The sequence below is a fragment of the Dermacentor variabilis genome, chromosome 7 (genome assembly GCF_050947875.1).
Source record: "Dermacentor variabilis isolate Ectoservices chromosome 7, ASM5094787v1, whole genome shotgun sequence".
NCBI lineage: Eukaryota > Metazoa > Arthropoda > Arachnida > Ixodida > Ixodidae > Dermacentor > Dermacentor variabilis.
Window position 1 is genome coordinate 71,473,041 of NC_134574.1, and position 122,155 is coordinate 71,595,195.

The 122,155-nt window shown below is 45.7% G+C and overlaps 1 protein-coding gene across 1 annotated transcript; it reads right to left on the minus strand.

The window, feature by feature from the left end:
* Nucleotides 1–2,877: 2,877 nt before the first annotated feature.
* On the minus strand, nucleotides 2,878–109,188 carry LOC142587522 (uncharacterized). Its single transcript, XM_075698597.1, has 4 exons — nucleotides 108,639–109,188; nucleotides 101,732–101,983; nucleotides 9,962–10,131; nucleotides 2,878–8,988 (listed from the first exon to the last, which is right to left on the minus strand). The coding sequence occupies exons 2-4, from the start codon at nucleotides 101,805–101,807 to the stop codon at nucleotides 8,851–8,853; spliced, it is 384 nt and encodes a 127-aa protein (XP_075554712.1). The 5' UTR covers nucleotides 101,808–101,983; nucleotides 108,639–109,188; the 3' UTR covers nucleotides 2,878–8,850.
* Between the last annotated feature and the right edge of the window lie 12,967 nt (nucleotides 109,189–122,155).

The window sequence follows — 122,155 nt, forward strand, 5'->3', positions numbered from 1 at the left end:
CACGGCACCATAGTCTAATCGTGATCGAATGAGGCTTTTATAGAGAGTCATTAAGCACTTCCTGTCACTACCCCATGTAGTCTGGGATAGAAGTTTAATTATGTTCATTGTTTTTAGGCATTTTTCTTTAAGATGTTTAATGTGGGGGACGAAAGTGAGTCTGTAGTCAAGTATGACACCTAGAAATTTGTGTTCTTTGTTTACAGGTATCTGTTCTCCACGCAGTTCTATGCAAGGATCTGGGATAAGTCCTCTCTTTCTTGTAAAAAGAACACAAGAGCTTTTGTTAGGATTGATCTTAAATCCATTCCTGTCTGCCCACATTGACACTTTGTTCAGGCCATGCTGTACCTGTCTCTCGCAGACTGCGAGGTTACAAGATTTGAAAGCTATTTGAATGTTGTCCACGTAGACAGAGTAAAAGATAGCGGGTGGTAATGAAGCACGAAGCGTGTTCATCTTCACGATAAAAAGCGTGCAGCTGAGCACGCCTCCTTGGGGTACACCCGTTTCTTGCGTAAAAGGACGTGAGAGTGCATTGCCGACTTTTACCCGGAAGGTACGATTTGACAAATAGCTTTCTATTATATTAAGCATATTACCATGGATGCCCATTTCTGACAGGTCTCTTAAGATTCCGTAACGCCACGTTGTGTCATACGCCTTTTCCATATCGAGAAATATCGATAGGAAGAACTGTTTATGTATAAATGCGTCCCGGATATTCCCTTCAACACGTACGAGATGATCGGTTGTGGAGCGCCCTTCTCGGAAGCCGCACTGAGAAGGATCAAGCATTTTGCTCTGTTCAAGGAAATGAATGAGTTGCCGATTTATCATTTTTTCAAACACCTTACAAATGCAACTTGTGAGGGCTATAGGGCGGTAACTTGCCACTGAGGAAGGGTCTTTGCCTTGTTTCAAAACAGGGACCACAATGGCTTCCTTCCATGCAGTTGGAAGGTACCCTGCATCCCAGATGGTGTTGAAAAGTGTGAGTAGTGTAAGTTGCGTATCATTGTGTAAGTTTTTGAGCATTTCATACATGATTCTATCAGATCCTGGTGCGGAGCTCTTGCATGCGCTCAGGGCAGCTCTCAATTCGGCAATACTAAAAGGACGGTTGTAAGGCTCATTCTCTCGACATTTTCTGATGAGTGCCTTGCATTCTTCTGTTTGCTTATATTTTAGGAAGGATTGCGAATAATTTGTGGCGTGACCCCCCCCCCCCCCACTGCAGGTCACGCCACTAAATATTGTCGAAATAGAAAAAATAGTGTCAGAGTTCCTGTCACCCGGAAACAGAAATAGGCTACAAATGTGAACCTAAGGTAGATTCTTTTAGAAAAGTAAGAGTGTGATACACCTGATTGCGTCGAAACGCACAACCACTGGGGTACAAATATTCGTTGTGTCGTACACTGCAGGCCAAGAAGGTGACAGTCTCTCACAAGCGACAGGCGCTGTGCAGTGGAAGCAGGACACTACAGTATCAATGGACATGATGGACCAGCTACATGTCCTTGTCATTATAAACGTTCGCACACGTTCACACAGCCAACCCTTAGCTTGAGTAGTAGTGCTCTAGTGCGACAAGGCAAGCCTTGATCGCGAACACGGGGTGGGAACATTTCGTTTGCGATGCGCTAGTCTGGATGCTGCTTGAGTAGGTGTTGACAAATCACCAGACGAGCTTCATCAAGCTTGCACAATATTTCAGGGCAGGCACAGCTGTTATGAGTGCAAGTGAAGCCAGCCGAACAGCCTCGTTATTTCTGACGATCTTTATGTGTGAAGGTATCCGTTGGGCAACGAGAGATATGTCATATGAGACAATTTTGTTGGCAGAGTCATTAATGCTGCGCACAACTGGACAGTCAATCTGACTGCGTTGTAATCTGCTAAGGGCAGTGCGAGCCTGTAAAGGTGGCAATCTTACACTTACACAAGTAAAACAACAAAGATCCAACAGAATGAAATGGTATAAATAGAACAAGTACCTTTAAAAAAATTTGTTTGTGATACACCGTAACAGGTAACAGGCTTTTGTTCTAGCTATGCATACACATTTCTTTAGCCAACTGGAATTCATGTGTGCTTTTATGCACTAAAGTAAAGAAAGTTATGTCTTTTATGCATCTTTGTTCAAATAATCTACAGGAATCATGGAAAGTTTCCCTCAAGAATAAGTTTAAGAACAACAGAAAGAAGGCAGTGAATGTGTCCACGGAAATGCAAGCGGTTCAGGCCCAGAGCTACCGCAAGAGTCCCAGGGAGCCAGTGGTGGAGGTGGCGAACAAGAAGCTATGCCGCCTCTCTGTTAGCATTTGTTAATTATTTGTTTTGTTTTGCATGCCCCTCTAAAAAATGCAGGTAAAGTGTTGTCAGTGGTGCACATCTTTTGGCTGTTTTTTGTTTCACTGATATTTTTCTTTTAACTATCAAAGTTTCGTCACTGAGGTGCTGGTTTTACATATTGCAGGACAACAATGACCTCATCATTTATGGGGAGACCCTGGAGTCACGACAAAAACACAATGAGTGGCTACAGGAGCATTTTGCAACTGCTGATCCAGAAGATTTGCGGCCACGTCTTCTTGCAACAGCCAAGGAACGGCACGAGTGTCTTCGGCGAATCACGTTGTCGGAGGCGCTCCTGCAGTATCCTTTCCTAGTAACAGAACTCGGTATGCTTATGTTCAACATTTTCATGCCATTCATGCTAATCATAATGGTCTCTGTTTTCAGCTGCTGATGGAGTTCAATATATTGTTCAAAAGAAGAATACTCGACAGTATTGAGCATGGCTGCAGCCGTCTGTGCAGCATCATTCTGGACCACGCGGAGCAGGACGAGGTTGTGCGATTCTCTGCCATGGCTTCTGGTAATTTTATGTGTTGCTATTTTTTATAGATTTTCAGTGTTGACAAAACTGCTACTCCTTTCAGGGATCAACCATTTCTGTATAGACATGAGTTACTTTATAATAAAATCTTTTGCATAATTACTTTTATTCACTTGAGCTAAATGTACCCAGAGCAAGTAACTTCTTTACTATTTCACATGCAAGCTACAACAGGTTTTTTCAAGCTGTAGAGGATTAACCACTACGAGAGAGCATGCCGAGTTTGTAGGAGCCTGCTTAATGCGACTTCATATGATGATTCGGATTGGTAACTGTCTTCTAAAGATGTAGTTCTGGCACCACACTGAATTTTCTCATTCAAAACTAGAAATCTGCACGAGGTTACTAACATCCGGATTGGATTCTTGAACACTAGGAATGAGCTGTTTTCTTTGTAATATGCTGTCTAAGGTGTGCTTGAGATGGCCAGGAATGTTGGCTACACCGCATGGGTACACTTTCCAATGAATATGAAACAGCTTTGCAATAATGTAACAGCATTGCAAACTGTTGCATTAAAAGTTTATAACAAAAACTACAACTTGGATAACATTCTTGCGTAAGCAGACCGAGATAAAATGAAGACTTAGATGTGGTGCTTGCATCTACCTTTTGTCCCTGTGTGCTTGCGCAAGAATATAGAAGTTTGCATGCCAACAAGCCCAGCATGTGGCAGCGCTACAGAAATGGCAAGATGTGTGCCCTGTCACTTTATAGCCTTATGCATGAAGTAACATGCCGATACATGCATAGCTCTAGCTAATTTCTTTCTTTACATAAAATGTATGTATAGTTCATAAGTCACTCTTGAGAGTAAAATAGTACTGAAGTGTATCCCTCACTGTTTGCAGAGGATGGTGTGCTTGGCGTCCTCAACTTCATTGCAGGCCGCTGCAATGAATCACTTGATGCTATCTTAACAGAGGTAAGTGCTTCAAGACAGAGGAGCTATTAATATATACAATAGCTGGACTGGAGCACAGTTGTGTTAATCTCCTTTTGGACTGCATGTGGGGCCTGTTTCTGCCTATCATAACTTTCTGGGGGCACAGCGCGTCTGCTCTTCCTTCGCTAGATGGGAGCTGCTGACCCTTTTGCTCAAGAGAGCCTAAACACTGATTTCATCTGACATCTGTTGCTGAAAACTAATGCTTAGCGAAAATTTAATGACCATGTTTTGTGCAGTCCCAGTGTATTAGTTGGCTTTTATTTAAGGTCTTGGTTAGTGTATTTCTGAATTGTGTGCTCTGCGCACATATGCTGAGACTTTCAGTAAGACAAATTCATTTCCATATCTGAACATGCCCCTTTTTAGGAAAACTTAAATATAACACACTTTATGAATGAATAAAACAAGGCATTTGCTTTTTTTGTAACCATCAAAATTAGGGGCTTGTTATGGAGTGACCTTAGGTTCGTGTAATAAATTTTTTGTTAATTTCTGTTTCGTTCCACAGACGGCTGCGGTCCCACTAACTCCATGCCTCCAGAGGGCATCTGATGGCTCCCTCGCACTACACATCGATGCACAGCGATTGTTTGTGACGTCATCACTGCTGGCAGGCCTGGCCTGCCTTTTCGCTTCGTTCTGGGTATTCCACGTTATATACCCAAAAAAGGCCCACAGGATTTTAACATTCATTGAGCACTGCTTTCTGGATTTGAGCTACACAAAGCCACGTGTGAAAGCGTTAGTAAATTTTTACAAGAACTTTTGCTAGGCAAAAAAATTTTCAGATGCAGATCCTCAGAAAAGTCTCTGTAAAAATTATTTTGCCTAACAAAAGCACTCCTGGGTTCTGTGGATGGCAGGTTGCCCAAGCCATGTAGCACAGTGCTTGCTTTAAAGGGGCATGAAAGAGAAAATTTATTTGAGCTTTATTAAATCATTCTACAACACTGAAAAAACAACTATTACCATTAGAATTGGCTTGATAAGCCAGATGACTTGCAAAAATGAAAACTGGTGTCGCCACCACCACCTTATAATTCCTGCACCAGCTCATTGTTATATGGAATTTGATGGTGTCTGTTCGGGTCTAGTTAATGTTCTACTGGCCAATATTGATGATTTCTGTTCTAAAGGAGTCGAAGAATAAACTTAGTTGAAGTATGACTCCACACTGTGTGGTGTGCTACATAAAATTTGAAAAATGAAAGTTAAATCTTTATTTTCTCTTCTATTAATCCGCTTATTGCCACAATGTTCATGAATACAAAGTTCTGAAAGATTGTTTTATCAGTTTAAAATGATTTACAGTTTCTCTTTAATGTCTCTGTAATGGACCTTTAGCAACAAAATGTATGTTAGTGTGCGACTGGTATTCTCAGCAGAAGCAAGAGCACCAGCAGCATGCTCAGTGGTTCTGTACCAACTGATGATTTGAAGGATGTCCTGTGCCACTAGGGTTAGGCCAACGTGGCTCTGTGTTAATCAGCACAAGTGTATTATGCAAAACTTAATGGCCCAGAAATGAATAATGCAGGGGGGAGTTGAATTAGCTATTTCTATTTCTTTTTTTTTTCTTTATCATGTACTTCTCACATTACACTTTGTCACAACGCATTCACTTTAAAGTAACTGGAGAATAAGGTGGTCTGGTATTCAGACATGCCTTCTGTGTGTAAACAGTGCTAGATGAACAATACAAAGAGACACCATAGATGCTGACTGGCAACATGAAGGAGATTGAGGGCAGCTACAAATATACATCCTTGTCGCACCTAGGTAGCACTACGTTAACTTGTGACACAAGCATATGGCATCCATCGCAACCGCATGCCTAGAAACAGACAAGGGCAACAGACTCAATTACCTTTTAGACTATCTAAGAAGCACTACAATGTTTAGGCAACGAAATTGAAATCTGGCTTATACGCATGAGTACCGCAATACAGTTGTGCAACATGTTCCTCTTCTGTGGAAAAAGGGCTGCATACGTTTCCTTTTAGCACAAGGGGGAGTGGTATCAGTTAATGGCTGTTTTCACATATATTTTGTCATCTGTATATTAGCAATAATCACTTTCCTCATCTGAGTGAGGTCATTTTTCTTGAAAGTTTGAAAGTTGATAGAACATGTTGCTCATGGTTGCATTTTTCTTCCTAACTATCCATTCACTGCACTGTGCACCCATGTCTTGGGCAACTAGCTGTTTAAAGGTCAGTACGCTATCACTGGGTCTAATGATAATCTCTAGTGATCTCTCATTTGCTTGTTGCAGTACTTAAGAGTTAGATTTTGTATATTGTGTCACTTGTTTATTTTCACTGTACTTTACTTTCACTACATCTTGAATGTGTTGTGATAGTTTTTCTTTTGCAATGAAAGATACGGTGGGCAGTTGCCTACACTAATGTGATAGTATGAATGCTTGCTGTATTTATCACGATTGTTTCATTTCGCTGGGGCAGTAATGGTCATTAGCAGCAGATGCTATTTGCCCTTAAGTGCAATATTTTTATTTTGCATAGTATTGTTCATACTGATCCACTGAATTCACTGCACACCCATGTTCTGGACAACTGCCTGTTTGAAGAAATCTGCATATTCAGTGGGTCTAATGTGAACATCTCTACTACTGACTTAGCTTCACTACTTCTTAAATGTGTTGCACTGTGATAGTACGAACGCTTGCTGTATTTACCACATGGTTGTTTCATTTCGTCTGAGGCAGTAGTGGCCATTAGCAGATGTCATTTGGCCTTAAGTGCAATATTTTTATGTTGCATAGTTATGGTTCATACTGATCCATTGAATGCACTGCACACCCATGTTCTGGACAACTGCCTGTTTGAAGGGATGATCTGCATATTCAGTGGGCCTAATGTGAACATCTCTAGTACTGCCTGTGTATTTACGAGTTAGATTTTGTATTGTGCGTCACTTTGTTTTCACTGTGCTTTAGTTTCACTACATCATGAGTGCGTCGACAGTTCCTGTTGCAGTGAGAGATATGGTGGACAGTTGCCGGCACTAATGTCATAGTACGAATACTTGCTGTATTTACCACATGGTTGTTTCATTTCGTCTGGGGCAGTAATAGCCGTTAGCAGCAGATGCCATTTGGCCTTAAGTGCAATATCTTTATGTTGCATAGTTATGGTTCATACTGATCCATTGAATGCACTGCACACCCATGTTCTGGACAACTTTCTGTTTGAAGGAATGATCTGCATATTCAGTGGGTCTAATGTGAACATCTCTGGTGCTGCCTGTGTATTTATGAGTTAGATTTTGTATTGCGTGTCACTTTATTTTCACTGTAGTTTAGTGGGATTGCACATTGAATGTGTTGTCATATTTTACTTTGCTATGAGAGATCTAATGGGCAGTTACCAGCCCCAGTCATAGTATTAGTACACATATTTATTATGCTTATCACAGCATTTTTAAGGCCATAGCTTTGTGATTAACTCATGCCTGACCTTTTTATGAGAAACATGTCAGAACTAATAAACAATCACTCATGCTTGGGATCTTTGAAATCATCCTTGTGGTCTTTCAATTGTCTTCGAAATACTTCCACATCAGCCCCAAGAAACACCAGGATGGGCTTAAAAAATTACTCTCGGAAAGAACCAAGAAAACCTGATGAACGAGGTAAAAAAATACTCCGAGATCAGCTGCAACAAACTACAGAATGGGCTTAAAAATTACTCAGGTAGAGCTAAGAAACCTTGATAACGAGGTAAAAAAATACCCCCACATCAGTACCAAATAACTCCCAGGAATAGCCTATAAAACCGGATAAATGATGTAAAAAAGTAATCTCACATCACCTCGAAAAAACTCCAGAATGGGCTTGAAAAATTTACTCTCGGATAAAGTTGAGAAAAGTTAACGAAAGAGGTAAAAAAATACTCCCGCATCAGACCCAAGAAACTCTCGAATGGGCTTGAATAATAACTCTGGAATAGCCACTAGAACTTTGTGATGGAAGTAAAAATATAGTCCCGCTATCGTCCCTAAAAACCTTCACACAGATTAAAAAATTACTCTCGTTTCTACATGCAAAAGACTTGGTCAGCATGGTAGTAAATTTTTACCTCGACTGGTACGTAGTAAAAAAAACCCAGAAAAGGGAATGCGATACAGGACGCGCGGTTTACTCCCATTTCGCGTTATTTTTGCTTAGTGTGTATCATCTGGCTTGCATGGGCGTTCGTGACGTAGTCTGGCCACGTCGATCCCTTTGATATTCGTAGGTTCGAGATGCGGTATGTGTCTGCAGGCCGCACAACCGTAACAATGTACGGACCTCTGTGTTTAGGTTGCGTCTTCGTGGGCTATCCTGTGTCCTTAACTGTTGTGGTTACGGAGGCAGCGGTAGTCGACCAACCTCTTGGGCAAGCAAGCGTGCTGAGACACTTGAATTTAGATTTGACCCTCCATCTCTGGGTCAAAGGAGTGACAACTGTAAAAGTTATCGACCGCGGCCTCGGCTACCTAGCCGCACACTTGATTAAAAAACTAGCTCTGGTTGACAACGACCCGCGAATGTGCCACTGTGGACCGGAAACACGCGATGCAAAGGCACAGGCATACACTGTAGGAGTTGGCGGCCGTAGTGGAAGGGAGAGACTTGATGTCATCGTCAGGAGCTAGGCGAGCAGGATTTATTTGCAGTATTTACATTTGAACATGGGATACATCGACAGTCTAGCGTGACTCCCAAATGGAGCCCGCAAGACAAAGCATACAGCAAACGATCACACAGCTCACGAGTACATTGACGAGCACAGAGCACGACGACGAGCACACTCTAGCAGGCGACAATCGCTCCTTATAAGCACTGCGTTCGACGTCATCGCAGACTACACGCCTTTTTGGAGGAGGAGGGCTCACACACACATGCCGCACAGGTTTCAGTGCTCTCTGGAGGGCAGATGACCTTTGCAGCGCAGTCGTCGTGGCATCCATTGTCTGGCGTCCCCGTAGTCAGCTAGTCACGCCCGACCCCAGCCGGCGCTGCTAAATTCCAGAGCTGCCTTTTTCCTGTAGTCGCCACGTGTGTCAGCAGATTGTGACGAATCCTGGGGCCCCCGTACCGCAAAGCACCCTTTTGCCAGGGTGGCTCCCCCTGCCGCAGAGAGACCATGAATGAATGAATGTGTGGTTTAGTGGCGCAAGGGCCAGATATGGCCAAAGAGCGCCAAGACAGTGTTAGTGATTTCGCGGTGGAATGATGAGTTCTGTGAAGATGTGACTTGGCTGTAAAGTGGCCTAAAAATAGTCGCTGTAAAATGCGTAAAATCTACGTGCTATAAAATTATGGCGATGACTAATCACGAATACTATGAACATTAAAATCCTTCGTAGAAGAATGAGGCAAAATAGAAAATACATAAGATAGTAAAATTACTTGGAGCACTGCTGCCTCGCCAGAGTCCTTAAACACAAGGGCCTAGAGGCATGTGCTATACGAAAGAGCTATCACAGCGACATCCCCTGAAGAGAGGACCCGCTACGAACGTGGGGCTAACAACATGCAAGACAACATCTTTCAGAAAACTTAGGACTGCGTTGGTGTCAAAGGTTCTGGGCCGAGTAGCATTACGGGATGTAGGGGGATGTGCAGCCGGTATGCTAGAGAAAAATGTTTGCTTCTCTCAGATTCGGCTTCCCGACACTCCAGGAGGACGTGGAGGACGGTCAGCCTCTCCCCGCATCTACCGCACGTTGGACGACCCCCACACCAGTACATCATCAACATATACTCTGACCCCAAAGAGGCCTTCAACAATTTCATTAAGCATTTTCTGAAATACCTCAGGCGCCGATGCTATACCAAACGGTAAGCGCAGAAATTTGTAGCGCCCGAATGGCATTGCAAAGGTGCAAATTCGCGAGGTTTCGTTGTCCAACGGAATTTGGTGAAAACTAGAGTTTGCGTCAAGACGAGTGAAAACTGTAGCGCCTGCTAACTCTGCCTCTATGTCTTCTCTTCGCGGCATTGTGTAATGTTCTCTCTTGATGCATTGGTTAATCCTCCTGGGGTCGACACATACTCGAATTTTCTTGTCTTTCTTTCTAACAATGACCAATGGGCTTACCCAGTCTGTGGGCTCGGTGACTTTGGTTATGATGCCTGCGCGCTCTATGCGTCCCAGTTCTTCTCGCAAAGGTTCCTGTAGAGCCAGCGGCACTCGTCGGGCTGCTTGGACGATTGGCGTGGCGTTGTCATGTAGAACCATTCGATAGACCCTTTCAACGCACCCGGTTCCTGTGAACAAGTGGCAAAATTTCCTTGTGACTTCCTCGGAAATGTTTCGAGATACTGCATGTATGCGTGACACAAGTCCAAGATTTTCGCTAGCCTGTAAGCCCAGGATGGCCTGATGCCCCTTGGACACCACGAAGAAGTCGAGGAAGGCGCAACGATCACCTAGTGATAATTCTGTACAAATCACACCATCATGCTTGATAACCCCTCCGCCATGTGAACATAACACCACGCTGCTTGGTTTCAGGGGCGGCTTCGGGCAAATTTTACGGTAGCATCCAAAAGGTAGTAGATTTGCTTGCGCTCCTGTGTCAACCTTGAATTCAAGTGGTACATTCTTGATTTGGCCGACAACTGTCCAGTCGTGTTGGCTTGCTGCGCAGCTTGACACGTCCAGAATGTCGAAAGTATCTTCACCGCCATGAAGTTCGCCAATATTGGCAAATCGTCTACAGCAGATAGCAAAATGGTTAGGGCGTTGACAATTGCGACATGTTTTCCCGAATGCAGGACACCTTCGTGGCGGCTGCATACGTGCGCACTTAGGACACTTGTAATGCCTGGGCAACTCACTTTGTTTACTTGGGTGTTCCTTACGCATCGCGTCAATGTGGCTTTCGTCCTGTGCCTAAACTTTTTGTTGCGCTGCCGTCGCTTCAGCTGCTTTAGCAACCTGCTCGGCCTTCTGTAAATTCAGCGTAGTGTCCTGCAGCAACCTTTCTTGAAGTTTCTCGTCGTTAGTTCGATAAACAATTTGGTCCTTAATAATTGCGTCCATTTGAGAGCCAAAGTTGCATGCTCGTGCATGGTTCTTTTAAGTCTCGCAAAAAAGGTTCTAAAAGCTCACCAGGGGCCCGGACTCGCGTACGGAAAACGTAGCGCTCATGGACTTCGTTCCGCTGCGCCGCACAATATGCATCGAACTTCGCAATGACAGTGGCGTAGTCATTCCTGCTCTTCGCCAAAGCTGAACGTGTTGAAGATCTCTATGGCTTCCTCTCCTGCAATGCTCAGCAGAAGTGCTGTCTTGCAAGATTCCGTTCGAGGCTTGCCGGTTGGCTGTTCTGATGCGGCGAGAAAAAATTTGAACCTTTGCTTGAATGCCTGCCAGTTCTTGGCAATTTCACCAGCTGAGCTCAGCAGGCCTGGTTGCTTCAGGAAGTCCATGGGGCTGGTGTTGTAGTATAATCGTCGGTTCACCAAGACTGGACGTCGACGTTCATCCCACTTCTGACACCATGTATCGTGTGGTGCCGCAGGCAAGACATGACCAGAGGCTCTAAGCAAGGGGAGCGGAAAGCGTCCCCGTTTATTCAACAGCCGTATTTATATACACTAAGTGGGAGAGGGTGTGTTCCCTCAGCACCATGTGTCATGGGCGATACCGATATCGGTGACGTCACATGTGCCGTAGATGCGTAGCCAGCGCTGCGCCAGATATGATACAAGCTTCACTTCTTGTTCTGCAGCTGAAAATAGCGCAAATCATCATGATGAAGCGAGTAATGCATCCGCAGAACAGATCCCGTCGTTGCAAACTACCCACTACGATTCCAAACAGTTGCAAGTGCCCTCAAACATGGCGGTTTCCGGTCCTCTAGTTCCCGGATGTGACGTCCGTGCAACCCATGTATTCTGCCATCATGATTCACCTTGTGCCGCCATTCGCAGAAGTTCATGTAGCCGCATCGCTGTTGTTTATATTGTTAGGATCAGGATACATAACATCTCGGGATTCATGGATAAGTGGCAGATTGCTTACACGTACCTAGACAACTCCCAGAGGAGTCTCTGCATGACTTCTTTTTCCAGGTGGGGAGCACTGCTTGCAGTTTTTGAGCCGTCCAACCGCTGCTGACAAAAATAGCCGGCATGCAAGTAGTTTTCAAGACGCTCCAATTGTACACATGTGTGAATGACTGGCTATTAGCAGCATTGCTATACTGTCGCAAGCACCCGTGTAAGACAGGTTCTCAGAATCCGCATGCCAGTCTAATTTAAACCTTGCGATTGTGCTGAAAAATGCCAGAAACATCGCGTATTTAATTTCATCATTAGCAGAGCCACTGATTCACATAAATCATGATACGGAATCGCGTTGTGCAATAAAGGAATCATTAATCCACAATTTATTGAGGGCATATCTTAAAACATTAAAAATACTTGTAATATGATGCCATAATGAGATATGCTGTTCGATTTAGCTTTCGCCAGAGAGAAATTGCGATACACGCCCTGTCATCATACGGACGGGCATTCCTTTGATCTGTGAATTTTGCAGAGATGCACACAAACGCACGTGCAGCTCGCCCCTTTTGTACGGGCCTTCCTGGTGCCTGTGTGGGTTTCGCTGCTTAAAGAAATCCTGCCAGGCTAGCTATGCGTTCCCACGCTTTTCTTATTGCTGCTTCGTTTATTGTTTGCCTTTTATTTTATCAGCACTTTATGGGATGGCTGATGAAGTGTTACTCTTCTATAGCGATTTTCTCCAAAGCTCTTAGCAGGATATGGACAAAAATTGCAATTTTAAGGTTGCTGCAAATGTTTAGCATAGCGCTGTGCATCGTTCTATACCAGAATGCAGCTTTTTGCGCACAAGACGAGGACAAAGAGGCTGAGGCACACAAGCGCAGACTTAGAACAGTGTTTTAGTTTGAAGAAAGTGACCACATATATAGCATAATTTGTGACACGTCACGTGTGCGCTGCCCGCACAAAATTCCTATCTCGATGCAAGAAAAACTGCTCCTTGCTGGAAAGGCTGATAGACAGTTTTGACACAGTGCTGTCATCACACCTGTCAATCAATTCCACTTCAATGATTTCTTGGGTTAACTGATTACGATTTTCGCTGAGAATTGAGCATGCACTATATATCGATTTACAAGTGACCGTATTTGTTACATCTGCCTGATTACGCATACAGTTTCTACAGTGGGCATCCAAAAGTCTCCTCATTACTGTCGCATTGTAGCCTGTCATTCAGACATTGTCTGCTCTGACCAACATACTTGGATGCAAATGGGAGGTGGCTTTCTGGATACCCACTGTAGAAATTGTATGCATAATCAGACACACGCCACAAATACGGACATGTCTAAACCAGTATATTGTGCATCATCAATTGTCAGCAAAAATCGTAACCAGTTAACCCGAGAAATCATTGAAGTGGAATTGATTGACAGGTGTGATGATAAATGTGAGTCAAAAGCGTCTATCACCCACTCCAGCAAGGAGGTATCCTTCTTGCATAGAGATAGGATATTTTTGCGGGTGGCGCACACGTGATGTGTCAGATTTTGCTATATATGTGGTCACTTTCTCCAAAATAAACCACTGTTGTAAGTCTGCTGTCATGTGTCAGCCTCATGTTTGTCCTCTTCTTGTACGCAAGAAGCTGAACACCTTAGTGTTCTATACTGCTGCCGCGACGGTCTTCAGCACAGTCCGGTCTGTGCATGCTCGCTAAGCTCCACCAGTTGCATGCGTGTTGCGGTTTAGGTAATGCATGCAAACAAGCTGGTAGCTGGCGGCGACGGTAGCGCAATGGTCGAGTGGCATATGGTGAATGCTTCTTCAATCAATGTTCCAGTGGGTACCTGTGAGATACAGTACAATATATTGGTCATAGCACCATCAAGCTATTTTTATGGTATCATCGTCCCTCCCCCTAGCTAGGCTATCGTCATCTTCAAGTCATATTCTTGTCATCTATCATGTGGCCACCTTGCTGTTGTCACATGCAAGCTCACATTGTGCAATGTCTTGCCTTATATGGACACAGGCTATCTGGTAGCACTTAGCCGAACCCTAATCGAGGCAGGATAGCCAGCTAGCTACCTGTGAAAAGCTTTGCACACAACACCGATTCCCATACTAGGTGTGATGTGCATAATATTTCCTGCTTTGGAGAATCATCTGTTTTATGTCCATTGTTCACATTAGCAGTTCACAGAAGAGCTATTTATGTGCTGCTGAAAAAATTGGCACAACTGTTTTCAGGGTGTATACCAAGTTAACATTTCCAAATTCCCTGAGTTTTCCAGGTTTTCCCTGAGTGATGCAGAACTATGTTTTTTGTCAAGCCAAGCTGAAACCATATCGCCCGGTGCTGTCACTCTCTAGTAAGCATAGGAAAAAAAAAATTTAAACGACTTAATCCAATTTGAATACTAAGGAGTAGTGTTTATGTTATTCAAAAAGAGAATAGAAGGGAGAAGTTAGTAAAATGCACAGCAAAAAAAATCTCTTCGAAAAAAAATTGCAAATCGAGTTGGATATTTTCAAATATGAACAAAAAAGGGGATGCCTACAAAAGCAAATATTTCGAATATGGACTATTTGCATCAACTGACAGCATGCAAGCTCAGTGGTATGAGGCCCGAACTTTGTCACAATTGAGATTCTCTCTCAACAGCTCGTAAGTCAACCTCAACTGTTCTGACATACTCTCAGCCCGCACACGACGCCTCAGTGTTGTGTTTCACCTATTTAAAGAGTTTATTTTGGCTTGGATTAGGGACACTTGCATCTCGCCATCAGCCAACACTTTGTTTTTTGAGCTCAAGCTCCTTCAACATGGCGGCAGCACGCTTCCTTTCCCGTTCATGCCTCAATGCGTTGGTCCTTTCTGTTTTTGTACTCCTTCCGCCACTCGTTCGCCCCATGGACCATTTGAAACATCTTCTTGGTTAGTTGCACAGTCCACGTCCGAGTTTTTTCCCGCACAATGACATTTCTTGGGGAAGTTCCATGAGCAGGCAGTGTCTCTTTTAAATATCATATAAGGAGGGAGTTTATGTTCATCAGCTGTGCAGCACAGCATCACAGTTGCCCGCTGCTTCTCGTAGTCGGCAGAGCACACCTTTATCTCCTAGGCACCCTTTTCATTCACAATGTACGCCACTGGCATATCAAAATACACAGCCGTCTAGTCAGCGTTGGCGATTTGCCCAAGGTTGTAGCCTGCCGCTTCTCTCTTTCGCAGCACGTAGCACTGAAAAGCTCTCAGCTTTTCTTTGAAATCACTTCGCAGCTTCTGGGTGATTGAAGTGCGACGTCGGAGGCTGAAGCCGAAGGGCTTCATGAATTTCTGAAGCCAGCCCTGGCTGGCTTTGAAATCCTTTGGCGTTAGGCCTCGCTCCCTCGAAAGTTCCCTAGCTTTCGCTTGGAGCACTTCTGTTGTCACTGGAAGGGCAGCTGCTCTCTGCGTCCGAACAAAGTCGGCAAAAACTGTCTCCACTTCGTGGTGACGGCCTTTCTTTGGTCCGCTAAATGCCATCCTCGCTGCGGTGCACGCAGAAAGCTGCTGTCATTGTCCCCTCCAACGATGGACGTTTTTCTCGTCGACGCCGAAGTCCCGCCCGGCTTGAAGGTTCGACGATGCCTCTGTGGCTATCACAACTTTTCGCTTGAAAGCGGCACTGTAGTGGCATCTCCTGCTTGGTGCCATCGCGATAACACCACGCCGCACACCGATACGGCCAACACGACACAGGTCAAAATGGCGACCTCACTTGTGTACGGTTGGCTACTGGCACGGCTAGTAGCAGCTGCGATACTGACTTTTCTAGATGACTTTTCTATGCTCCATATTTAGCAGCTTCAATGAAAAACTGGCGCTTTTTTTAAAATCCTCGAATCTAAGCCGACCCTAGAGTTCGGAATATGATTATTTGAAAAAAACTATCGGCCTAGATTCGAATAAATACGGTATACTATTAAAGCTATCAGCTTCTCAGAGATGCGTAGCTAAAAAAAATTTGCAGACACATACAGTGACGGACCCAGCAAGCTTACTTACATAAGTGTGTGCAGGTTCCAAAATTCCCAAGATTACCTAAGTAGTGGCATGTCATCTCTGCCTTTTTTCCTCTTCGAACAGGACTAGGAGTGCCATTTAGAGTATCTGCAGTGAAGCTCCGGCTTCAAGTGTTGTCCCCTATTTTCGTGGCATGTCAGTCCTTTAGAAAAATTCTGGTCTTGCCTAGGTTAAAAGGGGGTGGCATGGAACTAGGAATGCAAATTTTCAGCCCACCGTCTCGTTGAAGACTTTCCTGCATCCATTCTGATGTAAACCCATTGTCACTACCAATACAATGACAGTAAGCATATTAAGCAGAGGTGTTAATCATTCGATCAGAAAAAAGTAGCCGGTGCCTTCTGCAGAAACCGTAAGTCTATGAACACATAAAATGTTTCCTCGTAACTAAAATAAAGTGACTGTGCACAGCTAGTTTGCCACTATGTAAGGTTGCACGAATGCACCAGCTGTCGTGAGATTGCATAAGCTGAGTAGCACTGGGCTCGATCAGTACTTGGCGAGAGACTCCCTAGGAATGGCACTGTCCTGAATTACTTGTTTCTTCAACCGTGTGTGTTTATATGGAGCTAGTTTGCAGCCCCCTCAAGAAGTCATAGGTGGCCGTAGCCCTGAGGCTTCCACCCCCTGGATGTATACCTGTTCCCAATGTTTACTCATGTGACAGCAGACGACATGCTTGTCAATAATGAAGTGTAGGGTTGTCTCCAGTGTGTATCCAAATATATTGTGCGCTGTGTTATCCTGCTTGCAGGTGAAAGGTTCCCTTGTCACTGTTTCTGTGATATGCCAGGAAAAGTATGTCAACACCTTGCACAGTCAACTGAAGAAAGGGAAGTGTGCCTTGGGTGACATTACACTGGCTGCTGCAATTCTTTTCGCGGGCTGCAGCATGGCGCAGTCCTTGCATTTTCTGAAGAATGCGGGTGTAGCCTGCTTCAGCGAGAGATCATACCATCGCTTGCAAAGCAAGTTGTTGCTTCCAGCAGTGAACGAGGTAATGGAATTTCTGTATTACACAAATTGAGATGACAACAATCTGTAGGTGCACACTGTAACTGCACTGGAAGGTGTGAGCGTCTTTTAGATGTACATTTCATGACATGGTATACATGGCCCGCCTTTCATATTCAAAGGAATAGGTTTCAATAAATACATTTTATGCGTATTCCAGGTCCGGCAGGATGAAAAGAGCCGGCTTAAGCAAACGGTGGTGTCGTGTAGAGGAGCAGCAAAAGTAGCAGCCGACAGCAGTGCTGATTCTCCAGGCAACAGTACTAAGTATGGAATTTACTCAATGCTCGAGACAAACCTGAATCGCATCATTGATATTGAGCTTGTGCAGGCGAGCGCACAGTAAAGCACTTACTTCTACGCATAGGCATATACTTGGTTTTATTAATTGTTTCGTTGCTATTATGTTACGTTGTGCATTGCTTTACATTTTTTTATTTCATGTTGCCACTACATTCTTCCATGGGAGAATTCCAACATTCATTGTACTTGCAACTAACCAGAAACTTCTGTTCACCCTGCAGAGTTATTCTTTCTTTATGTGTTATGATGTCCATTTATTAGTACTATAGTTGCAAATAACCACTACAAGTGCCACATTTAAAGAGCATAGAATGTTATTTGGTTGTCACATGCACTGCTCCTTGACCGCTGTTTCCCAGCAGAGCACATCGAGAAGAGCGGATGGGCAGTTACCAGCTGCAGAGCAGCAAATTTATCTCCTTTCTGCTGGCATTCATTATAGCAGTCCGGGTAGAATACCTAACCACCAGACATAAGTTCGGTAAGGCGGGTGTTGTCTGCTATTTAGTCTTATTCTCCGCCGGCCCCTCTTCTTCCTTTCTTTCACGTTCCAGAAGTAGTCCGCTTCATTCGTTAACACTTTTTTATTCCTTTTCACTACTCTTGGCCAATGTTTAGGTGCCATTTGCATGCTAAATAGTTGCGGTGTGACTAGCAGGCTTTCCTCCACCATCAACCAACCATCTCTCTTCGGCTGTTTGTTTCATCTAGTAGCCGCATTTAGGTGAATCTCATCAGGCATTTTCTTTGGTTTCCAGTGCAACGAGGTATCCTGAAGCACACACATGGAGCTTGAGGGTCTGAAGAGGGCTCTCACCTCCCTCGATGAAAGCAGTGTCATTGTCACTGAAGCGATGACGGACCAGCATCCACAAGTGCGCAGGTCAGTGTTGCCAAATGGAAATCAGAAAGTGCTAGGTAAAAGTGCCCTCAAATGTAGCCAGGAAACAACCTGGATTAATTAGTATTGTGCTGCGATCAGGGCAGCACTCATAAAAGTAAAAAAGGCATGACATTAGGAAAAAGATAAATTCTCCGTGGCAAAAAATAATACGTCACATAGTGGTGACATTGAAGAAAACAGTGCTAAAACTGTGAATGACGAAGCTGATTCGTTACTGGGTGATCCTGTGCCCAGCAAAGAAACTAACTCACTTTACAACAAGAGCGGCATGCACAATCGTCTGTCGTTGATAAACTAATCGGCGAAACGTGTAGACTTTCATACATGAGTCATCGAGCGTTCCAAAGTAATCCCTGGTGCCCGTGTGTCTTCCAGAAAGTACTACACGATTCGCGTCGCTCATACAATCAAATTACATAAACTTCGGTGACTACAGGTGACGGATAGAATCATCGATAACGTTCGAGAAACTTCCGATACATGCAGGTGCATCCTGCGCGTTAGCCCGTGAAAAGTGGTCACTGATGAAAGATAAACAAGTACAGTGGAACCCCGTTGATACGATCTGCTTCGCGGTAGCTTTTGTGGCGTGCGTCTTGCTTCCACCGGCCTTTAACACGTTGTTCAAGGGTTGTTGGAATGTAATTTAATCTAGTAGACTTGAAGATAAAGCTACGAGTTTAAGACATGTCTTGCAGTCGTATCATCCAATTTCAAGTGTAAATGTGATCGTATCAACCGCAAGGAAATACATTGGTCCATGGGGCACTAGCTGGGAAACAAAAAAAAATGTGTATCAACCCAAAAAATGCATTACACAGACTCATATCAACGAGGTTCCACTGTACATGTGTCAATATGACTTAACTTATTACATCTACTCTTAATGCATATGAAAACAGTTGACTAGTGTGGGAACCATGAAGCACAAGAAAACCATTGTAAGGCCACCACTGTATACATTTCTCACTAGAAGTGAGAGACCAATGTGCAGCAATATGTATCTTTGTCTGGGTCACATACTAACAATTGTGGTGCAGGCTGCAATGCAGCTGTTTGTGAAATAGCAAAGTCTGCAACACTGATGCAGGTACTTCAAGTCTGAGAGGCCTTAAGTGGACCACCTATTTGATGCATGGCACGTCTGCAAAGGTCAGCACTGTCTGTCTTTTCTGCTAGAGAGTCCTTTACTGTTAGTTGCTTCTTATCTTCCTTTTTGGTTGTACAGGGCTAAACAAGAAGCTTTTGCAGGCTGCGAAATCCACGGGATACACTGCCATTGGCCTTTGGACCAGTCAATTGTCAACCACCTATACTTTTCAGTGCAGTGTGGGGCAACACAAGAACGACATCCCATTGTTGAACTCGGAAGGCCTTGCAGAGCACTGCTAGCGCGCCGACCACAGAATCGCTTTCGAGGAAGTGAGCGTCTTGGCCGTGGAGCATAATCCGTTTAAGAGACGCCACGTCAAGTCTTGGCACATCCAGCTCACAAAGGCAACAATGAATAGGACGCCAGGAACACTCCCCTCCACGTACGTTAGTGGACTGCGCCACGTGCTAACAAAGGGAGACTGTAGGCCGCCCCATGCTGCTGCTGGCCATTATTTTAGTCACTCCTGAAGGAGGGACAGAGCTGGTCCCAAAACGTTGGGTTTCAAATAAATTATTGGTTGGAGTTGAGCTTTTCAACTCATGTTCCCTACCAGACGAACTTCCATCAAAGATGTTTTCATTAAAATCGTTACGCCTTGACTTCGGCCAGCAGACAGCACAGCTGGCCAAACACCGCAGTTGAGCTGACCCTAACGAGGGCTAAGCTCGGCGCAGCCGGCGTTGGAGGTTCTCCGGACATGGCGACGCAGAAGATCACCGGGTACGACCCGACATCCATGAATTGGACCGCAATCGAGCACAAACCCCGAGATGAGGACATCCTGACCACCGAAATTGAGTGTCTTCAAGCACTTGTACGCCTGCGGCAACGCAAGCAACAAGCAAACATGGTTACCAAAAGCTGCGTTGGCGCGGCGTCAACGGCGGCGGGGAATTCCCTCCGCGCCGGGAATACGGACGGTGCTCGGGCTGCGCCACTGCTGCAAATGAAGACAGCTCGAAACTGGCGCCCGAAACAGACGCCCAGAGTCCGTTCCGAGGACCTAATCATGGTGTTGAAGCCCCGAGGCACCCTGGACCTGAAAATGGTTTTCAAGCATGGTGACGTGGGATCGGCGGTGGCCCAATACGTGGGTGAAGTAGCCGCCGGGGATTGACCAACATTGACTGAACATTGACTCCTGGTGGTGTTCGGCTCACTGGAAACGTTCACCAAAAGTGTCTCCCCCACCATCACGGAAAAACAGAAATTAGGTCACGCAGCGAAGCTCTCCCAGTTGTAAAAGGAAACAGAGAAGGCAAGTAGACTGCCTTGTGAGGGCTACAACTTTGTCACAAACATCTCATCGAGATTACTGTCTGCAGAGGAAACTTCTGCCTTGGTTAAAGGCCACGGGTTCAACGCCACGTCAACGAAAGCGCCCCTCGCACTAGTGGCAGCCGTGGAGGACGGTATTAAGCATGTTGAACCTTCCGCCTGCGAAGAAGTTCGGCTCAAAGCGATCGGAATCCTGTCCAAGCTATCTGGCCTCCAGCCACAGAGCCTTTCCTAAGGAGAAAGGTCAGCTCTCCGGGAACTTCGTGGGGACAACAACATCGTCATCCTCCTGGCTGACAGACAAAGGAATTTCAATGGTGGTCCTTGACAGGCAGGATTACAAGAGAAAAGTTAAAACGCTCCTCGACGGCCCAGCCTACGAAAAAGTAAGAAAAGGATCCGACTTCGCAACTTCAAACCAGAATGAACAATCTTTTAGCAACCATCTTCGAGCACTACCCGGAGTCAAAGCACCTCTACTGATGCCTGATCTGCTGGAACGGCTCGGCACGGCCTTTTACGGACTCCCAAAAAATTCATAAACCTGACGTTCCACTACGCCCCATCGTCGACTTCACCACCTCACTGCCTTCGTGCCCTCTCGGCCTACCTCCATCGAGTCCTCTCCCCCCTGACTGGCAACACGTCAACGCACATGCGCAACTACAGCCACTTCGTCGAACACCTTTCCTGTGTACGACTGGAAGAAAATGAGTACATGGTTTCGTTCGACGTGATCTCGCTCTTTACCAGCGTTCCTATGCCCTTCGCCATCTCCGCAGCAGGACAAGCCTTAGAGGTGGACGCTGACCTCGGCACCAGGACAAGCCTGACCTCGGATGAACTCTGCCGGCTCTTAGAATTTTGCCTGAGCAGCACAGCTTTCTCCTTCAAAGGGGAATTCTATAAACAAACCAGTGGCACTGCCATGGGCGCCGTGATCTCGGTGACTGCTGCCAACTTTACGATGGAGGCCAGTGAAGAGAAAACACTGCAGTCATTTCAAGAAAAACCTACTTTTTCCGTTCGATACATTGACGATTGCTTCTGCATCCTAAAGACATCAGAGGTGGAAAACTTCCTTGCACATCTGAATTCAGTTAAGCCCTCTATCCAATTCACAATGGAATGGGAAAAAACATGTTGCCATTCCTTGACCTCCTTATAAGAAGACAAGGGGGTGATATAAAGTTCGGTGTGTATAGGAAGCAAACTCATAACAGCCGCTACCAGAATTTTAATTCTAACGACCCTGTAAACGACAAGGCATCCCTCGTCTCCTCTCCTCTGAGGAGAGCAAAGTCCATCTGCTCATCTGAAGCGGAAAAAAAAGAAGCCACTATGTTCGCCGCTCTGCAGAAGAATGGCTACACATGCCGCTTTATTCGACGTGTTTCCCGCTGTCAGGATCATAGGACAGGCAGGCCAGCCACTATGGAAACAACAAAATGCGCTTGTGTTGTGCTTCCATACGCAAGGGGCATCAGCGACGCATCGGCATGCATCCTACGAAGTACGATATCTACGTATCTCACAAACCCGTTTCTACAATCGGCCGCTTCATACCACTACCCGAAGACCGCATCCCTGGAGAAAAACAGCCAGGTGTAATCTGCAAAATCCCATGCTCCAAGTGCCCAGCTTCATACATCGGCGAAATAAAGAACCTCCCACAGCATTTAAGGCAACACAAGAACGACGTCCGATTGTTGAACTCGGAAGGCAACCCCCTCGCCGAGCACTGCGAGCGTGCCGACACAGAATCACTTTCGAGGAAGTAAGCGTCTTGGCCGTGGAGCATAATCCGTTTAAGAGACACCAGGTCGAGTCTTGGCACATCCAGCTCATAAAGACGACAATAGATTGGACGCCGGGAACGCTTCGCTCCGCGTATGTTAGTGTACTGCACCATGTGCTAACAAAGGGAGACCATAGGCCGCCCCATGCTGCTGCTGGCCCACATTTTAGCCACCCCTGAAGAAGGGACTGAGCTGGTCCCGAAACGTTGGGTTTCAAATAAATTATTGGTTGGAGTTAATAATTTATTCAACTCTGGTTCCCAACCAGACTGACTTCCGTCGAAGATGTTTTCATTCAAAGTGTGGGGATGGCAATGGCAACCTTGCCGTGGCTGTGTTGGTGCCTGTAATGAACCACGTGCATGATAAACACCACGGCCGCAGCCTGCTTTACGATAGATCCCAGCATGGCGGCCTTCAGCCACGGAAGTGGATCTTTCCAGGTGCACCTTTCTTGTACGTTTTTAAAGGAAATCTTTCTCTGCTTACCCTACCCAGTGGTTACCTTAATAGCAGCAGCACCTCCCTGGGTGGCGCTTTGGGTACAGTGAGCCTAACAAACATGCGTCATCTCACATCGAGAATCCGTATTTTTCACCTGTCACAAGAAAATTTTAAAGCGAAAATGGAAGCTGACAATGAGTTATTGCAGTATATTCCACAACTGTAATGCACACCTCTTTTCTAGAACATTCGCCTGGAAACTGCCTGTTTGGTGCAGTCTGATATGAAACTAAAACCACATCCTAGGCAGCGTAAGCAACAGGAAAACGTTCTTGGATAGCATGACCAGCATGATTAATGTAGCATGACGACCCACTGCTTTCAGTGTAATTACAAAACAACATTCAAACAATAAGTTACTCATATACCTAGTGGCAACAAGTTGCGTCGCGTGTTTTTGGTACAGGAATAGCTACCAAAGGGGTTAGTCTAGGCATGCGCAGCTATACTATGTGTAATTGCTGCATAGTTGTTTCATAAATGCAAGGTATCACATGTGCTGTGGACTACATGTATACAAAGGACATGTGGTTCTTCACAGACAGTAATTAAGTGCTGTCCAGTGCGTTGACAATGAATATTAAATAAAATTTGTCTCTTGTTCTGTAACATAGCAGCGGCAGCGGTAGCTGCCGTCATGTAAGAAGGGGGACGTTGACGACCCAGTGGTTAGCCGAGAACAACGCGCAAGTGTTTAATGCACGTATATATAAAGTAAAAGGGGAAAGGGAAAAGGAGGAGTAAACATAGAAAAAGAACTTGGCGCTTGCGCATTGACAGCACACAGATGACGCGGCACCAAATTATTGGCCATTTCTTGGTCATGTCAGGATTGAATTGACGGAAGTGTAGAAGCAAAGTATCTGCAACTGCAAAAATTTTTAGAGCAGAGACACCATGAAAAAAAAAGTGTGCCTGCTCTCCCATTGTAATGTGCATTGGACACTTCCCTTTATGACCATCACATTGTTCATTATATTGCAGGGTGAGAGCCGAATTACCAAGTTAACTTTTTCTTGAATTCTGTGCTACAAGACCTCTTGCAGTTGTTTCTACGTGAGTAATGCCAGAAAATGACATATTTTTTACACAACCACAACATAGCGTCTTCATTTTTTCATTTTTGTGTACATTATTGCAAGTACCCGTGCTTATGACAAGCTCTCCAGCCTATTGATGAACAAAAGGCTTCTGAATGACATCTGCCAAATGTCGCCACACATGCAGACATTTAGCGTGAAAGCTTTTCATGCGATAATCAATCGCTTCACCCCAAAAGCTTATGCTAACTCACTCCATGGAATGTTTGCAAGGCAAGTTTGTTGTAGAAATTATCGTGAGCAAATGGCATGTAGTGATAGTAAGGTCGAAACTACGTGTTAGAACTTCCCGATATCATTCTGGAGTCCTCAGTTCACTGCACTAGGTTAACCGCACTGGTGTGCTTAACTGTAAATTTTCTTGTGATGAACTCGGTGCGTTGAATTTTGAAAATGCTGAAAAAGACTGATGGTTATGTGTTTGATGTTCAGGACAAGCAATGCAAAAGAATTTGTATAATAATTGGCTTTCCAGATCTACAGTGTTGTGTGTAAAGCATACAGAGTCTGTATGAAAAGAATGACTTGATTCACTTTCTCCACAGTGGAGTCAGTTTTTGAAGTTAATGGTCTTCTTGAATGGTCATCATCTTCAATAGAACAATGACTTTCGAAATGTTCGCAACATTTGTACATTGTAGCCTTCCCTCAAACTGAAGTCCCAAGAGCTGTTCCTAGCATCTGAGCTGTCTCAGTAAGTAATTTTTGGAGCTTCGTGCCGAGTTTCACAAAGTACTGCTGCCCTGACTCACTCATTTGACGGGCAAAATCACCCAAATAAATTAATATCAGTTCACACATACATGCAAGAGAAAACAAACAGTGCATATATAGAAAGCTGCTTTTGCCATCTGATACACTAAATGTGCTGCTAGATGGTGATACAAGTTCAATTAAGATTTCATTACTTGTGAGACAGCAAATAAAAAAAAGTTTGTGAATTTTCCAGACAGAACACATACATGATTTCAGTTTCTTGTTGCCTTTGTTTCTGCATTAAGTAGACTGCTCAGTCTGGGAAGTGTACTTTCCCTTTCAGAGTGTCGTTTCCGTTACGTTACCAGAGGAATGTAGCAGTTTCTGCCTGTGGTACTGTGCACATTGATGACTGTGAAAGTATATTCAATTAGTTGCCTTACAGCTTGCATGTTGGGTTGGGCAAGTGCACATCAAAAATATGGCATGTACATAGCTGTGCCATACTTCTGTACTGCAGGACTGCACTGGTTTCCTTGCATCACAACGAAAATGACGACTAGGGTCAGGCCGTGGCACTGAGTGGGGAACTTCGCTGGAAGGTGAAGCACCCAAAAGAGCGCAACGGAGAAGCAAGCGTCTACTCTGTCAAGCAGGAGCCCACTTATGGTATGAAAGGGGCTGGTGTCCTTGTTATGGAATTCTGGCAAAATTGTCACCAGTGCTACTTTTTAAATAACTTTTCACAAACTGCATGCAACAGCAGTGACATACATACATTGAAACTGCTTATTTTCTGGGGCACTCTTTCTAAACATTGGGCACATGCCCTGAAATTTAGCACACTAGCTTACTGAAGCTTGTAGAAAAATTCAGCTCAACCAGAGATATATGAAGACTGCTTTCAGAATCTGAGAAACAAACTGAAACTGGCGAGACAGTATACAAAAAATATTTGTCATTGTCTGTCTGTAAAGAGCAATTATTGTAATTTGTTTAGAGCAACAGCCTTATGGGCATAATTGTTTGCATTTCCATAGGCTCAGAAATGCTTTAGAATTGCTTACCACAATTTCGTAGCACTCAGTGCAAAATTTACAATTGTGCATTTTTTCCACTTGCTTCGTTGTATATTAAGTGATCATGAGTGCCTCTTGGCCATGCAGGTTATGTGAACCGTCTGTTCTGCACTCTTGAAGAGTACGTCAATGGAGGCACTCCGTATGTCCTTCCAGCGAAGCCACCTCATGTCGCAAGTTCTTCGGGGCCTGTTGACAAGACATCCCTTGTGCAATTCCACTTATCTAGGCTTGGGAAACAGTAATTTCCTGACCATTTCATGATCCCTGACGTGCCCTGCTTGTGTGTAAGAGACAGCACAAATGTCATAGCATTTCCGTGTGTCAAAAGTTGTGCTTCGAAAGTAGCTGAATGTTCAAAAAGCTAATGTTCTTTATAACCCTGCGTAATCAAACGTATCACAAACCAAACCACCAAGCACAGTTAAGAAAACTGGGGCTTTAATTGTAAGTCCCTTCCCTTGATCTACTCCATCATTTCACTTCCTCTTCACCTCGCTCAGCCATCCCGTGCTGCATGCTCATGTCTAAACTGGCAACACGCCAGAAGGAAAGTTCGCCACAGATGGGCAGACGAACAGATGAAAATGCCTCAATAAATCAGCCCCTAATGTGGCATACCAGAAGTCTGCTATCCAAAATAGCCATTGCAACCTTCTTTTAAGACCGAGATCGAGACCCTTATCACACTGGGCATTTTAATGTCATTCGAATCGAATGGCATTAGCATCGAATGACATTATTTGGCTGCTACACAGTGATATTTAATGCGATTTAGCACAGAATGACTTCCGCAAACAAATGAGTTCGAGAAACTCATTCAGCTTCACACTCTGAGTGAATGTGTACTCTCAACCCCAGAAACAAAGCAAAACACGACAGAGTGTGCAAATTAAAAGCAGTACTCAAAAAGAAATAATAACTTTTGCGTGTTTTAATGGACTTGTTACTTTAAAGAGACAAAATCTGTATGGCAGGCTGTCGCAATATGTTACTCTCCAGCTCAACAGCGTCTGGCCTCCGCCCCTGCCACCGACACTCTGCTCGTTGGCCATATCGGCCATATTGCAAACACTCGGGCACCTGGTTGCACGTTTCGTTTAATCAGGCATTGACACGAGCAGCCGGACGAGCAATGGCAGCAGGACGGGCACACTGGAACCAAGCTGAAACATCTACATTAATTCAAATTTGGGAATACAACCTACATGACCTGCGCGGGGTGAAAAGAAATCAAAACGTGTATGCGTACATTGTGGAGGAACTCCAGAAAGCCTGTATTGAGAAAACACTAAAAGAAACAAAGATGGAGATTAAGAACCTAGGAAACAAATACAGGCAAGTACGATTCTTATTTTTGATGCTGTGCATGTTTGCTAAATAAGAACAAAATAAGGGGAATGTATTGGGTGAAGTAGTGTCGCTGGTTGTTTTCTAGAGCGGATGCCAGTTTAGGCTTATTGTGTGCTGTCGCGTCCGAGATTGTGTCTAGCACGGACGCCAGTACCATCACTTTGCATTGTCGGAAGAGCTAATAGACGTGGCACACTTTTTTCCTATCATGCAGCGCATACCTTCATCGGATGCATTGTGTATCTTTTAGCATACTGGACCAGCAGGCATACAACAATCCGCTGATGGGGACGCTCCGAAATGTGATACACCAGTCCTTCGGGGTGCATAGAGAAATGCGGGGCGCATTCTGGATCGTGCCACTCAGGATTGAAAGTTCCTGTGTGATTGGTATTATTCATGCTGCGACGACTTCCATTTCCAAATAGCAATAGAAAGAACATCTGTAAGCGAGTACAGTAGAGGCACGGAAATAACGAGCAATCAGGTATAATGGACACTGTTTGCACACATGGTAGGCCGCCCTATCTCTCCCATTAATTGGAGCTCTTTTGTAAGAGACACCGGATATAGAAGACAATTGGTTGTAAAGGACAAGTTCTCCGTAAATTTTGGTCAATAACCTCGCTTGTAACTGACATTCTAACCTTACATGCGGTGGCGTCGGCCACTGACGGCAGTTACGTCCGTTGTGGAAGGAAAAGTTTGTGCGCATAGTGGATCAGTCAGCAAAAAAAAAACGATTAAGGACCACTGCAATGGGAATGCTTCACAGAGAAGCACTTCAAGCTTACTGCCAAGGGTACGTAGCGCGCAACTATGCACCACAGTGATCCCACCATAAAAGACGATAACGAGGACACGCAAGCATGCTCCCGGTACGCGAGCAACGAATCTGCTGTGACAAGACCGAAGGCCAGCAGCGCTTGGTCCCATTCCCGCTAGATTAAGCGGGCCAACTTTAAAAAACCAGACCTCAACGTCTATCTGGTTTTTCCTCGGCCAGAAGTACGAGTGGTGACCATGCGTGCAGGCAATTGAGCGGGGCAAACTCTCTGAATTGCTTGGTGACAACGAAACTTTAAGCCGCCGGCATGGCAAGGTCAGCTTGAGTGAGCTAGAATCAGCTGAAAGCGAGACAATAGCCAAATCGAAATAAAAACAAGCCGGTTGTCATTTTGGACGACAACGGTCCGAGCAACAAATCTCAAAGGCTACGCTTTTAGAAATAGTCTATTTTACCCATCATTTTCACCATTTATACATCCCTGTATATTTTTTTTATTTAGTTTTATAATTTCTAGTTTTGCTTCGCCCGGCAAGCCCGCAGGTAACCCGATCAACCCTGTCCACAGTGTATAGCCAAATCGCCATCGCCCTATTGTTCCAATTTTCTTTCTCCATGTGCTGTTGTCTGACTGATCCATGTGCAACTGATCTTCATGTACTTCATCGATGTGGACAGCCATTGACTGGTTGTCACCGCATCAGTATAGAAAACAGCTCCGTCAAGCGCCGTACTTTCCTGACCGTCGCAAAAAGTTGGGCATCATTGCGGATATAAAGTGCAGAATGAAGCAAGCTGACGCCGCCAAGAAATTTAGGTTGTCCAGAAAGACAGTCGGCGGGATTTGGACCCAAAGAGAAAATCTGTTAAAAGAAGCGCCAACCAGAGAAAGCAGATTGAAACTGCGTAATTCATCTCATCCTGCCTTACAAAACGCGCTTCTGTGGATACAGGATGCGCGGAGCAGGAACATACCGCTCAGCGGACCCTTAGCTCAAGCCAGAGCCAGGCAGCTTGCGTTTGGCCTTGGCATTGAGTTTGAGGCTAGTCAAGGATGGTTCGACCACTTCAAGCGTAGGCATGGAATCAGCTACAAAGCTGTTTGTGGTGAAAGCAAAGCTGCCGACAAAAATTCCATAAGGCAGTGGAAAGACGGGACTTTGTAAACATTGCTAAGAGGAAGGCTTGCAACGTCTTCAACCTGGATGAGTCAGGAATATTTTTCAAAATGCTCCCTGAAAAAACGTTTGCCTTGATGGTCAAGATTGGAGTGAAGGCAAAAATTCAGAAGATGGTATTACAGCTATGTTCTGTACAAATATGGACGGAAATGAAAAAAAAAAATTCTGGTTATTGGCAACTCCAAAAAACTACACTTCCTAAAGAACTACTCTATGAATGCAGAGTACACTGCAAATAAGGCCGCATGGATGACAGCTGAGATTTTTAACAAATGGCTGACTAGTTTTGATCAGAAAATGGCAATGAAAAACAGAAAAATTCTCATGTTTCGATAGCTGTTCGGCACACATGAAAACCCCGCCAGAGAAAGCTGTTGAGCTGAGCTATTTCCCATCTGGCTGCACGTCTTTGCTACGACCTCTGGATCAAGGGGTCATAAGAGCTGTTAAAGCAAAGTACAGATAATGGCTTGTTCAGCAGCTGCTGTATGATATGCTGCAGAAGCGGGAAACAGCAATCAACTTGAGGGCAGCAATTAAAATACCATTTGGCTCCTGAAACTGCGTTAAGAGCAGCACTGTGAGAGGGTGCTTCCGTAAAGCAGGTTTTAATCTGCAGCAGGAAGACACAGACGAGAACATTGCAGATGAAGACTTTATGAAGATAAGGAGCCAGACTCTTGGCCAATCACTCAAAGGAGCTTTAATAAGTTGGGCACATTTCAGGACTTTGTTGAAGCGGATGACAATCTTGCTGTTACAGAAGACCTCTATGATGTGAACATAATCAGGATGGTGCAGGAAGATGAGAAAAGTGAAGACAGTACCACAGATGTGTCTGACAACGAAAGTGATTGTGCAGCACCAATGACTTCTGGGGAGGTAATAACAGTACTTGGCCGAGTTTGTCACCACATACAACTTTGGACCAGTGACAGTGAAGGATCTCTCGGCCTTGTCACCAAGCTGGAAGAAGCTGTGCTGAATAACACTGTGAATGCAGCCATGACGCAAACCAAGCTTGAGAACTATTTCACCAGTAACAAAGTTTAACAACAAATGTCATATAATAAACCTTTCTTCAACTGGTTATAGCCTTGTTTTGTGCTTGTTTTAATTGTACAGTGCCAATATCTAAATAAGGGCTGGCTAGAAAATGAGAACTTGGTACCCTGCTTAAAAGAGGCCTAAACTGCTCCACAGTATGTGTCCCTTATAAAGGGGTTCAACTGTATCTTGGTGCGCATCAGGGAACAGCTAATTTCAAGCAACGACATCTTTTCGCTACGCTGACCTTCAGAGCGCAAATTTATGTGTGCTGTACCTGTATTGTACTGCTACTGTTATTCGGGTTTGTTCTGTGAACCTATGGCACAACATATGAGCTTGATAACCGACAATGCAGTTGAAACATGGCTGTGCTTTATTTCTGCTGCACAGATATCAATAAGAAAAAGGGCACTGGCTGTGGACAGATAACATGACCATTTTATTGGGAGATAACCAAATTCCTCAAAGCGTTGCCTATTAACCATGAGAGCCTGCTGCACGAGAGTGGATGCAACAGCAGCAGCACAGTGGAACAGGTAAGCGCAATGCATATTGTACAATATTTTCTAATAAATTTTTGCAACAGTTATGTCTTAGCCGCTACAAAAACTGTACAGTATCGGTATAGATAGTGATATTGGGTTGTTGAAAAAGTTAAATAAAAAAAACATTGAATCTAGTCCAACTAGCCGATCATTCTACCTAACCGCAAAACTCCACCTGTGCCGCCTCTACGATGCAGAGAACTAAATCCAGTGCATAAATGTAAAATATAAAGTTCAACTTGCAGTGGTGTATGATTACTGCTTTTTGAACACTGCGCTTTTTGGTGTGTTTGGTTTCATTTCTACAGATCAATAACCACTAGGGGCACGATTGTAATGGTTCGGATTTGATCGCTCCCCTGAAGTCATATCCATAACTCAACGTTGTGCGTTGGCCTGCGTGGTGTGGTGTGCAATTGTGTTTTGTTTGAATTGCTCTGCTATGCAAGCACTTCTACGAAGCACATTTGTCTGTGTTTAGTGGTGTGATTTCACAAACAAAATGCTCGTGTGCGTGCAATACGAAGTTGACACAACAGAGGTGTTCAACCCAATGCTACCAGGGACTTTCACCCAACGAGCGTCGCCGACTTTGACGGCACGAAATTCTACGATGTGTGGTGGGCCGGCGACGACAATGTCTGCGGTACTTAGTACAAAGCCAAGTTGCTCCACATGACAGGTAAGCTGCTACACAAACTGTACAGTATCGGTATGTATAGTGATATTGGTTTGCCGAAAAAGTTAAATAAACGAAAACATTGAATCCAATTGCGGTTTTCAATGGAGCCCAATTGCTTGCATTTGGAGATCACTGCTGATTCAAGTTCTTACAGTTAGACATCATTGACGTTCAAAATGCCAATTAGACCTATTTGAATTTACTGGCTAAGCAATCCTGTGAAACAAAACTTTAAAAACACAATGTGAGCAGTCAGATATGGACAGCTATTTGTGAAGTTCAAAATCTGCATTTAAACTACCGATTTCTTTGAACCACTGGCATCACTTGGTCAACCAAATTTTGCTTGTATATACAGTAAAAGCTCGTTAATTCAGATTTTCAAATAATTCAAACTAATTGGCACGGTCCGGCCATGCTCCATAGAGCCCCATGTATTCAAACCTTGTGAATTCGAATGCTAATCCGGTCCGCCACGGATAATTCGAACTGTGCGCCGCCATAGCCAGCTCGCAGTCTCTGCTGTTAAGCGACAGATGGCGCGACATACACTATCGTCATCTCTTTTGTTCTGTACGCGTCCGTCACAGATGACACCGCTTGCGTGCCGCGATGTCATCACGTGGAAAGTACCGTGCTAAAACGTTGAAGGAGAAATTAGAAATTCTGCGGGAAGTGGATGCAGGGAAACAGCAAGAATGAAATTGCAAAGAAGCACGATATACCGAGAAGTGAACACTCTTGACATACATCCGGAATATGAAGACGATTGAGGACTCCTATGAGACTGAAACTTTTGGCAAGGATCGGAAAAGGCTTCGGACAGCTAAGAACCCGGACCTGGAGGCAGCATCATTGCTCACATGGATCAAGGAAAAACGGAGCCAGGATATCCCATTGAGTGGCCCCATCATCGTGGCAAAGGTGGCTGATTTCGCGCAATGTCTGAACGTCTCCGACTTCGCCGCTTCGGACAGATGGTTTCACCGCTTCAGGGACAGACACGACCTCGTTTTCCGCAGTGTGTGCGGTGAAGCCAAAGCCGTAGACGCACAAACCTGCACCGTGTGGCGGAATGGTGCGCTACTAGACCACCTGAACAGGTATGCACCATCCAATATTTTGAATGCCGACGAGACCGCCTTGTTTTTTAACCTCTTACTGGACAAAACGATTACGTACAAGGGGGACGTGTGCGCAGGTGGCAAGCGCAGCAAGAAGCGCGTGACGGTGTTGCTCGGGGCGAACATGACTAGAACAGAGAAGCTCCCCCTGTTTGTGATAGGGAAGTCACAGAGACCTCGATGTTTTAAGAACATCCGCACGCTGCCGGCCGACTATGCAGCAAATAAGAAGGCCTGGATGACGGGCGAGTTTTTCAAGCGGTGGCTGAGGAAACTCGACTGAAAACTTGAGCTTGGCAAGCAGACGCTCCTCGTAGACAACTGCTCGGTGCACAAGGTTGAGATCGAATTGAGAGTCATTGGGCTGGTTTTTCTTCCGGCTAACACCACTGCGGCTCCTCAGCCTATGGATCAGGCGTTATAAAAAATTTGAAAAGTTTTTATAGTCGTCACATTCCCGAAAAGCTGCTCCTGTGCTCCGATAATGAGAAAAGCTATACCGTGACTCTACTTACAGCCCTGCACATGCTTGTGCGTGTGTGGAATCAGGTAACCACAGAAACAATTGTAAATTGTTTCCGGCACTGTGGTTTTGGAGCCCTTAACGCAGATGTTAATGAAGTTGAAGAGGACGTCCGCGCTCCAGTTCATGTACGGGAGGTGCTCTGCGATACGAACTTCAGCGACTACGTGAATCTCGACAGCTGCGCTGCGGTCTGCGGTGCCGTGACCAATGATGAAATAATCGCCCAAGTCATCGGCGAAGGCGAAGAACCTGCCATGGACGATGACGATGCGAATGATGAAGATGATGTTGGTGAAACACCAGCACGACCTTCGTTGGCACAAGTGATGGACGGACCGAATCACGCCCCGCTTTTCTTCAGTTTCGAAGAAGGCGAAGACTATGCTTTTCGGCTCATTCGAGCTCTGGAAGATAAAGCGGCAGTAATCGCTTTCAGAGGAAAAAAGCAAAAAACCATTACAGACTTTTTTTGCAAATAAATGTACCCAGAGTTGCTCTACATTTTTTTTGTCATCAGATGTGGCCTTTTCTTAATCACTTTCGTTAGTTTGAATTTCGGTTAATTCGAACTCGTTAAGTGTCCCCGTGAAATTCGAATTAACAAGCTTTTACTGTATAGCACCTGACATAATGAACTGGTGAATGGTGGATATGTCATTGAAGAAAACTACCATTGCGTGTTAATGCATGACTAAGCATCTCGAATGGAGCTTCAAGTTTATCTGCAGCATACGAAAGTTAAGACTCATCTAGGACATTTTTTTCCATAATGGTCCCGACGAGTCCATGAGAGATCAGTTGAGCGACCCAATAACTACAATTGTGTTAAAAAAAACTAAATCACCGGGCAAATTTCAAATAATAACTATTTATTTTTTGACAAGGAAGAATGGTACAAATCTCAGTGCATCAGCTCTGACAGTGCGAATGTTGATGCGGTGCTCTGAAAACAACTGTTGTAATTTACAGAAATGCGTTTACATTCTTGGCGCTCCCACTTGAGTGAAAAGAAAAAAGAATAAAAAAAGCAATAGCTTAGTTAAGGACAAGATGACGCGTCACATAACTTGGCAGACACTTATTTAAAGTTGGTATGGCATTATACGAGTCTAACACCCATGCACAATGCCAGCCATGTTAATTTTCTCTTAGGTAGTTCTTGCTGGTAAAAATTGAATAAGCTGGAAATCTCGCGATTGTAGGTGATTGCGATGCTTGTGAATAGTTAAATGTCAGATGTAACATGAATGGTGAACACTTAGAGCGCATGCTTTATTGTAATGTTACATTTGTGTTGCAAGATAATGAAAAGAAAAACAGTTGTAATCTACTGACCCTTCTCACAGCAATTCTTTGAGCACTGCCACGTTTGATCACATGATGTGTGTGTCCGTTGCTTGCTTCCATTGCTTTTGTGTTTATAATGGGTGCACATGACACCAGTGCGGCTCTGCAAACCTTTGTTTCGGCGGATGTCGTAGACGACTGGGAGGACAACATGCAAAGCTTTCGCTAAAGATTCACAGGACAGTTTCAGAGCTTTCAGGGTTCATTACACTTTGTCTAAGCGGTGCAAGCAGTGTATATGGTGCTTGTAATAAAAGTGGGGCTAAAAATGGATTCCCAAGCTATCCTAACTCTCCACTTACAAATTGAATCAGTATCACTGTGTTTAGCTATTTGTTTTTTATTTAGCAAATACTTTTAAGCAGCAGCTTGTCACATCCCTGGCTCAGTAAAGTTCCCTGGGCATTCACCGTCTAATTGTTTATTTTCTGCCTGACCGCATGCGGGTGTCCTCAGTTGCGATAGATTTGTTCTTGCTGTGCACAGGTCTTGGAACATAGCTGTTGTATACATTGTAATGGCTTGTAGTGTCGCTACAACTTGCTTACTCCTGTGGACTGTCACGAAAAATTCAGCTTCGACCATTCGTGTGCATCCATTCACTTATTGATGCGAAAGCATTATGTGGCTCATGAAGTGGAAAATCCGGTGGCATGGCGGGAGATGGTACAAAGAAAATGTATGGGCACTTTGCTGAGCTAAACTGCAGTAGGCGAAAGCCTTCCTATGACTGCCTCTTTATCTGAAGCATATGACTGTCGCTTCAGTCGCATCCGTTCATTGGCTTTCAACCTTCTTGTGTTGGTAGACTTTGGAAGACGCTGTTCATTTCCACTTGAATGTTGCCGCTGAGCCTGCCACGACTTGCGCTTTCGTTCGGCAGCACGAGCGTGCTTGGTTGCTGGAGAAATGGGAGAGTGCTTCAGAGACATCCGACTGACTCGGCTAGTGAGGAGCGTCTGCCGACGCCGTTTTGGAGCGCGAGGGTGGTGCCACTTACTGGGCGCATGCACAGTATACACGCCACTCTGATGACGTCGCCGGCGACTCCTAGCGGAGTGTGGCATGTTCTGCAAGCATGAGCCATTAAAGGCTTTCACCTTAAAAGTCACGTGGTCACAGAGCTGCTGCTGCTTGCATGTTCGTCTTCTTCCATAGCTGGCTCCGATGCCACTCATCATGCCAGCGTTCCCATACGGTCCCTCCCTCAGCAAAGGCGCTGATGGCACTGGCCCGCTGCCAGTTGGCGTGGTGATTTCAGTGAGTTCTGTTGTGCGCTCCAATAGACGAACCTTTGACTTCTTAGTCAGCAGCTGCACCCGGCTCCTTTGGACGTCCATGCAAGTACGCGAACGAGGCCAAGGCACGTGATGTGAAAAATGATAGAAGGCAGCATGAAAACAATACCATTACGTTCTGTAAAACGAGTCATCATTGAGAAGACGTCGCAGTGCTTTCGCATTCATCTTCAAAGGGATACCTAAGTGCCTTTGTTTATTCTTTTTTTCTTCGTGCGCTGGCGATAGAGTGGGCGTAAGTTTGCACGTGAGTCTGGGTTGATGTGTACAGGTAAAGTGCGTGAAACTTACTATGCCAGGAAGTGGCACTACTCTCTTCAGCACTGTGTGAAGAGTGGTATTCACTGTTGGTGACGTTCTGGCATTGAAAGTCCTTTCCTTGGAGGTTAGCAGTACAATGCTGGTGAAGAGTTAACTTTTGTTATCCTCGAGTGATGTCATGCATTGTGAAGAGCCGGAAACACGGGCAGTGCTTATGTAGCAGCGGTCCGTGAACTTGGACACAGATGTATTCCATTTCTTAATATGCCAGTTGCAATCTTTGCAGCCAACTACTGCACAAGTCTTCACTCCACTGCTTCATATTTTGCAGCATGAATGGAGCACAGTGTGTTAGCAAACACCCATTTGCATTTCCGACAGCTGATCACACAGAAGCAGGTCAGAAGAGGTAATGGTTTCGTATTTGTTTGCTTTTGCTGAGGCAACGTGCGGCACACCGTTGAAAGTGCCATCTCATTTCTCTAGTGCAAACTGCTTCGTGAAAAGGCTCAATACTGTCAGTGTTGTGTATGCATTGTGCAATATTTCATGTCTGTACTCATATGCCACTGCTTTCTGGTGCCATGCAGAAACGTCAGAGGAAATGGATTTATTCCTCAGCAAGCGGCCTAGGAAGGCCATGAACTCCAATGAAGCAAAAGGGAAGGTATGATTACACAACACTTTCTTCTTTTTTGGCATTTATGTATTGGACTACACTGTGACACATACTTGCCTGGTCTGCTCGATGAAAGCACATAAGTTCTGCCAATTGGGTCCGTGCACCGAACACATTTGCCCATCATTACATGCCAACTTTCATTGCACACCTAACGCAATGTGCAATTTACTGTATAAAAAAGCGTGGTTGAGAACTGTAGAGGCAACTATACAATAACTCTTCATTTTAGCATAGCTCTTTTGTTTGCTTATATCTTACAGAGTCCCTTAGTGAACTTGCTGCTCTGATGTGCTGGGAAGAGTATGAATGCTAGGTTTGAAATGTTTGAAGACATTTCAATCTTCAAACTGAAAAGCGTAATGTGATATTATAAATGAGTCAGGCAAAACTAAAAGCCATTTTACCTGCTTTCAATCTTAATAAAAATATGTGAGCTCTAATTGTAATATTGCGAAGCATTTATGGCCTGTTAATGCTCTCTCTATACAAATGGTGGTCTGAAATCACACTGTCACAAGTGGAAGTTTAGACATCATTGTAAATTTATACTTGCTGAGTTTCAAAGGCTTACTTTATGTATCCAGAGAAAACACGGGGAATGCGGGAGATGGAAATTCAAGACGATGAGCAAAACAAGAACAAGGTGAAAGCAGGAGCCAACATTTCAACAAGTGGACTTGTCTTCTTCAAGGCGAACGTATGCTTTCCTCGCCGCAGTATATATAGGTGCTCTTACTTTATGTAGGTGATGTATTATTTCTGTAAAAGGCAATAAGCTTTGCGCTTTTAGTGTATTGCCACAACAATCATTGCTTTTTTTAAAAATAATACTGCAGCCCGCACCACCAGCAAAGCAGCTTTGCCTTGAAATGCAAAGCACTGTTGAGGCGGAGCTTGCAGCTAATATTGAAGGAGCCACACCTTCTAGCTGCACATGTTGCAATGACGGCTGTGGAGTGCATGGGCAACTACAGCAAACAAGAGAAGAAAATGCTCTGCTGAAAGAGGAGCTGCTGGCCCAGAAATCAAGCTTTATAAAAAAAAAACAAAGAAAGTCAAAAAGCAGTTAAATGAGGCTCTACATCTCAATGCAGAGCTTCAGAGGGCATTGAAATCAAAGATTTTTACAAGTGGTGAGCGAATTTGCATGTTCTTATGATAGTCATTTACATAAAATTCCAGCACAGCCCATCTCACCATGAGTGTCAAGGTTAAAGGAACACTAAAGCGAAAAAATAAATCTGTTTAGACTAATGAAGCATTGCTTGAGAACCCTGCAGGCAGTCATTTCAAAAATAAAGTTTGATTATCAGATGAGAAAATGAAGGTCCAAGTATCAGTATTTGAATTTCGTGCTGAAACCCCAGCGCCGATACGTCAGGGTGACATCAGGGATTCCAAAGTATGTTTTCGAATTTGGGCCACAATGGCTGAATAAAGGTTCTAGAAACTTGCCATGTTTAATATTTGGTTCCTTTAGAACACAATGTAGTCAATCTGTAGCGCTACATATAATTTGTAAGCCCTAGAAGATGCCATCAAAATCCAAGACGTTGCAGCCCCCAGGTGTGGGAACTTAAGGCGTCGCCACCCGTATTTTTTTCTTGCGCTTTTTCTGGCTTACCAAACGTCTTATCGTGGTAAGAGTGTTGTTTTTGGTGTTCTAGAACGGTAATTTACTCATGGATAAAAAATCATTTTTCACTTTAGTGTCCCTTTAATGCCATTAGCATCGGAGCAGCGCAGCAACAGGCCTTATTGCCACAGCTGAAATGCCTTACGTATGAGACGTGTATACAGCCTGACTCCTATCTTGTGCTTCCCACCTTGCAGTGCAAACATGAAGTCCACATATGGCATTTGTGTAAATTCAGGCAAAATTGTCGGATATATTTGACTTACGTTTGATTCTGCCCAACACCAGAAAAGTTCTAAGTACGTTTCGTCTTTTGAGAAAGGCACATACCCAGTGACTGAAGTTGTTGTCAAATAGGTTCATCAAAGTTTAGCACAAAGCCAATCGCACATACCTAGCAACACTAGTTGGTGTAAAAGAGGTTATTAAAGAGCAGCACCTACATGGTGTAACATATAAAATGACCTAAGTTGGTCCGATGACTGGTCTCAAAACCCGTTTCCTCAGCACATAAGCCCAACGCGCTAATCATATGGCAATAAACTAGACAACGACCGTGTTGGCAAGAAAACAGAGACAAACAATAAAGTGAGAAATACCCAGAGAATGGTAACCACACTAAAATCATGAGCCATTCCACTCTGTGAAGGTGGATGACCAGCAAAGCTATACAGCACATGACAAAGTTACACAGAATTTCGAACAAAGGTACGAACACATTCATTGTCTAGATCGGTGGCCATCATGGCGAGAAGTATGCACACACATATTTTCATACATCCGCATTCACTTGTGTTATACATTCATTATATACATTTGTGTTCTCATTTTGCAATATATTGAGGCAAGGAATTTTAGACCAAAATCACCACACTGACTAGCAGTGGCCCAGTGCCGCCAGTACCTTGGCAAAGGGAAGGGCAGTATGGGAACGTTAGCATGATGAGCGGCATCAGAGCCAGCTGTGGAAGACTACAACGAACGCGTGAGCAGTGGCACAAACGCACGAGCAGTGGCACGAGCAATTGCTGTTGAGAGAAGTTTCTGCTCGCACAGATTTGTTGACAGACTTGAGAAATGCACGGAACCCTGACCATAAACAGCTTCGCTGTTGTACCTTAAATAGGCAGATATAGTTTTCCTCAAGTGAAGGTTGAGCAAAGAGTAAGTCTGTCGTAGGTCGCAAGTATCAAGCCATTCTGCATCAGTGGTAGTTCTCTTAGCACACCATGGTATTCCATGATAAAACCACATTAGCCTGTGTGCACATGGCTAGATTAAGGTCGGTTCGGTTCACCAGCACCACAGGAAACAGTTGACGAGATGCTACACCATGTCATTCATTTTAGTGGTGCAGCGATGATGCCATGTGAATCCTGTCATTTGCTTCAAAAGGTACAGGAAAGGTGCAGGGCTGGTTTGCAATTTTTCTGCTACTTCAATAGTGATGATGCCGACTCGGTGCAGATACGCAGGTGCGAAGCAGCAGCGCAGATGATACAGTACATGAGCGTAAACACTGTCGAAACCCTGTTTATGCGTGTCTGCTGTGCCCAAGGAAATGTAGGGTGTGCTTAAGCTTCTGAAGCTGACCATACCTGTGGCTCATAACCTCTCAAACTTACATGGGCGGTGCACATTAGGCTGGCAAAACATAACACCTGCATCGCGTCTGCACCTCAGCATTAATTGCAACTGACAAGTGCTTGCACCGCTGAGTTGAGCTTCACCATTTCTGAACTGCTCGTGCCCTGCTGTGAACTGGTTCAGTGGTGCAGGCGAATGAAACGAACCTATAGTTGTTACGGGAAAATCCACTGTTTGATTCAAATCAGTTGACCTAATCTACGAGTTAGCACCCCTTTCTGGCGTAGAGCAGTGAATCCTAATGCACGTTTGGAATGCAACCCACACTGCTGGAGCACAGCAAGATTTATCCAGGGTACCATGTGTGTGGTCATCCAAGTATGCTCTTTGCTGCCAGCAAAGGCACCCTGTCCTACATGCTAATACTGTTGAATGCCTATTCATAAGTGTTGGCTTCAGCATTGCTCTCTGTGTCCAATTCATTGCATGAGTCGAAGCGCTCACTATCGAACATCAATAACAATGTTGTGTGCCATGATGAGTTGGGGGCTTTTGCCACAGCTACACGGTGCCATGAAGCGTAGTGAGAAGTAAAAGATTGAAAAGCATGCATGAAAGCAGTAAGTCATGTACTTGCTGTTCACTCTGTTGGTTCTAGCAGAGCAGCTTTGAGTGCTCTACAAAGCGATCGGAGCGTGAAATCTGCTCTCAGTTTCATTGGAAGACGTGACTCGTGCCATCACTTTGTCATTGCAATTAGAATTCATTCCATCATTCCATCATTGGAATCCATCATTAGTAATGTTGAAAACTCGGCTTGTTGTTTCTGTGCTTTGGTTATGCCCTTGTTCCAAGCCTCGCATGTACATTTAGGATAGTGCCTGTATATGTGCTGTAGCACCAGCTCATGGGCAAAGTGAGAAACAAAATGGCAGGCATCAAGCCAGGACAAAATCACTTGGGCAGCAGTGTTTTCATGCACTTATCACCAGTGAAGAAGGGGTAAGGCGTGCAGACACAGGCACTAGAGAAGTGGACAGCATGAACGCAGACTATCAACTGACGGAAGCACTGAGGCGAAATAAGAAAGAAGATGCAAAACTCATCTGCGCATGCCCTGAAATGGTAGCACCACATATCAATCGAGTACACGTGCCGACATCGCAGACCGGCACATATACCCGATTGCTCAAGAAACCAATATGTATTGCAGAAGGGCAGCAGATTGGGCGAGTTGGTGTTGCATGGTAACAATAAAATTCACACAGCGCTAAACGACAGGACCAGAATGAGGAGGAGACAAACACGGCGCTGAACTTACAACTGATTTATTTGAAGTAAGAAGTCAACATATATACGTATACGTATAAATGTTGACTTCTTACTTCAAATAAATCAGTTGTAAGTTCAGCGCCGTGTTTGTCTCCTCCTCATTCTGGTCCTGTCGTTTAGTGCTGTTTGAATTTTATTGTTACAATATGTATTATTGAATGGTTACTAAATTTTGTAATTATTATTTAAACTAATTATCTCATGGCACATGCTACAATTTATAAACTGTAGCCAGGAAGTTCACTAGGCAGATCCACTTGCAACAAACTCAGGACAACACGACTTCTGACATATTAATGCATGAACTTTGTGACATTTCCAGTCCAGATACTTTTGTGCTTCAGTGCATTTTTTAAAGTAAATGAAACTATATACTATAGTAAATATATTGTAAATATTCTTGTCAGCTAATATATATATCAATGAATTAACCTACTATCCTTCTCAAAACAAGGAATAGAATATGTCATGTTGGTAGTGTTTATTTAGTGTTAGGTATGAGCAGGTGTTGCTATTTGTTTGTTCGAAATAAAGATAATCCAAAATACATCAAGAATACCCACAAAAAATACCTCTCTGCCTAGAGCTCAAGCTTCTGACAAAGTGCTCATGCTGACTAGCAGTCTACTATTGACCTTGATGGGGCACTTGTCAGATAACTTTTGAGGCAGAGAATGCATGACCTAGTGAAGCAATACAATTATATGCATTTTTCATTCTGCCACGCATCATCGGCTTGGCTAGAGAAAGGAATAAGTCAGAGTTAATACTTTACCGCACAGTGGACCAAATTTGACAAATACAGTGGAATCTCACTGACACGATTCTGCATAACGTTTTTCGGATAATACTCTTTTTTTCCCTGGCCAATGTCCCATGAAGCAATTTTTCATACAGTTAGTGCAATTGCGTTTTCCCTTGAAACTGGATAATACTGTCGCATACGAGTTTGTGCCACTGTGGAGAAAAGGACATTGGGAGGTGAAGAGGAGGTTGAAGTGGCTCGAGGATCGGTAGATGGTGTTACCCTGGCTACTGAGCTACAACCTTGTAACTGTATATATTGTAAACACATATATTTTTTTCCCCGTAACATTTTGGTGGAGGTGTGGAGTACTCTCGCCAAAAGCCAGCCCTGGATCTTCGCAGAGGGCGTCACATCGGTTCCGCTGTTATGGTTACTGACGCTGCATCTGCCGCTCAGACACCAGCGGAAGTAGTGCTAACCCAGCTACGTCACCCAAGAATCTTCGTTGGCACTGGCAAGGTCGACGTTGAAGACTAGTTGACATCGTATGAGTGCGTTGGTAAGCACAAGTGCAATGCGATACTTTTGCTGGCCAACATGATCTTTTACTTAGGAGGAATCATGAAGGTATGGTTCGAGACGCATGAAGCCGACATTAGAAGCTGGGACTCCTGCAAGGAAAAGCTACGCGATCTTTTCAGAAGACCTGTGGGACATCAAATGGAGGCCAAGCAAGAGCTAGCGTCTTGTGCCCAGACATCAACTGAATTGTACGTCGCATATATTCAAGACATTCTGGCTCTCTCCCGTAAAGCAGACACGGACATGCTGGAGGCCGATAAGGTTGGATACATCTTGAACGGCATCGCGGGCGATGCGTTCAACCTCCTGCTTTGCAGGAACTACTCAACGGTTGAGTCCATCATTAGGGATGCCGGAATTTTGAGCAAGCGAAGAGCAAACCCATCATACAAAGCTTCGACCGACTACCGAATACGGCTGCCACTTCCTCCTGCAATGACCCTCCGGCATCAAGTCTGCCTACAACGCCAAGCTTGACACAGGTCATCCATCGCGAATTTGAGTTTATGGCTCCAAGTTCTCACTGCCTCCATACGCATGACAACATGACCATCTTGCTCATTCAAGCTGTTGACCGCAAACAAATTGCAAACATGGACATTCAGTCTGCCGTCCACCCACGTCCCACACCTACCGCTCCTGTCTTTGCCTCTGCTGCAACTCAACAACTGTTCCTGAATCGATATCAGAACCCCTCTGAGTGGCGAACACTGGATGACAGGCCAATTTGCTTTGCTTGCTCCCGGGTTGGTCACCTCTCCTGCCACTGCCATAGTAGCTGTTGGTACTCCTCGCCTCGACCATATGCTGATTGCCACTTCGACCGAGACCCTATGCCTCTGTCGTCTCTCTCTGAACAATACCATGCCGGCCTTCCCTCTCGGGGAAACACCACTAGCCACTCGCCCTTGCTGCAATGCCATCAGTCCCATTCGCCTACACCTCAACGTCCCTCGTCTCCAACCTACGCGGGCCGCTTCTCAAGCAACTAAGCAATGCAGCCCCTGGAGGTGAGGCTGCATTGACGACTCTGACTGCAAACCTCTGCTGCTCGAGCGAACCTTGTTGAAATTTTTGTTGATGTACCCGCTCAAGCCCTCATCGATACTGGTGCTCAGGTGTTGGTTATGCGATCAGATCTTTGTAGCCGTCTCCGCAAAGTCATGACACCTGCCGAGTCACCTGTCACCCGAGTAGCTAATGGCAGTACAACAGCCGGGATGGGAATGTGCGCCACTCGTGTTACCATTGCCGGCCCTCCAGTGCGAGTCCTGCTCACTGTACTGGCCGAGTGTCCCCACGAAGTGATTCTTAAAATCAACTTTCTGATTGCTAATTCAGCACTTATTGACTGTGCAAACGGCACCCTTCACCTTGAACTGCCCATTACTTTGCTGACCCGACTGACGACCACAAGTCCCAACTTCGTTCTAGTGAATTTGTTTGACTGCAACCTGATGCTGCGACTTACGTGCTCATGTCGCCTTCTCCACCACTTCGAGATGGTCCTTATATGGTGTCCCCACTTTGCAATGTCCTCCTGGCACATTAAATGGCACTACAAGCTCTATAGTAACTTGTCAACAATCGAGTGTGGCTTCTTCTGAACTTTGGTTCGTGTCTGCAAGTGTATCTCTCACTGTGCTGTCCCCTTTGGAAGACTGGAGTAGCTGCTCTTACGCCCGAACCACAATTCAACACTGCTGCAGCTTCTGCCCCTCCTACTTCATGCAACGACAAGTTTACGTCAATGATAGCTGCTGATCTACAATCTACTTACGCCGACGCCCTTTGCCGCATTCTGATGTCGTAGGAAAACATCTGATTTTGGCAATCGCCCGCTAGGTCGCACCCGTGTCGTCACCCATCCAATCCACACTGGTGACGCTCCTCCTATACACCGGAGAAGGAGTGTCACTTGTGCATGATTTGGTTCACCATCGCATGCTTTCAGTCATACATACAGTATATACGGCGCGGCACGCAAGGACCATGTTACCGTGCTTGAACTTTATACGGTACATCGCGGCGACCACGGCTGCAGAAATGCACCTGGAGTGTCCATATTGTTGCTGGCGCATGATCCGCTTTCACGAAGTGAAACGTTACTGAATTTTTTTTTCATCGCTGACCGAATGAACAGGTGCATCTTATACACCGGTGCGACTTATATATGCTTTTCTTCGAAAAAACTGCTGCTTTGAGGGACTGCGACTTATACAAAGGTACGAGTATAACACTGGACAATAGTTGACAGAAAAGTTGACGGAAAAGTTCTGCATGAGAAGGCTGCTGACATCGCACTCACGCTTGGAATTGAAAATTTTCTGGCCTCTGGTGGCTGGATTCACCGATTTAAGGAACGGCATGACCTCTTCTACAAAACCGTTTGCGGCGAAGGGAAAAAGGTTGACGCCTCCATTGTTGAAGATTGGATGGCAACTACGCTGCAGTCTTTCATCGCGGGATATGAGATCGCAATGTTTTTAACATTGACGAGGCAGGGCTGTTTTACAATCTTCAGCCCGAAAAAAGGGCGAAGCATGCCAGGGAGGAAAAGTAAGCAGCGTGTGACGGTGTCGTTTTGCTGCAACGCTGACAGGCCAGAAAAAATGACACTGACCGTCATTGGAAAATACGAAAAGCCCCGATGCTTCAAGGAAGTCAGTTGTTTGCCCTGCACATATAGAGCCAATAAAAAGGTGTGGATGACGTCGGCTCTGTTCGTGAAGTTCGTCACATACTTGGACCATAGGATGTCATGCAGGAACAGATTGTTTTGCTGCTGGACCAGTGTGTGGTGCATCCAAAACACATGACGCTACAGAGCATCAAAGTGGTATTCCTGCCCCTGAACGCTACTAGTCATTTGCAGCCGCTGGATGCTGGCATTATCAGAAACATAAAGCACCACTTCAAAGGTTTGTTGGTGCGCCGCCTCCTTGCGAAGATTGACCGTAAGGACGCAAATATGCAGATTAGTCTTTTGGACACTGTGCATTTTATTGCAGTGGTCTGGGAGCACGTCTCCCCTGCAACCATCGCGAAATGTTTCGCAAAGTGTGGGATTTTTAAATCCACAGTGGCCACCACCTCGCAAGTGCCAGATCCAATTCCGGTTGATGTCTGGAACCAGCTTGGCATTGACTGCAGTGCCGACGATTTCATAACCGTGGACAACGATCTCGTCACCTGTGGTCTGTGCAAAGTGGAAGACATCGTGGAGGATGTATCGTCGCAACCTGGAATTTCTACCAGTGACGAAGAAGAAGATGAGCGCCAAAATGGTGATGACAAACCACCATCGGCAGCCGAAACTATACGTGCTCTTGATATTCTGCGGCGTGCCGTAACATCCGAGACTGTGCGTGAGAACACTACAGCGCAGTTCTTCAGCTTCAAAAATTCTCTGCTGGTTGACCTCGCAGAGAAGAAGACTCAGAAGGACATACGTGACCTCTTTCCACGTAAATAAACATGTTTTTTTTTTTTTTTTGTGCATGTCTCATGGTTCCGGGACAGATTTCACTCGTTTTTTGGTGATAAGAAATTTCGGGTGATACGAATATGTTCGCCTCCCCTCGATATTCGTATCACCGAGATTCTACTGTATATACATATGTATAGATAATCAGAGTAACCAGTGGACCCAGAGGCATATACCCAGTAGCACATATGCAGCGACTCCAATGGCACAGTTTCAATTACACTCTCAGGGAATGGCCCACAGTAACAGCACGGAGATACATACACAAAAACTGGCTTGCCTTGCCGACAAATGCTTTGCATTAAGATGTCGACAAGCACCTACCATATTGCAGGTAGACTCGGGGGAGAGCAGTGACGTATATGTCGCCTTCAAGCTTGTTAAAAAAGCTAAAGGTGGCAAAAGAAGCAGGAGGGAGCCTTAGTGCAAGCCTATTCTAGATCTCCTTAAAGGGCCCCTCACCAGGTATGGCCATTTTGAGCTGACAAGTGCAGAGCACACAGTGCACGATAATGACCATGTCTGCAAAGTCTTACATCACTACCCACCACGGAATGATCTGAAATTTCGCACCGAACACGTTTTTCGTTCTCCTTGCGGCTGCTGCGCTCGAAGCTGGAGGATGACGTACACGAATTCGCGCTGTGACGTCGCTTGTAGCGACACGTGACTTTGAGAATTATTCAAGCCTACATCTGTTATTTGTGTAATATATTGCTAGAACAGATTAATTAAAGTTTAGTGAAACAATAGAACACACAAAACGAATGTCTGCATGTTTTAGTTTTACTTTGCACCGCAGCCAGAGAGATGTACTTCCATTTCGTCTGCTTGTCCTTACATCGTGCAGTCACATGCACAGACACTGAAAATGTGTCATTTTCTACCGTGTTTCAGTGCGGGATCATGCTCTGCAATCTGCTTGTGTCTGCCTCGGTATTCGTGTAGCACAGACTTATACTGATAGGCCAGTGTCCTTGAGCACAGCGTGCAGAATCATGTGCTTAGTGAAATGAGACAATCACAACAGCTCGCACGCAACACCCTCAGTGGAAGTGCACAGCGCCGCAAAAAACGAGAAGAAAAAACAATAAAGGGGGGCCTGTGATGTATGCATCACGTGATCCTTGAGGTCCGATATGGGAGAACGCAGGAAATGAATTTCGCTTGAGGAGGCTAGATGGGGAAAGTGGAGAGAGCGTCTGTGCTTGCGGTGATGCTCCCCTTCTGAAATCATGGCTTCGCGACACTGAAATATTTTTGTCTTGGCTATTAATGAGCCAAGTTGAAAAATTTTTGCGACAAACGCTCCCTAGAGGACAAGTAACAATTTCCAGCGTATAATCGAAATTTGCTATGGGGTCTGGTGAGGGGCCCTTTAACAGGCAAGGAAGCTCACATGTCACAGCTTCAGTGTAGCATGGAGTTGTGCTCAGCCGCTGGACACAAAAATTTCAGAACAAAATAGGGGCACTTGTACAGTGTGGGAACGCAAGTGCATTCCGATATCTTCGGAGCGGCCACGCACAGTTATTACGAGACAACTGTGCGCAAACTCAGAGAAAAGTTGCACGGAGAGGGCACTTTCACGGCTCCCGCAGCTTTGAGCACCGTGCCGCAATGTTGCAGCCAAGCCACCCCATTCACTCTTTCCCCTTTCTTTGAACCAGGGAGACACCCACTCCACTGCTTGAGAGAAAACCACAGTTGCCCCAATGTGTTTCTCTTCCAGTTGATCTTGCGATTGATGGCAACTCAACTCGGCTGCAAAGACTGCCACACGCCATCTCCCTGCAGTGTTCGGGGTCTCATCTGAACAGCCAACCAAAGAGGTCAAGCCATTTCGCACTCTGCTCTCCTCGTCGCTCTTCAAGCTGTGGCTCTCTCGTGCCAACCTACATGCAAGGGACACCATCGTTTAGCCAGCGCGACAGTTGACATTCCGCTGTCCTTCAACCTTGAGTTTTCGGCATCGCGAGGCTACACAGACAAGGGCAGTGAATATCGTGGACCAGTGGATGGTGAGGTCATGCCCTCATAACACAGCACAGCCACCGACAGTTACACCGTGGCAGCGGACACGACAGAGATCATTGCACCTTCAGGAAGGGGGGGGGGGGGTAACCTCGCAGTACGATTCCCTGCACACTAAGGAATCCCAGGCATGGCTGCTTGGCATGCGGCTGATGAGCCAGCCTTTGCAGAGCTTTCTGTGAACTCCGCTAAAGATGATGTGGACATGACAGGCTCGCATAAACGCGGCCGCCAGAGCGACTGCAAGCTACCTAAGCAGTTGCTGGGCCCTAGTGCTCATCTTGACTCCAAGAGAAAGCTCCCAACTGTCCCACCCAGCCACACTGCTGTCAAACAGGCTGCGAATCCGACAGCAGCTGCAACCGGCCCCATGGAGCTTATGTCTGCCACCCCTGGTGCAGGGCATTCCTCGATGGCTGCTATGCATGCCATGTCAGCTGACGGGCCTGCCAGGGGCCTTTCTGTGGAGACGCTCAGAGGGCTCGCTGCCGCAATTTTTGTGGCAACTTCCAGAATTCCCACTGCTGGTGGGGCAACTGAAAAGGCCGGATCACTGCACCAGCCGCTGCATTCAAGTGTGGCAAGCCTCACGGCTGATTTCCTCAAAAAGAGCAGACAAAATGAAGAAGCGCTCAACTAAAGCTCAGCACCCTTGCTTAGCTGGCACAACTTCTGGCAGATGCAGTGCAGCACCACATGAGATGTGAGGCTCCCTGTTGTCCCCAACAGGCGCCTCACAGCCCCAGCTGATACCCAAGGCCCTGAACGGTCCTGTGAGAGAAAATGAGCCTGCTGCCTGCCCCCAGGATGACATTTAGCAGTTAATGCTTGCGGCGTCATGTGAAGCCCGTCATCATGCCAGAGCTGCTACCCTGGCCTTGCCCATGGACCCTACTGTGCTGGGCTATTTCTTGGAGTAGTAGACGGGATTCCATAGCAGCCATTGCAATGCCGATTCCATCTGCGGTATCTAAGCACTGGAACAAGCAAGAAGCGAAGGCGAGACAGCCTCTCTGGCACTTCTGGGCATGATGTGTCTTTGATGGTCTGCTTCACCCTGTTGTCGAGCATGCGCTTCACACTCTGGGTGTGGCTAGTTGTACGGGACACTTCGTGCGAGCCTTCCTGTTTGGCCACTCCTTCCATGTGCAAGTTGGCGATGCTCAGAGCTTACCGCAACCAGGCACAGCAGGCGTGTCATAGGCATCTGTAATGAACCCTTTTCTGTTCAACGTGGCCCTGAGCATTGTGGTAAGCGTTACAATGAGCATCATAGTGTTAGGTACGTAAAATATGTTGGCGAGAGGGTAGTAAAGCACTTTCGGCTGTAAGGCCATGTGGTGATGAAGACATTTCGAAAACAGAGTGCATTGAACATGTCCAGAACAGACTGGGCACCAGACTGGAAAGGCTAAAGAATGACAGCAAGGGCACTGAGCTCTTTGAAAGTAAAAAGTAGCTCTGGATGTGAATGCCCGAGTGATGTAATCATCAGCAAGCTACAGCGCTGCTATGGCTAAGCCATTAGAAGAAATGTGGACTGGCAAAGTTGGATAACATGCGAAAGACTATCTGGGCTACTTATTTTCACCAGGCATCCATGTTATTGGCTATGTTCAGAAATACATAGAAAATAATCAGTCAGATCTACTGAGAAAGAATTATAAGAATGCAAAGAAAGGAATTATTTGTACAAATAACGTAACATTATTAATGCATAAAATTGGCAGGTTTCAAGAAAACTAATAAAAAAGTTGTATGTGCCCAAGCAATAAACCAGCTTCAATTAGAAGAGCTACGAATTATAAATTCAATGGTATTGGTGTGACTACAATGCAGTCCACTTATAACGATACCCAAGGTGTCTACCAAGTTGACATTTTCAAATTCCGTGAGTTTTCCAGGATTCCCCTGAGTGTTTTTGCAAAATTCCCAGTGATACAAAACTATGTTTTATGTCAAGACAGGCTGAAACCACATTGCCCAATGCTGTCACTCTCTAGTAAGCATATGAAAAAATAAAAAGAAAATGACTTTATCCAATTTGAGTACTAAGGACTAGTGTTTGTTATTCAAAAAGAGAATAGAAGTAAATAGACAGCAAATAATATGTCTTAAAAAAATGCAAATCAAGTCGGACATTCTCAGATACAAATAAAAAGGAGATACATACAGAAGCAAATATTTTCGAATATGAGCTATTTCTATCAATTGATAGCAAGCTCAGTGGTATGAGGCCCACTTTGTCACAATTGGGATTCTCTCTCAACAGCTCGTGAGCCAACCTCAACTGTTCTGACATACTCTCACCCGCGCACGACACCTCACTGTTGTGTTTCACTGCTTTAAAGACTTCATATTGGTTTGCATGAGGGCCACCTGCATCTCGGCATCAGCCAACACTTAAAGTTTTTTTGAGCTCAAGCTCCTTCAAAACGGCGGCAGCACGCTTCCTTTTCCGTTCATTCCTCAATACGTAGGTCCTTTCTGTTTTTGTCTTCCTTCCGCCAGTCGTTCACCCCATGGACTATTTGAAGCATCTTCTTGGTCAGTTTCACAGTTCACGTCCAATTTTTCAAACTACCTAGGGGCCGTGAAAACATCCGAAAAATCGGCCAGTTGGAAAAAATAAATGCATGTCATTTACTGCCCTTAAGGGCTCAAACCGCTTCAGGCACATTCGAAAACGCTCTGAAGGCCTGTCGGTACACGTATTAGGCATATCGGTGCTCGTACTGTGACAGGAAGTACCGGGTGCATGCGTGTATAATTAAGGAATATATACTGTGTCCCGTGGCAATAGCCCCTTTCCACGCTTGTTATGCTTCACTGCAATACTTTTACATATGCTTCACTAAGTAACATTTCTGCACAAAGGCGAAGCTGACTTTTGGGAACCAGCATTATGCAACGCACCATGCTTTCCAAGCTTCTAAGCCAATCGCTAGGACCACAACGGCGGAGTCCATGCCATTGCTGACAGCAGCGAATTCTTTCAATAAAGACACGGCACCCAACGGCAAGAAGCTTCATAGCCAACATCGAAGCAGCTATAGGCCTAGCGTTGCCGCAGTGGTGGCTACGGCTGCCAGCGGATCTGTGTGCGAGTGCGCCGGTTCGAGACGGCGATGTAGTCAAAATGGCAACGGTGGTGGCTTTGATTAATGCCGTTTCACACCTGTGGTCACGGCAAAACATCCGGAAAATCGGATAGCAAAGAGTTCTTGCGTCCGAAATTTCAGACATTCTGATACATTGACTCTATGGGGTGGTGCTGCGAAGCTGTCCAAATTATCGGGAATCTGGAAAGTCGATCGTTGACAGTACACTGGCAACTCCTCGAGCAGACGACAGGACGTCAAAGACGATTCATTACGATTTCTGTCTGTTGCTCGAGCCAGCATTACCGTGACTTTCGACCCTTTCAATAAGATTACAGCTAATTTTCCCTGATAGAGGCACAAATTCCCTAAGTTTTTTCTGAGTTTTTCCAGACTACTCAAAATCCCTGAGAATTCCCAGTTTTCCCGGTTGGTGGACACCCTGGATACCACATATAACAATACATCGGTTATAACGATGAGTCAACTGAAGAGTGTCATCTTATGCTTCCAGAAGAGGGCTGTAGCGCCGAAAAAGACAACACATAGCAAGCGAGACGGGTCCTGTCCCGTCTCGCTTGCTATGTGTTGTCTTTTTCGGTGCTACAACCCTCTTCTGAAAACATGCACCAACTAGCCCCCCAACAAGTATTACTCAGTCATCTTATGCATTAGGGCTGCGAGAGTGCCCGAACAGGGTGTCCGAACTATCATGCACCACGACTTCAAAAAAGAGCAATTGTGTTACTCGAAGAAAACTTACTGCATATTGCTTACAGTGCAATGGAGTAGTTGCCAGTACGTTTTTATTACTGACGTCTAATTAGGTAATCGTAATTAATTATATAACTCGAGAAGTATTGTCCTAATTATCAAAGTGTGAATGAGGCATCTGTAGGCACAGCCAAGGGACATCTGACTGCAGTATTTTCAGTGACATATTAACCGCATACTAATTTTTCCGACTGATAAATAAACTTCGTCAAACCTAAACAATACGACGCGAATGCGCTCCCACCCACATCATGAAGCAGTGCCCTCGAACAGGCTCCCTCCGAGTTAGCCAAAACGAAATAAAGGAAAACATTGTGATTCACAGAGTGCCTTATCTGCTGCACCCTGGCCGATACATGTCGTGTTTGGTGTTACAATAAAAATCTGGTTACAAGAGACACTCTGTTATAAGATACACTCAGTTATAAGAGACATTTGAAAATGGTTTAGTTAGTTTTTCTATGATCACCATGTCAGCAACATCACATACAAGAGACATGGTTACAAGAGACACTCTGTTACTAGGGGCAAATTTTTTAGGTCCCTAGAATAAGTTCTTCACTATTTAGAAGAGACAACCGAGGCACACTCACGCAATGCAGCCGGTGTCATACCAACCAGTATGCACTGCAATTTTCGTTCCCTTGGCTCGATTCTGTTCAATTCTGCAGCTGGGTGTCATTCCTCACATGGTTGCGACTACAAATTGCAGTGAACTTTCTGTCATGATTTAATAATCGCTGTCGCACTCCCACACCAACTCTGTGACAGAGTACTACCGAGTTGTATTTCCATCGCAGCGTACGTGGCGCTAGTCACTCTGTATGCTGGCACTAGTCGAACTCTGGAGCCATCGCCATGCTTCCATGACACAACTGTTCAAATCGTCGGGAGCCGAACTGCGCCAAACGAACATGGGCGGATGCACAACCGGCCTGGTTATCTTGCTGTGAATGTTTGTCACGTCATGACTTTGCACCTCGTTCTTCGCTTGCTTTCTGCTGCTATCATCCCATCTACAGTTTGCATCTCCCTCATGCCCTCTTCTCCGCTCGTGCGCTTACTAGGTTGCGCGAAATTGAATGGCAGAAGGGGAGCCATCGTAAAAGTGGTCATGCAGGCATAGAGAAGGAAATGCAACAAGTGGGGACACTCGGTGAAAACTGGCAACAGGAAACACGTCACACCTAGTGTTCGCCCCATCCGTTAGCTGATGCGAGCATAGAAAAAATGATGTCAAATGAACTTACAATGTTTTGTATTTTTTAATCTTTCCCACTAAAACTAAAAAGTTCTGCATTTGAAAGATGTTACACTTTGAGACCTACTTATTTTGAGTTACCTAGCAACAAGACAATGACATGCCAGACGTGCCAAAGGTGTGCGTCAAGGCGCAACCACACGTAGCACAGCATACACTTCTCCAAGTGTGTATGCGGGTGATGAAGAGAAGGGCGGCCAGCCACAGGATACACGCACACGTGTGCACTTTTCTGCGCGTAGCATAGGGCTGACAGACCAGGGACAGCAGAAACGTTTGTCTTTGGGTTTGAGAAAAGTTTTTCTTTAATTTCATTATGGCTAGCCTTTTCTATTTATCAGTGTTAAAGCTACCACATTGTTTTGAGGTTGAGAAGTGCACGCCATTTGTATCTACACATCGTTATGGTAAGGAAAGCTACATCAATTATCAACATCACCATTGATCTATCCACATGCACGCTAGTGTCTGCTTGCCCACGACTACACACAACGTTGCTGTCGAGCTTTCGCTTATCCACTTGCTTGCTTCACGAGCTTCAGCGTTCTCTGCCCGCAATGTACCACATGAGAATGAAGCTTTTGCTGCTGCTGCTCTTGCAAAGGCAGTGGGAGTGCAGAAAGCGTCTACAGTGACGACGGTGGGTCCGGCCCGTCTTTCCAAAGCGTACAGAAGAGGGACTTTACTAAACGGCTGTAAGTTCTTTCCTCTCAATGATCTACATTGGTAGAAGGAGCCAATGTTTGGACATGGGGACTTACTTTCATCAAAACAGTAATCTACTGAAGTACTAAAGCGCCAAACAGACGACACAAGAAGAGACATGGACGAGCGCTTCTTGTGTCGTCTGTTTGGTGCTTTAGTACTTCAGTCACATGCACTAACTAGCACAACAAAAAGTTCTGCTGGAAGACAGTAATCATTTTTCTTATCAGCATTTTAAATGCATGTGTAAAAGACAGAAGTGAAAAGGTTAAAATAGTAATGCGGGGATCACACACATAGCGTGCAAATGACACCATTCACCGAACAGCACCGCGTCGTTGGTACAAGGTTCGTCCAGGTTGACAGCACCGATCGAAACGATAACTTGTTACTTGGGATATCTCCAGGTAACAAGCCTGTCTGAGTGGGCGCAGATTGCCGATGGATTTGCTGCACAGTGGAAGTTCCCAAACAGTTTGGGAGCAGTTGACAGAGAACACGTTGCCATAACTGCCCCTCGGAATGCCGGCAGCTTGTACTATAACTACAAGGCAAATCTCTGCATGTACAAGGTGTGTGAACACCACTGAAATATTTATGCAAGTGTGTGATTGGATTTACAAAACTTGATGCCAATTTTAAAGGAACACTGAAGGCAAACTCTAAGTCGACATGGACTGTTTAAATACCATTCCAGAAACCATGCAACGCTTGTTTAGTGCCAAGAAAAGACTTAGTTTACGAGAAAATTGTATCTGAAGGGTCCGAATACCTTTTTTCGAAATTCAAATCTCCCGCCACCCAACTGGGGGAGGGGCGATGTTGCATACGCCATCACCGCCCTTTGCTTCATCGGTGAGTAAAACGGCACCCGACAGACGGCAGCACCGAGCCAAGACAGACCACGGATTCACCGATGCAGCTACATTTTGGTCAAGTGGCGTAGACCGTTCGGGCATCCCTCGACATCACATGGCAGTTGAATCCTCCGCAACATGCAGTTTGTGCGAGTTTTATGAACCAGCAAAACCAGCGCAGCACTACGTGATTAGAGAAATATTGAAACGCGAAAGCGTGGGCGGCACAGAGTCAAGCGGAAACAAAACCTTTAGATTGCCCGTGTCGTCATCAACGAAAATTTCTATGAGTTCTTTTTTCTAAACATGAAATGGAACTGGACAAGTAGCATTTTATTTCATCTTATAATAAAATATGAGGTTGTTTTTGCAACAAGTAGTTGAGGACTGGTGACAGAATTTAACTAAGGAGTGCTTTTGTCATGGGCAAGTGCTTGAATGTCCCGGAGGAGTCTCTAATCATGTCCTGCATTTACCTCGATTTCTCGATTATTAAAGCTCTGTTCACGATAATATTGATGCCTTAGAGATTCTCTAGCACTAATCTATCACTTTAGCTTGACTTAGTATTTGCCTTTAGTGTTCCTTTAATGCTTTCATTCATGGTATCATTTATTGAAAAGTTGCATTTATCCAAGCAGCAATACACATGTATTGCTGTTTTACATATTTATATAAAGAAATGCAGGAAATCTTGTGTTTGTCAACTCTACATTTTGGTTTCAGTACACAGGACGCATGTTGCCAGAGGTCGCAAGACTGCAATACAACCACTGCCCCTCACTTATCCTCGTCGCATGTAACCTTGGTGTATAAGTATACCCACATAGTGAATGCACCTAGCAGTTATAAATATGCTCTTTCACTCTGCTTATTAGCTGCCTGTCCCACTGGCATTATGTTAGGTACACCTGTGTCTCCGGTGTGATTCTTGAACGCCAATTTTCAGGGCACCTTTTCAGTGGTACTGATGGCTGTTGTCAACAGCAGTTACAAGTACATCTTGATAGCTGTTGGAGCACAAGGCTTTCATAGCGATGGTGGTGTCTTCCAGAACTCCCCATTTGGAAAAGTCCTTCAACAAGAATGCCTCTCTATGCCTGCTTTTGCTCGACTTCCTGGAACAACGGGAACCATTGTGCCTTTCACCTTCATTGGGAACGAGGCACTCCAGCTGTACAGCAATTTTATGCAGCTATTTCCAGCAAAGCAGCTGAATGATGAGCGAAGAGTGTTCAACTATCGACTGAGTTGAGCACGATACGATACAATTACTGACATCATAAAAGATTTGTAGTCAGTGCGATCAAATTCTCAACTGAAACATGAATGGATACAAAACAAGTACAATTCACCAAAAATCAGCAATTTTCATCTGTGAACTTTGGTACTGCGAACCCATGAAAAGTACGCATCTCTTGTTACAACTGCTCAAGCAGACTTTATTCAACTTTGTGTCAGGAATCTGCACAATCAGATAATTTCACTAGTATTAACCCTTTGAGGGTCGAATTATTTTGAAAAAAACTTTCCCAGGTGGTCAAATTACCTTATTGCAGATATTGAATGTACAAAATGTATAAAGTCGGGAATAAATAGTAAAAAAAAATTAGGAACAGTATTTTGGTGTCGGCATCACTCAGAACTGGAAAATGTTCAATAGCATTTCAGAGCGTGGTACTCCTTGAAACACGGTTCTATACACAGTGCCTTATCGCAGTCTGCACACCTAAACACCTGACAGCCACACCTAAACACCTGAACAGACACCTGTGTGTCTGTTCTCCTCTTGGAGCAATGAGTTGTGTTGGCGCACACATGACATCTTCTCTGCGTGCGGCTGCCTTGGGCAGAGGTCTGAGGCACCCTCTCACGTAAGCGTGTTGCCGCAGAGAGCAAGAATACCTAGTGAGCGGCGGTGATAAACAAGCTAAGAGCAGTGCCAATCAAGATATAAATCAACTTCCACCACCCCTGCGAGAGCGTGCCGACAAAGAGAAAAATTACGTTTCGCGCGGCCCTGTTGCGATCATGCGGCAAAACCGAAACCACGAAAGGGGTGTTGCCGCAGTCTGCGCGAAGCGCTGAAGCTAGAAATCAGTTCTGTTTATCTCCCCAAGAAGGTAGCAGAAATTTCAAACGCTTCTTGTAAGTCCTAAGAGGTGCCAGCACCTCCCAGTGAGCACGCATCGTCATTATGGCGCGAAATTTCAAACGGAGGGTTGAAACCGTACCCGTGCGGGAAAGACCTTGCGGGACAGGAAACCGCCGCCGTACATGTACGGCAAAAACCTTCAAAGGGTTAAGTGCCATGTTACATAACATGCAGTGGTTCCAAAATACAGCTGTGTATCCACAGAATTGCACATGGAAGCTAGTGTTCTGTCAGTACACTACCATAACATACTGTAGTCGCATAGACATAAACTACATAATGAGTAACTCATTGCTCATTAATAGGCAATGCTTAGTATGATGACTCATAGAGTAACCATTCATTGCTAGTTTATCTCCCACACTTCACACTGATGACCTTTCTTGAATACTTAGGAACAAGTATTCAGAAATATTTCAGGAAATTCAGGAATTATTTCGGCATTCGGATAATTCGGACATTTCTCTAAGTCCCGTGAGATCGGAATTAACAAGCTTGTACTGTATTAATGTTGCCAACGGATTTTTCAGACTCCAAAAATTCGGATTTAATGGATGTTCCGGACTTCATAATGCACTGTTAGGGTTCCCATTGAGCTAATGCATTTCGGCAACCAATTTTCCGGACTATATCACTCGTATTGAGCCATGCTACAGTGGCTGGAATGGGGAAGAGTGATGACCACTGCGCGGCTGGTATGGAAGGCGCCGAAGCCCGCGGAGAGGGAATGGTGTGGGGCGCTCGCTCCCACTTACACGTCAAGCCCTGGCAGGCCCAGGCAACATTGCGCAGAACACTGCCTGTTTCATTTGCATCTTGATCCTGCAGTTTTTTGCGTGAAGTGTACGAGCTGTACACAATTCGCCTGATTAGCTTCCGTCCTGTGCGATCATGCCTAGAAGTCAGAATCACTGTTTTGTGCCTGGGTGTACAACAGGCTATCAGTCGAGCAAGAAGAAACTGTCCTTGCCTGGTGCACCCAATGAAGAAGGTGCGCTCGCACAATGGCAGCATGCTATTTCTTGCGCTGACAAAAAGCTGGAAGAAAACTGCAGTGTGCAAGCTACATTTCGATGAAATGTATGTGTCAAGGTACTGTGAGCATAAAGTGAACAGAGAGCTCATCCACATCCGAGAGGACCAGGCCTGTCCTGCTTCTGGGCACAGTTCCTACTTTGTTTCTGAACCTCCCAGCTGACACCGGAGAGATAGCGTTCCACAAGAAGTGGACCCTACAAGAACTGAACGGAATGCGGCACCCAGGAACAAACGTGCACAGCGAGCTATCACACCCGTAAGTGCTGAGAGTGCAGTTGACAGTGTTGAATTCGAGAATTCATCATGCATGATGTTTGACAAGCTGACCTTAACATAGTGCTCATGGGGGGAACACATGCTCAGTCTTTCATCTCTCAATGTTTTGTACAGTGTGTGTAAGTCCACAGGAGACAAGAGTTTTGTTCACCAAGACGTTGGTTGTGTTCACACAAAATGAACATGGAGTGAAGCAAGAAGGGTTCTTGAAGGGGGTGCAGATACCGCGTGGTGTGCATCAGAGAGAGAGAGCAAAACATCTTTATTAATAATATTTGAATGGCGAGAGCAGTGTGGGAGGAATCCTCAGTCCAGGGTTCCTAAGATGATTCCGGCGATGTTTCGAGCCCGTTGTAACACAGCTCGGAGGACCTCGGGAGGTCCGTCGCGGAGGGCATCGTCCCACAGCTCTTTGTTGTGTAGGGGGTAAAGGAGAGTTGGCAAGGGAGGAAAGAGGTTTGCAGTGCACTCAATCGTGACGTGGAAGATTGTGGGCGAGCTGCCACAGCCAGGGCAACAATCTGCATAACACTGTGGGTAGAATTTATTGAGAGAGACAAGATTTGGAAAAGTTGCGGTTTGTAGCTGGCGTAATGCCACTGCTTCCTTCCGCGAGAAGGACGGCGGTGGTGTGGCGTGGGTGCGACGAATGCGTCAGACAATCCTGACTGTTTGTTAAGGAATGTAGATGCTCTCAGCGTGTGCGCAGGTGCAGGAACTCCGGTGCGTTGGCACAGGAGGAAAGGTGGCAGGGCTTGTGGACTTGGAAGAGTTTACCTCTGACTCTGAACAATACATTCCTTGTGATCATAGTTTGGTAACAATGTTTCAACCATTGACAGGTTCTTGGCACCAGGTACTGGGTCATTTCACTTTCAGGGGAAATGTGAAGACAAGCACTGCTTTCTAAAATCATCATGGAAGCCATGCTGCTTACAGAGAAAGCGGATCTCAAAAAGTGGATTTTATCACTACTGATGAAGCCTCATGGAATCGATCCATGTGGTGCAAGTATGGGATATTAAGAAAGTTATCCGTGCCACACATCCCGTCGAGATAGGGAGGCGTCTCTTTTTCATTTCTGATTTTCTACATTTAGTGAAATGTGTCAGGAATGGCTTGATTAAAGCTCCTAATAAAATACCAGATGATGCTGTTTACATGGAGTACCTCAAAGCAGCATACAATGAAAGATGAAAATAAACTTCACATTCCAGCTGTTCAGTGCTGAAGTCCTCTGTGGGCTATTCTTTTACAAGAGTGAAATATCCAAGTGCTGAAGGTAATGACATAGAGGTAATGAATGAAATAGTTACTAGGTTGGCTTCAGAGGCAGCAAATGAAGTGGGAGGCAAGGCACCAAGGCAACCAGTAGGGAAGCTCTCCCAAGTAACAAAGGGCTTAATGAAGAAACGACAAAGAATGAAAGTGTCCAACCCAAGAAATAAGACAGAATTTGCGGTACTGTCAGAACTGATCAACAAAGCGAAAATAAGTCATATTCTAAACTGTAACGTGACAAAGTCTGAAAAAGCCATATAAAATGGATGCAGCCTGAAATCAGTGAGAAGGAAACTTGGCATAGAACAAACCAAGATGTATGCACTAAAAGATAAACAGGATAATATCATCAGCAATCTCGAAGAGATAGTAAAAGCAGCGGAAGAATTCTATACTGACCTTTACAGTACCCAGACAACTCAGGAGCGCTCTATTCAAAACAATAATGAACAGTATACAGAAACTCCTCCTATAACTAGAGTTGAGGTCAGAAAGGCCTTGCAAGGCATGAAACAGGGAAAAGTGGCAGGAGAGGATGAATAACAGTCGATTTAATCAAAGATGGAGACATAATGCTAGGAAAACTGGCAGCTCTCCATACAAAGTGTCTATAGACTGCAAGGGTCCCAGAAAACTGGAAGAATGCCAACATTATACCAATCCACAGAAAGGGAGATGTTAAAGAACTGAAAAATTATAGGCCCATTAGATTGCTCCCAGTATTATATAAAATATTTACCAAAATAATCTCCAATAGAATAAGGGCAACACTGGACTTTAGAACCAAGGGAATAGGCTGGCTTCAGGAAAGGATACTCTACGATGGATCCTATCCCTGTCATTAATCAGGTTATTGAGAAATCCACAGAGTACAATAAACCTCTCTATATGGCTTTCATAGATTACGAAAAAGCATTTGATTCAGTAGAGATACCAGAAGTTATAGAGGCATTGCGTAGTCGAGGAGTACAGACCGCTTCTGTAGATACCCTGGAAAATATCTACAGATTCCACAGCCACCTTAATTCTACACAAGAAAAGTAGGAAGATACTTATAAAGAAAGGGGTCAGACAAGGAGCCACAATCTCACCAATGCTATTCACTGCATGCTTGAAAAAAGTATTCAAGCTACTAAACTGGGAAGGTTTAGGAGTAAGGATCGACAGCACATACCTCAGCAACCTTCGGTTTGCTTATGACATTGTTCTATTCAGCAACACTGCAGACACGTTACAACAAATGATTGAGGACCTTAACAGGGAGAGTGTAAAAGTCGGGTTGAAGATTAATATGCAGAAGACAAAGATAACGATAAATAACTGGACAAGGGAACAAGAGTTCAAGATCACAAGTCAGTCTCTAGAGTCTGTGAAGGAGTATGTTTACCTAAGTCAACTAATCACAGGGAACCCTGACCCATGAGAAGGAAATTCACAGAATAAAAATGGGTTGGATCGCATACGGCAGACATTGTGAGCTCCTGATTGGGAGCTCACCGTTATCATTGAAAAGGAAAGTGTAGCAAGTATGTGACGCCCCCTCGGGCATAATCTTGGTTCGCCCGCCAAGCTCGGTGGCCTGCTAAAGCTCGGCAGGCAACATTGGTCACCGCATCACAAACACCAACGAGCACGGCTGCTCACCGGTCAGTCATCGTTCAGCACCACCACGCTGCGGAGCATCCGTCTATCGGAGGATGCCACAAGCCCTCCTTTGTTCACGACCTGGGGTGGATCGTGACACTGGCGACGAGGATGGGATCCTCGTGACACTAGCTTCTGCGTCTCTGATTGGGCCTCGCGCAGCTTGCGCTTGCTGCGGGAGACCTCACTCTTGAGCTGCCTGTTGCGGCTCTACAGGCTCTTTATAACGTGCCACATCTCCCGGTTGATTGGCTGAGCCTGCTTGCTGGACACCGACAACGCCTCAAACTCAATGCGTAGATTCTCGTACTCTCGACGAATCTGCGCGATGTTGCCCTCGAGGCGAATGACCTCCGTGCGAAGCTTCTTCTGGACAACCAGCTCCTCGCTTTCCATCTGCTCAATGTGGCGAAGGTGTGAGCTTTTGGCTGTCGACAGCAAGGAGTGACACTCGTCCAGCTGAGTCTTGAGTTGCATGCTCTCGTTGTACAGCACGGAGAACTGGCTCTGTAGGCACTTGTACTCGGCCGTCCTCACCACCAGGCTCTCGGGCAGCGACCGCAGCTCTAGCCGCAGCCGCTCCACTGTCTTCAGGGCCTCCTTGTGGTCATGTTGAAGCTGCTCCAGCAGCCGTGCCGATGCCAGCTCCCGCTGTTTCTCGAGCTGGCTCTGCAGGTCCTCCAAGCGCAGGGAGGCTGCTCCGCCACCACCGCCAGAGGCAACCAGCCACCTGGAAGCTCTTGATGCGCTGCAGGCAGTCGGCCAGGTTACAGTCAAGCTTCTCACGCGCGCGCACCTTGCTCAGCTCGTACTCGAGCTCTTCCTCTCGGTTGCGCAGTTCGTCATTCTTGCTCTGCAGCGAGTCCACCTGGCCCTGGTGCTCCGACAACTTGAGGGTGAGCGTGTGGTTCTTCTCATGCAATGAGGTGACCAGCGCATGCAGATTTTCGTTCTCTGTCTGCAGCTCTATGTTGGCTTGCCGTAATGCCTCATTCAGGTCTGGCACCGGACCAGTGTCCATCACTGGCTCCCCATCTGCACCAGGGGTTTCTTCCCCTTGGAGGGCCAGCATGTACGGCCAGCATGTGCACGTGTATACAATCAGTGCATTTTACCAGTGCTGACATATGGTGCAGAGACTTGGAGACTGACAAAGAAGCTTGAGAACAAGTTAAGGACCGTGGAAAAGGCGATGGAACAAAGAATGCTAGGCATAACTTTAAGAGACAGAAAAAGCGGTTTGAATCAGAGAGCAAACGGGTATAGACGATATTCTAATAGACATCAAGAGAAAAAAGTGGCGCTGGGCAGGTCATGTAACGTGCAGATTAGATAACCGTTGGACCATTAGGGTGACAGAATGGGTACCAAGAGAAGGGAAGCACAGTAGAGGACGGCAGAAGACTAGATGGTGTGACGAAATGAGGAAGTTTGCTGGTGCTAGTGGCAGTCGGTTGGCACAGGAAAGGGGTAATTAAAGATCGCAGGGAGAAGCCGTCGTCCTGCAGTGGACATAAATAGGTTGATGATGATGATGATGTTCTTGCATCAACGGTGTTGCAGGATCTGGTTATAAAAGAAAGCCTGCAATGGTTCTTCAGTAGTGAGCATGGCAAGGTGACAGGAGCAATGCTGCTAACGAAATCCTCGCTATTTTTTGTGCAGGCCCTTCTGCTCGTCCCCCCCGTCACATCATCGACTGAGGCACATGTTCAGCGCCCGATATGGGAGACAGTGTGGATGTCTCAGACTATCAGAGTTGTCCGCTGCCTCCGGCGAAGGCCATTCTGTGCAGAATCATCAGCCCTCGCCTGCCCTTCCCCTCATCAATGTCACAGGATCTGGTTATAAAAGAAAGTCTGCAACGGTTCTTCGGCAGTGGGCATGGTGAGGTGACAGGAGCAATGCTGCTAACGAAATTGTCGCTGTTTTTTGTCCAGGTTTGTTCGAATACCTCTACCATAGGAAGGGATGGCCGCATGTTATTGATTGTGCGGTGCCCATGGACATGTGTGTTCTGATTGCGTATAGTTGCTTGTGTGCTTGCTTGTAAACTGATTCTATGCGGCGATGTCGAGCAAAATCCCAACCTTAGAGCAGTACATGAAAATAGCGGGACAAATTTTTATTCTTGCTTTATCACATCAAACTGAATGTGAATGCGTGTGCATATATTCAGCCATTCTTGTCGCACGAGAAATCGGCGTGCTTACAATCTACTTCCGTATCAAACGTGCACACAAACCTTTTCAAGTATTCATTTCTTCCGCGAACTGTTACTGGCTGGAATTCACTGCCTCAAAAAATTTTTTCATCATAATCTGCAAGCACTTTTGAAAGTGTCGTACTTGGTTTATTAGTATTTTAGTATCTTGTGAATTTTTTTTGGAATTTAAATGTTTTGTTGATGCAGTGCTATTTCATAATTTGCAAAACACTGAATTTGTACACCAAAAGCATTTCAGAGAGAGTTCCTTTTTTTGAATCTTCCTGCTGTTATATGTATTCCACTCGGCTGTGAGCTGTATTATTTTGCACCCTCCTATGAACTGTATTATTTTATCTGGATAGGTTGCACCGGTTTCTTTTAATGTTTCTAGTTACACTAATATGTTTGCTTTGTATTATCCACTTTGTGTGCTTGCACGCCGCACGGCTTCATTCGTGCCTCCAAGCTGTTCAAATGTAGAAACAATTTCCCACCTTCATGGTCCTTCGTGACCGCAGTACACTGTAAATAAAAAAAAATCTCGCTAGGAATCTGACTGCCGACAGTAAGTGCAAGGACCCAACGAGTTAAGACCCGCCCATGTGTTCCGATGCACTTCATGCGCTGAGCGCTGTTCGGGGCCGCTGCGCATCCATGGAAGGCTGTGGGCTCAGCTGTTCCGAGTCACTCGGCAACATTGAAAAGTGTATGCTGAATCATGCTTTCGAAGTGAAAAAGCAGAAGACTGGCGACTCTTTCTCGCACTAATATGCCCGCGGTACATGTACTTAAAAGTAAAGAACACTTTTCAATGAGGTTCACTTTGTACACTATGAAATTCTTTCGCTATATATCGAATTACATGATATATCAAAATACTTCCAGTTTTTGGCGAGTTTGATAGTTTGATTCTAAAAATTCGGACTTTGGTAGGTATTCCGAAATTTATAAATGCACCATAGAGCTAGTGCATTTTCACAACCGATTTTTCGGACAAATTTAGACACCAAAGTTCGATTTTCTGGACTAATCGCTCATTCCGAGCCACGCTACCCAATCTTGGAGGCTGCCACGTAAGATTCTCCGCTGGTTTGGCCAAGCTTGGCTTACAGTGGCCCACGAGGGTTGCAATGTGGGCTTGTTGGTAATGCATCTTCGCACTACCGTACACCCCTTCCAGTGGCCCGCTCTATAGCATCCAGGATTGGGAGGCACACACTATCAGTAGCGAGCGCATGCCATTTCTCCATCTCGAATCCCATGCCCGCTTGCCCTTCACCCTTAAAAAAGTTTACACCCTTTGCGACTTATCTTATCCCACAATACTAATTGTCATCTGTCTTGCTTGCGTTTCCTTTCTTGAAAACTCAGCACACGCTACTCTCCCGTTGAGAATGCTGTGTCACGCTGATAACGCGCAAGCCGTTTGTAACTTGGAAGGACTGGGCTCGCTGCATTAAAGAAAGGAAATGTGGGCAAGACAGATGACAAATATTGTTGTGGAACAAGACAACTTGATTTGGGCAAGTTCGTTCATCTTGAGTAAAACTTGAAGCAGCACAAGAAAGACGAAGACAACAACAGAAAATAGCGCTCATCCTGTTGTGTGTGTTTTCGATTGCTGCCTTCGTCGTCTTCGCGCTGCTTCAAGTTTTACTCAAGATACAACCCAAAGGGTGTAAACTTTTTTTCAAGAATGTAGATGACAAAATGCACCAGGGGACAGCACTTTTTCTTCTTTCTTTCTTTTTTCAGTCAGCACTATCGTCATAATCAATTAATGCAGGATCAGTTTTTCTTTCTTTTTTTTTTTTTAAGTTTCAGTTGCAGTTATGCATGTGGTGTGTCCACACAGCATGTGCTTCCCGGAAACGTTGTCACATCATTGTGTGTGTGCAGATTTGCATTTGTGTGATCAGTGCCACCGCCTATGCCATCATGAGAGCCAAGTGGTGCGAAGTAACGCAGCTTGTTTCTTTGATCTGCATGGCGATCTCGCCAACAACGCGGTGACGCTTTTGTCAACTGTATACACAGACGTCATTGTGGCACAAATCCAAGCAAATCTGATTTCCAAATGCAGTGTGAGGCAGGGTATTATAAGATCTTTAAAGCCACGCTATGCCTAATAAATTTTATTATTTGGGATGAACAAGTTTTTCCAACTGTTCAATTTTTCTGACTATTTATCGGCCCCCACAAAGTCCGAAAAATCAATTGGGGACTGTATGCAGGTTTGACTGTATGAAGTAAGAGATAATGACCAAATCATAAAAGTGCTTCCATTGTGAGTCTCGTGCTTTCTGCTATTGATTCACATGTAATTTGTATATTTTTATGTGGCAGTTACGGTAATGCCGGTCAAAAGCTGATTTTTGTCCGGAAAAATCGATTTTGTGTTTTGTATTCCTCCAACCTCCTCTTTTATCTATTAAAAAATCAAAGCTGACAATCAACTGGAAGTTAGTAAAAAATGCAAAGAGCACTCTTGGTGGCATGTGAAAGTGCAAATTTACCTGAATTTCGTGCACACAGTATTTAGCTCTGCAGCGTTGCCTGTTTTAATTTTTGTGGGGAGGTAGGCCTAAGCTTCTCCCGGAGACTACTTCAGCAGTGGCACATACTTGCTGAACATAAGAAACAAAAACTGTTTCCCCGCCGAAGTCTAGCATTGTAAGCAAGGAAGTTAAAGAAAAACTGCTGGAGTGGAGGGAGCGCCCATCAAGTGAAGCTGCCCCCCTTGCAGGGGGGCAAAAGCACGCCAGTCGCCGTAGGTTATATGTTTTGAGTCATTGTATCTTGCCTTGTGCAGTGCTGTATGGATCCCAAATTGTGCTAGCGTGCTCGGGTGTTTTTAGGAAAGTTGACACAGAAGCAGTTTACATGTTAGCATTATCCTTCTCATTTAAATAAGGTTGCAGATTAGCACTGCCTTGCTCTCGAGTAAAGGAAAATTTTATATTTCAGGCTAAACGGGAACGGCCGCCACCATGAGACCCTCCATGCAATGAGGATGCTAAGCCACCGGCAACACCTGATGATGATGAAGATAATAATGAATACTTAGGCTTGTTACATGTACTGCTATCCGTCATGCTACATTTTCAGTTTTTAATTGCTTTTTGTTCTGACAGCTTTCATGATTGATCAATTTATACACTGCATTAAACAAGGTGAATGAATGACAATTATTGCGCAAATGTTTTTCTACTTTGTGGCAGGTGCATAATCATGCCGATAAAATTGGAAAATGCCCTAGTACTCGGATGGCTGAGATCTGGAGATTTCCAATATGGCTTGCCTCACTGCCCACAGTGTCGTATTGGAACTAGAAAATTCGTTAAGCAATTAAAAACTGCTGGAAAAGTCAGCGAACAGCACTGCAAAGCTCTTGGAAGGCCACTTCTTGCCCTCCACAAGATGGCGCTGCCACCAGATTCCCTCTAAAGTCCCTCAATGTTTAAAAGTAGCGCCATCCTTTGAATGTCGCCGCTGCCGCTCGAGATCTCCGTCTTTCTACATTTCCTGCACCCTCCACTGCCCATCTCCCTTTTCCTATTGGACTACCGCCGTCACGTGACAGCGCACTCTTTTCCAATTTGTTGCTTTTTCTTGCAAGAAGAAAGTGCATGTTTTCAGACATTTCTCTGGCGACATTTTCAATGCAATGAATAAATATGTGCCACAGTGTATGTAGTACCACATTTTCTGGTGTTTGTGTCGAGTTTTTTATTCAGACATTTTCGTCAGTCCGTCTTATCTACCGGTGTGACTTATGTATGGAATAAATCCAGTTCGTGGCGGCCCATGCTCAAAAAGGTGCCTCTGTGCTGCGCAATGTCCGCACATGTTGAGACACAGCTCTATGAAGCCTACCGCTACGGTGTCCCTCATAGCCGAGATGACGCTTCGGGACATTAAACTGAACAATTTGCTGCTTTTCCTAGTCAAAAACATGATGATGATGACATGCTACAGCCACGCACCACCTTTTGCCATGCACAGTAACTACATTTCAGAAGAAATTCAAAGTAACATCAAATTGGCTAGCAAAAACGAAATGCCACGACACCTTCATTGCAGTAAAGGCTCTGTTATACTCTGACGTTCTCGGCGCACGGGTAAGCGGCGGTTGTGGTTGGATACGTCACGTATGTAACACCGTGCCATGCATAAGTCCGGCACTCTACAGTGCAACCACTTCCGACGCGGCGCAGCAGCCACAGCTGGAGAAGCGCATGTGCAGTTAATGCACACGATGTCGCACCACCTGTCGTGAACCTGCGAAACGATTCTATTCGCCACTCGGAACTGTGCCTGTGGAGTGTCTCCCTCATTTCGTATAGATTTTGCGCGCATCTTACTCCCTCTTTGAGGTCTGCTTTGGATTCGTTCTTGGCGATAGCATGGACATACCCTGCACGAAGAAACATTATTCTCCGTTTGTTGGTGCATCATCTGCATCGCAAGAGGAAGAGGTCTCTCTATATAAGAGAGATCTTCGACAAGCATCTGGAGTACAGCGAGTACCACCATCTCGTACAGGAGCTGCAGCAGAGCGATCCTCAATATCACTTCAAGTATTTCAGGTAAATGAAAGCCAGGTACATAACACCCGTATTGCTTTCGGGATGGGGTAGTTTGAGCACACTGAAATATGTTGTGCCTAATTTTCATGAATTTATTGAACACAGGATGACAAAGGCATCTTTCAACAAAGTTGTTGAGCCTTGTCTACGAGAGGTTTATCCACCCTCAAACGCACAGGAGGCCTATCTCTCCGGCAGAAAGGCTTGTGGTGACACTGAGGTAAAATATATGCTGTTTATAATTTCCTAGAAATTAGACAATGCAGTGATGAGCCGACGTACATGCATAGTGTGGTTAGAAAATTACTTTTTTTTTCTTCACATGTGCTTCAGAGTGCACGTCGTATAATTTTTAACATATTGCGCAATTTTATATTCGCTGATCTTCAACATACTTGTAACAAGCCGAACCCCAAGGCTCATGAACTATGTGGAGAAGCTGAGCTTTGAACAATCTTGGGACCGTAGCGGGAAAGCGTAGTGGCTATGAGCAAGGAAATGCTGCGAGAGCTACATACGGTAGAGAGTTGAAAAATATGCGGGTGAGCAGATGACTTTAAAGATCCGATAAATCGGTGGTGTGAGTGGCCACTACTGGGTGGAAAAAGTGGCTTTGCCACGCTCGATTGTGTTGCTCGCGAAGGGCTCGATGTAAACCAACACCCTCTCGCATATTTTTCCGTGGCGTCTCTAAGCAAAGAGACCAAGAAGAAATGCATTACAAGTGTGCCCACAACGGTAACAGCAGAAGCTAAGGCCCATCGCCGCAGCGCAGTGAAGAAGGCCCAAAGGGAGGAGAGTCCACTCACAGGGACTGTGAGGACGCAACATTTAGGGCTGGTGCATTCTAACATTGTGAACTCTTTTAAAACAACCTTGCTGGCATTCTGAGCAAATCTGATCAATAGTGACTAACTGGTATAGGTGTGAACACATTTTTTTAAGCTTTCAAATGTTTTTTGCACTTGATTTTGTAGCATTTTTAGAGTTTAGCACTAGAACTTGTGCCCTTTATGTAATCCGATCATTCGGTATGCTTATGCTTTAACATATCCCGAATTCAAAGAAACAGCTGTCAGAGCTTATTACAAACATGTTCAGTAAGATAATACTCCTTGTTGAGAATGGTAAAACTGAAATTAAGGACTATAATTTTATTCTAAATTAAGAAAAGAAATGTTACACTATATATATATATATATTTTGCTTTATTGAATTCTACTATTAATTGGGAGCAATACAAGCGATATTTTTAGTGTTTTCTTGTGCTCACTGTTATCGCCTAAGCTTACACAAAAATGCGGGTTTTACAAATGCATGGTGTGCAAAGAAATTAACCAAATGAGCTATGAATAGCTAAAAGCAGATTTGAGAAGAGGAGCTCAAACTCTGTAAATAGCAAAAATTTCATGGAGCCATCAGAAATATTTAACGAAAAAGATTTTCCGAGTAGCAGCTGCCCCAGTTAATTGTCTATTGTAGTAAGAACAAAAGACATTGTTTTCTTGCTTAACCTTGTAATGCCCAGCGTATCATATGTACTATGCCGTCTTTAACAATTTCTGGTAGTTCTTTCCCCAACACATAAGCAAAAGCTGCAGAGACCGATGGCCATGGACCCCGGTGTTCTTTAGAAGTACAGGTGGAATGATGGAGCACCGCCGCCGTGCACTCATTGCGTTGAACTTCGGTGTCTCCGCTGCATCACGCCGCCAGATGGTAGGAGCGGTCGCGTGGCTGACAAATCGGGTGAGCCGGCTCCTATTGCGCATTTGTGGACGGGCGGTCGCCGTCTAGTCGAAGCAACTGTTGCCACGTTGCGCCCTTGTTTTCATTCTTTATAAGTGATGACAAACTGTGCTATTCATGTGAGCAAGCCGTGAAATGGGGAAGAAGTGTTTTGTGCCATGGTGCAAATCTGGCTAAAGAATTGCACTGAAAAAGTGTCACTTTTTTCTGCATCCCGAGAAGAGGACAGCATGAAGATATGGCACCATACGATTCCGCGCAAGGACCACGTGCTGCAGTCGACGGACAATGTGTGCGAGAAGCACTTCGAGCCGACGTACGTGACGAAGACATGGGAAGCAGTCTATAAAGGACACATTCTTGTGAGTGCGCCACAAAAGGCGGCTCTGGCAAAAGATGCCATGCCAACGAAGTTTCCCAGCTGTCCTGCTCACTTGACAAAGAAAAAAGAAAGGCGCCTGCGGACCGTTCGCACCCTCCTGCCACCAAACGCAGCCATGTCAGACTGGAAAATACCACCAGCTTTGAAGAACTCCCGCCAACGGAGACCTCACAGGCGTGTGACATGGTCAGCGAGATGGATCAAAGAAGCCACGTGGAATCTGATGCCACAGTATTCGACACAACGCCAGTCACCGTGTCAGCCACAAGTCTGATCGAGGAAGTTTTTGAGAATGTCAATAGCGTTCCTCTCCCAACAACAGTGTTGGCTTGCCACAAGGTTAATGTTGACGGCTTGAGAACAATCATGTTTTGTGAAGTTTTCATGACCAGTGCGTCAGCTACACAGCGAGATGGTTCTGCAACTGGCGCTAACTACAACTACTATGCTGCTGCTCCCAGCCGCATCATGAAAACAGTGGTGAGTGTTGATGAACAAATGAACATAAGTGTAGCTCTGCTGGGTAAACGTACACCCCTTGAATACTTCCAACTCCCTTGCAACGTCAGTAGCTGGAAAGATAATGAAATGCTTGTCAAGTGAGTGAGTGAAATTCGCTTGTTTGCCGGCGGGCCAAGTGCAAAGGCATACCCAAATGCACAGCCAACAAGTGGTTTTATTAATGTCACAGGCCGGTGGCGTCATAAACTGTGCACATGGAACAGAAAGTGTATGCACATGTTGCCAGTGCCTTCCAACGACACTTCGCTTGCATCAAAAATGCATGCAGCACAAGGCCGAAGAAAAAAAGGCCCCTCGGTACTTCCGTATGGCCAATGCTCGAAGCAGCAGTGTTGTTGCGTTCAGAAAGGCCAGTACACATTGAAGAGATCAGTTGCTCGTCTGACGAAAAGAGTAAAGTCGCTGAGCTCCCAATTGAAAACTGCACGGGAAAAGCTATCAGCTATGTCTGATGAAGCACTGTGTGATAAGCTGCATGAATTGGGCATTCCCGAAGCGTAGGCAACCGCTATTAAAGAGTGTATAGCAGCTGCTAAGTGCACCAATAAGAAGAACAGGCGTTATACTGAGGAATGGCTCCTACTCTGCCTTCTACTGCACATCCGCAGCCCGTCAGGATACTCTTTTTTAAGGAACAACAACGCCCTGCCGCTGCCTTGTGTTTCAACTGTAAGAAAGTATCTCTCAATGGTCCGTGTGAAGTGCGGATTTGACACTCGGTTGTTCGCCACCTTCAATAAAAAGTTAGCGACCAAGGACACTTTCCAGAAGCATGGTATTCTGATCTTCGACGAGATCCACATCCGAAAGGAGGTGAGAGTGAACGCAACAACTATGTCTTACACAGGCCATGCAGACTTTGGAGGTGAAGTGGAAATGTCGCAGCAATTGGCAAACTTGTTTTTACATTTCGTTCCTTTGGAGAAAATTATTTACAGTCTGTTGCGGTCTTCGCAAGTCATGGTCCTACAAAGGTCACTGTGTTGGCTCAGCTCATCGTAAAAGCCATTCTTCTGCTAGAGGATGCTGGTGCACTTGTACCGTATACAGTGCAGTCCACTTATAACGATACTACATATAACGATATATCTGTTATAACGATGGGTCGGCATGAGAGTGTCATTTTATGCATTAGGCCTATGGGGAAAAAAAACATTTATAACGATAGGTTATTCACTGCATATCAGATATAACGATCAAAATTTTGCCGTCTGGACGGCGTTTTCCGTGCCAAATAATCGTAAGATTTGCATTGCTTACTTCCCTGAAACGAACGATGTCGAGACGAGGCGATGTTTACCTCCGTAAGTTCATATCTGCCGCCATTACCACGCAGCACGTCCCGCCCCGACCGCACACTGGAGAGCACCTAAGTAGGCGCAGCGCGCCACAAGATGGCGCTAGCTGCTTCATGAGCGTCGACCACAGTCGCCCCGAAAGAGAAAGAAAAAAAAAGCGACAAGCAAAGCGGCGCGGTGGCGCCCGTCCTGCGCATCTTTCTCTATGTCCCGCGTCTCTCTCTCTTGCGACAGCAGGCTGACGCCACCGAAGCAGCGTGCAACCAGCGGTTCAACCCAGTTCGAAGATGGCGCCGACAAAGCGCAAAGCTGTGTCGCTTGACACGAAGATGGATATTTTGCAGGACTCTCGATGCGGCTTCAAGGTGAGCACCCTTGTGAAGAAGTATGAGCTTGCCCAGTTAAAGATATCAACCATCTTGAAAGCTGGGAGCACCGCGATTGTGAAGGCAGGAGCTATCAGCGGCCATGCCGATCATCGGAAAAGGGTTAGAGACCTTTTGTACGCCGATGTTGAAGAGGCGCTTTACCAGTGGTTCATGAGCAATTGCTTCAAAAAGGCGGGCTTTGTGCGTAAGGAGGAACTTCCCCAACCCACTGAGACCAACACGGTGGAAGCCGCTCACATAACAGAGCTCTGGGAGCTCGTTCCTACTGGTGACACAGGTGGTGCGTCAAAGGAGGAGTTTTTGAGTGCAGACAGTGCTGCCTCATTCTGCGATGAGGTCACCGACGAGGCGATCGCCGAAGATCTGCTGTCTCGACAGACGGCAAAGTTGTGCGACGGTGGCGACGGCAGCAGCGACAGTGACGAGATTGACAGTGGCTCCTTGACCCCAACCTCGATGTTCACGCAAAGTGCACTGTCGTCGATCGACTCCTTAACTGATTTTGCGCAGCCGCTGGAAGCCATGCACACAGCGGTTGTGAAGCTGAAGCTGCCGCAAAAGCAAGTGCAGATTTCTGACTATTTCGCCGCGCCTAACCCTTGACACGGTCATTGGCGCTAGAAATAAAGTTTGTTTTTCACAGCCTACTTTCTACATCATCTATTCTGAAGAGCAAGTAGCAAATTCGAGTTCGGAGCTGCAAAGGTATGTTCCGCGTTTTTAAACACATTTTTTTAATAACTGCAGTCCAGATATAGCGATCATCAGTAATAATGACCATATTTTTCGTCTTTCTGATTATCGTTATAAGTGGACTGCACTGTAGCACGGAATATAGGTAGAGGTATTTAAAAAAAAATATTACTAGAAGGTCACCCCCCGACTTATATACCGGCCCTTGGCACAACCTGAATAGTCATCTGGCAACATGGAGGAGCACAGACCCTTTTGGCATCCGCATCGTTATCGCCTCTTTGGTGACCGACGCGGCCTAACGTTAACGCAGCCTACGCAGTTGGACCAATGCCATCTTCCCTTTTTGAGCAGCAATCATTCCTGGTGTTGCTAATTTCCCAACAACCCGCAAAATGAGTACGAGTACTCGACGTCAGTTCACCGCAGCGTTTAAAAAGAAAGTCATCGAATATGCCGAAATGGATGGGAACATGTCCGCCCAGCAGCAATTTGGCGTCTCGGAAAAAAGCGTCCGGTACTGTCGAACGCAGAAAGTCGAGCTGTCTGCCTGCAATGCGCAGAAGACGTCCCTTCGCGGGCGCCGCGCGGTGCACCCGGAGCTCGAAGACAAGGTGGCAAATTTCGTTTGCGAGCATCGCGCCAGATCTTTGCCTGTGACAGCGGAACTCATCCGCATCAAAGCTATCAAGATCGCCCGAGAATCTGGACTGCCCAAGGAGCAATTCAAGGGCTCCATTTACTGGGTTCGTTGCCTCATGCGATACAAGGGATTTGCACTTCGATGGCGCACATCAGTCTGTCAGAAGCTGCCAGAGGCATACGAAGACAAGATGGTCGAAATTCCAGCACTATGCTATCCGTCTCTGGCAGTAGCATGGCTACATGTTGGGACAGATCTGCAAAGCTGATGAAATGCCGGTGTGGTTCGACATGCCGTCGCCCACCACAGTGCGCGAACGCGGCGCAAAAGAAGTCAAGCATCTTTCTACAGGAAACGAGCATTCGTGCTTCACGTTGATGCTCGCGTGTACTGCAGACAGCAGAAAGCTGCCCCCATACATAATCTTCAAGAGGAAGACGCTGCCGAAAGAGGCTTTCCCGGGGATGTTGTCATTCGTGTGAATGAAAAGGGCTTTATGGACGAGGCCCTCATGCTCAATTGGATCAAGACCGTCTGGAATCGGCGACCCGGTGCACTCCTGCGGTGTCCGAGCATGCTCGTCTTGGATGCCTTTCACAGGCACTTGACCGCAGGTGTGAAGCAGGCACTCCGCGACAGGAGGACGGAGCTCACCGTCATTCCGGGAGGCATGATGTCAACACTTCAGCAACTGGACATCGTGCTCCACAAGCCCTTTAAAGACTGTGTCCGTGAACAGTATAATCAGTGGATGGCCGGCGTAATCCCAACGACCCGAACCAGCCCGACTGCGCAGGCCGCCTTTCGCCACTGTGGCCACATGGGTGTCGCAGGCTTGGCGCTCACTGCCCGACGATATAATCGTGCGGGCATTCAAGAAGTGTTGCATTAGCAACTCCTTGGATGGCACCGAGGATGACATGTTGTGGGACGCAGCCAGTGAAAAGCAATCATCTACAGACAAAAGTTCAGACAGCTCGAACAAATGAGCAGGTGACGAGTCTGGCATCACCACTAAATAAAACAAAGTTTTGTGCCTTATAATTTTTATGTTGACTTCTTTTCTTCAATGAAAGGGGGTCGACCTATATTCCGCATTATACGGTAGATGCAATCATTTGTGATCGTGCTGCAACAAACCGGTTAATGTGGAAACAGTTTGGTGTGACCGGAGCGCTTCACGATACACAAAATAGCTTCATCAGTCCTGCATGTGAGGACCGATTTGTTTTTGTTTTCTCGGATGCGCCACACCTTGTCGCACCCCACTACACCTGTTCGCAGTTATTCGGAACACCGAACGTGGTTTGCTCCCATTGCCGACATAATGCCTCGTAACCGGTTCGAGAAAATCATGTGCCTTTTGCACTTTACGGACAACAACGAAGCCAGCGACGAAGCAAAGCGTGACAAGGTATGGAAAATCTGCCCGTGGTTAGACGAACTTCAGCGAAACTTTCTTACTGTAAAACCTGAAGAACTGAACAGCGTCGACGAAATAATGATTTCCTTTACAGGAAGATGCGCCATCAAGCAGTACACGCCCACGAAACCGCACCCTTGGGGCATAAAACTGTGGGAACGGGCCAGTTCATCTGGCTTTCTCTATCAGTTCGAAGTCAATCAAGGACAACCAAAAATAAATTACCAATATGATCTTGGCGGTGACGTTACCCTAAAGATGTGCGAGGCTCTTCCAGAAAACAGGGGATACAAAGTAGCAGCAGATAACTACTTCTCCTCTGTTGACCTGGCTGCTGAGCTTTCAGAGAAAGGCTTGGGATTTGTCGGGACACTGAGAAGCAACACATTGAAGGTCTGCCAACTCAAATCCGAAAGTGACCTAAAGAAAGAAGGCCGTGGTGCCTTCAACTATGCTGTCGATTCTTCGCGGAACATATCAGTAGTGAGATGGCATGACAATAGAGTTGTCACTATGGTCTAAAACTACGTATCCACAGAACCAGTTGGCACTGTGCAAAGATGGGATAGAAAGGCAAAAAATGTACATTCATGTTCCACAGCCAGCTGCTTAAAGGTTTACAACTCCTTCATGGTAGGTGTGGATCTACTGAATTACTTGGTGGAGCTATGCAAGTTTGGAATCGAATCTCGAAGATGGTACATGTACCTTTTTTATCATACATTCATGATGAGTACAATGAATGCCTGGCTTCTGTATAGGCGTCACTGCGACAGCCTCAATTAGAACAATGTGAACCTCCGACACTTCCAGGCCGGTATAGCTCAATGCCTCTTATGCCTCATTGCAGTGGGCAAAAAGCCAGTTGGAAGGCCATCCTCATTTGGAATACCAGCTTCCACAAAATGAAAAGAGTGTGCGAGCTCACCCGATGACGAAGTGCGCAAGGATGGAGTCAGCCACATGTCAGTATGGGGCACCAACAGGCTCAGGTGCAGGCGTTGACCTCCAGGAAAGAACTTTTTTCCTTTCATTTATTGTGGCAAGTGCAATGTTCAGTTACGCCTTAATAAGGATCGCAACTGTTTTGCTGCATACCATATGTAAGGCATATATGTAGTGACTAGCAGTAATGCCCAGCGTATCATATATGATATGCTCCGTATTATGTATAAATATTTCTGCAAAAGAAAAACATTATTTGACTGTCTTTTTTAAGACAAGTGTGAATTTATCTATAATATATATCTATTTATCTATTTATATATAGTTTGGTTCGAAAATAGGTAAGGATAGCTTCAAGACTCAAGGGGGAGGGGTCTTTGGGTAAAAAAAAATCATTAGAAAAAACTGCCTTTTTGAAAATTATATTTTTGAAATCTATAGCCATTTTTACACAACTAAGCCGAATTTCTAAACTACAGGATCAGTATTTTAGCCGTAGCATCTCACTGATACTAGCAAAATTTGATCTGAAATTCATATAAAATAGCACTTCTCTGGCAAAATGCAGCTGCCGTTTCATGCAATGTAGCGCAGACATCTTAGATATCATTTCAAAGAGCAGCCTCTTTTCTTCAATTTCCCATCAATGCAGGCTCTACGTGGCCCCATTGGCATCCTTCAATTCAACCACGCCAAAGAAAGGTCCCAGCGCGCCCTTTTATTTGTTGTTGAGCACAGGTGATCTGAGGGCGCCATACGATTGACCTAATTCCTTTCTAGTCATGTGCTCTGCTCCCCTTAGTTGGCTGTACCAATGTACAATTACACATGGTAGCAAAGCTCCCATAGAAGCCCATACGTCCTGCAATGGTGGCTTGTGAAGGCATGACAACACCATCTACATTTCACTCCCCCCCACCCCGTGCTAACTTTCCCGTGGAAAAAAAAAAAAAAAAACATTTCCAATAAGAGGGTGTTTGTGCCAAGTCATCTACTGCACCAGCTCACATCACATGGCATACATAGAGCAAACAACAGTACAACTGAAGCTTAAGTGAGAACATTCGTCACAACATCACGTCCCAATCGATTACAAATACACTGATCTGTACCTATGAGTCTTGAGACTTTTGCATAAATTCAGAGCAATGGGTTCACATAGATTTTCAACTAAGTACCACATAAGTGTGTTTCTAGTGCCCACACATATCTGTTATTTCGGTGTTTCGATAAAAATAAGTCACAAAAATGACGCTTTAACCTTCATTAACATAGCACACGTGCCACCTGGAGTTTTTCTCTGGTACTGAAGACATAGCCAAAACAAATTCTATATTGAAAAGACAGTTAAAGAACAGAATTACTGATCAAATATTATAATGTTAGTACTATATATATATATATATTGTCATTACTTTTTATGGCTACGCATAAGAGAGTTCTGACTAAATTACAGTGTTAAATATGGGAAGAAAGGGTTAACTGAGGGGTCCAATTTTTATTAATCAAATCATGAGAAGCCAACAAAAAATGACACTAAGGAAAACATAGGGGAAATTACTTGTACTTAATAATTGGATAGTGTTCAATACGGTAATACAATCTCAGCATATCTGAGCACACATTGCCACTAGCAAACTTCAGAAGCCTGCACAGTTTCATACTCATAATTATACGTGGTTGGAAGCAAACAACCTGCGATTTCACATTTTCCTATTTTAATGGCACCGTCTGTGCTTTTTCCCATTTCCTTCGGTGATGTATTCGATGCATAATTTACACCAACTATTGTTTTGCCCCTTGAGATGCAGTCGCAGTTCAATCGCATTTCAGTCTCCACTTCGTGACCATGTGAATTGACCTTGGGCTGTACTATAGTGAACTAGAATATACTCTAGTGGCGTGACCAGAAGGCAGCATCACTGACTGGCACTAGGGTTTCTCGTGGTGCTACTGTGCGTTTTTCTAGGGATGGACAGCCCGTAGGGCGCGACTTCCCAAGTCTCGTGAACCGCTGCGTCGGCAGCCACAAAGTGACAACTGCATGTGTACCGGTGTGTTCTCTAAAATTACTGGAATGCCTTGCAGACATTTAGAATTGAGACGGCATGCAGTTCGTGAGATGCCGAAGCGGCTACCCTGGCGCTCCGAAGGTGTCATTTGCAGCACCTTAGATAGGGACGAAGATCTGCGTAGAGGGTGGGAGCGTAACCCGAGCCGGAGGGATGATAAGCCTCTGACTGAGTCGTCAGCGGTGTGCGAGTACCATTTCGAGCCAAGATATATTCTGTGCAAATATATCTTGCCAGGTATTTTCTGCAAATATATTGCCAGATATATTCTGTGCGAACCTACAGAAGACAGGCTGCGAAGGGTGCCTGAAACTTCTTCTAATGCAAAAGAAGTCCGCTGAAAATCTGAACCTAGCACAGTTAACATGCATGAAGGACAATGGTGGCCTGCTTTACCCTTCTAACTTGTTATATCAGTTTGTTCTTGATCTAGAAAAATATTTCACAATGTGTTTCAGTGTGCTGGAGCTGCACTCTGACAGCATGCTGGACATCCTAAGACAAGTTAAGGCGAAGCAGAAAAACCAGCTTGGTTGTCCTGACCATTCTGAGGGCATTGCTGATTAGATCAGTTTTTTTACATCACCACTCGTGAAGCAGCCAAACACTTAAAGTCAGTAGATGTTGAGTTGAGCTCACATCTATCTGACGTGTAACTTGTGCTGCAAATCTTTGTAATGCTTTTGAAAATCTGCTAAATAAGTGAAATAAAGACATGTCCTTGTTGTCGTGTTTTATGCAGAGCACTGTATCCTGTACCATAGCCTGCTATATAATAAGCCTGCATCACAACTATATTGAACTGACGCCAAATGTGTGTGCCTATAATAAGCAATTAATTGAGATCACTGCGTATCGAAGGTTCTGGGCACGGGTGGTAAATATGAACAAAATATATAGTCGAACACAAATATATATATCACATATATCGAATTATTGTCTGTATCGAATTCTTAAATTATCCCCTTAAAAATTCTGCGTAAAAGTATAGAACCTCGTATGTTTATATCGAACAGTATTTTTACCCGCCATTGGATATATAGAACGCCACGTGAGCTAGGCATTCACTGCCCGTCCGCTACACCTTCAATAAGAAGGCGTAGATGACGCATCAGCTGTTTACAGAATGGCTGCAAGCGTAAGATGCTGAATTGGGCAAGTCGGGGCGTCACACTTGCCTTCTCGTCGATAACTACTTGGCCCATCACACCATCTGCGAGCTCGAAAACATCGAGCTCAATTTTCTGCCTGCGAACACAACAGCAAAGCTGCAGCCGCTCGGCCAGGGCATTGTTAAGTTGTTCAAGGTCGGTTACAGGAGGCAACTAACTGATAGGCTTTTGGTGAACCTCCACATGGGCACAGAGCTTAAGGTTGACCTGCTGGGGGCCATTCAAATGATGAGAGGCACCTGGAGAGAAGTGAAGCTGGATATCGTGGCCAACTGCTTCCGGAAGGCAGGCTAACCCCCCCCCCCCCCCCCCCCTATGACGGCCGAAATTTCCGAAATCTGCGAAGACGGCGATGGTGACGAGTGCATGGACGACGCGGTTCGCAAGTTGTCGTCCCTTTTCCCAGCTGCTGTTCCAGCCGAAGTGTCTGCTGACGATTTTGCAAATGTTGACAGCAATGTTCAGGATGTTGCAAGCCTCGCTGATGAGGACATTGTAGCTGCAGTCGCAGGGACCCAGGCTGACAGCTTGAGTGGCGACGAGGATCGTCCGGACCAGAGGGCGGCTACACGCTCATACTCCGCCGCTGAAGTGGCAGCAGCGTTCAGCTTGATTCTCCATTGTTGCGGCGACATGGAAGGAACCGGGCTGTCGCACCTGAACAGCCTCAATAAGATCGAGGTCAGCGCCTAATTTCATTTCCAAGAAAAAGAAACAGGCCAACATAAGTGATCTTTTTCACGCAAATAAAGCATCATGTTGCGTCGTGTGTGCGGAATTAGTAGTCACTCTTGAATGTGCCAATTGGTAGGTCATCATCCGCCACAGGTAATGTCTCAGGGCCTGTATTTTTTTATATCAAATTTTTATGAACTGAATTAAATCTCGATCCCCTTCGAGTTCGATATATTCGTATTCGACTGTACTAGTCACCAAAACAAACAAACAGCTAAACTCCGCCGAATATTTTATGTTTGCCTTAACCAAGAAACAAACACGCACGTTAGAACTGCAGCTGAAGCTATTGAAGGAGCCCTACAATGCAGCTGACGTTGCTGGAAAAGGTAGCAGTGGCACCATCTCGTGGCATCTGGGGAAAGGGTGGGTGCCAGAGCTCGGCCGGTTGTAGCAATAGAGTATCTTCTGGTTCACTATAGGCTGTACGGCCATGCACTGTCCGCCATATTGCCCCAGCATCAGCAGGCCTATTCGATTCAGCCAAGGTTCTCTGCACTTTCTGCACTCATCCACGGTGTGCTGGACCTAAACCCTTGATTCTCGGAGGTGCAGAGGCGCCCCCTGCATTCTCGTCCTCAATTGTGAAGGGTGCGAGGTTAGCTGTCGCCGCAGTTCAGTGCACCTTTGAACCTTGCTGGGACGAGGTGCAGCCGCGCGAACCCAACAGAACTGCCATCGCAGACGGGTTGCAGAGGATGGCAATGGCCATGTTTGTGGAAATCAACGGCAGCCCAACAGCACTATTCCCTATTCTAGACAAGCTTGGCGTGATCGTCTTTGATGCAGACGCCGAACTGTACACTACAGCAGGCAAGTTTGCCATTATCCTCTGTAAACGTAATAGCATGGTTTGTATATGTGCGAAGTGGTGACATTTCTTTCCTTATTTTGCAGATGGAAGAAGGGTGCGAGTGCTTTGCATGCTGAGCAGTTTTGCCAATTCCACTCACACAGAGCGGCCTGGAGTCGCAACTTTGCAACCACTGAAGCTGCTGCCATGGGCATGTCAACCATGCCGTCTCCACATCGCGACTCCGAAGAAGCTTCGTGGAGTGGCCAAAGGAACAAATTCCCTATTGAAGGCTATAAGGAGTACTTTGGCCGCATCGGGCAAAAAGAAGGACTGAGGTGAAGCTTAGCATTTGATTCGTTTGTACTTGCACTGCATTTTGTATTGTTCTGCACACAGGAACAAAAAGCAGCTGATGCTGTTTTTAATGGACACCTTGAACGACAAGTTTCAGTGGTCTGTCACCGTCCTTCAAGTGACTAACAAGTGGAAGTCACTTGAGAGGGTGTGCAAGAAAGTGCGCGTGAACAAAAATAAATCCGGCAGTGCAGCTGCCGAGTGCAGTTTTGAGGGGTAAGAGTTTACAGTGATTTTATTTTTTTCATGGTCACATATGCCAGTGCATAGTTCAGCTAACATGTACCCAACGTCTTACTCACAGCATCTACATGAAATTAGTAACAAAACTGGCTGTTTCTAGACCTAACAAGTCCCTGAGATACTTTAAGCTAAAGCATTCAAAAATGATTGAGCATGCAATGTCAACAAGAGTCAGCTTCAGAGAATAGCTTATTCTAGTAGTGCATCCTTGTCCATCATTCAATTCACAGGAAATTGTACCACTGTCGTATGCAGTTATGCCTTCTGCAAGCCATGTGTGCAATTTGGCTAAGTGATTTGTTTGGCCCAATGTTCCTCACTCCTGGTCCCTGTTTGCACCGGGATATGTATAAGTGCATACAAAGCAATTAAAGAGCTGAAACTTCCTTTCTCTGTTTTGCTACAATATGCCAAGTTTTGCCTGTGCACCTGTTTTACTGGTGTACTAAAGTTCTGGATCTAACTTGCATTTAACGTTTTAGACACCTGCAGGACTTCATGGAGAAACAATACCACGCGAGTCCAGTTGTGACCTCTGCACAGGGATGCAGAATAGTGCCCGACGACAGGGAGAGGAGAGCATGATAAGATAAAGGTGGCAACTCTCACGTTTTGTGTTGCATCCTGCACGCTGTCTGCATGGACTCTGTGTTCTGTCAGATTCGGGAACAGCAGCTAGTACAGACTTATTTGTCCTTGCAATCCTATTAGCTAGTTTAGCATGCCATGTGGCTTTAGGATGCATTATTGGGCATGCTTACACCCTATTCAGCTAAATGCTACAAATAATAAACATTTCTCATTTAAATTTAAAAGGGATATGGTCAACAATGGTGCCTTTTGTACAACATACATGATGACATAGCCCACTTTATCTGTGTGTACAAACTATTTATTTTAGAAATAGCCTGAATTTTCACACTGAATATCAATTGACTGCCATCTCTTCATCTATTACATTCTTGGCCCTTTGACTAACACTGCCTGCGTGTCTCGTACCGATGAAGGCACCAGACACTGATCTCACTGAGATGTTTTAGTGAATTGATCGTTGTGTTATCCGCTATGCACTGTGCACATTTCACTTTTCATCATACCAATCTTCAGCAATATGCTAGGCATGCCATCAGGCAAGCCTCTCTCTAAAGAAGTGCAAATTTCTACTAATGAACAATACATTTGCTTCAGGGAACTGCAGGCCGCAGAAGCGGCAGCCAGTCAAACTAGGAGTGCAGGAAACACACAGGTGGAGCTGCACAATCCAAAGGACTTGCCCTTACTGGAGTTACTTCCAAAACTGGACGAAATTTAAAGCAATAGTGCAACTCAGCATGCAGAGTAAATGGCCCTTCTGGAGTGCTTTGTGAGTGCCTATGAAACCTTGTTTTCATCAAATCATATTTTCTGCCATTTATTCAACCCAGACACAAAACAGAAGGTACAGTAAAACCTTGTTAAGCCGTACCTACTTAAACAGTACTTCCGTTTTAAAAGTAGTAAAGTGAAATCCTTGACTCAGTGGCCATTGAACATAATGCATTTTGTATCCGCATAAACCGTACCAGCTTGTTACGTACGTATCGGTTAAAAAGTAGTGTTTTCACTTTTTGTCGCGCGATCACGGCGGTACATCGTCCCCGTCGGGCTGCTTGGCAGAACAACAAGCCTCAGAGATCCGAACGGACTCCAAGCGTAAACACAGAGGGCACTTGGAAGGGTGAAGCATTCATCCATCTATCCATCTCAGAAGCCACATCAACATTGCTTCGGTGCCGTGCCAGAGAGCTATCTTTATTTCCAACGAAAAGCGTTGCGACATCGTGCAAGCTAGGACTCTCGTCGTGCAAGCTCGGACAAAAACACCACATGTTTAGCTTGCAAGAAAAAAATGGACATCGTTCGTGCCATCGAACGTGGCATGAAGAAGTCGGTGCTGCTACGCGAAAGGGATTTACCTTCAGCTATGTTGTGTGGCATCTGGAATGCAAAGGAAAAATTGTTCGGCAGTGCTGCTGCGACGGCGAAAAGATGTCTCATACGAGGTTCGACTTTTCCTGACGTGGAGGAGGCGCTGGTGAACTGGATAAAAGCAGCGCAGTCGAAAAGCTTGCCTGTTAGTGGACCCCTACTTGTGGAGAAGGCCCTGGTTTTCGCTTCGCAGATGAACCACGATGACTTCGTATGCAGCAATGGCTGGCTGGCAAAGTTTAAGGCGAGGCGCGGCGTAAACACAAGAATCGTTTCAGGAGAAGGTGCCGCTGGCGACGTGGATGGGGCAGAACAATTGCAAAATGGTCAGCTTAGGCGCATCCTGACCGACTATGTGCCCGACGATATCTTCAATATAGATGAGTTGGCCCTATTCAAGCTGCTGCCAAACAGGACGCTTGCGTTTAAAGGTGAAACATGCACCGGCGGCAAGCATGCCAAGGACAGGATTTTGGTTGCGTTCGGTGTGAAGATGTCGGCAACTGAAAAGCTTCCACTTCTAGTGGTTGGGAAGTCGGCCAAGCCGAGATGTTTTAAAGGCACCTGACTGCCTTCCGGAGTTGTCTACCGCAGCAATACGAAAGTGCGGATGACTTCGAAACATTTTTAAGAGTACATGCGCCTCATTGACCGCCGTTTTGCAGCGAAAAACAGAAAAGTTGTTGTTATCTTGGACAATGCGTCGGCGCATGTCGCGCTTGATAATCTTGCGGCTGTAAAATTGGTGTTTCTGCCTCCTAACACTACAGCGATTGCACAACCCTTGGACCGAGGTGTCATTCGGGCTGTGAAACAGCTCTACAAAAAGAATCTGCTGCGCAGAATTCTTCTGGCCTTTGAGTGTGGCAAGGTTTTTTCAATTGACCTGCTGGGCGCAATCCACCTGCTCGAATACTCGTGGCGCCATGTTGAATCAGCGACTGTGCAGAACTGCTTCAAGCGCGCTGGCTTCACGGTGTGTGCGGGTGACGCAGAGGATGCTAGCGATGCCGTCGACCAGACTTCTGATGCTGTCGACCAAGCTTGCGAAACACTGCTCACTGAAGTGCTGGTGCGGCACGGTGTTACACAAGGCATTTGCCAACACAAGGCATTTGCCAACACGGCTTTCGGAACGGAATGTCCACGACGACACAACTGGTAACAACTATTCACGACGTTTTAGCAGCTCTAGATCGCTCTGGGCAAATTGATATACTTCTGTTGGATTTTTCTAAAGTATTTGATAAGGTTCCGCACTGTAAATTATTTCTAAAATTAAATAACCTAGGATTGCCGCTATATCTTATCAAATGGGTTGAGGCATATTTAACTAATAGAAAGCAGTTTGTTGAAATCAAATCTAGTGTATCTAGGATGCTCAGCGTTACATCCGGTGTTCCCCAGGGGAGTGTTTTGGGGCCATTATTATTTCTTATATATGTAAATGATTTAGTGCAAGTAATCCCTGATTCAGTGTCTATTTGTGTATTTCAGTGTCAGTGTCAACTTTTTGTGGACGATTGCATTGTATTTAAAGAAATAACCTGCCATGAAGATCATAAGCTATTACAGCAAACTCTCAGCCACATTGAATGCTGGTGCGCAGAATGGAACATGGAATTAAACGTTAACAAAACAGCATTATTAAATTTAACGCGGAAAACGAATCCTAGCATATTCACTTACACTATCCATGGCTCTAACATTCAAGCAGTAACTCAATATAAGTATTTAGGGATAACTCTTTCTAGTGACATGACATGGGGGGCGCACATCTCTGCAATTTGCGCAACAGCTTTTCGCAAACTGTTTTTTAAAAAGGAAGCTTACAAAGGCAATGGTGAATGTTAAGCTTCAAGTATACAATGCCCTCGTCAGACCTATATTGGAGTATGTATTTGTTGTATGGGATCCCCACACAAAAAAAGATATACATTGCTTAGAACGCCTGCAAAGGAAAGCAATCAGATTTATATTTAATAAATATAAAAGGCCGGATTCTCCAACTAAGCTCATGATTGCGCATAACATTCCCACACTAGCTGCACGTAGAAAAATCAGTTGACTAAAATTCTTGCATCATATTTTGTCTGGAAAAATAAATATACCTGTACCCTCATATTTAAAGTCCCTAGCAAGAAGACCAACATGTAACAATCACAAACACTCCTTACAACCAATTTTTGCCAAAACAGAGGCTTTTAAGCAGAGTTTTTTTCCCGCGCACACTTTCGGATTGGAACTGTCTACCCGAGTTTGCTTGTGAGGCTGAAAATTTTGACGAAGCCCTTGAACTACACTTGTTGTCTTAAATATCAACCTAGCCAAACTGTTATTATTTCTGGTGCAAGTACTGCTGTAAATTATTTATGTGCTGTTCTTTTTACATGTGTGTGTGATAAATACCGTCCTAGTGAAACCGATGTATTATATTGTCGTGCGAATGTTGTAAATTATTTCTGTGCTGTTCTTTTTCCATTTCATTGTAATTCCACTCCTGCTTGGGCCACATTGGCCTGCAGTATCGTGAAATAAATAAAATAAAATTTCCTTCACCGACTTCAGGGACATCGACAGCAAAGTTCAGACTTCTCCGGATATGTCCGACGAAGCTATAGTTTCCTCTGTTGCCAAAGTGTCACGTAACGACAATGGTGAGGACGACAGCGACAACACGGGCGATCCAGGCCAGACAGTGGCAGAAGCTGCACATTATGTCAGCCTCATGCGGGTGTTTGCTGAGAAGAGGGGGCTGGTGGAAAAGCTGGCTCGCGGCTTAAGTGAGTTTGAGGCGGCTGTTGTCGCTGCTAGGCCGCCACGGCATCAAACAAAGATCACAGACTTTTGTCGCCCGAATAGAATAAATAGTGTACGTTTCTTGCCCTTTCATTGCACTCTCTCACGCTATTTCGGTTAAGCAGTACTACCATTTAGTACGTACCTTTTCTGAGCTCTGGCCAACTAAGGTTAAACGAGGTTTCGCTGTACAAGGCTGGGAACAGTGCAAAGCATTCAAAACAAAATTATAGTGGGCAGAACAAGCCAGAAAGCAAAGTTCATATTTATGAGAAAAGTGGAGACTGCAGCAGTAAACTTTCAGCACTGCGTTTTCGCAATATTCTTGCATCTAAGCTCGCACATATGCTTAACAGCTGCAGTACTTGTGATGGCGCCATCATTGTCATTTTTGATGTTGTCCTCCCTGAGGGGTCCCCATAGTCACATAACATGTCAATGTTACTGCTACACAGGTTATGTAGCGCACATGCTCCAAGTACTATAAGACAACACTGGTGAATTGAATCTGCATCTACCAGGTACAGTCTCCTGAAATGCTGTTTCAAAATGCCAAATGCATGCTCAATTGCCACACACAGTTGGCTGTGTAGCTTATTGAAATTCTGCTTGTAATGCTCAAACATCGCCCTATAGTCCCTATATGGAGGCATCAGCCATGCGAGACACTGCATCCCCCAGCAAGTAGTCGTTAGCACTCCTAGTCCCAGCTTCACCATAGATGGAGCTTTCTTTAAGCATGCTCGCATCATGTGCGCAGCCAGGATAGCCAACGAAAATGTTGAAAGGGCTGCGTGAATCAGATACTTTGCAGAACGACTGAAGGGAATTTTTTCCCATTAGGGCAGGATGCAGGGGACTCTTTTTGGTGGGGGATTTCAATGTGACAGACGTCAACACACTTTATAGTGTTTCTTGGGCCTTTACCGTTGCTTTTAGCAAGAAAGCGGGCTTTGATATTTGTCCTAGGCCAAGCAATCACTTCTTTGCTGATACTGAATAAGAAGTCCAGAAACCTTTTAACTCATTCGCTTCCGAAGCCAGCGATCCGCCGCCCTCGGGAAGAAATGCGTTTTTAAAAGGCCCCAATAGATGGCGCTTCCCTCTACACTGTTGTTGGGTTGTTTCATTTTTTTAACGCCAGATGGACATAGTTGTCCACTACTATTGAGCTTTGTTCGAAAAAAAAAAAAAAGAGGTTGGCGTTTCCTCTTTTTCTGTTGAGTCGTTCGCTGAGTCTCGAGAATCGAGCATGGCGTCGCGAAGGAAAACAGCTCTCACATATGAGGAAATTCTCGAGCTGGTGTTCCAAAGTGATGATGAAAGTGACTGTGGTGACGATCCAGAAGCTACCTCGGACCAAGAAAGTGGCGATGATGAGAGTGACGGTGAGAACAGCAGTGGTTGTGAAAGCGATCTGTGTGTATCTGAAGGCACTCCACTCTCCTCCCCACCACCTTCCAAGAAGCCAAAAAATTAAGATTGGCAGTGGGAGGAAAAAGACCGTTCAGAAAATGTCTTGAAACTGTCTTTTACCAGAAATCCTGGAGTAAAGTGAGCGATCCAGCTCAAAGTAGGTGAGAGTCTTAGTGCTTTGGGTTTGTTCAACGCTCTCCTTGGAGACGATTTTTGGGACATGATTGCAAGGCACAGCAATGCTTATGCAAGGCAGAAACAGGCTTCTAAGCCGGACCCCACATGGCATGAAACGACACCAGGAGAGACGAAAGTTTATTTTGCGCTGTGTGTGCTAATGAGCCAGGTACGAAAGAGCAGCATCCAGGCATATTGGTCACAAAGAAGTGTGATCTGCACACCATTTTTTGCGACGGTGATGTCCAGGCAACGTTTCTGGGCGCTCTCCCGATATCTACATCTGTGACAGCAACCCTGCAGCATCTGATGACAAGCTGGGGAAGCTACAACCCGTATTGGACTATATCATCAAGTCTATAGGTAGTGCGTACTCTCCAGAAGAAGGTCTCGCTGTGGATGAGAGTTTGATGAAATTTCGTGGTCATCTCACATACGTGCAATTCAAACCCTCAAACGAGCCCGTTTTGGGGTAAAGTTCTACAAGCTGTCTGAATCTACTAGTGGCTACTGCCTGAACTTCTCTGTCTATACAGGAGAATGTGAGCAAACTACCGCTACCATTGGAATGTTGTGTAGCGAGGCCGTCGCCATCAACCTTGTCCGTGATCGTTTCGCGGACGGTCACACAATCTACGTGGACAATCGGTATTGTTCACCACTCCTTTTTTTTCACATAAACCAAGCAGGATCAAACGCTGTGGGTACTGTTAGGGTGCACCGTAAGAACATGCCCAAGGAGCTAAAAAAGATGAAGCTAAAGAAAGGCGAGTGCAAGGCCTTCTTCTCGCAAGGCATCATGGCTTTGACATGGCAGGACAAGAAGCCTGTGAATATGCTCTCTATGTGTCACAACACAGCCAGTCTGACTGACACCGGCAAGAAAAATTGCCAGAGTGGCCTGCCTGTTGTGAAGCCACAGATTGTGCAGGACTACAACCGTGGAATGGGAGGTGTGGATCGAGAAGATCAACAGCTCGCTTCCTTTCCTATAATGTGAAGGTACGCAAAAGGATGCAAGAAGATATTTTTTTACATCATGGATATCGCTGTTTATAACAGCTACATCCTATTGCGCAAAATTACAGGAAAGCGAGTGAGCTACACGGACTGGAAAGTCGACCTGGCAGAACAGTTGATCAAAGAGGCTGTGCTACCGGGATACCGGCAACGAGGCAAATTGCCTATTGGTGCTTCACCGATGCGGCTAGAAGCCTGTGAGTGGGCTCACTTCCCTCGCCAAATCTCACCGAACGCAATCAAACAAAGTCCATACAGGCAATGTCATGTCTGTAAAGCTCAGGGGAAGAAGAGCGAGAGCCGGTGGGAGTGCGAGAAATGTGGAGTGGCACTTCACATGCCCGTCTGCTTCAAGACCTTCCACACTCGCAAGGTACTCCAGACTCCAGAGTGCAGTGCTTCCAGAAAACATTCCCATTCCGGTGCTATGGAGGTTACTTTAACATGTCATACACGGCAGTCCGTGGCGCCAAAAGTTGCGCGGAACAGCTCGCAGGAACGCCCGTCAAAGCCACGGAAGCGGCTTCGACGGGCGTTCCCTCCCCTTTACTGACAACACACTGGACCGGCTCTGCAATGCCAAATATAAGTCATCGATGGACCTGAAGAGCGGCTACTGGCAGATTGAGGTCGATGAAAGAGATCACGAAAAGACAGCATTCATCCCTCCGGATGGGCTCTTTCAGTTCAAGGTGATGCCATTTGGTCTCTGCTCCGCACCAGCGATGTTTCAGCAGGTAATGGATACAGTGCTGGCAGGCCTAAAGTGGCAAATTTGTCTGGTATATTTAGATGACGTCGTCTTCGCCTCGAACTTTTAAGAGCACCTCAAAAGACTTCGCACAGTACTAGACGCCATCAAGTTGTCTGGCCTAACCTTCAAAGCCCAGAACTGCCACTTTGCTTATGAAGAGCTGCTGTTTCTAGGCCACATCGTTAGCAAGGAGGGAGTACACCCAGACCTGCAGAAAACAGCTGCTATTGAGAAGTTTCCACCGCCGGCCGATAAGAAAGCTGCACGCAGATTCCTCGGACTGTGTGCATATTACCGACGATTTGTCGGTAATTTAAAAAAAAGAAAAATCCGCGTGTTGATAAAATTGCATAAGAAGGCTTGGAGTGTGGCCTGATCCCGGTGACCAGAACCGGTAATGCACTCCCTCACCAGAGCAGGATTGGCCCCCCTGGTGCAGTACTTGGCCACAACCTCCTATATGAACACAACAATCAAACCCTGGCCCTCAGTCCCCAGAAGCTGTGAAGCAACTGACCACGGCGACGGTCAGACCTGCGACGCAGCAGAGGGTGCTAAGAATCCCTGGCTCCGGACAGGCCGCCATAGGAATATGAACCTGGCAACGTTTAACGCTAGAACGTTATCTAGTGAGGTGAGTCTAGCAGTGCTATTGGAGGAATTAGAGGGCAGTAAATGGGATATAATAGGGCTCAGTGAAGTTAGGAGGCCAAAAGAAGCGTATACAGTGCTAAAAAGCGGGCACGTCCTGTGCTACCGGGGCTTAGCGGAGAGACGAGAACTAGGAGTCGGATTCCTGATTAATAGGAATATAGCTGGTAACATACAGGAATTCTATAGCATTAACGAAAGGGTGGCAGGTCTTGTTGTGAAACTTAATAAGAGGTACAAAATGAAGGTTGTACAGGTCTACGCCCCTACATCCAGTCATGATGACCAGGAAGTTGAAAGCTTCTACGAAGACGTGGAATCGGCGATGGGTAAAGTCAAAACAAAATACGCTATACTGATGGGCGACTTCAAGGCCAAGGTAGGCAAGAAGCAGGCTGGAGACAAAGCAGTGGGGGAATATGGCATAGGCACCAGGAATAGCAGGGGAGAGTTATTAGTAGAGTTTGCGGAACAGAATAATATGCGGGTAATGAATACCTTCTTCCGGAAGCGGGATAGCCGAAAGTGGAAGTGGACGAGCCCGAACAGCGAGACTAGAAATGAAATAGACTTCATACTCTGCGCTAACCCTGGCATCATACAAGATGTGGACGTGCTCAGCAAGGTGCGCTGCAGTGACCATAGGATGGTAAGAACTCGAATTAGCCTAGACCTGAGGAGGGAACGGAAGAAACTGGTACATAAGAAGCCGATAAATGAGTTAGCAGTAAGAGGGAAAATAGAGGAATTCTAGATCAAGCTACACAACAGGTATTCGGCTTTAACTCAGGAAGAGGACCTTAGCGTTGAAGCAATGAACGACAACCTTGTGGGCATCATTAAGGAGTGTGCAATAGAAGTCGGTGGTAACTCCGTTAGACAGGATACCAGTAAGCTATCGCAGGAGACGAAAGATCTGATCAAGAAACGCCAATGTATGAAAGCCTCTAACCCTACAGCTAGAATAGAACTGGCAGAAATGTTTAAGTTAATCAACAAGCGTAAGACAGTTGACATAAGGAAGTATAATTTGGACCGAATTGAACATGCTCTCAGGAACGGAGGAAGCCTAAAAGCAGTGAAGAAGAAATTGGGAATTGGCAAGAATCAGATGTATGCGTTAAGAGACAAAGTCGGCAATATCATTACTAATATGGATGAGATAGTTCAAGTGGCTGAGGAGTTCTATAGAGATTTATACAGTATCAGTGGCACCCACGACGATAATGGAAGAGTGAATAGTCCAGAGGAATTCAAAATCCCACAGGTAACGCCTGAAGAAGTAAACAAAGCCTTGGGAGCTATGCAAAGGGGAAAGGCAGCTGGGTAGGATCAGGTAACAGCAGATTTGTTGAAGGATGGTGGGCAGGTTGTTCTAGAGAAACTGGCCACCCTGTATACGCAGTGCCTCATGACTTCGAGTGTACCGGAATTTTGGAAAAACGCTAACATAATCCTAATCCATAAGAAAGGGGACGCCAAAGACTTGAAAAATTATAGACCGATCAGTTTACTGTCCGTTGCCTACAAAGTATTTACTAAGGTAATTGCAAATAGAATCAGGAACACCTTAGACTTCTCTCAACCAAAGGACCAGGCAGGATTCCGTAAAGGCTACTCAAAAATAGACCATATTCACACTATCAATCAGGTGATAGAAAAATGAGCGGAATATAACCAACCCTTATATATAGCTTTCATTGATTACGAGAAAGCGTTTGATTCAGTCGAAACCTCAGCAGTCATGGAGGCATTGCGGAATCAGGGTGTAGACGGTATGTAAAAATACTGAAAGATATCTATAGCGGCTCCACAGCCACCGTAGTCCTCCATAAAGAAAGCAACAAAATTCCAATAAAGAAAGGCGTCGGGCAGGGAGATACGATCTCTCCAATGCTATTCACTGCGTGTTTACAGGAGGTATTCAGAGACCTGAATTGGGAAGAATTGGGGATAAATGTTAATGGAGAATACCTTAGTACAGTGAAATCTCGTTGATACGATTCGGCTAAATACGTTTTTCGGCATAATACGTTTTTTTTTCGTTCCCGGCCGATGCCCTATAGAGGTAAATGCATTTTTGTACGGCTAATACGATCGTATTTCCACATCAGTTTGGATAATACGATCCCGGAAACGTCTTCTGTATGATGACAACATCAGAGCCAGTCCTTTGAAGCGGGTGGGCAGAGCTACTGAAATTAACATCGAGCGAAACGACAGGCCCGGCGGACTAAAGACGCGGCGACGCGCGCTTTGTATGCTCGAGGCTTGGCCTGGCTCGGCTCGGCTAGAGTCCGGCCGTGCTTCTGCACAGCGCCTGCAGCAGTGTGGCGGCCTCTGGGAGCAATTTTCGCAAGCTCGCACACCAAACGCACCGAAGGTTTTTAGCGCCATCTATCCTAAGACATAGTACTCACGGTAAAATCACGTGACCAAGAAGCAGTGATTGGCGCATGCATTGACGATGCTGTAGGCTTTGTTGGCTTTGTGCTTGCCATTTCTCGTTGCCATTTTGGTGTTTCGAGCGTTCAGCTTGCACTTCGCCCTTATCGTTTCTTCTGTTTTGGTGCCGCGTTTCACCCGTGCGCTTCACCATGTCTAGAAAGCGTAAAGCGTTATCGCTGAAAGAAAAACTCGACGTCCTAGCAAAAGTCGACCAAAATCCGCAGAAGAAACGTGTCGACCTGGCACGCGAACTTTGTTTGCCTGTCTCCACGCTGAACACGATCGTCGGCAAGCGAGAAGAAATTCAGAAGAACATTCAAGTCTTCGGCGCCGGCGTGAAGCAAACAAGGGGCGCCCAGCATGGCAAGATGGAAGAGGTTCTTCTGGCATGGTTCAGGGAAGTAAGGGCGGCGGGCGTGAACGTGGACGGGACAGTTGTTCGCGAGAGAGCTGATGAGATAGCACTCTCGTTGGGCATCGAAGATTTTAAAGCTTCGGGCAGGTGGCTCCATCGTTTTAAAACACGGCATGGCCTGTCGTATAAAACCGTTTCCGGCGAAGGGAAGTCTGCCGACCAAGATCAGGTCTCCAACTGGCTTTAGACTCTGCCGGCGGTGATTGCTCAGTACCAGCCAAGGGACGTGTTCAACGCAGATGAAGCTGGGTTGTTCATCAATCTTCAGCCCGAGAAAAGTCTCAGCATAAAAGGTGAGACGTGTCAAGGCGGAAAAAAAAGCAAAGAAAGAGTCACCGTATTGTTGTGCTGCAATGCTGATGGAACCGAGAAGCTCAAGCCTACTGTCATTGGCAAATACTGGAAGCCACGCTGCTTTTCGCGTAACCCACGCCTTCCTGTCATTTATAAAGCGAATAAGAAGGCATGGATGACCGGAGCCCTTTTCACAGAGTTCCTCACATTTCTGGATGCCCGGATGCGTGCCGCGAACCGTAGAATTCTTCTGGTTCTCGACAATTGTGCCACGCACCCTGTCGATACTTCGTGGCTGCAAAACGTAAAAGTAATTTTCCTGCCGCCCAACTGCACCAGCCACTTATCATTAGAAACATGAAATTTCACTTTAGGAGCTTGTTGATCAGACGCTTTTTGGCCAAGATTGACCGGAAAGATGCCAGCTTGAAGGTGGATCTTCTTGATGCCATCCATTTTATGGCGATGTCATGGGATCGCGTCAAACCTGACACCATCGCCAACTGCTTCAAGAAGTGTGGCTTTTTTTGTGCACCTGGCGATACTGAGGAAAATGGAGATGACGGCGCAGAGATTGACATCCTGGACTGGGGTGACCTCAATGTCTACGCGTCTCCGGAAGAGTTTGTATCGGGGGACGACCAACTGGCGACATGTGAATTGCGCACCGTCCAAGACATCATTGCAGATGTTACCGCTGAAGAGGAGAGCGACGACGATGACAACCAAGACGCCGGAGATTGCAGCAGCGATCGTCGGCCATTAAATACTGACGGTGCTCTCGAAGCTTTGGACGGGCTTCGTGGCTTTGTCGCGTCTGCGGAGCTCAGCGAGGAAACTGCTACTCGTTTTTACGAGTTCCAGAAAAGCTTGCTGCAGGACCTCGAAAAGCAAAAAGTGCAGCGCAAAGTGACGGATTATTTTAAAGTGCTTTAATAAAAGCAAGTTCTGTGCCAAGTATGTATTATTCGCGATCTTTTGGAGTCCGTTTTGGATAATACGATTTTTGGATAATACGTTTTTATTTTCGGTGCCCGTGAGAATCGTATCAACGAGATTCCACTGTAACTTGCGATTCGCTGATGATATTGCCTTGCTTAGTAACTCAGGGGACCAACTGCAATGCATGCTGACTGACCTGGAGAGGCAAAGCCGAAGGGTGGGTCTAAAAATTAATCTGCAGAAAACTAAAGTAATGTTTAACAGTCTCGGAAGAGAACAGCAGTTTACGAAAGGTAGTGAGGCATTGAAAGTGGTAAGGGAATACATCTACTTAGGACAGGTAGTGACTGCGGATCCGGATCATGAGACTGAAATAATCAGAAGAATAAGAATGGGCTGGGGTGCATTCGGCAGGCATTCTCAGATCATGAACAGCAGGTTGCCATTATCCCTCAAGAGAAAAGTTTATAACAGCTGTGTCTTACCAGTACTCACGTACGGGGCGGAAACCTGGAGGCTTACGAAAAGGGTTCTACTTAAATTGAGGACGACGCAACGAGCTATGGAAAGAAGAATGATAGGTGTAACGTTAAGGGATAAGAAAAGAGCAGATTGGGTAAGGGTACAAACGCGAGTTAATGATATCTTAGTTGAAATCAAGAAAAAGAAATGGGCATGGGCAGGACACCCACGACGCAGGACACGTAATGAGGAGGGAAGATAACCGATGGTCATTGAGAGTTACGGAGTGGATTCCAAGGGAAGGGAAGCGTAGCAGAGGGCGGCAGAAAGTTAGGTGGGCGGATGAGATTAAGAAGTTTGCAGGGACAACATGGCCACAATTAGTACATGACCGGGGTAGTTGGAGAAGTATGGGAGAGGCCTTTGCCCTGCAGTGGGCTTAACCAAGCTGATGATGATGATGATGATGATGATGATGATGATGATGATGATGATGTGAAAAACTTTTCGCGCATCGCCGAGCCCCTGACCCAACTAACGAAGGCAAACGTGCCATTTAAGGGGGAACGCGGCTTTGAAAATAAACTTCCTTATTTCTTCATGCATTTTGATGAAAACTGGCACAAATGTTTAGAATGTCTCCCTGATGCTTCCATAAATGTTTCAGAGCAACATCTTGAGAACATTTTATTCAATTTTATTGAACAGAATTTTTCTCCCTCCTACTTTCTGGAGCGCCTGGAGAAATTAAAAAATGTGATAGAAGGCTTGTTAAGTATTGACTGCATGGCTATATGTGTACTGAAGGTCGCAATATTCTTGCATTTCTTTTTCGCAACACAAATTTTTTGGAGTGCCATATTTTATGTTACCTTCACATCAAGCACACTTTCAGGGTAGACGAATAGCCATATCATAAACTTACAAAGGGCCAAGTTAAGAAAGCGAGAATGTCACGACCTGCACTGCAGCCCAAGGAATGTGACAAAAAAACGGAGTCAAGATATGTTAAATGGTATCAAAGAAATGAGCTCCAGAAAGTGAGCAGAAAGACAGAAAAACAGTTCTGAGAAAACGGCTCTAAAAGTTTCACCGTCTCTTCAGTTCTCTAAAAGGCACTAAATTTGTAGTTTTTGGGGTGTTTTGTGATGTGGGGCTTCTTGCACATGTGGCCTCTGGTCTGGTGCGCTTCTCCCCCCCCCCCCCCCCCCCATTTTTTATCTTTTCATAGGGCATTCTTTCCTGCTGCTGCTCTACAAAGAGCATGGTGCCTCGGTTTCAAGCCAAGTGACGTGCAGAACTGTGTGTGGGCATAAATATAGTTCCAGTGTACATTCAGGCAGCCTGTACCCGCAGGCTGCCCGATTGATAGCAATCTCCAATACAATCAGTGAGGCTTTTTTTTTGTGTGGAATTGACCATGTTACTGAATGAAGGCTCTGAGTGTCAGCAGCCTCCCAAGTCATCTTTACTTGACAATGGTTGTAGAACTTAGGATCAGAGAGCCAGTGATAGATATGCAGCTGCTAGGTGCTTTCCAGAATTTTACTTTTATATGATGCCTCGATCACTTCTGCAGCCAGGTGTCTGTGCCAGCCCAAGGGGCCTAGTGAACAGAGCTCATGATGAGGTTCTCTGTAAGGGGTGGTATGATAGATATTGTTACGAGCTATCGTGACAATATAATAGAGTGAACACACAATATGTTTGGTTGCGGGTCTGAGGTGCCGATGTGCCAAATGCCTAACCGCAGATACAAGGAGCCGACGTGCAATGTGCTTAGTCGCGCAGTTCGAGGTGCCAACGCGCGAAGCGAAGTACCTAGCAGCACAGTCGAAGGTGCCGACGCACGAAATGCCTAGCCACGGGTTCGACGAGTCGACCCTCGATGCGCTTATTCACACAGTCCGAGGTGCCGACGCGCGAAATGCCTAGCCAAAGATACAAGGAGCCGATGCACAATGTGCTTAGTCGCGCAGTTCGAGGTGCCAATGCACGAAGTACCTAGCCGCACAGTCAAAGGTGCCGATGCGCGAAATGCCTAGCCACGGGTTCAACGAGTTGACCCTCGATGCACTTATTCACACAGTCCGAGGTGCCGACGCGCGAAATGGCTACCCCTGGGTTCGAGGAGTCGACACTCGACGTGCTTACTCAATGTGCTCGACCCGACCTAAAACGCCTCGAGTACTTGGAAGGCAACGTTTCTTCACCCCCTGCCTCATTCAAGCGAGGACTTTCTTCCTTCTGTGTACAGAATGATGTCCTCATGAAGAAGAACTTCGCAGCGAACAAAACAGCCTACCTCCTTGTACTTGCTTGTCTCCACGAAGAAGTTCTACAGGCTTCCAACGACGAGCCGACAGCGGGACATCTCGGGTTTACTCGCACTCTCCGCCACATTCAAGACAAGTATTACTGGCCCCGCCTGTCTGCCAATGTTGCACATTATGTGAAAACCTGCCGAGATAGTCAGCGACGAAAGACCCCTCCCACCTGACCAGCAGGATTCCTGAACCCCATTGAACCCCCCGCAAGACCCTTTCAGCAGATCGGCATGGACTTGCTTGGCCCTTTCCCAAAGTTAACGTCTGGAAATAAGTGGATCATCGTAGCGACCGACTACGTAACCTGCTACGTCGAGGCAAAAGCCCTACCGAACGGAACAGCAGCAGAAGTCGCCAAATTTTTCGTGGAGTGCATTCTTCTGCGACACGGCGGCCCCGATGTACTCATCACGGACAGAGGAACAGCATTCACGGCGGAACTAATGCAAGCCATCCTGTGTTACAGCCAAACAAGCCACCGGAGGACAACTGCAAACCATCCGCAGACCAACGGACTGACCGAGCGCCTGAACAAAACCATCGCCGATATGCTCGCCATGTATGTCGATGCCGAACACAAAACCTGGGACGTCATCCTGCCATTCGTCATCTTTGCCTACAACAATGCAGTGCAGGAGACCACCCAGATGACGCCTTTTAGGCTCGTCCATGGAAGGGAGGCCACGACCACGCTAGACGCCATGCTGCCCAATGTTAGAGAAGACGAGAACGTCGCCGTCGCCGCCTACCTTCAACGCACAGAAGAAGCTCGAAGGCTTCCCAACTATGAATCAAAAACCAGCAGCGGACCTGCACCAGATGCTACAACCTACGAAGACACAACGCGTAATACAAGCCAAGAGACCAAGTCTAGGTTTGGACGCCCATTCGCCGCCGTGGATTGAGTGAAAACCTTTCGCACCGCTATTTCGGCCCGTACAAGGTGCTTCGTCGGCTAGGTGAATTGGATTATGAAGTCATCCCTGACACCATGACTGCATCCCAGAGACGCCGCGTACGACCAGTTGTTGTTCATGTCGTCCGCCTGAAGCCCTATTATGCGCGCTAAAGGACGCTGCATTTTCCCACTCTGTGATTATTTTCGTACGATTCGTTTTATTTGTTGCTTGTCGCATTATTTGTTTTCATGCATCGGGTCGATGCCTCTTTAAGAGGGGAGTATTGCCGTGAATCTTTGCAGTGTTTGTTCATTCTTCAACTCTGCCGCCACGCCGCTTTATCACTTTGTTTGTGATGCAAGACGCGCCCAGATTCATCTCGATTGATAGCATCCAGAAAGAGCTGATTCTAGGTTGTTCCAGAATGTTTTAGTAACTTTGCACGCTTTATCTAGAAAGCTCGCTATCAGCTTTAAATTGAGCGCGAACGACAGCGGCGGGTATTCTGTTCTGACGACTGCCGAGCACGCTGGTCGCTTCGCCGCCGCCGAGTGATTCAGTCCATTGTGGGCGCAAGTCAGCCCAATAAACAGTTTTCTGTTGAAGAACTTTTGTCCGTCTTCATAGCTCCTGTGACTGCCGTCACCACTACGTGACAACATACAGTAAACCCTCGTTAACACGAACTCGCATATCTCGAAATATCGGTTAAGTCGAAAGTTTTCCACGCCGCGCCTTCCCCACCCATAGGCGTTATGTATTCGCACCCATTTATCTCGAAGCATTTTTCGGGCGTAATACGGATATCTCGATATTTCGACCGGGACGGCTGAAGGCAAAGGCCGTTACCAAAAGGTGATAAAGGCTCCGAGCGAGCACTTGGTTCCTACTAAAGTGCCGAACGCAGTCACGATCTAAGGGCGAATACAAAATTCCCGCGGATGCAGCCGTTTTCCGTCAACCACGTCAAGTAACCTTGGAAGCAGTCACGTGGTGTGCGCCGCTTGCGCACGGGGGCTCATGGGTTTTATCGGGTAGTTGCGCCACCGCATTTCGCACGTGCGAACGTTATTGTGCACGTGCGATTCTGTTCTTTGTTTCGTCGCGCTGTGCACACGACGCGTTGACTGCGATCTTTTTTTTTGTTGTTGTTGTTGTGTGTGTGGTGTGTGGTCAACGGACGATGACGATGTCCCGCCCCAAGCAGTGTAAGTCTCTGACGCTGGAGAAAAAAGTCGCGTTAATCAAGGAAGTGGAGAAAGCGAGAAGATCCAAAACGAGCATCGGCAAAGAATTCGGCATCCCCTTGTCGACGCTATCGACAGTTTTAAAAAATCGGCAGAAGGTCTTCGATGGCTTCGAGCAAAGTTTTTCCAGCGAGCGGAAGCGGATTCAGGCCTCGAAATTCCCGGACGTCGAAGCAGCACTCATGCTGTGGCTCCTGAATGTCAGGGCAGCCAACCTTCCCGTGACAACCCAAATGATGATGGAGAAGGCAGACGCTCTGGCGTTGCAGATGGGCCACACAGACTTCAGTTGCAGCAATGGCTGGTTTGAACGATTTAAAAAAAGAAATAACGTAGCCTCGAAGCCTATCCACGGCGAAAGCGGCACTGTTGATGAAGGGGCTGCAGACACCTGGCGCAACCACCGCCTCGCTGAGCTGCAAAAGGCTTACGCGGACAAGGACATTTTCAACCTCGACGAAGCAGCACTGTTCTATAAGATGCTGCCTAGCCGCACATACACGCCGAAGGGAGAAGTGTGCTCAGGCGCTAAGCAGCGCAAAGACCGAGTGACGATACTTTTCGGAGCCAACTCCACCGGCGATGAAAAACTGCCGCTGCTTGTTATCGGTAAGTCGCTCAATCCAAGGTGCTTCCAAAATGCACGGCTCCCGAGAGATGCAACTTACCGCGCCAATAAAACGGCCTGGATGACTGCAGCGCTGTTTGAAGAGTATGTACGTGCTCTTGACCGCAAAATGGCAAGGGACGGCCGGAAAGTGTTGTTCGTTGTGGACAACTGCCCCGGCCACGGAAAAATCAACAACTTGGAGGCGGTCATGCTGGAGTTCCTGCCGGCTAATATGACGTCCGTGCTCCAGCCTATGGACCAAGGAGTCATTGAGGTGGCTCGCAAGTTTAACAGGAAGAGTCTCCTGCACCGCATTTTGTGCTCTTACGACAGTGGTAAGAAGTACGAAATAGATTTGCTGGGTGCAGTCCACCTGATCGCTGAAGCCTGGCGACAAGTACGTCCATTGACGATTGCCAATTGTTTCGCGCACGCAGGATTTTCGCGTGCCGAGAAATCGCTTGAGCCAGACACTGACGAGTTCAGTAATTGCGATGAACTTTGCGACGAAGTCCGCAAAGCTGCCGGCTGCGCCAGCGATGCCGAGGACGGCGAAATCACTTTTGAAGAGTACGCGCTCTACAAGTCAGGCGTGCCCGTTACCGGAATGTTGTCCGACGCCAACATTGTTGAAATGGCAGTGAACGACGGTGATCACGCTGACGAAGAACCACCTAGAGAAGTGCCGACAACTGCAGAAACAAGGAACTTGCTACGTTTGCTCCGCAACAAAGTTGAATGCAGCGGCGGCGAACAACGGCTCATGCGGTGCGTTCAGCAGCTCGAGGACGCTTTTCTCGCGCCGAATGCCAACGCCAAGCAGGCAAGCATCACCCAGTTCTTTCCAAAACAATAAAATTCAGTTTTTCCTGGGAATTTGCGTTTATTGCAAAAGCTCCCCTCGTGCTGTGGAGCGTTTGTTAGCAGTGCTGGTTGTCACTGGCTTTCAGTGACCCGGTCACTGAAATTTTCGGCATTTTGCTTAACTCGAAACTCTGCTTATCTCGAAATTTTTCCCGGATTTTACAACTTCAAGTTAACGAGGGTTTACTGTAGATCAGAGCCACAAGTGCACCCGAAAAGCCATGTAAAAACCAATAACTTCCCTACATACATAAGGTTTCCCACAATCTTAAAAAGATTTCTGGTAAATATGGGGTTGATGCTGTCCTTTCAGCACCTTGTAAACTTTCAAAGTTGTGCACCATGGTGGAAAGAGGAAGCACGGGCTCAGCCTCCTGTGAAATCAAGCATAAAAATTTGCACGTGCCTTGCACGACACGTGTCATATATAAAATTCCACAAAAGTTTGTGAATGTGAGTGCGGATGATAATGTCGCAACCACGGGAAGACCACACTGCTGACATCATACCGAGCACAAGTGAAGCGGGCACAATGAGGAAAGCAATGAAGATCCTTTGCCCACATCCTTCAAGGTGATTGGTGCACTCGCACTACTCTGGTGCTTCTGCACGAATGTGGAAGATTGCCGCCTCTGTTGCTCCGATTCTAGAAAATGTGAAGAAGTGCGCGCTGTCACGGGCAGTGAAATTGTTCAAGCAGAAGAAGATACGGAACTATTTCATGCAAAACTAAGCTAGTTTCATCAATAATGTGATTTTATAAATTGTATGTACTTTTATGATGACCAATCCTTAGCAGGCTTATATCAAATTATGCCCTATATGGAACTGACAGGCGTCTTTTTTTTTCGCAAGTTCAATATAACTGGTTCGACTGTATAACTTCAGCACAGCCGTGGATGTCATGGCAGACAACCAAATTCCTTGTGGAATGGCTTCGTCGCAGCTGAGGCGCAGATTTGTTCAGCTGGGTCCTAATTTCACTATCAAAAATCACAAAAGAAGATAGACAACTGTAATTTTTGCAGCAGCTCATCAGCCTAGAAGTGGACGTGGTCCCACATCGGCAAGACCTGCAAGATGGCAGACGAAGCGAGAGTCTTACCTGACATGATGTAGAAGATGGAGTCCTTTCTCCCTGGCCAGGTCAGTGTCAAGATGGCAGACGGCAGACTGGCCATCCTCTCTGACCAGGCCAAAGTGAAGATGGCGGACAGCTAGGGGGTGAGCCTCCGCATTAGGGTAGCAGGCAACTGTGTGCCTCCTCTCACCCTGCATTGTCGACCCGGCCCGCAGTTTTTCTGGTGTGGTTCATAACAGTACTGGCCGGGACACTTTCATCTGATATCCCGATCACCTGAGAGCACGTCAAGACAAAATGTCACGGAGGTCGAAGCGCACGAAAGTACCATGACAAATACGGTCACTGTTCTCAACATCGGAGGGGGCATCAATGCCCTGACACTGATTCGGGTGCCGATTCAAGTAAATAATGCAGTGATCAACCTCATGATTGACGCAGGAGTGGTGGCGCCCCTCCTCAACATACAGGATTACAAAAATAATTTATCGAACATCCATCTCGTGCAATCACACTTTGTTTCACAAAACTATTCTAAGCAAGTTGTCAACAACTTGGGTTTCCTCACAGCGACAGCCAAGTATGAGGGTTGATCCAGAAATAAGGTTCCCAAAGAGCTCCAGCCACATGGGAAGGTGCGAAGCGAAATCTGGCAACACTGCTGCGCATGGCTGTTCCTCCACTCTCAATTCACCTTGGCCACGCTTCCCTGTGCCGCCATTCTCGGCTGAGCAGCCATCCAATATGGAGGTTCCCATTGCTGATCCCGCCAAGTGTGAGATTGGTTCCGTAATTAGTTTAATGCGCACCAGAGGGACTACACCCGTGGATATTCGTCAGTCAACAGAGGTGTATGGCAACAAGTGTATGTCCATTCAACACGTTCAAAAGTGGTGAAGGGAGTTTAGCGCCGGTTGGAAGGAAGTCCATGATGAACGGAGTGGAAGGCCGTCAGTTTCGGAGGCAGTTATCGAGATGGTTTAACGTGAAGTGCTTCAAAACAGGAGGATCACCATACGTGAACTTGTTGAAAGTGCGACACGCAGCGACCGACATATCGCAAGCCCTGCCACTATGCTCAGATTCTTGGGAGTTCTTACTGTACGGTGGAAAGAGCTTCTACTGAAAAATTGGGGTATCGCAAATGTTGTGCTCCATGGGTTCCGCGGCTATTGACATCAGACCACAAGGAGAAATGCCTTGACTGTGCTCGCCAGTTTCTTCAAAAGTGTCAAGAAGATAAGAAAGGATTGTTGGACTCCGTTGTTATGGCAGACGAAACATGGGTGTTTCCTGAAACGAAACAAAAACACAAACAGTGGCGTCACCCAGACTCGCCAGCTGCAGAAGAGTTCAGACAAGTTCCTTCTGCTGGCAAAGTCATGGCCAGTGTTTTTTGGGATCGTAAGGGGATACTGCTGATTGATTTCATGGAATGTGAGAGAACAATCAACTCAGAGAGTTATTGTGCAACACTAAGAAAACTCAGGCAAGCTATTCAGAACCTGTGGCAAGGACGACTGGAAGCCGGTGTAATGCTGCTTCATGAGAATGCCCGACCTCACATCTCCTGTCAAACCCAGGAACATTTGACAAACTTTTGGTGAACTGTCATGCCCCACCCACCGTACAGTCCAGACATCATGCCTAGTGATTATCACTTGTTCCCCAAGCTAAGGGAACATTTGAGTGGCCAACGCTTCCGGAGCGATGATGAAGTCAAAGAGGTGAAACGCTTCCTCAATGCGTTGGCGGCACAGTTCTATGACAGTGGGATACAGAAATTGGAGCACCATCTACAAAAATGCATAGAAAAAGAGGGCGATTACGTAGAAAAATAGAGCAAAGTTTCATCTTTCCAATGATGTAAATTTTTATGAATATAAACAATGTCTTGCCTAACTGATGCAAGGCGCCAACGTCGGCGACTGGCGTGGCAACAGCGTTGACACCCAATTCCCTACTGCCTTGTCACTGCATCATACGTGGGGGTGATAGTGTGACATCAGGGGCATAGTCCAGCAAGTTAGTGTGACATCATGGTTGGAGTGCTCTGCGCACTTCAACCCATCCAATTGGCCATGACTGAGCAATTGAATTCCCCCATCTAATGACCTAGGGAAAACAACAGCTCAAAAAGTGGATATTAGGTGCTGCGCCAGTGTACTTAAATATGTGGTGTTATTAGACATGGAGTGTGCTCCTATATACATGGAGCCATTTGGGAGTCGTAAATATGTCAAATAAACCAATGCGTTTGCTTCTACCTCCCGATCTTCATCTCACTAACAGGCAAGGCTCCGTGATAGAGACTAGACAACTGCATGGGTCTGCTTAATCAGCTTAGTGTGAAGCCCCTGTATAGCACAAGCCCGCTATGATGTTTTAGGTGCTCCAGTGGCATAGGCGATTGACCCGCTGCGTGGTGCACAAACCAAGCCACAAACCCCAGACCAGGATCCCAACAGCAGGTAGGACAACCATGTGGTAAGAACATGCCGAGCATTATTGCGGTCAATTTTTCTTCCAGGTCATGAGCAACCACTATTATGCTCAGCCTGTCCTCAATGCATGGTTGTCGCCAGTGTTCCCTGGTCTCATGGCTTTGCCATCAATTGCTCCAACACCAAACATCAAACCTTTAACCACTACTTGGGCTGTGCTGACACACTGATGGGCACTGAGATTAAGTGCACTTTCTCTAAACACGTGTGCAAGAGTAAAAGTTTTCAGTCACCCCAAAAATCTATAGCACAACAGTTCGATCGCACGACTGCATGGGACTAAAGTTGGGGCGAGATTATTATGTGGGGCAAAACAAAACTACCGACTTTCAAGAGGATAGATGGAGGTGCATTCATTACGTGAGTTTATGCAGTAATTTTTCTTGGTTCTTTAAGATATGTAGTCTGCGTGGCAGATCTCATTTATGCTTGTATGTTGTACGGTGTTCTGACGTTGAGCTTCCTGAAATAAGAGTTGCTTTTTATCTACACTTGAATTCCTGTGGCGATATTAGGAGGAATGTTTTCTTCGTTTCAGTATCAAAACAGGCATGTCTACATTTTTTGAGCCAGGGGAATATATTAGCGCTGCTCACACAGTCTTCATATCTAGAAGACCTGCCAGAGAGTGAGGAAGAAAATTTTTCTGGTATACTTTGATGCCATGTACATTAGTCACAAGCGTATTTTGCGGTAGTGACCATAGGATGGTAAGATATTGAATTGCGCTATACTTGAAGAGGGAATGGAAGAAACTGGTACATAAGAAGCCGATCAATGAGTTAGCAGTAAGAGGGAAAATAGTGGAATTCCGGATCAAGCTACAGAAAAGGTATTCAGCTTTAACTCAGGATGGGGACCTTAGTGTTGAAGCAATGAACGACAATCTTATGGGCATCATTAAGGAGTGTGCAATAGAAGTAGGTGGTAACTTTGTTAGAGAGGATACCGGTAAGCTATCGCAGGAGACGAAAGATCTGATTAAGAAACGCCAATGTATGAAAGCCTCTAACCCTACAGCTAGAATAGAACTGGCAGAACTTTCCAAGTTAATCAATGAGTGTAAGATCGCTGACATAAGAAAGTATAACATGGATAGAATCGAGCATGCTCTCAGGAACGGAGGAAGTCTAAAAGCAGTGAAGAAGAAACTAGGAATAGGCAAGAATCAGATGTATGTGTTACGAGACAAAGCCGGCAATATCATTACTAATATAGATGAGATAGTTCAAGTGGCTGAGGAGTTCTATAGAGATTTATACAGTACCATAAGCACCCACGACGATAATGGAAGAGGGAATAGCCTAGAGGAATTTGACATCCAACAAGTACCACCGGAAGAAGTAAAGAAAGCTTTGGGAGCTATGCAAAGGGGGAAGGCATCTGGGGAGGATCAGGTAACAGCAGATTTGTTGAAGGTTGGTGGGCAGATTGTTCCAGAAAAACTGGCCACCCTGTATACGCAATGCCTCATGACTTCGAGCGTACCGGACTCTTGGAAGAACGCCAACATAATCCTAATCCACAAGAAAGGGGACACCAAAGACTTGAAAAATTATAGACCGATCAGCTTACTGTCCATTGCCTACAAAGTATTTAATGAGATAATCGCAAATAGAATCAGGAGCACCTTAGACTTCTGTCAACCAAAGGACCAGGCAGGATTTCGTAAAGGTTACTCAACAATATACCATATTCACACTATCAAACAGGTGATAGAGAAATGTGCGGAATATCACCAACCCTTACATATAGCTTTCATTGATTACAAGAAAGCATTTGATTCAGTCGAAACCTCAGCAGTCATGCAAGCATTACGGAATCAGCGTGTAGACAAGCCGTATGTAAAAATACTGAAACATATCTATAGCGGCTCCATAGCCACCGTAGTCCTCCATAAAGAAAACAGCAAAATCCCAATAAAGAAGGGCGTCAGACAGGGAGATACGATCTCTCCAATGCTATTCACAGCATGTTTACAGAAGGTATTCAGAGACCTGGATTGGGAAGAATTGAGGATGGGAAGAATGGAGAATACCTTAGTAACTTGCGATACGCTGATGATATTGCCTTGCTTAGTAACTCAGGGGACTAACTGCAATGCATGTTCACTGACCTGGGCAGGCAAAGCAGAAGGGTTAGTCTAAAAATTACTCTGCCGAAAACTAATGTTTAACAGCTCGGAAGAGAACAGCAGTTTACAATAGGTAGCAAGGCACTGGAAGTGGTAAGAGAATAGATCTACTTAAGGCAGATAGTGACCACGGATCTGTATCATGAGAATGAAATAATCAGACGAACAAGAATGGTCTGGGATGTGTTTGGCAGGCATTCTCAGTCATGAACAGCAGGTTGCCATTATACCTCAAGAGAAAAGTGTATAACAGCTGTGTCTTGCCAGTACTCACCTGCGGGACAGAAACCTGGAGGCTTACGAAAAGGGTTCTACTTACATTGAGGACGACGCAATGAGTTACGGAAAGAAGAATGCTGGGTGCAACGTTAAGGGATAAGAGAGAAGATTGGGTGAGGGAACACAGGCGACTTAATGACATTTTAGTTGAAATCAAGAAAAAGAAATGGGCATGGGCAGGGCATGTTATGAGAAGGGAAGATAACTGATGGTCATTAATGGTTACGGACTGGACTCCAAGAGAAGGGAAGTGTAGCAGGGGGCAGCAGAAAGTTACGTGGGCAGATGAGATTAAGAAGTTTGCAGGGACAACATGGCCACAATTAGCACAAGACCAGGGTAGTTGGAGAAGTATGGGAGAGGCCTTTGCCCTGCAGTGGGCTAACAAGGCTTATGATGATGATATTTTTCGGCGAGAAAAAATATTTCACTCCCCAACAATCAACACTGTCCTGCCTGTCAGATAATCCGTTAAGGTGGTTGCGTGTTGCTCTGGCCATGATGTTGGTGGTGTGCGTTCGTGTTTTAATCGTTATTGTCACAAAGCTTGTCCCAATACAATCTGTTGAGTGAGAGGCATGAAAATTTCTGTCCACTCACATCCACCAATGAGCACTGCAGGAAAGCAGAGGCTTGAAGCATTCGGCAAGGATGGTATCGAAATTCTGATAGATTTAAATGCACATGTGCAGCAAATTACTGCGGGTGTGGTTAGATGGTGCAGCATGTGCCAAAAGCCATGCCCTCCGCTGTTCGCATTTCATTCCAGCAGCATAATGCACCCTTTGTCAAACTTATACAGGCTCTGTTGCTTGCGACCAGCAGGCAAATTACAGCCTTCCTGAGGTATGCAGCAAGTTCCAATTGCTTGTGGAATGAAAAGCATTCTGGTACTCGCCACCCAAACATCAGGGGTGCCAGGAGCACCATGGGAGCCGCACCACAGAGTTAAGTGATGTATACAGTGAAGGCACGGAGCAGCCTGTCCACTTTTGACAAACACTGTACCTGCATCCAATTACATTATGTGCCTCAATTTCACAATTTTTTGTACCCATATTCTGCAAATGCATGCTGCTTACAAGCTTTTATCTTGCCAACCGTACCTGTTTTTTGTCATGAATGCATGATCGCTGACTGATGCATCCGTCGTACTGATGGGTGACTGCTCAGAATATGTGAATACTTGCCCCTTAGGCACTGCCATTTCATGCCACCTAGATTGCTTGAATTGTTTTTCTTTCTTTTTTTATCCCACTTTGATTCACCTTGCAACTTTTTAATGAAAAGTTCTTGACCTCACTTACGCATCAGCGCCTGCTTCTTTCCTGAAGTCACCAGTGAACCTAGCCGCTACCACCGGGGACAAGACTTCCCACCTGTGCACTGTCTTGAATGTCGAAGAGCGATAGTCCTACATACACCCCCTCTTGTGTCGAAGGAACAGAAGAAACCATTACCTATACTCAAGCATTCCTTCCTTTAAATTGACATTTTCAGGTCTCCTTACTGAACACAGCTGTTGCAATAATATACAACTTCTAAGACAGCTTCAGTTTTCTGTCCACATTCACACATGCGACACCGAGTGTGTCGTTTGGACTTCACTGCGTGGTTGCCCGCCCTTGTCAAATGAGGCGAGCCAAATAATTATGAACTGGCTGACGAGGTGCGCGTCAACCTCTTCAGCCCTACCAAAGTGGGCGCCTCTGACAGTGGTGACCCAATTTTCTGCAAGCACTGAGGGCTGCTAGGCGAGGCTGCAGCAATTACAGTTTGTTTAGCAGGAAGAGTTCTGCCATTCTTTAGCTACAAACGCAGGATCGACACAGGGTGTATTAGATATTACAAGTGCGATTTATGCTAACGATTGCATAGAGTTCGCGCCGGGACATGATCCGCCGTGCTAGAAGGCACATGATAATAAAGCCACCGGTGAAGGCTCGCGCTAAACGGCTCAAATCTCGCGATAAATGCGTAACGCACAGAACAACAAACCAAGCGCGAAACCTACCATTTATGGTCGTCTTCGAGCACGACGTTGACAAAGCAACGCGGCATTTGCACGAGTGACCAGTACCGCAGCGACATCAGCCAAGTTTTGAGGGTATGACCTTCCATTGCCTTCAAGCGAAGAAGCAGCCGGATAAACTGGCATCAGTGTTCACTTCCACAGCAAATTTCTGGAAACTTCATCGTTTCAGTGCTATCACTGGCGGAACACTTCACCAAACTCTCTGGAGTCGACGTTGACGTGACCGGCGCGTCACACTCCAGCTAAAAGCAATAAATCATGCTTGCCAAAGAACAAAACTTCTCGGCATGAAAGTATCAGGTGAAAGTGTACGGAGTTTATTGCACGTGCTCATGCTCTCTAGCAGCATTGGCGCAAATGCAAACCCACCGCTCTTATTTCCAAGCTTCCATCTTTCATTATGCTTTCTTTGTCGCGCAGGGTTTCTGGATTTGCCATTGCAGTTACGTCACCACGCCAAAACACGATAGCTGTAGGGACGCATTAAAAAAATTGGCTCAAGTAAGTTGACCTTCCTACGTACACTTGTGATCTGCTACTTTTGCTCACGATTTGGTACTCAGCAGGCTTTGACAGAGCGATTCCGTATTTAACTTAGCGCCGTTGTGAATAGGCGTCCATCTCGGAGGGCGTAATAGCTATAACGGCGGCAGGTTTAAACAAGCCGGTCGTGGTTTAAACCATCCATGGTTTGAATATTTTGATAGCAGTTTCAAGCAAATGTGTTTGACATAGTCGCTTGCCGGAGTAACAAAACCCCACAGAAAATTTCAGATCGCGAGTGGTGAATACTTTACAGAATAGTTATTAGGAACTAGAGTGTAATAGAAGACGGTTTAGTGGGATTAGCGGCAGGAGCCGATTATGCTCGGTGGGTCGTTCATAATGCTTCGCGCGCTGCCGCTTGCGATGAGACCGCTGAAATTGCGCTCATGATTGCATATGATGTGTATTTATGTCTAAAGAGTAAATTCCTTTCTGTGTTTTTATGCCGCGCGATGACTTCGCGTGCATTGCAGACGCAGTCCTTTCAAACTGCTGTGTTATTGTAGTTGCCTTGGAGAGCAATTATTGTGCATGTTCTTCAAGCAGCATGTATCTCGTGTGTATTGCAGTTCGGCCTCCTCCTTAAGAGGAAGCTTTAGCTCGGGTGCTCTTATCTAAATACATGCTGAAGGAGAATTCGTTTTTCTCGGCAGCCACAGCCAGTGGGTCCCGGGTGCAAGGGGCCTGTGGAGGGGGGGGGGGGGGGGGTGTCATATACGTCTGAAGACACCCCTCTTTCCTCCGGCTACAACCGGGGGTGGGGGGGGGGTTTACAGAAGACCTATGGGCCCCGGGTGCCAGACGACCTAGCTACGCTACTGGCCACAGCACCAAAGTTCACGAGGTTTGATGCATTTAAAAGAAAAGCATAAATTACAGTGACTGTTTGTTTCGAATTTTTGATTTAGGTTGTCAATAATTTATTAAAATTGGCACAACTTTCAAATTTTGACAAAGCGATACCTTCAAGGTTAAAACTCTAACTCAACAATAAAAGATTACATCACAATTCTGCGAATTGCACCTTATTAATAGTGCATCTACAGCGGACAAAATTGATATGTTACACATGAATCTCAAGAAATTTAGTATTATGCAAATACGGCTTTTGCAGAACCCTTGTGCACAACTTAACCAATTCACGTACGATACAAACTGACATATTAAATTTGTCCACTTTGACTGTTATAGTAGATGCCGTTTACAGAACGGTGATATCGGTTCTTGATGCAGGCCTATTAGTTTTTAAACATCCTGCTTCTATTTTTTTCGAACTTTCGAATTCTTTAAACTATTTCAAACAAAATTCAGCCCCAAAATCAAAATTCCGCTTCCAACAGACACTAGAATGCAACTCTCTCTCTGAAATGCAAGAAATTTCATTAGAAGCGATCCAGGGTTATCTCAGAAAAGCGTTTCTGCGTTTTACATGTATCTGAATAGATCGCGTCGAAGTTGGGCCCGAGCTAAAGCTTCCTCTTAAACAATTTGTCGAGGGATCAAATACTCAATATGCGAAAACACCCGTGTACTTATATTTAGGTGCACGTTAAAGAACCCCAGGTGGTCCAAATGTCCGAAGTCCGCCATTACGGCGTGCCTCGTAACCAGACTTTGGTTTTCGCCCGTAAAACCCCATAATTTAATTTTGTAATAAAATTGAAAAAGAAGCAGCTACGTACTAGATGTGAAAAGAGAATTCGCGCAAGGTCACAAATTTCGATCAGCTAGCAGTTTTCTTGGTTTACACTGCAAGGAAGGTTTTGGCTGTGTCCCTGACTTCGACACAATCAGCCTACACGTGATACTAAAGAAGCAGTAATAGCGATATTTGAACAGAAAGAATAAGCCCTTAATTCTCACGGTGATCCCGCGGACGCCGCCATGCTTGATTATGTGGTGACGCCCAATGCTTAAAGACAGCGGGACCCCGGCAGGTCAAGTGCAGCACTTCGGCGCCCATTTGACAAGCGCTGGAGGCGATTTTATTACCAGTAGTGTCTTGTGCGGGGCAATTATAGCTCTCTAATTTTTCGATGAATGATTTAACCGCGATCAATTGGTTTATGTGGCATGAGCAAAAACTGGAAAGAAGATATTGTCATACTGCTTCATGCATTTCCCCAAGGCACTGCAGGCAGGGGCGTAGCCTGGGGGGGGGGGGGGTACGCTTATGGGGCTTCACCCCCTCCCCCGAAATGTTCTCGTGCTGTCAATGCACCGCCGACCAAACCAACCCCAGCGCCGCAAATCATTCTGGATTTTGTCTAGAACGTCTTTTTTCACGCTTGGAAAGCTATTTCACAGCAAAAATTGCGAAGTCGGGCTGGATTTCGCGGCAACGCCCATGCACCGGGAGTCACATAACGCAAGCAGCCCCATCCGAGCACAAAGTTTCAAGGACGTTTTGATGGCGAACGGGCTCGCCGCGGCATCTCGAGGAGGCCGAGGAATCTACCCTGTATCATGGAATCTACGGAGCGCGTGGATGTCAATAAACTTTTGATGTGAAAGGTGCATTGACATTTCCAAACGCATGCTTTAGATTTTCAACTGCGGAACTTTGTAAATTTGATTTTCCCATAAATATTTGACGCCAAAGCTTCATTAACTCTTCCAAAGTCGTACGTCGGGCCATACAATGACACAAGCCAAATCTACACACTATCAGACAAGTTGACAAAGCCCGCAGCGACGCCCGATGAAACGAAGCGTTGTGGTGGTTCATTCGTGCCGTCATGTCACATAAAAAAAATATCAATTTTTTTTTCACCTGGGCCAAAGCATCCAGTGAGGACACTAAAGCCAACCAAGGTAACTACGTTCTTATTTATTTTTTTCTACTTTGACTTTTAATCGCAAGGACACATTGAGCCTCTTCAATTTTTTCGTTCTCGCTCCCCTACCCGCGGGCTGCCAGAGCCAGTCAGAGCGCATGCGTTTTTCTCGTTGTCCCCGACCACCGCGCGGCGCACTTCGGTGCGCGTTCGGTTTTCTCTGGTCGAGTTCATTTTCGCCTGGCAGAGCTTTTGGCGCTTTCTAGCTAGCAGACGAGAAAAAGAAACAATGGTCGCTCGCCGCCATTCCTGGGGGGCTCGACGGATTGCACCGCGTTCGCTTGAGCGCAACCTCTCCAGAAAGTCTTGTCTCGCCGGAGTAGGATACCGAGCAGTATGCGCATGGTTCTTGGTGGACCAAATGTTTCGTGTTTTCTTCGATATTCCTTTAATAGCCACATTAGTTGCCCAAAGTAGGCATTCGATTGTGACCAACATACTTTCCTTTGCATTTCTTTTTCATTACGGTGCCCCCGCTCCACAAAAGGAAAAAAAAAAGACGTTGTTGCGGCGCAGCGAATTGTCGCATGGTGAAAGTTCTATTTTGTTACTTCTGCGGAAAGTAATGGGCCATGGGACGCTTCAGCTGACGGATACTCTTATTATATTATTGCGATAGCAATTATATGGACACTCTAGGCACATTCCTGCCGTCGCCCTCATGTTCCACATAAAGTCCAAGGGTGATAACGTCGTGACCGCGTGCCGCATGCTGTATGTGCGAGATAAAGCGTAAGGAGGCATGGGTGAGCCGACGATAGTGGCTCAGTCTTGCGTGCGCAAGGGAGAAAAGCGGGGAGGAAGCGCGCCGCATTCCGTCGCGCGCGATACATCGGGGGAAGTGGATGCAATGGGGGAGGGATCTAGGATTCTGTGAATCTGTGATTGAGCAACATGTTTATTTGCCTTGTTTGACCCATTATAGACCGTGACTTTTTCTTAGATACGTAGATTTATTGTAGACTTATAGGTATGTTTAGATATCTTGTTGCGAGGTTTTGTGCATACGTGCAGTGAACTTTGTTTTCAGTGGCACTATTTTGCCCTTTATCAAGGTTTATCTTCGCATTTGTATATTCCATTGTATCTTCGCATTTCTAATGTACCAGGGCGAGTCAAATGAAAGTGAGCCTACCCACCCTGCGCAATTATGGTTCTGTTCATTATCTGCAAGGCCTACGCGTAGCAGCCAGGCATCTCTCATTTACAAAAGTGACACGCAGGTGTGAGGATAAATGTTCTTTAATGCTCTCGCACACTTGGTTGAACACGGTGGCGTGACGTAATGGACGCTCCAGAAGTTGAGCAGCGTCGTGCAGTGAGGTTTTGACAGCTGAAAGTGTTTCCCAAAAAGAAATTAGCCACCGTATGGCTGCCGTGTACATTGAACATTGCATTTCATTGGTCACTGTGAAGCGTTAGAACAAACGGTTCAAAGAAGGACGTGAAAGTTGCAAAGACGATCCCATACCGCACCAAAGCCGTCATGCAATCAGCGCTAACAAAAGTGCAAAGGTTAATGAGCTGATGACACAAGAAAGGAGGATAAGCATCGATGAACTGGCAGAGCCTGTGAACGTAAGTCACGGTTCGGTTCACCGTCACCATTCACGCCATAATTCATGAACATCTCGGTTATCGGCTCTTGTGTGCGCAATGGATGCTCAAGATTTTGAACCACCGCCAGAATACGGAGAAGTTCGGCGCTGCCTTTGCTCATCTGATCCGGTATCACAACAAGGGTGACGATTTCTTGTCTGCAATTGTGATCGGAGACGAACCATCATGCCACTACTACAAGCCTGAAACACGACGACAAAGCTTACAATGGAAGCATTCGAATTCACCAGCCCCAAAGAAAGCAAAGGCCGTCATTTCCACCGGAAAGGTGTCGTTGACTTTTGTTTTTTGATCGTCAGGGGCCATTACTGATAGAATTTGCTAAATCTTGAGAGACTATCAATTGTCTCCGATATTGTGAAACGCCGGATCGGCTGCTTGTCGCAATCAATTTTCAATTCAATTCAATTTATTTCCAGAATTACAAGTGTTCTGGTGGATACCAAAGGCTAAAAGCTGTTGGAAAACAGCTTGACTAGGCCGATGGTCCATTACAAGGCATACCTGGTGGTTGCTTCAAAATTGTAACATCGTTAGACACTCAGAATAAATTAATTACATAAATGCACAATAACAAGACCGAAAATAATATAAAGACTAAGAGAAAAGACATAATTGATACATCAGAAAAATGGAAGTATGTGTGTAAGGGTTACTAACAAAACTAATACAAGTCGCTCTGATATAGAGAGTAGATAATACAGACTAAAAAATGAAAAAACATTCGATACACCAGAAGATAGAAATACATGTGTATGGGTTACAAAATTAGTAATACGTACAGTTGTCTCTGAAAGAACGATAAACGATAAGAACGATAAAGAACAAACTACGTGAAAAATTGACGAATGGGGTCATCTTGTTCCACGACAATGCCCGTCCCCAAGTCGCTGATGTGGTTAATAGAAAACTGGCAAAGTTCAAGCGGGAAACGCTGCAACATCCGTCATACAGCTCAGACCTGTCGCCTTGCGGTTTCCACATTTTGGGGCAACCGAAAAAAACAGCTGAAGGGAACCAGATTTGTCTCGGACGATGACGTGAAAGTCAGTTGCAGACGTTTTGAAGCAACAACCCCAGCAGCTTTATGAGACGGGAATTACGCAACTCGTTGGTCAATGGGACAAACGTCTAAATGCTCATGGAGGCTACTTTTAAATAAAGTACCCCGTTTGTCATATATTCGCATTGGCTCACTTTCACTTGACTCGCCCTCGTACATTTTGCAGAACGGCTTTACATAGGTGCTCTCTGTTGGGACAATAATTTTGGTGCAATTACTCTCGATACACGACCGGTGACAGCTGCTCCTGCGTAATACATTGGAACAAACGACAGCGTCATTGAGATTTTTCACTAACCGTTGCATATGTACAAGAATGTAAACAAGGATCTTGAATGAGAAAGTTTCATTAACATATTCGTCCTCAAATTGTTCATTTCATGGATTTTATATTTTTCATATCAGCGGCATGCACTGCTTTGCTGGTTTCGAACTGGTGTAGTTCTGAAGTTCGTCTGATATTTTCTTTACTTACTAAATAGACAAAAAACATGGAAGCATTGACATCAGTTATGTTGGCCACAATTTTTGGCACATACGAGTATAATATTTTATTTAAAAATACATATTTTACTCGTATTGATAGTGCGCAGCGTTCAAGAATTCGTTTGCAGCATCTTTGGCAATGACAATGCAGTTATTATTCATGTATTTGATCCCTAGGCAAATTGTTTAAGAGGAAGCTTTAGCTCGGGCCCAACTCCGACGCGGCCTATTCAGATACGTGTAAAACGCAGAAACGCTTTTCTGAGATAACTCCTGAATCGCTTTTAATGAAATTTGTTGCATTTGAGAGAGTAAGTTAAATTCTAGTGTCTGTTGGAAGCGGAATTTTGATTTAGGGCCCTAACTTTATTTAAAATATTTTGCGGAATTCGAAACTTAGAAAAATATAGAAGCACGAAGTTTACAAATTAATAGCTCTGCATCAAGAACAGATATTGTGGTTTTGTAAACGGCATCCATTACGCTATTCAAAGTGGACAAAATCGATATGTCTATTTGTATCTTATGTGAATTGGTTATGTTATGTACAAGGTTTCTGCAGAAGCCGTATTTCCATAATACTTAATTTTTTGAGACTCATGTTTAACATCAATTTTTTCCGCTGTACATGTACTATTATCTGCAATTCACAGAATTGTGATTGTGAAATATCAATTTTCATTGCTGATTTACAGAGTTGTAAACTTCACTGTTTCGTTTTCTGAAAATTTTCGATTTTTGCCACTTTTCAATAAAATACTGACGACCTAAAACGAAAATTTGAAACAGACAATCACTCGAATTTAGGTTTTTCTTTTAAATGCAACAAACCTCATCAAATTTTGTGAAGTGGTTGCCGAGAAAAACGAATTCTCCTCCTACATGTATTTAGGTAGGAGCATCCGACCTAATGTTTCCTCTTAGGAGGAAGCCGAGCTGCATTGTGAATCCACGAAATTTCTGGCTATGCCACTGACTGCAGGTGACGGTCAGCACCCTTGTCCGATTATGATTCTTTGCCCAGTACACTGTTTCATGAGCAACCTGAGCGTGAAGCTACCTGCTTGTGAATTAGTTACGGTTCAGCTTGATTTCTTTCGGTCACCAGTTAATTTTCATTAGTTTAGCTGTGCATTATGAGTGCTGTGTTAGAGAAAATACGGATGAATTTTAGCCAGTTTTGAAGGCGAGTAGGTCTGAAACCATGAAGTAAACACAAGCGACCAGAGAATAGCATTCGCACGCGGCGTCGCGTTGCTGTATCTGCTCCGTCGAGGCGCTGTGGTGACGTGGCGTCGCGGGGATGCCTTCTACCCTCACGCAACATCTGGTGCACTATCGCGGCGTGTGTTCTAATTCGCCTGCTCTGCTCCGTCGAGGTGCGCTCATTACGAGGCGTAGCAGCCAATGGGAATTTAGGTGCCGTTTCGCTTCTACTGAAGCCACCGGCCTTTTCGCTCAATGGGCCATTTGATACCTTCGCATCAAAATTGTTGTAGTGCCTGACCAGTCACAAAACAAACAAACATTGAGCCGAGTTGGATTTTTTAATGGTAACGAAATGCTTCCAAATGGATATCAGCGGAGGCCCAAGTTCCTATTGGGCTTCATGTGAAGTCCATTAGGTTCCAGTTGGACATCACTGGAGCTTGGTGTGCCAAGTGGTCCCAACTGGACCCAATTGAAGGTCATTAGATGAGTAATATCGTCAAACAACAAAATAGTTTATGATAATAATGGCACAAATATATTGTTTGTTTTAAAGTAAAATATCTGTATTTTTGTGTAATCAATGCACAGAAGCATTTAGCTGTCTGTCAAGTTAAAAATCTCTTGAAAATACACCAATTTCTCATGAACCGCTGGTACCACTTGGTCAACTAAATTTTGCTTACATATATAGCACCTCATATGTACCTGTCATATTGAAGTGGTGAATATGTGTGAATGAAGAGAATTGCCGTCGTGTGTTCATGCATGAGTATGCTTCTCGGTATGAAGGTTAGGGCCCATCTAGGTTTCTTTATTGTCCTTTATTTTTCATGTTGGTCCCAATGAGTCCAATCCGAAGACCAATCGGACCTGTCGGACTTCTTCAACGGGTGTCCCAAAACACAAGTGGAACTGTCCAAATCGTTTCTGTTAGAAATTTCCAATTGGCTTGATCATTTGTTTTCTTTTTTTGACTGGGTTGACCTGTCGGATTTTTCCAATGGGTGTCCCAAAACATAACTAGAACTGTCCAATTCGTATCAATTAGAAATTTCCGATTGGCCGGATCATTCTTTTTTTTTTCTTTCTTTGACTGGGTGAGGGCGTCTATGAAGCACGGCAACTAATGTTCTGTGTTGCAGCTAGACTTACTTGCTTTAAGTTCACATATGATTAACCCTTTACATCCCAAGTTATTTTTGTAAAAAGAAAACTTCATCAAAATCTTTACTTTCTGTTATTGCTTATTTTTAGTGCTTGAAGGTCATTACTATATCTCGTATGTACAGTAAGTAACATGATGCGAAAGACAGTGTAAGTAGTTCGCAAAATCTTTATTTTTGCTCGTCACGTGAATTATATAGGGTGCTCCCGCTATCGTTGGCTAAAGCTGGTGACCAAACACCGTTGGTTGTATAGTCTCAATTTGCACCGTGTGTTTATTCTTCGACCAGTTTCGCTGCCGGATCCTGTGATTCAACGCTTCACTGATATATACAAGGTGTCCCAGCTAACTTTAGGCAGAGTTTAAAAATATGCAAATCCCACATAGCTGGACAGAACAAAGGTTCTGTTGTTTGCCGTCGCTTGGAGATACTCAAGCTATCTTTTTTTCATTCTGCCTAATTAGATAATTAGTCTTAATTAGTTCATCAACTTCTCAAACACTATAATTAGAAGGAAAGTTTCAATGAGAACATTGTAGAGGAACATGAAAAACTCCCGATACAGCTTTCTGTTGCTCAATACGTGCTACGTAAAAGTGTTTTTCCGAGAGTGACAGAAGCCCGCAAATGCACGCAAAATAGCATGCAGTGCCCGTCAGATTTTTGAGCCACTCTAAAAGTTTATTTTTCTTGAAATGTCGCACATGTATGCTTATGAGCTGCTGATGATATTGTTTTACTCTTTGTGTCTTCTCTTGAAACAGTATGGAACTTCAACTCTTCACTGTCATCATTGTGGAAAAGAAGCCTCAGCAGCAGGAGGCGGCCTTTACCTTCGGCGACCGCACTTGTTTGCTGCCTGCCGTTGGTATTATGTGTATTGCCTTCATGCCTAATAATGTAGTCAACACACTTCCATGAGCTAAATGCTGGGCCATTGGCAGTTTTTTCCTCGGTTTGAAGGTCAACGAATGGTGTTGAGGCGACTTTCCTGCGATATTTTTGTCGTTTCACTTATTTCAACAGCGATGCTGTTTAAGTTGCTGGTTAGGCCGGCGAACGTGCGCAGCAAAACCTCGCCTAGCGATGACGTCATCGCGCGCGCCGGCACCGCTTCACCGTAGCTTTGCTTCTCCGCGCCGTACGGAGGCCGCGCATGCGTAGATGCGGATCTAAACCATGACGTCAACACGGGGGTATAAATGTAGCTCCGCTCCGTCGCCACGCCGACAGAACAGCCGGGTGTCCGACGGAGAGAGAGACGGGGCGACAGAAGACGAGCGTCACTCCTGAAGAAGAGGAAGCGCGGCGTGATAGCCGCCGCACCGCTACTCGAGAACGGATGCGACGACTTCGGTCCAATCCCGAATATCGCGTCGGTGAAGCTACGGCGAAACGTCAGCGAGTTGCAGAAGATCCGGAATTACGAGCTCGTGTTACCGAGCAAAAGCGTGCGTGCAACCAGACGCGTCGACAAAACGATCCGGGGTTGCGCGTCATGGAGAATTTCCAATGGGAAGTTCGGAAATCCATGCGCACGCGTTCTTGCTACCAGGTCGGTATGCAAATGACACCTAGGCTCTTTTCAGAAATGTCGCAGAACAAACCACGCATAAACTAAGCCGAACCAAGAATAAAACCTAGCCGGGGACAACAGCTTCGCTGCTTGCCCAGTCTTCGCGCCACTAGTGCGAAGCTGCCCACAATTTTTTTTTGTCTGTAGTCGCAGCCTGCATGTGTTATTTAGGCGAACATGCTTTAATCCATTCAGTGCATAGCGATGAATATAGGGTTTTTTTCAATTCAGCGTCGAGCACCACAATTGAAAAGATGCAGGTGGTGTGTTGCGCCCACTGTGAACCTTTGGTCACGCAAAGGTTCACAGGTTCACTGCACCAGAGCGGCAGCTTGCCTTGCACCACGTGCAATCGAGCATGGGGTGCAGGGTGCGTCGCTCTATCTCGGACAATCAAAGACCTAGGTTCAGTGCGCCTGTAATAGCTGCATAAGGTGCAGAGAAACTTGGTAGAATCGAATAAAGCTATAGTATAGACCTAGGCAATAATACAAACATACGCTTAGGATAAACCTACGCAATTATTCCAATTAAGAACTATCTACATACTAACATAGAAGAGGATCTGCAAACTGAATGTGCTTTTCTAGGCTTTTGAAAAGCTTTCCACCTTGGAGCACATATCATGTTTCTCTTACACTAACATGGATTCGCAGTTTCCTATCTAATCGTCAGCAATTCACTGCAGTTAACAATATTACCTCTCCTATTTTACTTCAGGTGTACCACAAGGAAGCGTTCCTGGGCCGTTACTATTTCTAATGTACATTAATGACTTACCAAATAACATTTCGTCACACGTGCGCATTTTCGCGGACTGCATTCTTTATCGTTCCTGATGAAGCACGGCGTTGAAATTCTCGTTCCGGGTAGGTTAAAGTCGGTTGCCAGAAGCGAGAAGTAGGGGCATCTGACACCGGCAGAAGCGCGCCACGTGACCAGCAATTCCGCAGGAGTAATAAATTGGCCAGTTGTCTGGTGTAAGCCATGGGTTTTGCACGCGAGGATACTGTAGCATCAACCGGACAGGAGACGGTAGTGTCCGTGGTGTCCGCGCGTTGGTGCATGAAACGGCACGGGTCGGCGTTGCGGGAGTCGTGGCGACCTGCCCATAGCTGATTGGCGCAGCAACAGGAGCGTTGTGAAAGGCAGCTGCACTCAGTGAGGATCTTGGATGACGTCATGCAGCGTGAGCGTCAACAAAGAGGAGGGTGTCTATCGCTCCTGAGGAAAGTTGGCGGACCACGTCTTCGCGAACAAACTGTTCAAGCTGCGTCATTAGCGAAGAGTCATCGGCGGCAACCCTCAAGCCAGAGGAAGCCTACCAGTGAATTGCGCGAGGCGAACCGCTACTTGAGAGAGAGAGAAATTTATTTATAGAAAGGCAGAGAGGTCGGCCTGACATGCACTGGCCTGCTACTCTGCACTGGGGAAAAGGGACGGGGAGGGAAAGGGCTGATGAATGATGATGGTATGAGGAAGAGATGCGTATATACAAATTGACAGAGTTGTGGCATCTCTAAAGCCGTGCGTCCAGCCCAGTGGCTTGGAGAAAAGCTATAGCGGCACTTGTTACCAGGGCTGCGCTGTTTGCGTTAGGCCAAGCACCTAAAAGAAACTCGTCTGATAGCGGTCTCTTATGGATCGTTGCAATGGAAGAGACAAGTTTCTGTCGTTCGTGCACGTACGCGGGACACACGCAAAATATATGTTCAAGTGTTTCTGGCACCTCACAGTATTCACAGTTTGGGCTAGCATCACTGGCACCTATCCGATGTCTATAACAGTTGGTGAAAGCGACACCAAGGCGGATCCGGTGCACCATGCTCGTGTGGCTTCATTTGAGCTTGAGGCATATGAAATTTCATTTCTTGGTCCCATTTGTGTAATCGCTTGTGTCATCGATCTGATTGGGTCCAGTGTTCCAACTTACGGTTGCGTATTACGCGACGAAGTAGGACGTTTGTGTCTGTTCGTGAGAACGGAATGCGTACTTCACAAGCATTACCTAAAGCAGTTTTCGCTTCAGCGTATGCCTGTTCGTTCCCGATCACGCCACAGTGTGAGGGTATCCATTGAAAGGTGACATTGTGGCCATTTCTAGTTGCGTGCTTGAGACGCTCTGTAATTTCTATAGCCATGGAATAATACGGGCCCCGTCTGAGGACATAGTCAATCGTTTGAAAAGCTGGCTTGCAGTCTCAGAATATCGTCCATGCGTGAGGATGCTCCTCCGAGAGAAATCGAAGTGCCTCCCGGATAGCAAGAAGTTCTGCGGCAGTTGATGTTGAGCTGTGGTCTAGTTTAAACCGCCGAGCGATTATCATATGTGGAATGACGAAGGCTGCCGTGGAGGCATATGGTGTGACAGAGCCATCGGTATACACGTGCACAGTATCTCCGTACTCTGCAGAAATGTGCAACAGGGTCAGTTGCCTGAATCAGAATCAGAATCAAACATTTATTATTAGAATTATTATTATGAGGCCAATATATGCAACGGATGATTTTTTAGTAATTCCAGGGATCTGCAATGTAACAACAGGTTTTGGCGGAACCCACGGGGGTTCTACCTAATGTTGCTCGGCGTGGAGCTTGCGGACTCCAGGCCGCCCGAACACCTCTTTGAAGTTAGTCTTGGAACTCCACCCAAATCGATAGGTCGGGTTCCGGTACCACAAGTTAGCAACATCGCCCAGGTAGAATATGACATTCCGTTTCGTCGCATCGTCCCACTTGTTGTCATTGCTCACCCTTTCATAGGAAGCAGCTCAGTCCTCCACGTCATGGTCTCCAGTTCTACTGAAAATGGCAGGGGCGTGCTGACGGAATGCACCCGAGCAGGCCACGGCGGACATCGTGGGCACCGGACGCGATGACAGGTCTTTGGCCATGGCGGAAATGGATGGCAGAGTCCTGCTTCTAAGTTCCAGGTTTGACGACTTATTCCGCACCTTCACCAAATGTGATGAGGTCCATTGGACTCGTCA

Bases quoted from the DNA above. Each gene is read 5' to 3' on its own strand.
- LOC142587522 (XM_075698597.1), bottom strand. From the start codon at position 101,807: ATGGCCAGTCTGCCGTCTGCCATCTTGACACTGACCTGGCCAGGGAGA. The intron at 10,132-101,731 runs GTAAGACTCTCG...ACTTGTTCACAG, and splicing joins CATCTTCTACATCATGTCAG to GAACCGGGTGCGTTGAAAGG. The intron at 8,989-9,961 runs GTAAGCCCATTG...TCTCTGCGGCAG, and splicing joins TCACCGAGCCCACAGACTGG to GGGGAGCCACCCTGGCAAAA.